General features: G+C 38.4%; 1 protein-coding gene across 3 annotated transcripts; it reads left to right on the forward strand.

Moving 5' to 3' along the window:
• Positions 1 to 7,658: 7,658 nt before the first annotated feature.
• LOC149224560 (choline-phosphate cytidylyltransferase 2-like) lies at positions 7,659 to 99,507 on the forward strand. 3 transcript variants are annotated; one of them, XM_089386156.1, is made up of 9 exons: positions 7,659 to 8,144; positions 8,248 to 8,361; positions 28,375 to 28,470; positions 75,361 to 75,403; positions 75,513 to 75,668; positions 77,145 to 77,225; positions 77,419 to 77,529; positions 98,818 to 98,909; positions 99,164 to 99,507. In XM_089386156.1, the coding sequence occupies exons 1-9, from the start codon at positions 7,834 to 7,836 to the stop codon at positions 99,186 to 99,188; spliced, it is 1,029 nt and encodes a 342-aa protein (XP_089242282.1). In that variant the 5' UTR covers positions 7,659 to 7,833; the 3' UTR covers positions 99,189 to 99,507. The 3 variants fall into 3 exon arrangements, with proteins under 3 accessions (XP_089242282.1, XP_089242284.1, XP_089242283.1); XM_089386158.1 differs by having other exon boundaries at positions 7,660 to 8,144; positions 98,818 to 98,918; XM_089386157.1 differs by having other exon boundaries at positions 7,662 to 8,144; positions 98,818 to 99,507.
• The last annotated feature ends 44,672 nt before the right edge of the window (positions 99,508 to 144,179 follow it).

Genomic DNA, 144,179 nt, shown 5'->3' on the forward strand with positions numbered 1-144,179 from the left:
ACAACAAATTTATGAATATTATTGAGATTTGTTTAAGGTTGGTATCTTAATCCCAACATATGCCAAGAAGGGTCAATAGGATGGACATGACCATTAAAGGCAATCAACGTTAGTGGTAGAGTCCCTAAATGTTAGAGAGTCGGATTGGAATTTAGATTCTACAAAAATACCACATGCATGCTTAACGAACTGTTAACTTGTAGATCTAGCTGATTTAAAATACCAATGGTAATTCAAAATTTATAAGCTAAGCTTGATCGAAGATCTGAAAAAACAAGGATAACATTCAACTTAATTCTTTAAACCAATAATGATAGATTCTGCAAAAATACCATGTGTGTGCTTAGTGAACTCTTAACTTGTAGATCTAGATATAAAATACCAATGGTAATCCAAAAAGTTTTATGCTAAGCTTGATCAAAGATTTGAACAAACAAGGATAGCATTTGACTTACTTATTAAGCCAATAATGATAACTTTCATGGATGTTTGTCTTTATCCAGGCTTGCAAATCAAGGAAGTTCATTCCATATGCCCATGTACATTGCTCTAGATCAAAATTCATTGATATAAGGGGATGAGAGAAATTTAGCTAAGTTGCTTATACAATATAATTAAGCCATTTAGTCATTATAAGTCATAAATTTAAAATGCAGACTTGAACTTGAAAATATAAATGAACAAACTGGAATGCAATATAATCTATGACACATAATCACAAGTTATGAACATTTACTTTCTAGGGAGTATCTACTAACTGATTGTGAAAAAGGGACACTCCACCCAACCATAGGCTCCTTGCTGCACCAACTCTCATTGTAACAGAGGTTGACCCTTGAGCTAAAACTATGAATCCATAAAGGTGATTTACCTATGGTTGACTTAAACTCTCTTCATATAGTCCAATTCCTCTATTCACAATCAATTTTCCACCTACAACAACCCCAATCCATAACACTCTTCCCCATCTACTTGTAATCCAAGGAATGGGATCGGTTTCACCCATCAACAATACATTGGGCTAATGCACTTTCCTTCAGGGCTCTAACATATAATGACCAACAATTTTCACTTTTGGAATTCCAATTTTTTTGACTTGTAGATAACTTTCACAATGATAACAATTATCATTACAGATAATATTCTTTACATTCATAAATATTGCACTACAACTCAACATAATCTCTACATCAATTCTATGGTTGGTTATATAGTCAGTTTTTGTGTCCTAAAGTGGATATACTCTATATACTATCTATATTGACCTTAGGCTATAAAAACCAATTTCTTTATCCAAACAATTCTCCAAACCTAAAATTTCTTTTCAAATAAAATAATTCATATTTATAATTTAAATATTCAATTAAATGGCATAACATATACTCTTTCCTATGACGTTTCCTTTGCAACATGTGGTGTAATTGCTAGTTATTTCATTTTGCAAAACAATACAATAAATTATAGAAAATCTAATATATTTTTAAAAATCTACTATAGTTATTGAAAATATTCATGGAAATAGATTTGTATACTTGATGCTATGTGAGGGACTAATAAGACATTATTATTGTCATTGGGTAGGACTGGATTCTCCATGGCTACAATGCATTATTACAAATAAAAAATACCTCAATTTACCAATCAGTGAAATCTAAATTGACCAAATTATAAACCTTAACAACTTGAATTCAATGTTTTTACTTTAATTTAGCTATATTTAAACTAAGTGGCAGGGGCTAACTACCATGCAACACTTGTTTAATTTTTATAATATTTTAAAATTTAAATATTAATATAACATATTCATATTTATAATTCTATAATAATTTTGATTTTAAATATTGAAATAATATATTTTGATTTTAAATTTAGTTCAAATAAATAAAACAAAATCAATTCCATATTTTGGGTTGTAGAACCATATCCATATTTGACTTAGATATTATGTTTGATGGGCCCTTCATATGTGATTAGTTAGATAATCATGGGTCCTTCATAAAAATCATATATATTATATTAGATAGGTATTTTCCACAATGTGATTGTTATTTATTTCATATTTATAATAAATGTTTATAGGTTTTAAATTCGAATTGATATTTTTTTTTTAAGAAACAGATAGCTTGTATTGATCAATTTGGTAAACGAGTCAATACCCTTACATACATGGACTGTTCATCATCTATTATATTCTAAAATTGTTCAAAAAGGATTTTAATGCTACCTTGCCTATGTCCAAATACACCCCTAACATGATTTATCTTATAAATTCTCCAAAATATGGAACTATATATTGTTGATTTACATAACATTTAAACAAATTATAGTGATTGTATAGAAAACTACATTCATAGAGTTCCCCTGGCTACCTGTGCATTCCTGTTATCCTGCAACGTCTGCATTGGGATTTCTGGATTCATCTGCTCCTCATGCTCGTCTGGAAGATCTGCACTAGGAGAGGGAGGATCATGTAGTCCAAAGACCTCCTTAAGGACACTTACAATCGTTGATTCAACGATCACCTCTATGCCATCCACCTTCATATTGAGATTGTCAACTTTGGAGGCCAAATTTTCCACTATTAACCGAAGTCGCTCCACATCATCCCGCAGTGCCTCTAGCTACCTCATTGTCAATGAGAAATGTGATCGTGCTTCCAACACTATTTTCTCCCCGACTGAACCATCATAGTATTTTCACTACCTTCAGCATTTGGGGAAGCCATGCTTTCAGACGGGCAAAATTTCATTGTAATTTTAAGCAACTCCATCCTATCGCTTGCAATTTATAGTTGGGAATGTTTCCAATTCCTTTTCCCACTACCATCATATCATATTAAATGCCTCTGAGCCACATTTTCCTTCTGATTTCACCTAAGTCCTACAACAAATCCTTCACCCAACACTCAAGCTCTCCACATTTACTTTGTAGAGAAGGGAAAGAGGTATTGGGCTAGGAGACTTTATGTCCCAAGGTGTATTCACATGCTGGATGACAACATCTGTCTTAGGAGATGATGAGTGCCTTCTCCGTAAACCACTTGGGAGGGTACTCTATCCAAACTGTTGATACTAAGGGTTGCCGCTCCAAGAGAACCATTGATGACTTGGTTATATTATTAATTAAGGTCATGCCAGGCCTTGGGTCCCGTTTGTTACCATTTCACTTAAAGATAAATTTATCCCCTTCCTTCATTATATTATACCATCCAAGAATCATGGAATGAAATGGAATGCTAGATCATCTCGATCTAGGAGAAGAACACCTTATTCAAGACGTGCTCCTTTATTGGTCCATTCGTTTTCAATTTGATTATTCTCTCTTTTAATGTGGAAGAAGGATATAATGTCAAATTTTTGGATTTATCTCCTTATCCAAGTATCCAAGGGAAACAATTCTTCCTCATTGTAGTCTTTATCTCTGTGAGGATTTTGAATCATTAACATTGAATCCCCCATTCCTACTATTTGGTGAATGCCTCTTTCTAATGCTAACTTCACGCCTTGCCAAAGAGATAATGCTTCTGCATGGTTATTGGAGGATTTCCCCAACCCCCATGCAAATTTCATCTCTATTTTTTCATTGGGGCAATAAATTACCCCTCCCACTCCCGCCTCGCCTAATTCAAATTGCTATAAATAATAATTGATTAAAATAAAACTAGAATTTTAATTTTTTTTTCTCTGTAAAGACTAATTCTATTAAAAGGGAAGAAAAATATAATTACAATGAGGCAAAAGCCTCAGTCGAGAGCATCTGAGTGCCGTCAGGTCATCAAAATTGTCCCATAATTGGGAAAACTAGTTACAGTTTGCAAAAAACCATGCATAAGAGCGGGAATACAACGACAAAACCAAAATGAGGACTTGAGATAACCCCCTTTGAAGCAGTTGAGACAGACACCAAAAGACAGAATTGTTGTACATGTCAGCAATAGAACCACAGACTACCGAGACACAGAAACATAAACAGAACCATAAAACCGTAAACAGCCGAACTTAACCAATTAGCAATAAAACTCTGAGAGGACACGAGGGAGTCCAAGTGGCGTCACATGGGGACGTCCTGGTCCGGTGACTCCTCAACAACGGGGCAAGCATTGCCATACCAAATTTCGCCATCCTTCGCCACGTCACCAGCCGCGCTGCCACCTGGAGGATCCAACGCTTGACGGGTGCCGCTTGAGCTGCCAGCAATAGCCATTGAAACTGTGGCTCCAAGAGAGCTGCCACCTGGTTGCCGAGTGTCGCCTGGAGTATCACCATCCTCATGCTGTCCGCCATGCCTTGCAGCCTTGCCTTCTTTTGCCGGGTTCTGCTCAGAGCCATGACTGCCAGCAATTCTGTGAATGTCCTGCGAATGCTTTGCCGAGGTACGTGCTGGAGCATGAGGCTGAGCTTCTTCTTCAGAGAAGATGATGGTGATATTAGCCGTGATAATGGGCTTGTTCAGGCTGCTCTGAAATTTGAAATGAGTCGACTGGAAGGCGTTGTGCGGAAAGGGTCTGCGGGAGGGGGCGAATTAGCTTGAGATTAAGGCGGAGAGGCAGGGGGCGGTGGTTGATCAACTGACTGAGCGGCCTGAGAGCACTCGCGACCACCACGGCTACCTCATTGGCGCTTCTCATGTGGTGACGGACCATGGTTAAACGACGAAGGGGAAGCTCAGAAGAATTGGGCTCTTGGATGGGAAGCAGAGAATGCATAGTGAGATCCTGAGCAGGGTTCAAAGAGCAGAGTTGGGAATGAGAGAAATGAAACCCATTTCCAAAATCAAGACAACCAAGGAGCCAACAACGATTGCTTGTAACAGTTCTGCTGCAGGGGTTTCCTGCTTGGAGCGGGCAGAAGCTTAAGGAAGGGGGGCAAACAATGGGGTTGAAGACCGAATGCGCCATGTTTAAACTATCAGCTGCCTTGTCTCGGCCGGAGCGAGCAATTAAGATGTCCTACAGGCAGACCTGCTCTCACCTTAGGTGAACCTTCATGTGCCAAGTCTGGGCATGGATAATAGCGCTGGCCAGCAGCTGGCAGGGCCGAGCGCCATCAATCCTATTAAACGCCATTAATGAGCTCGAAATTCACCCGCATCCGGGTGCTCTTCTCCTCCCTGTTTCATTTCATTCTTCACCATATTTTGGTATTCCATAAATTGGATTTCAGAGGCCAATCTGGAAATTGAGCCTGTATGAAGATCCAATCCGCTTTCCACTCCAAGATTAGCCAGTAAGTCAGCTACTTTATTTCCTTCCTGGCGTATGTGCTTGAAAGTGATCGCTCTGTGAGAAGAGAGCCAGTTTTCAATGAGTTCAAGCCGCTTCACCATTCTCCAACTGTTGCTCACTTTGCTTGAAGGTGTGCCTTGCATAATTTTGTTGACCATATTTATGAGGATCTGAGAGTCGCCTTCTATAATAAGCGGAAAGTATCCCTTATTTTGAGCTATAATAAGACCCTGCCATAGTCCTTCCAGTTCGGCCGAGTTGTTGGTGTCCCATCCTTTTGAACCTAAAAAAGTTAGAAGAGGAGCACCCTTATAGTCTCTGAATATCCCTCCAAAGCCTGCATTACCTGGGTTTCCTTTCGAGGCACCATTGAAGTTTAACTGGAACATGTGCTTGGGAGGAGGGAGCCACTTTTCAGGTGTACTGCCCTTTGAAAGAATTTTAATTATTTTTAAAAGCATGAGAATCTAGTAATTGTAGGCTTCCTTTTGATTAATATTAGAGGGGAAATACTTTTGTTATTTAATTTCCATGTTAGTTTTTGGTTGATTAATACTCTTTCATTTGAAGTTGTAGAATAAGAATCTTCATTAAGACTAATAACCATGTTTCTTATTATAGAGGGGATTCATGATTGTGGCATTTTAGGTAGATAATTATGTTCATTTTCATAGAACTTAGAAGTCACAAATAACAAGGAGAATCTATTGCACGAATATACTCATACAATCTCAAAAATTTGTGAATCTATTGAAGATCCATATTATACATTGATTTTAGAGTCGAGACAAAGTGGGTTAGAGCTAAATTAGGTTATGCTAAACAACACTATCACTACCACATAAGGACTACAATCAAACAAACAATATAACCAATGAACTATCTTGTAATATCCTTTTGTGGCTTAGTATGTAATTATTAGCAAATGCAATCCCCATTAAAACTAGTGAAACATATCTCATGTATTGAAATCTACAAGACAATTTTTGAGCACTGAAGTAGCCCAAATGAGTGCCCCAAAGTGAAAGGGATTTCAAGCGGCACTACATAAAACCTAGAGTTCAACAAGACTTTTCAAAAGCTAGCCTCTAGAAGTAAACAATAAAGAAACACCTATTGGGAATTATCCTTTGTAAGAATTAAAATAAGGAAATCTACCGATTAAGTTTCCAAAAGACGATTTAAGAAAATAGAGAAACTCTTCCATGTTTATTTCTAAAATGCCTACATATGCTTGAGTTATCATTGCAAGATCTATTTATAAGTTGTAGCATAAATCCACCTTTCACACAAAAGGCCATGCTAAAGGATTCAATAGATAAGGGAGGAATGAATTCCCACATTTGAAGGAGGTGGGAAAATGTCTTTTTAGGTCTTCGTCTTAGACTTGAAAACTGATATGAAGGGAGATGACACAAAGGTTACTAAATGAGAATGACATGTGACTTGGTAGTTGATCAAGGGAGAATGTGTTGAATAAGGTCCCCATTTTTTTAAATAATTCACTAGCTAAGGGTTGTGGCTTCATTAGCTAACATGTTTGCTTGTGAATTGGGCTCTCTCAAAACATGGAAAAAAGAGACCTTATTCAGATTAAGCACTGCCTCATTGATTCATGTGATGATCAAGGCTAGCTTGTTGTCCATGGAGGTTGATTCCAAGATCATCACGTTTATAATAATATTAAAATCTCAATGAAAATCAAAGATCAGGGGATGATCAAGGCTAGCTTGTCTGTTAGGGTTGATTTCAAGACCATCATGTTTATAATAATATTTAATCTCGATGGCAATCAAAATATGGATATCAAATTCCTTTGTTATAAGAAGACCTTAATGTATAACATAAGCCTCCACTTAATTATTATAGCTACTCGTAAACCCTAGTTAGATGTTGCTTCTATTTTTATTTAAAATATATAAAAATAGATTTTGATACACTTACATATGAATAAATCACAAAACCATTTAATAAAATCTCTTTGCATACATTTACACATTCTACCGCTCTTTCAAAGTGTACTTGTAATTCAAACACAAACATGAAAATAAAATAAAATAAAATCTTACCTAAACATGGTAAAAAATTCCCAATTTTTTACAATTAAATCCAACCCATTTCAACCTTAATAGTTACTAATTTTTAATACCTAACTTTTTTCATACGCATTTAAAAAAACCATTCCAACCCATCATACATAATTTAAACACTTTTATTATCTTACCATTAAGTCTCTTTACTATATAATTAAATGGACCCGCGTTACTTTTTTCATGAAACCACGAAGCAACTACCATGTCCACAAAAAAATGCCATTTATTATAAACATAATAATTCTTGAAAATATCTCCAACTTGTATTCTCTAAGATTGCGAATACACAGGCTCATTTACACGTGCATGACAATACAAAAGGAAAAATAACCCTTTCTGGACACCGGTCAGCATGTATGGATCTTCATCGCATCTCATATATGTATGTAGGCGCAGCTGATTTAAATAAATAGAAACACAAGTCAAAATATCATTCCATTCATTGCGAGCTGTGAGAATACCGGTGCTCAAGCCCGCGTAAATGGTTGTATCCCTGTCTAGCTTTTAGCCGAAGCTATGACGATTCCTGCATCCCGCAAGAGGCTTGCAAGTCACATGGACGAATCCCTTTCCCACCACGAATCTGAAACAGATTCAGAGGAAGAAGCAGAAGTATTTATTGAATCACTTGATCAGAACGAATCAGAAGAAGAGGAGGAAGAAGAAGTATTCGATTGCGATGAATGGGCACCTCCCGCTCGCGTGTTCGATCCCCACCCCTGCCCAGATCCGTCAGATACTGAGAAGCCCGTTCGCGTTTACGCAGACGGAATATACGATCTCTTCCACTTCGGCCACGCCCGATCTCTGGAACAGGCCAAGAAATCGTATGATCTGAATTCCTCTCTTCATTATTTGCTAATTTTTCGTCAATTGCCGTTTTCTTTTCGGACGAAAAATGAGGGAAATGGGTGTTGGGGTTTGTAACAGGTTCCCGAATGTGTATTTGCTGGTGGGATGCTGTAGCGATGCGGTCACACACAGGTACAAGGGCAAGACGGTGATGACTGAAGCCGAACGCTATGAATCCCTTCGTCATTGCAGGTATGTTATGGATGTGGGGGTAATCTTTGCAATTCTAGGGAATTTATTTTATTTTATTTTCAACTGCATAGATCGCCAAGATTGACGGGTATATATACGGTCAAAGTCACCGTGACTTGCACATAGCCTTGAAGTACAACACTTTGATAAACTACCTAAGCTTAGTTAACGGCGAGATATGTCAGAATATCCAATAATTAGGCATAGTAACGTGGTAGCATGTTTTCAGTGCTGTTGCACCTAGGCTTCTGTGAAGAAAACCCACTTGATTTACCCGCGTGACAGAGTAAATCTATACCAGGAGAAGTAAGCTTGAGCGAACCATATACCGAAAACTGATCAGGTGTTTTGGTTAATGTTGGGTTTCTACTTATTTAATTCGGGCTTTGAGATTAAGTGTGAAGTTTAGTGACAACAGGACCTGGATGAATATATAAATTTGCTGACGAATTCGTCTTTTACTCAGAGAACCTGGATTTGTTTAAAGATGTCCCCTAGGCACAGTTATTTTTTGGTTAAAAAAGGGGATGCAAATATATGAACAGAATATGGTTAACAGTTACAATTGCCCAGCTCTATCTTGGAGCCCTGGGGCAAAGGCTGAAGGAAAATCCGCCAATTCCCTTGATAGAATTTTGCTCTTGGGCAAAGGCTGAAGGAAAATTCGCCAATTCCCTTGATAGAATTTTGCTCTTGGGCAAAGGCTGAAGGAAAATCTGCCAATTCCCTTGTTAGAATTTTGCTCTTTGTCTTCTAATTGGCTTGGTTTTGGCTCATTGCTGCTCTCTTGCTGTCATTTTTTTTGGAAAAAAATGGATAATGGTAAAATACATGGGCAGATCAGTTCTGTAATTTTTCACGGGTGGGAGTGACACCAGCACGATAGAGAGAATATGATAGAATATAATTTTGTTAAATATCCACGAGTTCAAGCATCTATGGAATGGAGGAGTTGCAAGTTCAGGTGGCTAGCTATTCTGAATATATAACAAACAACTATGATTAACGCAATTGCTAGTTCAAAAGGTAAATGATAATACAAAAGAGAATACTCCAATAGGAGCTCTTTCAGCTGCTGCAAAACTGGGGTTTGTTCAGAATGCGGCTGTCTTTGTATCACCCATCAGTACATATATATAATGCATGCTCATTATAAAATTGGAAATTGAAAGTAAATATAGATCTTTGGTTTATTATAATTATAAAACTATTGTAGGATAGACTGATTGAGAGAAATTAACTTTCCTCACATACGGATTCTAAAAGAAGCTGATCTCTACAATATATTACAATGATTAATGCAATAAATAGACCAAACCCTTATGACACATCGCGGGGCTGATTTTGACGGGTATGAACTTTTAAGTGATTTTGTTCATAGATTTATTCAATATGGTTCATTGCCCATTTTGTCATAAATGGATATTGGAGGATGGACAACATACTCTGGTAGAACGTTTGAAATTTATGGTGCTGCATTGACAAAAATGCTACGATAGTATTGCATAAAAAATAGACAATGGCCAAAACTTGCCAAAGTTATAAGAGAAAAGAACGATGGGAAATTGTCATAAAATTCCTAAAATTGCACACTTATTTGATTCAACATTCCTTTGTATTTAGAATTTACCAATGTTGCAAATATTCTTTCGAGGAATACATTGCCGAGGTTCTCGAAATAAACTTATTAGAAATACTGTGGAAAATGTCTGCAAGCATAAATTTGGATCTGAAAAACCAATAATATTGGAAACAATGACAACATCAAAAGCAAAGAAAATATCGGAAATATAAGAAGAAACTGGAGATATTTGCAAGACTGGTATTTACCATCGACACCATGGTCAGTGCTGCATTTAGAAGTGGTCTCTTTTTTGTTAGAGAATTTTAAATGCCCTTTTGTTATGGCTGCTTGACACAGGTGTGTTTTTTATTCTTAGGAGTAGCATAAAAGTAGATGCTCTTTTTGGAAGTATATCTTATTAAAAATGTTATAGGCAAGTAGTTTATAATTGACAATTATGTTCGGTAATTTTTTTTTTCTTTCAAAGTTGAGTTATTTTTAATGCAAAAATAGATAAATTTAGGCAGAGGTCTTTTCTAATGGACTGAGTTATACTGCTTTAGACAGTTATAGTAGCAAGTAAAAGCATTTAATGAAGTGATTCGCGGAATAACCTTGTTAAATGTTTGCGCAACTTTATCTTTTATGATTTTGTTTTGTTTTTCCTTGCATTAAGTTGTATTAAACTTGTATTAAACTCCAGAGTGAGATGCGCATTTTGAAGAGCTATCATTATAGATTTGTCTTTAGGCAGGTATAATATATTTAAATTGTTTTTCAAGTAATTAGTTGGTAATCAACAACCATGTTTAGTATTTTTTTTAGTTGATCCCATGTTATGGATAAATAGATTAAAAACAAAGCAGAGGTTTCTTTTAACGGGCTAAATTATACTAGTTCAGTCTGATAGAGTTATAAGTGAAAGCATTTAGTAAATTGATTTTTGCAAGAACATTGTTGTTTGAGCAACTTTATCTCAATTATCATGAGTGTTGTATTTTGATTGAAGTGCTCAGTGTTATGTTAGCGTTTATGTTTTTCTTGTTTTTCCTTGCATTAATTTGTATTGGACTCGAGAGCATATTTTATCTTTATTACTGAAACTTCTATTGCAATATTTAGTGAAACAACGGTTGCTGTAGAAATGTCTTACTTAGCTGATAGCAGAGAGCCCAAACATAAAATCCAAACAACTTGGATGTTGATTAATGATGATTGTGCCTGGGGCCAAGGTCCAAATGTAGTCACCCTAGATATTGACTATTGACCTTATGAGGATGGACCTTGAGATGTGCATTCAACAATTTGAACTATGTAGCTGCTTGGCCATGCGCTTGTGTCCAGATTAATGATTATGCATAAGTCATGATGATTCAAATTAGGTGTATGATAGCTGTATTGTAGTTGTTACCATTCATAATATATCTGTATCTCCATTTTAGACATATTCAATCCTTTATGGCTATCTGTCCTATAATTTGATGACCTGCTGGCATCATGCCTTGTAAACAAACCATGGTAGCTTCAAGGATTCACACTAGTACTAGAAGATTCAATGATCACTGCACGCTTCCACCAATTCTTGTTGTTGTCTCATGATTGTTATTCATCCTTGCTTTCATCATACTTGCATTTTTCTTGTTCTTGCATTTGTTTGTTCTCTTAAATTCTTTCCCATTTTATTCTGCTTTCAGTTTCTAACCACCATTGTCCAGTGTTGTTCTCCACACCATCCAATGAATGTTATGCTCATAACTAGTTAATTATCGATAGTTATAGGTGGAATATGATGTAATAAATTTGTAACTGAAGTAGTTGGAAAGCTCAAGTTACTCCTCACATTCTTTCCAAGTGATCAAGAAATATATTCAAATCAAATGAAAACACCTATATGTGCTCAAATATTTTAAAATCTAAATACATGAATTTGTAGATATTTTAAAACCTAATATATGAATTTGTAAATGAGATCAAAATATTTGAGAACCAAGAAAAACAACAACAAAATATTTCTGGAGAGTCCTTAAAACATAACCTTTTAGTATTAGAAAAGCATTTTAGACAATACATAGGATGAAGATACATTTTCTGATAAGGTGGACACTGGCCCAGGTCTAGGAGAGTCCATGGCAGTATTGATGCTGCACTTGATTGGGGATTTAGTTCCTATAGACTACTTGCAAGTTTCAACAAAACATTTCAAATCACATTCATTGAAGCAGTAAGCGTAGACACATTTTTTGTTTTCCTCCAGCAGAAAATTTTCAGATAAAGAGGCATTTTCCTTTATTCTTCTAAAGTTGGAAAAGACTACAAACACCTTGGGAAAAATTTTAATGGACAGAATATTCACTCTTTGAAGATTAAATTGTAGTTGCATAGAGTGCATTTACCTGTATGGAGTATTGTCGGTGGAGTAGAAAACAGGCCTTCACAACAAGATAAGCTGATTTAATGAACTTGTATTCATTGGGTTAGCAACTATTCGTCAGGAAAGGGCATAGGAGTTGGGATGCCTAGTTTTATTGATGGATAGTCGAGGTGAATCCAATTGTATCCTACCTTCAACCTAAGGATGCGTGAGGTTATCTAGGGTGGGTTTGGTGGAAATATGTCGTGAAAATGGGGCTTGTGATAATCTCAGAGCACTAATAAGGAGACCTACATCTAGAGATGAAGAGAAGTTGAGGACATGACATAAAGCTAAGTTACCATCCTTGAAAACTATTGAGCATTGCCACTAGTTTCCCAGGTGTTTGGTGGATGGTGGTAGACCCATATGTCAGATTCATCTCTTCCTTGCAAAAATGTTTGAGCTTTTGTATTAACATGAGAATCAAGATAGATGGTTGTAAAATATTATTCCATATTAATGGGTTGTTGATGTTTAAACACTCCATCTAGATTTGTAGATGAAGAGAAGTTGAAGGCCCAACATATATCTAGGTTGCTATCCTAGAGAACTATTGAGCATTGCATTTAGTTACCCATGTACCTTAGTGGATAGTGGTAGACCCATACATAGTCTTCAAAATGGGTAGTCATCCTTTAGTTTGCAAATCTCTTCCCCATAAAAAGTTGGTGTTTTAACATAATAATAATATCAGGAGTCAGGTTCATATTTAATAAAGGGTAATTAAAGTAAAGTATTACGTAGTTATGAGAGTAGTGGATCCAACTACTGAATGTTTGAACTTCGAAGGAGGTTATATCTACCTAATTGTACCATTAGCTCTATTTTTGTTTCTCTTGTGTCCTTTTTATGTTTATACAAAGCTCTATTTTCTCTTTTTTTTCCTCATCTTTGTTATAGGCGATAAATCAATTTTTTCTATTAAAATTGTCAAGTTCTTTTACTACAAGGTTGTTCTACAACCATTTATTCCTCTTGAGCCTTATTCTCTAACTCCATGATATTCTTTGTTTTGGCATTTCATCATAGTTGGAAATAATAACATAGTCTTTAGACATCATGAATGTACCCCCTCTTTGACTTGCCCCTAGAGTAATTGGAGTTTTTGATGTTGAACTATTTTTGTTTCATGAAGCATATTCCAAGGGAAAATCCTTCTCTTGGGTGGCTGAAATGTGTATTGGATTCATAGTCTTCATCATCTAGAGATTTCAAGGTATTCAAACCATAGTTGCATTGAGACATGTCCCTTGGGGTAGAGAACATGTCTCTCTGTTCCTTGATGTATAAGGTATGGGAAATGCCTTAATAGGTGCAAATGAAGTCTCTTGATGTCTCTTGTGTGGAACTCGAGTCTCCTTGAAATTTGCATTAAAAAAAGTTAAAAGAACAATTAAAACACTATAAAACCCGTTTCATTAACCATAGGCATACCACTAAACATATCCATGTATGTCCAACATTCAAGTAAAAGAATAGAAACCATTGTCCATGAGGAGAATATTTGTCATCCATGAGAAGAAGTCGTCATTCATCTAATTGGTAGTGTGCCATTGTCCATGATAAGATAAGATAAGATAAGATATATTTATGAATGTTCAACTATTCAGCACAAATAGGTCAAAGGGATTGATAAGTACAACATTGATGGATACAAAGTGGGAGTTGGAAGGTTGCTCATATAGAATAATATAAAAACATGGTAAAAGCAGATCTAAAATATGCTTATGCTGGATAAGGTCTTTAGTCTAAGACCATGAAACATAAAGAGAGTGATCATGTAGGAATGCAAGTATGTTGATAACCCTAAAACAAAATCTTTTGTAAGGGGGTGATGCTGTCTTGTTTTAGGGGTGTTGATCAACAACCCTTGATTTTCTCATCTAACATCTGATGTTGAATAGAAGAAGCTAATGATAGAAGACTTATTGGAGGATCTAGAAGAGTTGGGAGATTTGGTTTAATACGTGTCTCACCTTTCGAAAGAGGTATCCCTTTACTGAGACTTGGAGGAAGTCTGTTGTTTGTTGGTGCCATGTGAATTGTTCCAGGATCTAAGACGACACATTTGTAAAGGCCTTGTTGGTTAAGGTTGGGTGGTCTTTTGAGGTTTGTCGGATCTAGCAATTGATAAGTTCTATTATTTGCCTGTCTCTTAATGCCTTTGTTTGATGGAAACATTAGAAAGAAAGAAGTAATCAACCCAGAGATGTTTAATTTGGGTGGGGATGGTTGAAGTGAGTGAGATCTAAAGCTAAGGGCCTCCCTCATGCAAAAAGCTAGGGATATTTGGTCTAAGAATTGAAAGAAGGGGGAGAGAGACTTTTGAAATCCACTAAAAGGACAATGAAATCGACCTCTAATCTTGTAATATATGGTATACATGAAGATGAAGAGCTTCTTTGTTTTGGTTTCATGAAGTTGACAACACTAGCAGATTCTATAGGTCCATGTGATGTGATGATCAATGTTGCCTAGATGCTAATGAGACACCACTTGAAATTGCTTGAGAGGAATCTTAAGAGCGTTCATCCAATGCCAAAACATGCAAGGGATTGAACAATAAGGTTGCCCCTTAGATCCATGAAGTGTTCTACATAAAAGGTCATATTTTGGTTTAACCACTTGGGTGGGTTGACTTGTGTAACTTGAATCTATTGTTTGAAGATGTGCTCTTTGAATATATTGACTACTACATGGTTGGAAATAGTTGGTTGGGGCATTAAGAAAATATCTAAAGGGATGGAGGTAGTGCATTGAGATACAAATTGACTGAAGTAGATAGGTGACCTCCTCAAACCAACCACTAGTGTTTGAAGTGGTTATGGCCTTTGAAGAGTGGTAAGTGGGGTAAGGGTTGTGATCTCTGTTGGTTGATGAGTCAACATATTGTTGAACCCAGTGAAGAAGGGAGACAAGACCAAAGATGGTTTTAAATGGCTATGATTTTTTCTTGAATAATGGCCTTGGGAACTTACCTTTGGCATCTGATGATGCAAAGAGCACGAGGAAGGACATTAACTCTCTCTATTATGTCTTAGTTCGACTCAAGTAGACTTGGCCCCCAAACCTTTGAATTATAGAGAAATGTGGGTTTGATAATGTTGTCTATTAGTCACATCTTGGACAAAATGTCTTGAAACTTAGAAAGTGATTTAAAAATCTTTTATGCTAGAGGAGAGCAAGGGAGCCATAGTTTTGCTTGCTTTGAGGCTAGATGGCTTTCCTACATGGGCTTGGAGAACTAATTTCCTAAGTATGCATAGGTGTATGTAATCTTGATCTCCACCCCCTAGAGGTAAAAGTGATATTCGCGAGAGGACGTTCTTCATCCCATCAAATAAATGCATTGCTGCATAAATATGAATAGAAAACTAATATATAAGATGTCTTAAACAATGAATAACACATCAATAGTAAATCATGTCATGAATTCTGAGTCCCGACTTTGCCTCAAAATATCAACAAAAGACAATAAATGTATCTCATCATCAAGAGTCATATATAATGAAATTAGATACGTAAACTACTAACTAATGATTTCCTTTGCCCCTTTATAGGAAAAAGTAATGGCTTTTCCTCTACAGGAAGAAGGCCCTGGGGCTGGAATTGGACTATGATGTCCCTCTAGAAAAAGTAGGAGGTGATAGACTATGTACATTACTGGTGACCATCCTACATGTTGTTTCTTCCTCCTCTTGTTGCTCCTCCTTCACCTCGTCGTCCTCTACCTCTCTCTCTGCCTTGCAGTTGCTACCTCCAACACCTCCTCTTCTAACAAATGAGGGGATGGTTCCATGAAGCAGTGGTGTCTATCCCATCCAATGAGATGACCTCTATGTCAGGTGTTTTTTGAAGTTTCCTCACCTATAATTGGAGATTGTAATAGATGTAGACCATGTCGATAAGATGTTAGGACTCCAACTTGTATGAGGGTCATAAATTATAAAACTAATAAATTATAATTTATAATGAACTTAGACATTTAATTTGAATTTTTTTAACCTGTTGCACTTCTTGGTGTGTATTTTTTCAAATACACTCCAATGGCGCTCACATTTGGAGGAGCTACATGTTTGGTTAAGCACTCAAATGGCAAACTTTTGGAGATTGGGTACCCTGCCACCATAGCTTGAGAACCACACATCCACAACAAATAAGAGAAACATAAGAAAAATATTGAAATTTGAAAGTTGAGGCAAAGTATGAGGAAACAATGAATTTGAAACAAACTAAAGCTTAATTGGCATTTTGGTCTTTCTATTGTGGATAGTTGTGTCAAAGCTAAATATGGCACCTACCGTCTTGTATGTTGCCATTTCTTTAGAAATTTCTTCATGTTCTTTCGAAGATGGCACCATCTTATGGGCACAACCTTTGTCACAGGGTTCATCGAATTTGAACCTTCAGGTTTGAAATTCGGCGAATCCAAAAAAAAATTCAAATTCGTTTAGGTTCGGTGAACCTGATACTTGAACCTCAAATTTGAACCTGAAGGTGAACCTAAAGACGAACCTAAAGCCCAATTTTATAATTAAAAAAAAAAGAATTGGGGTTCGAGGTTAGGTTTCGGGCTGTTTTTGTCAGTTGTTTTAAGGTTTATGAGAAAAACCATGGGCAACACATGGTTTTCTCTTGTTCCGCTTCCCACCAATTAGTTTCTCATGGTGGATACTAGTTTGGATTTATTTACCATGGTTGTCGATAGATTTTCACAAGCCAATTTCAATTTGAGTGTACTTGCTTTATTGTGCTTGGTGCTGCCGTTGCATGTTGTATTCTCTGCAATTTCCTAAATTCAATTTCTAGACGTTGCTTGTCCTCGCCGCCCAGAGTGTGAAGTTAATAGTGGTCGTGATTTGTGGCTCGTGGGTACTCATTGCGAATCATATAGTTTTATTGATTGATTTTGATTTTTTATTATTTTGTCATATATATATATATATTCGAACTTAATGCCAAACCTCATACGAACCTCATCGGAAATTTCGAATTCGATTCAAACTTAATTGTTTCTAAACTTGAATTTGAACCTTAACCATGTGACATAGGGCACAACTAAAGAACCCATCCATCACTTCAACATCAAATATGAAACTAGAGGATTAAGAAAATGCAGGGTTGATGTAGATCCTTGTAGCATGAACGGGATGATGGAGTGTGTTATTCCATCGCTCATCAATCACTCCCCATATCATATGTTGTTTCTCAAACCCCTCATCCCCCTTATCCGCATAATAGCTATGAATGGCTTCCATGGCCCTATCCATGGTCTCACACAAGTAGCCCATAGTGGGCTTGTATCCATCAACCAATCAAAGAACCTTTACCAAAGGTTTAGTAACAACACACACCTCCTCCACTCATGCCCAAAAAGCTCTCTTGATACGAAACTAGCTTGCATTTGGCCTCTCCTCTGAAAGAAACACTTTCTTCACATCCCACATAGATTTCAAGAGAGATTAAAGAGATATGAAGCTATTGACAAATTTTGTAATGGTAGGATGCACCAACTCCTTGTTATTGGTGAATCTTGTCATTAAATTAAGCATATATTCATGATTACATATAAATTTTGTTATTCTTTTGGATGATTCAATAATATCCCATAAGGAATTTCCCTTATATCCTTTGACATGAAATCAATATTGTGTGTAACACAAGGTGTCCAAAACAAATTAAGATACCTCTCCATAAGCAACCTGTTGGCAACAACATAATTTGCAATGTTGTTTGTGATGACTTGGACAACATTTTGTGGACCCACCTCCCAAATGAACATGTCCAACAAATCACATAATAACTGTGCATCTTTGATATGTGCAGATGAATCAACAGATTTCATAAACATTGTAACTTTGAGATAATTAACCACGAAGTTAATAAGGGTTCTACACTTTTTATTAGGCCAAATATCTGATATCACATTTCATCCAGTGTGTTCCCATGATGCCCTATATTCCTTCAGTCTAGCAATGCAATGAGCCTTTTCATTTTGAAGAATAGGCCCTCTCAAGTCATCATAGGAAGGGGCTTTGTACCCTTGGCCAAAAATAACAATAACATCAAACATAGCGTGGTAAAGTGAATTGTTCTTGGCAGTGCTGAAAGGAATGTCATTGCATAGAAAGCACCTACCCACTAGCTTGTTGGCTTCTTTCCTTCTCTTTTCTTTTAAGTGTTTGGCTTGATAGAAGGTTGTGCACTAGGAACAAAAAATGATGAGATATGGGGCTAGCCTTTGTGGAAGGTGATGTTGAACCAATGTTGTGAAAATCGTTATTGGGATTAAATCAGCGAGGGGAAAAATCAGAAAAAATTGTAAAAATCGGGAAAAACGGTAAAAATCGGGAAAAAATCGTAAAATACAAAAATATCATTTATTTTTTATTTTTTATTTTTTTTTAATATCTAAAGCATCTACAACATAAAATAAATACATTGACACATAAATATGATAAAAGAACTAATATATAAGATGTGTAATATCATTTTTAGTGCTACATTACACATAGCAGTGAATCATGTCTTAAATAGTAAGACTTTACTCCGAGTCCCAACTCAGCCTCAAAGTATCAACAAAAATTATAATAATGTATCTCATATCATGAGTCATAATGTCATATACAATGAAATGAACCAAATAACTAATACTATTGGTTTCCTCTGCCCCTCTTGCGAGAAAATGCAATAGCTTTCCCTTTCGCTCTAGATGTAGATGCCGATGGAGTTGGTAGTGGACTCTGCTGTGCTCTAGAAGCTGAAGAACTAGGAGCTAGAGGAGGTAGACCACGTCCTCTATTGGTGGCAAGGATAGCCTGGGTAGGTGGTGTCACCTCCTCCTTCAGTTGCTCCTCCCCCTGTTGCTCTTCCTCCTCTTGCTCCTCCCCTTCTACGCCTTCCACTACCTCTTGCTCTAACCAATCATCGACAGACTCCATGAGAGGCCTCTCGGCCTCAACGCTCCATGCAACAGTGGTGTCAATCCCATCCAATGAGATGTCCTCCATATCAGGTATCCTCTCAAGTTGCCTCACCCACAATCAAAGATTGTAGTAGACGTAGACCATGTCATTAAGTTGCTAGGACTCCAACTTGTACAAAGATCATAAAATAACAATTATAAAAAAATATTATTTAATGAATTCAAAAAATTAATTGGAAATTTGGAATATTTTAAGTTTTAAGTTTAACCTGTTGCGTTTCTTGTTGTGTATATTTTCAAATACACTCCAGTTGTGCTCGCATCTTGAGGAGCTACATGTTTGGTTGAGGACTCAAATTGCAAGCTTTTTGCAGATGGGGTACTCTGGCACTATAGCGAGTCCACCATGCATCTACAACAAAATTACAAATAAGATAAACATAAGAAAAAAATGAAATTTGAAAGTTGAAGCAAAGTATGAAGTTATGAATTTGAAGAGACAATGAAATTTGAAACAAACTAAAAAATACCTGGCATTTGAGTCTTCCTATCAACCACAACCATCTCAAAGCCAAATGTGCCACCTGCCATCCTGTATATCTCCATTTCTTTGGAGATTTCTGCACGTTCTGCTGGAGATCGCACCATCCTCTGAACACAAGTTAAGAATCCATCCATGATCTCAGCATCAAATAAGAACCCACATGGGTAAGAAAATGCAGGGTTTAGGTAGATCCCTGCAGCATGAATGGGACGATGGAATGTGTTGTTCCATCGTTCATCAATTACTTCCCATAGGAGGGGTTGTTTATGAAACCCCTCATCTTCCTTATCATCATAGTAGGCCCGAATGGAGTTTTTGGCTTTGTCCATGGCCTCATACAAATAGCCCATTGCGGGATTCTCACCATCAACTAATCGAAGAACCTTTACCAAAGGTTCAGTAACGGTGCACACTCTCGCACTCCCGCCCCAAATTTTTCCTGGTATGAAACTAATTTGCATATGGCCTTTCCCTCTGGTTTGCGGCTAATTGTCAAAGCACACCACTCCTTTGAAAGAAACATTCTCTTCACATCCCACATAGAATTCAAGAGGGATTGAAGAGATATGAAACTGGTGGCAAATTGTGTAATGGCGGGGCTTGCCAACTCCTTGTTGTTAGTGAATTCTCTCATCAAGCTAAGCACAAATGCATGATTATATATAAATTTTGTAATGCTTTTTGATGAGTCAACAATATCTTTGACAAAGGAAATTTTTCCTATATCCTCCAACATCAAATCAATACAATGTGCAGCATAAGGTGTCCAAAATAAAGTAGGATGCCTCTCCATAAGCATCTTGCCAGTAGCAACATAATTGCAGCATTGCCCATTATGACCTGGACAACATGTTTTGCACCCACTTCCAAAATAAACACATCCAACAAATCACATAATAATTTTGCATCTTTGATATGTGAAGATTCGCCAACAGATTTCATAAACATTGTCCCCTTGGGACAACTAACCAAGAAATTTATAAGGGTTCTTCCCTTTTGGTCGGTCCAAACATCTTACATCATAGTGCATCTTGTTCATGTCCATGATGCTCTAACCTCCTCCAATCTGTTTGTGCAGTCAACCTTTTCATCTTGAAGAATGTGGCCTCTAAAGTCATCATAAGAGGGGATTTTGTACCCTGGGCCAACAATTGCAATAACATCAACAATAGGCTGGAAAAATAGATTATTCCTTGCAACGCTGAAAGGAATATCACTCCAAATGAGAAATTTGCCCAACAACTTGTCAACTTGTTTTTTCTCAATTTTTTAAGCATTGAAGTCATAGATGGTTGTGAACTAGGCGTGGTTCTAGGAACAAAAAATGATGAGGTAACTACAGGGTTGGTTGTAGACATTGATGCTGAAGTAGAACCAATGCCACTTGCATATTCACCTCCTAACACTTTCCTTGCTAGTTGCTTCTTCAGATCTGCTTTGGTCACTTTGTCTTGCTCTAATTCTTCCAATGATCTCATGGCTCTTCGGATGATTTTCGCATTTGTATTGGTGCAAGGCCCTACATCACGTCCAGGGATTTGTGCAAGGTGATATTTCAATCTATAACCCCCCTTGACATATGCTGCCCACGCAACTTGCAAGACAAGTTCATTCTATCAAACCCTCCATCAGGTTTGCCAAATTCCCACAGAGGGTCTAATTTCCTTTGCGTGTTTGTAACTTGGTTGAACTCTTGAGTTTTAATGTAAGATGAAGTTTGAAGTTGAATCTATGGCACAATAAGAATTGCAAGTTAAAAAAAATTACATACATGACACAACACATTGAATTTTTGACAAACAAAAAAGAAAACCTCAACTCAATCCAACAATAATAGAAAAAATGCACATTCAAACCCAATAAAAAATGATGCAAAAAAATAGAGCACAAGAAAAAATTAAACTAATAAATCTAACAATCAAGTTTTTGCATTTTTGACCAAAATGAACCCTCTCCACTCTATGCAACAAAAATGAAAAAAAACACCATCAAATCCACTCAAAAATCATTGATAATCAATGGGTTATAGAAACCCAAGCAAAAACAAGAAAAAAACCAAAACAAAATGGCCAAATTTGGTGCCCATACCTGGAAACCACGATTTGTCGAAGAAATTTGGTCCAAACACGAAGTTCTCTTGCTTGGGATGCTAAAATCTCCCGTTTTTCTCCTCCCCTACCTTAGTAGATGCCTTCCTCTCTTCCTCAGCTCTCAAACGAGTTCGCTGTCTGCTAAAAATAAGAAATAAAACTCATAAATTTGCTTATAGAATGCGCTCTCCCGGTGCCTCGTGATTTTTCCGGTTTTCCAAAAAATCGAAAATTTTTCAGCGTTTTTTTGGGAAAAAATCTTTATAAAAATCGCACGATAATATTGTCTCCAAAAAATCGCGATTTTTTCAGCGATTTTTTGGAAAAAAAAACTTTGTAAAAATCGCACGATAATATCGCCTGAGCCAAAAAACCGCAATTAAAAAAAAAAATCGCGATAATATCGCGATTTTCGCAACACTGTGTTGAACAACCACTCTCACTTGCCCCCATTCTTCCCTTTGCAATGTAATGTGTCAAAATGGCCTTGTTACTTTTGGCAAAATCTTTATCTTATAGTGATTTGATGGCAATACAAATGATTTTTGGAGATGCGTCAGCAAAGTTCTATGTCATGTCTTGAATTTGTGCAAGGTGGTATTTCAATCGAGATATTCCCCTTGTCATATGCTTCCCACACAACTTGCAACTCAAAATTTGTTTATTGCACCCCCCCAGATTCATCATATTCCCAAATATGTCCAAAATTCTTAGCATTTTGATTTTATTCTTCAATGTAAGCTTGGATCTAGTGCACAATAAAAATCAACATCTTTACAAACAAGAAACCTTCTCCACTCAATGAAACAATAATGGCAAAAACATACACTCCCTCCCCCTAGCAAAATCATGGAAAATAAATGGGTGATTGAAAATCTAAGGAAAAACTAAGAAAAAACAAAAAAACAGGGCCAAATATGATGCCCATACTTGCAAGTGCGAGGTTTGTTGAGCAAACTCGACCCATAGTGCAATTTTCTTCAGGATTGGCTCCTAAAAATTGCTATTATTCTCCTCCTTCACACTAGGAAATTAATTCTTATGCTTCTTTGCTCTCTAATCCCTAGCCTCTATTTGCAAAATAAGACAAAAAAAACCAAAATTGATTTTATAAGTCCAATTTGGGTGCAACTCTGCGATTTTTTTTTGTTGACTCATGATTTTTTTGGTTATTTTTGCTATATTATCATGATTATAATGGCGCGGAAATAATAGCCCATATTATTGGCCAATATTATTGCTGCCTTCGAAAAATCGCAATACGATGGTTTTTTTCACGATAATATTGCGTTGTTGGCAACACTTATTTATATCATCCTATAGTATATGCCATGGGGTTACCTTCTTGAAGTTTCTTGCATGTGAGTGATACTTGAAGCATCTGTATTATCTACGTTGAGCAATTGTTAAATATTCATTGAGTTGATAATTTATTTTTCACCTAAATGTTTTGTAGTGGTTTTGTTGAAGGAGCAATTTGATGTTTGGGCACTTGCTAAAGTAGTTGGTGTGATAATGAGTAATGAAAATACATCCTTTATTGTTGGGCAGAAATTTTTGTTGCTTAATTGCTATAAAGTACAATTTTATTCCATTAGGACACATGATTACTTGTGTTTTCCTTTTGTATTGGATGTTCCCTTAAAGGTTTTATAGGGGCCTTGATCTTTGCACAAGCTTGAAAACAAGGTTCAGAGATGCCTTTCTAAACATATTTTGTTAATAGATAGAAACAAAAGAAGACAAAGTTGCAAAGATATTGCCTAAATCTGATTTGGATGAGTAGGATCATCAACTTTCTTACCTTTTTCTCGAGGTATGCAAATCTTTCATTGGAAAGGTCATTGAGGTTGAAAAGTAGATGATGATTGACCATGCACTGTTCATAAATTTGTTTCTCAATGTTTGAAGCCTCCCAAATTGCTCAAACAATTTAACTATTTTGTCAATATTTAGAGTTCATTTTTCAACATCAATCGAAGGTTAAACCTCCTTCTTATAGTTCTTTCTTTGAAGATTCAAGATTTTACATATTGCCTACAATTATCATGTTCACAAGGTTGATAGCTATGGTGCAAGCTGTTTTATAGTATGTTGACTGTCACTTAACCTTCAATAAGAAGTTAAAGTTTCCTTCAAAAGAATCTATGACATCAAGCCTAACATTAATGACACCTTCATAAAGGTCTTCAAAAGCTTGACGGTTGAAATTTTTCACCATCTTGTTTTCCTTATTGATTTTGGTAAGTCAAGTCGGAGGAAATGAGCAAATTTCCCTTCACCCATTCTTCTTGAAATGATTGATCAAAATCTACTCAAGTTGTAATACTACTAGTGTGGAGGCTCTTGTACCACTTGCAAGCATGTTCTTGCAAGGCTTCTATTAATAACTTTATCATGGCATCTTTGAGTGCAACCAATGAGTTGTTGATCAATTTGTGTTAAGCTTCCAAAATGGTCTTTTAACTGATATTGTATTCTTGCAATTGCAACACAATTCAAGGGCGCATTTTTATTGATTGCATATGATGCCATTGTTGAGAAAGTACTTGAAGTTGTAGAAACTGAAGAGTACTTGCCACTATCTTACTAAGAAAACTCTTACTAGACATCCAAGGAGAACTTTTGATTTTTGATTGTTAGAAGAGCTTCTCTTGATTATTCAAGATTAGGTATAATTATTTATCTAGATAGAATCTTGAAGGCTTGCTAGGCACATCTAGATTGAACTATCCTCAAAAAATGGAGTTGGAGGAGGGAATATATCATCTACAAACTATGCTCACCAACATGTGTAATTGTACTATTGAAGTCCATAGTGGCTTCGAGAAGATTTAATATCTATATGCATAACTCTATCATGACATCCTTGTGTACGATCAATTAATCATTGATGAATTCATATTAAGCTTCCAACTGGTCTTTGTGATATTGTGTTGTTTACTTGAAACAGATGAAGAAACTTTCTATATTTATCTGTACTGTTATGAGGTTGTCCTACAATAGCATTGCAATTCAGGAATGCATATCTAGTAATTGTCTGCCATGTCATAGTTGAGAAAGAGGTTGAGAAAGGTTCTTGAAATTGTATAACTTGAAGGAGAACTTACCACAACTGTGTAGATCCATTTTTTTTATTCTTGATTGTTGGAAAATCTCCTTTGGATTTTATTCGAAATCATGTATAATTCTTTATTTGGATTGAATCTTCAAGTCACCCTAGGCAGGCCTGTCCAGATTGTACTATCCTCACAAAATTGGAGTTGTCTGATGAGGTATTTGATCTTCAACAAACTCGTGTGTAGTTGTACTATTGGATCATGAGGAATTGGACGTCATCCCCACCATTGGCGCAATTTTTTTTTTATCACCTTAGAATGTGCCCTCGAGATTTAAATCCCTAAGGGGTTTGAGAACATTTAAGGTCACATGATTTTGTCACCAAAGAATGATAAGTTTTACCCATGCTGTGCTCTTAGATATGAGAGAGGAAAGAGGAAACCATAGAAAGTTACCTTACTAAGGCACATAAATGTTAAGTCTTGTTGACAAGTAAGCCTAATGGCTAATTATACTAGCACATGATTCTGTGAGTGTTCTTGGCTGCAATTTTGATGTTTTTTTTCTTCAGTAGAGTTGTTTTTTAATTGAAAAGTGGGTGTATCTTGCCCATAAAAGTAGTTCTTTTCCTTGCATCATAGAAGGTCCCCTAATTGGTCTCAAACTATGTTGCATGAAATGTCCAGGAACCCAGCGTTTCGGGCTGTACGGTACCCAAAATGCCAAAACACAGCTGAAACATTGAGTGCCGTATTGTACAGTGTTCTATGATTTGGGGACATTGTATGGTACGATACCCGATGTTTCAGCTATGATTTGGCCCTTTTCTGCTGCATTTTGGCCTTTTTAGGCATTTCTTGGGCCCCACATGTGGCCAGCCTGTTTGTGGGGCCTGATTTCCAGCTAAATTTGACTCTAAATCAATTAGTTGCTGGAGGTTTTTTCTAGAAGAATTTTACTATTAAAATAATAAAAAAAGAATTTTCAGAATAAAAATAAGAAACATCTAGATACCCAACAGCGATTTCCTATCGATAAAAAACTGCTTGCTTCACTCATTTCTCACGCACTCTACAGCTACAGGAACTTCCTACAGTGGCAGCAACTGTTTATGGATTTTGCGTCATGTAATCATCTATAAGAATTAATAAAGACTTGGTTTTCCTTCTAAATTCTCATCTATGGGTATTTTCTGGCAAGATAATGTGTTATTCACTTTATATATATATTTATAAGCACTTTATAATGTGTTATTCAATTTTTATATATATAATGTTTCGGCAGGCGTTTCCATTTTTGGGAGTTGATGTTTCTAAACGTACCTGTTTTGGAAACTCTGAAACATTTTGGTTTAAAACGTTTCGGCCGACATTTCCATTTTTGGGAGGTTGATGTTTCTGAATGTACCTGTTTCGGAAACTCTGAAACATTTTGGTGTTTTGTGCAACATAGGTCTCAGATAAACTCATAAATCAATCCTACAGGGCACAGTGAACTAGGGCAAGAACACATTCTTTAGGCAAAGCCTAAAAAAGTGTGGTAGATATAATTATGGTAAGGCTGAAATGGATGCATGCCAAGACTAGCACTTGAGTATGCTTGGAATAATCCACAATAGTAACCTAAAACTGGTCCAGAAGTGGACTGATAAAAAATTTCATAAACTTGGATCTGAAAAACTCTGAAAATATCCAAAACATTGGCAACCTGAAAAGCTAAAAAAATGGAAATATTTGATCTTTGCAACACTTATTTCAATTTCCCTAACAGGCATGCACAGATTGAGAGTCTAGCAAGCCTTAAGGAGCTTGTGGGGCTTGGGTGCAAAGGTTCAGGTTTGGCTGTAAAGGGCAATCTCAAATCTTATAATAAGAGACCTAACACGGCAACGCATAATTCAAGTGTTAGCAGGTTAATATATTTCACAGGTTTGCTAAACATATCTTTTCCAACCCTAGTTAGAGGATAATCATTAAGGTATTTGGACAAGTTGACCCTCAAGCAAACTCTTTTTTTTGGGACAATGTAAACAAATCCTTATGGTTGTGATAGATAACTCCGCCAAGAGGCATATAAATCTATTTGAAGAAAGGCCAATATTACAAGGTAGGCCAAGAAACTGGACTCACATAGGGCAACACAATTCAGCACTTTGCTTGAAAATGAAATTATGATATGATTGCAAGAAGATGAGGTTTTGCTTCTACAATCCCAAGGACTGGGGTTAAAGATTTCATACCAGGAAGAATTGTTCAGAAAGTAAAGGTTTTTTTGTTTTTTGTTTATTCGGTTAGGCTGCAACTGGTCTTACAAAGCCAACCATGAGACTCCTGCACCTCCATCTACGCCTTGACCACGGCCTTCAGAGTAACGTGGCAGACGAAATAGCCAAGAAATATCTGCTGCAAATATTGACCACAAACAAAATCATATTTAGAAACAGAGATATCTAGCAGTGTTTTATCAAGATTAGGCCCATTAGCTTGTGGATGATTTTCAGGGTAAACTTTTGTGGCCTTTTCAGTGGCACTCTCTTGATATATTTATCTAGACTCGATTGTGATGACAACAGGATGAACTATTGCACATGGAATTGTCAATAGAAATATTGGATTTGTCTTTGATTGAGCCATTATCAGCTCACAAATTCCATTGTGGGAAGCTAGGCCAATTGAGGTTGCCCCAGGCCAGGCAGGCAACAGGACTGCAACTAAAAGCCAGGGAAGGACATAATTAACAGGCAGATGCATGCAGCCACAAACCCACAAGATCTGTTAACACCTAATGATCTTATAATGGTAACTAAAAACGTTAACAATTTTCAAATGAGCTGACCACTAATTTTCTGTTTCCTTTGCCTTGTAACAACCTCTCTATGGTATTCATTGTAAGGGGGGAGTCCTTAAAGGAACAATGATAGAAGGAGAAGCCTTTCTTGTTGCCACCGGCCTTGAGCATGGTGCCTATCCAAAAGGCAGTCCCCTCCAGCTTCAAACCTAATTTTCCCTCTCTTGAGATGAAAATGTCCAAGGATTCTCTAGACCGTTGAAATATATCTGGTTGCTAGTTTATTTAATATTATTGCTGGCTACGATTTTTGCTACAATAGAGTTTGTAACATTGACATATGTTATTTGCTTACTAGATTTTCATTGTAGTGGTTTGAATATTCATTATAAATATAAAATAAGTGTAACACTTTTTAAGTAATGGTGTCCCATGGTTTGTGCTTGTGAAACTTGTATTATGTGCTTTGTGGATGATAGAGACAGACACTGATTTCATGTTTAAATAAGTAATGAAGTTGTTATGTTAGTTTATTTTAATTGATTACATAGAGGTGATGGATTGGTGAGGTTGTTGTGCTACATCCTTGCTGGGTGATTAACTAAAGTTTTTTTGCTCTAATATTTGTAGATGGGTGGACGAGGTTGTGCCAGATGCTCCTTGGGTGATCACAAAAGAGTTTTTAGACAAGCACCAAATCGACTTTGTTGCTCATGACGCCCTTCCGTATGACATTCAACCCTTGGAACTAAACAACTTTGCTTTATTTTAAAAATATTGTTACTTGTTAGTGGAATCATGAAATGGAGACCAATGTAGACATGTTTTGGTTGGTTTTAGCTTTTTATCTTTTAATATTCTTAGCCTTTGGAGACATCTTAAATATTCCAATATGGTTATTCAACTTCCTGATTGCAGAATATTGCATCACTAGGATGTGTAATGATAACCCATTTTTCATGTGTAAAGATGTCAAAACTTGATCTGGTTGTGAAAAAAATATGATTTGATTAAAATTTTGCAGGGAATGTTACCATACCATGCCCAAAGATTGTACTGACCTTTCAATTGTGTCTTTCTCAACTTACATGGATCAGGAATCTTATATGCATTTCTATACATAGTTGTGTCAAATGCTCACTTTGAACAAGTGGGATTTTAGACCACTTGTCAAATTATCACTTCGCTACAGGCTTGTAAGTACATTGTACTGGGGGCTTTCCTCTTATTTCATCAGCTTCAGCTCCACCTTTTCCATTCACAAACACCCGTAAAATCCCCCACTCAACTTGTTTGAGTGGTATTCATTTCCTTCACAAATATTTGTCCTATCTGTAGATGAAGTCCTCCCTTATTTATTTTTGTTTCCAGTGGGTATCTTAAGCTCTTCTAGGTATTTTTAATCTATCTTGGTGTAATTGATCAAGTTGTTGGAGCCATATTACACTAGAGAACATCTGATATAGCTGGCTTGTTAAGTTTAGGATAACAATGGTATGTTCTATGCTTAGAGCAATTTTACTTCTATTTCTTTATTAGCCCAATATCAATATCCAGATTAGCAATCACATCAACATGATAGTAAAATGCAGATAAAACATAAACAATAACAATAGAAGACTAGTCAAGACACGAGGACACAAGATATGGCACTAGCCAGGGACAAACTCCAATGTGGGAAAACCTTTGATCAATTCTTCTTATAATTCTTCAAAAGTTCAGTAGAGAGAGAGTACAATGTATAATATTTACTTGTCTAATTACAGTGAAAATTTGATCAGTCAAACAATAGAAACAAAAAGCCCTAACCATAAAGTCAACATCCTAGCATAGGGAGTACTGGTGGTACACGATGCGTCCATCGGTAGTACTATGGTTCCTATCCTCATTTCCCTACTCATTGGCTAGATGAGAGTTACTTCCCATGAGTCCCGGATTGCATGGGTAGGATGTGCCGGCAGGAGAAGGTGAACCACTCAACCTATGCATATGTCACCATGGGATATCACAGGGGAATGTGAACCACTCACCCTGTACATCGCGCACCATTATGGGAAGGTGAACCACTCACCCTATGGTCGCTTATCGCTCCAAGAAGTACCCCAAGCCCCCCAGAGCTCCCAAAGCTCAACATCCATCTCATATAGGACCCTCTTTAAGAGGGTCTCTCCACGACTCCAAGTTGTTCATGGAAGGTTAATAATTTGACCTGCCCTAGGGGCATCGTAAGAATATCGGTGACCTGATCATCAGTGCCAATGTGTTGGAGCCTTATTTCTCCCTGTTGTACCATATCGTGGATAAAGTGGTAGCTGATATCAATATGCTTGGACCGGTCATGAAACACAGGATTCTCCAAAAGACGAATCCCACTTTGGTTGTCACAGAAGATCACGGTGGTATCAAACACATGTCCAAACAGATCACTAAAAAGCTTCCTCAACCAAACTGCTTCACAGGAGGCCAAACTAGCAGCCTTGTATTCTGCCTCAGCGGTGCTCAAGGCAACCAACTTTTGCTTCCTGCTCATCCATGATATCGGAGTAGAACCTAAAGAGAAGCAACATCTATATGTGCTTTTACGATCCACCACATTGCAAGCCCAATTTGCATCAGAGTAACCATGGAGCCTTACATTCCCGACAGTGTATCTCAGTCCATAAGTGATTGTGCCGCGAAGACATCTCAAGAGATTCTTGGCAGTAATCCAATGTATGTGATGAGGCTCGACCATAAATTGGCTCAATTTATTCACTGCAAAACATATGTCCAGACGGGAGTTCACCAAGAACATTAGGCCCCCCAAGAGTTGCGATACATAGAAGGATTTCCCAAATCGGGCCCAACAACACTGTCACATAACTTCTTGAAGTTAAGTTCCATCGGAGTAGTCACAGACTTGCAGTCCACCATCCCAAATCTTTCAAGTATCTTCACAATAATTTCTCCTTGAGAAAATAAAATCTCACTTGGCCTTTGCCAGACCTCCAACCCTAGGAAGTGATGCATCAATCCTAGGTCCTTCATCTCGAACTCAAAATCCAACTCCCTCTTACATTGATGAATAAGAGAGTATGCACTTGTCAGAAGGAGATCGTCTACATAGAGTACTAAGATGAGAGATCTATCATTCTCAACCGTAAAGTAAAGCTTTGGATCAACTTCACTTCTCATAAATCTCTACTTCATTAGATAGTTATCGATCCTCTCATACCAAGCTCGGGGTGCTTGCTTCAATCCATAGAGGGCTTTCTTCAACTTGCATACGTGTGTTTGATGATCTTGAACTTCGAGCCCCTCAGGTTGTTCTACATAGACTTCCTTCTTAAGTGAACCATGCAGGAAGGCATTCTTGACATCCATCTGGTGTAGATTCCATCCTTGCGAGGCAACAAGGACAATGATTGAATGGATGGTGGTGTAGCGGGCAATCGGTGTAGATATCTCATCATAATCTACACCTTCCTTTTGAGAAAAGCCGCGAGCAATGAATCTGGCCTTGAACTTTTCAGCACTTCCATCAACTCCATGCTTGATCTTGTAGAGCCATTTCGAGGTGACAACGGATTTGTCCTTAGGTTTAGGGACCACATCTCAGACACTATTCTTCATAATCGACTCATACTCTTCGTTCATTGCATCTTTCCAAACTTGGTGCTTTGCATCTTCTTCAAATGTGCAAGGCTCAGATTGAACAATGGTGCTCACAACAGTTAAGTACCCTTGCTACCTATTCAACTTTTTGCTTTCACGAAATGTCCCCCTAGGTGCAACATGTCTCTCGGCATCTTCGAGAGTCTCCCTAAGCCAAGATCGTCTCCTTTTCGAGGAGGAGGGCTCATGAGGGGGTGGATCAGTGGGATCCATTGGTCCTTCAACATCGAGCATCTGCTCATCCTGCGGTTCTCACTGCTTTTCGGAATTTGCTTTTTTGTCCTTCTTTGATGAGGGCATCTATTTTGAACATACATGGCGGTGTTTGTAGCTTCGACCCATAAGAAATTCAGAAGGCTTTGATCATGAAGCATGGCACGAATGGCTTCTACGATAAAACAATTCTTCCTTTCAGCAACACCATTTTGTTCAGGAGTATATGCGGTAGTAGTCTCTCTCTTAATGCCAACTTCTCTACAATAAATTTTGAACTCATTTGATTCATATTTGGTTCCATTATTAGTCCTCAATATTTTGATCTTCTTCCTGGTTTGATTTTCGACCAAAGCTTTGAAAGAACGAAACCATGAGAATACTTCTTCCTTTTTCTTCAAGAAATATTCCAAGTCTTGCGAGAGAAATCATCCATAAAGATAACATAATATAAATATCCTCCTAATGAGTTCACGAGCATTGCACGAGATAGATTAGAATGAACCAATTGCAATATGTCAATAGTCTTGCTATCAGTTGAGGGGAATGGTCCCCGTGTATGCTTTTTTTCGGCACACCCCTAACAAACACCTTCATGTTCTACTTTAAATTCGGCCATACCTATCACCATCTTCCTTGAATCGAGTAGAGCCTTATAATGTAGATGAGCAAACCTCCAGTGCCATAATTCAGATTGAAGTGATGTGTCGCAAGACATAGCTCCCAATGGGCTTCCTCCAACTTGATATAGGCTATCAATCTTGAAGCCAAGAGTAAATGCATTTTTGAAATTTTTATTCCACACACGTACCTTTCCATCGATGAATACCACCTTGAATCCTTTGCCCTCCATTGCTGAGATAGATACCAGGTTCTTCTTTAGATTGCGTACACATAGTACTTCTTGTACGTGAATGGTGTTACTCTGATTCAATTGAAGAGTAACATTCCCAACTCCTTTCACAGGATAGGTGGCATTGTCTCCAAGGATAATTTCTAAATTTGTATCCCTTTCAATCAGATTTGAAAGAGCTTCCTTATACCCAATGAAGTGCCTTGAGGCACCACAATCAGTGAACCAATTTCCCAGTGTCCGGAGGAGATGCAATAGAAAGGGCAGATATAAGATAGAATTCTTTTTGCTTGTTATCAACAACATTAGATTCATCATACCTGGTGTTTCTTTATCTCTTGGAAGGGTGACCATTTCCTTGATGAGAAGCGAGCACATTCTTTTTTCCTTGGTTGTTGAATCTGCCATTTCTTTGATTGTTGTTGCCCCTGAAATTGTTGTTGTTGTGGTTGTCATCATCATGAGGTGTATCCCTTCTATTAGGACACTCCCTAGCAGAGTGACCAAACTTGTTGCAAATGAAGCATATTCCCTTCCTTCCATTTTTGAAACTTGGCCTTCCTTGACATTGCTTCTTTGAACTTGCATTGTTCTTCTTTTTAGCATGAGCGGAGAATGCAGTAGGATCATTCCTATTTGAAGGCATATCTAGTTCCATCATCCTTGTTTCTTCTTGAGAGCATTGAGTTAGTGATTCTTCAAAACCTGGAATCTTGTCGTTATTAAGAATAGTAATGTTGAACACGTGCCATTCACAAGGGAGTCCTCCAAGGGCATTGCTAGATTTGAACATGCCAACCAACCTGTCATATATCTCCTTTGAAGTGTTCAAATCGGAAATGTAAGCAACTAAGTGCTTATGAATAGAATCCCTGATGATCTTCTTGGCTTTGACTTCACCCTTCTTGTATTTGGTCTTAGCAAAAGCCGATGCATTATAAGGAGGTTCTGAAATCTTTCCCTGCATATAATCCATCACATCTTGCTCTTCTAATGTCAAATCAAGACACATCTTCCATGCGTGATAATCAGACTTATCATGAAGCTTATCATCAGAGATGAAGTAGGATGTGGAGGCCATTGAATCTTGTCCTTGATCTTTGATTGCTCCTCTTAGCGATTGCTCTTCTCACTCTTGCTTGGGCTTTGTCTTCACCTCAGCGTTGATACCATGTTAAGTTTAGGATAACAATGGTATGTTCTATGCTTAGAGCAATTTTACTTAAATTTCTTTATCAGCCGAATATCACTATCCAGACTAGCAATCACATCAACATGATAGTAAAATGCAGAGATAACATAAACAATAACAATAGAAGACTAGCCAAGACAAGAGGACACAAGATAGGACACCAACCAGGGACAAATCACAATGTGGGGAAACCCTTGATCAATTCTTCTTATAATTCTTCAAAAGTTCAACAGAGAGAGAGAGTACAATGTATAATATTCACTTGTCCAATTACAGTGAAAATCTGATCAGTCAAACAACAGAAATAGAAAGCCCTAACCAAAAAGTCAACGCTGGTCAACAGGGCAGATTTCTTCCTCAATTCAGCTCGGTCAAACCCAGTCAACTTCGGCCTCCAACAGCAAGTCTAATCAGCCCAAAACAGTCTGAAAAAGTCTAGTCAAAATTGGTCAACAAAAGTCAACCCTGCAGCCAGCCCTAGTACAGTCAATGCTGGTCAAACATGAGGTCAGATTGCCTTGGTTCTTGTGCCCAAAACTGTGGCCTGCTAGAACATAAATTCTTCACCCAAAATCGTACCTAAAACAGGTCAACACTTGGTCAACACAGTCAAAATAGCCTCTGAAATTTTTGGTCAAATGTGGTCGACGCTTGGAACAGAAAATCCTTTCTTCCCTTCGAACGTGTGGAGAGCGGCTTCATTTTTTCGTACCCAATCAATGAAGGAGAGAGAAGATGAGCGAGTGAAGTGTGTCCAAATGAGGAGGCAGCATCATGTAGTTATAGGCAAATGTTGGGGATGAATAGACGTGACTATTGGGCTTCTGAGCCTACATGAGTTTGCTGGCCGACCTTGACAATTTGTCCATAATCAAAATAAATTCATAATTTCATTTGTACATGTGAGAATGGGATGGTCTTTAGATCAATCCTACACCTCTCGGAGAGAGGAATCCAATAAAATTATCAACTGCCTCATATGAGCTGTCTAAGGTGAAGTTTGGCCCTAGTTGCGAAAATTAACATGGCTGTACAATGACTGGCATTTTATATATGTGATGTCTTAATTTTGGTTGATAAATGCTCTTGTTTTTGGTATATAGATCATCAATTTGTGTAGTAGATTTGATAATTGCATTGAAAATTCATCTCACATTGGTTGGTTAGTTGCTAATTTGTTTTCCTACAATGTTCTTTTTTTAGGAGTGGACTGAAACTTACCGTTTTTTAACATATACTGACGTAGATCATCAGTTTGAGTAGTATATTTTATAGTTGCATTGCAAATGGTTGTTTTTCTCATTGGTTGGTTTGTAACAAGTATGTTTTCTTACAAAGTACAATTGTTCCACTTTGGAATCTAAATTGAGTCTCATGTATCAAAGAATTTCATATTTCTGTACAGGCAATCGTATAGTCTAACATGGCATAGTTCTTCTATAACCAAAAATTGATAAAGAGCTGCAAATGTGAAGTGGTCGAGTAATTCGTAATCAATGAATGAATTGAATTGATTTATAATGAGCAATGAAGCTCAAATAAATAATACAAATGTATTTACAGAATCAACGAGTTTCGACTAAGAAATAGAAACAACAAGTTTCTAATAAGAAACTGCTAATAAGATCACAGACGATCTTATCCGAATAAAATATATAAATGAGCATTAAACATTAAAATAGCATTATTCTAATACCCTCCCTTAATGCTCAATCTATTTACAACACCTATAGACCCCCTGAATTTTACAAACTTATCAGGACCAAGGGGCTTGGTGAAGATGTCTGCTGGCTGCTCCGTTGTGGGAACATACAACAACTAAATGGATCCGTCTTCAACAAGTTGTCGAATGTAGTGACAATGGGTTTCCACATGCTTTGTTTGTTCATGGAAGACTGGATTCTTGGCGAGTTTGAGCACTCCCTGATTATCATAGAACAAGGGAGTAGGACCTGTATGGGAAACATGCATATCCGCAAGCATATGTCGAAGCCAAACTGCCTCACAAGATGCCTTAATTGCTCCCCCATACTCTGCTTCTGTCGAGGAGAGAGCCATTGCCTGCTGCTTCTTACTAGTCCATGTGATAGTACCGGATCCCAGACTAAACACATACCCTGCTGTAGATTTACGGTCATCAATCGAACCTGCCCAGTTGGAATCTGTGTAACCACTGAGTGTAGGATCTGAACTCCGAGTGTACAAAAGTCCATAATTAGGAGTGCCACTCACATAACGCAGCGCATGCTTTGCTGCTATCCAATGATCAGCCTTAGGAGCTGTCATGAAGCGTGAAATGTAGCTCACTGCAAAATTGATATAAGGTCTAGTTGCAGTAAGGTAGATGAGGCTGCCCACTAATTGTCTGAATAAAGATTCATCCACAAGTGGTGAGGATCATTGAGCTGAAAGTTTGAGCCCTTTTTCCATAGGAGTCATGGCAGGTTTGCAATCCTGCATTCTAAACTTGTCCACAAGACTTCTGGCATACTTGCATTGAGAGAGAAAGATGTTGTTCTCAGTCTGGCAGACTTCAACCCCCAAACAGTAATGAAGAAGTGCCAAAACTGTCATATCAAAAGTGCTGCACAAATCCTGTTTGATCCCATGGATCAAATGTGCTGAACTGCCAGTAATGATAAGGTCATCCACATAGACAACCACAAACAGAATATCATCACCAGTATGCTTGATATACAGGTTTGCATCAGATGGACTCCGCTGAAAGCCATGATCTGTTAGGTACTTATCAATTTTCATGTACCAAGCCCGAGGGGCTTGTTTCAGATCATAAAGTGCTTTGACTAATCTATAGACTTTATGTTCTTGACCGGCAACCTTGAATCCTAGAGGCTGTGTCATGTAGACTTCTCCCTGTCACCATTCAGAAAAGCACTCTTTACATCCTGATCCATCTGATGGACTTTCCAACTGAACTGAGCTGCTAAGGCAAGGACGAGCTGTATGGTACTCATCTTGGCTATAGGAGCAAAGGTCTCCTCATAGTCTATGCCTTCCTTCTGTGAGAACCCTCGAGCAACAAGGCGAGCCTTATACTTGTCTAGGGTTTCGTTAGCTTTGTATTTCACTTTATACACCCATTTGCAGCTAATAGGCTTCTTCCCTGCAGGAAGATCAGAAAGGGTCCAAGTGTGATTCTTCTGAAGACTCTGGAATTCGACTTCCATAGCCTGTTCCCACTCAGGTATACCCTTAGCCTCTGAATAGGTTTGAGGTTCAGAAACACTGTGTAGGTTAGCCGTAAGAGAAAAATTTATTGTAGGCTGCTGTTTGCTCTTATTTCTGGAAGTTCTACCTTCAAGGAGCTCATTATCCCAGAGATCACCAATAGTTTTAGCCCACCATTTAGGCCGGAGAGTAGAAGAACCAATATCTGGAGTAGGTGGAGGAGGCTCAGGAACAACAAGAGCAGTGAGAGGAGGATTATTTTCCGGAGGGAACTCAGATAGTGCATCATCAAATACTGATGCTGCATTATCCCTCCCATCAGGTGGACCTAACGAAAGAGGAACACTGTGAGGCTGATCCTTAGAACACTGCTCAGAAGGAGGGGATTGAAAGAACCCTTTGTCTTCATCAAATACTATGTCCTCACTGAAGATAAGACGATTAGTGTCTATATCTATCAGCGTATAGGCCTTGTGGTGATCATTGTACCCTGTCATCATGAGTTTCTGGCTTTTGGAATCCAACTTAGAGTGCTTAGCAGCTGGAATCCAAACATATGCAATCGAGCCAAACACTTTGAGGTGACTGATCTTAGGCCCACGGCCAGACCAAACCTCTTCTGGAGTCTTCCCCTTAACAGCCTGAGTAGGTGATCGGTTAAGAAGATAGACAGTAGTAAACATTGTTTCAGCCCAAAATTTGTTCAGGACACTCTTGTGTTGTAACATGGAACGAGCCATTTCAACAACCGTACGGTTGTGACATTCGACAACACTGTTCTGCTGAGGAGTGTAGGGTGTAGTTAATTGGCGTTTGATGCCATGGGTATCACAGAAGTTGGAGAAAGCAGAAGAACAAAATCCCCCCCCGTTATCTGTCCTAAGAGTTATGATATTACAGCCAGACTCTTTTTTCAACTAAGGACTTAAGCTTTTGAAAGATACTAAATACATTAGATTTATGTTTTAGAAAGTACACCCACATCTTTCTACTGAAATCATCTACAATAAGCAAAAAATATTTGCAACCAGTAACTGAAGATGTATTCATAGGACCATAAATATCAGCATGAATTAACTGGAGTACCTTAGATGCGCTCTAAGATTCTCCATCCTTGAATGAAGATCGATGTTGCTTGCCAACTTGACAGGCGCCGCACATTCCCGAATGCTGAGTCTGAATATTAGATAACCCTGACACAAGTCCCTTCCGAGATAGCTGAGAGAGATACTGAATGTTAAGATGCCCATATCTCTGATGCCACAGAGTGCTGATGGGAGAAACATGAGCTATTAGAGCCACTTCTGGAGAATCACCAGTGTCAAGAAGCCTGTATAGGCCATGATCCTCTAGCCCAACAACAACTGTAAGACAAGTTTCCCTGTCAATAATGGAGAACTTGTGTGCAGTGAACACCACATTGAGCTGAGGAGAGTTCCTCATAATCTCGCTGACAGGCAGCAGATTAATTTCCATACCAGGAACATAGTACACATTCAGGAAGATGAGTGTGCGCCCATCAGACTGGATCTGAACTGTACCTTTGCCAACCACTGTGTACTCCTCACCTCTGCCAAATACCACAGAATCACTGAAAGATGAGAAGTCAGTAAACCAGTCACGCCTGTGAGAGATATGACGTGATGCACCAGAGTCAATGTACCAGGGAGAAGACGGGTCATGATCTGAGGACCTCTTAGCCATAAAGGTGTAAAAGGAAGATTCCTTTTGCTCGGAATGTTCTCCAACATTCACTTTTTGATGAGACCCTCCCTGCTTCTTATGTTCAGAAGCAATCTTTTGTCGGCAATCTTTATTCATGTGGCCGAAATTGTGACAGTAATTACACTGCACATTTTTCTTCTTAGCAGGATCAGAAGGCTGAGAAGAACCTTTCTGCTGAAAGGACTGAGAGGACTGATATTTGGCAGCAAAAGCATTTTCTGAGGAGGCTGATGAAGCACCACTACCAAACTGCTGTTTCCAACGATCCTGCTGCAGGAGTTTGGTGCATAACTCCGGAAACTTCAAATCAACATTAGTGGAGGTAAGGTTTAGTGTTTCTATGAAGTGCTCATAAGGTTTTGGTAGACTTTTTAGAGTGATGACTACCATATCTTCTTCCTCCATGGTCCGACCAATGGCTTCGAGTTGATCTCGAATGTCTTTAATCTTGTTAAGATGTTCTTGTAAAGACATACGTTCGTCCATCATGATGGAGAACAATTGATTCTTTAGAAAGAAAGCTCTGCTCTTGTCGGATGTCTCGTGCAATTCCTTCAAATGTTGCCAGATTTCGGCAGCTGTCTTGCCGGAAGGAATCTGTGGTAACTGATCATCAGTCACAGAGAGTTTGAGAAGCATAAAAACCTCTCGATTTCGGTCATCAAACTTATCTTGATCTGCACCAGGTGTACTAGGACTAAGCTCTTTGCCCAAAACGAGCTGGTCAAGACACCTATATTAAAAAATGGTCAACATTCTCTATTTCCAGATGTTATACTTGGTGCTATTAAAGCGTTGACTGCCTTCCAACATCAAGTTGGTTAGCGAGGCCATTTGCACGTTTCCCAAGACACAAAAAATAACAAAGGAGTGACACGGATTTCAATGCAGATGCCCTCTAATCCAGACAAAATCTGACAAGTGCTGGTGCAATATGAAATAGAACCAGAAATCGTTCTGAGAAGCTTAGGCAGGGAGAAACTTGGAGGATAATTGTATGCCCAGAAACTAACGTGTATGCAAAAATATCTATGTTTTCTAAAGAACCAAAACATATACTGAGAGAGATTGATACGGGCAGGTGTGGGCAAAAATTTGGGCAAGAGACAAGCTCCCATCACATATAACATACCAAAAATTCCCCATGCTCAATAATTATGCCTGCATAAACATGCATTTGCATGCACTGAAAATACACGTCCAATTGGCGACTTCTGAAAAGGCTGAAACGAAAATGCCCTCGGTCCCCATCGATTATGCAATATGGAGAATTTACGTTGACTTAATTTGCCCCTTTTTTTTGCAGCCAACAATTAATTCGAGAAATGATGTTCTAAATAGGGGCCCCAATGTGCTGCTGAGCTCTGCGTTCCTATGGACACCCTTGCGGACTTGGAATGGCTCTTGACCTTCGTGGAGAATTCTTTTATGTCGGAATTGCCTTCCACCTGCGGGCCTATGAGCGAGCAGGTTTCGTCAACAGACGGAAACAAGGCAGCCTTTGACGATAATGATGAACCGAAGCCATGGAGCTGCCAAGCAAGCTTTCTTCCAGCATGCAAGAAATGGATTCTGGTGAAGGCACGGAGTAAGAGGTCCCGCACCGGTGGCCGCGTTTGGTCTTTCAACAACCCGCTTCTTCCCCCAAATCCTAGTTTCGAATCCGACGACGTGGTTTTCACACAGTCTTCAGACTCTTCTTGCTCGGAGTCTTCCCAACCCTGGTCGACAAAGAAATGTCTGTCCCCCAAAAATACTGTTGCTGTTGTCGGGATTGATTTCAAGTCGGCCTCAACAAATTCGATCTTGGAAATTTTGGGCGGCTGCTTACAAAAAATTCACAATAAAACAACCACATGAATCCAGCAGTCTCTGATTAAGCGATAAGTGGTCTCGGCTTCCCAAATTGAATCACGCATCCGACACACCTTTCGCTGCCACTGAAACTAGTCGGATAGTGGAAGATTCAATGCATGCGTCGACTGTGAAGTATAAATGACAACTTCAAATTCGACCAAGCACCCTTGTGGCTTCTCAGGGCGAGATTGTGCTATTGCGGCTCAGAAATTGTGACGCCCAGTAAATTTATTTATTTTTTCTTCTTCTTTCAGACTCCTAGAGAGCAATTTCGAAATGAAGCATGAAATTTTTCAAACAATGAAAAATTATTTTGAAAAAATACCCGAGCTCTGATACCATAATCAATGAATGAATTGAATTGATTTACAATGAGCAATGAAGTTCAAATAAATAATACAAATGTATTTACAGAATCAGCAAGTTTCTACTAAGAAATAGAAACAACAAGTTTCTAATAAGAAACTACTAATAAATCACAGACGATCTTATCTGAATAAAATACATAAATGAGCATTAAACATTAAAATAGCATTATTCTAATAATTCTTGTGAAGTGGTTGTTGGAATCATGATATATTTTTTTACAAGAAAAACCTCATGGGGAGTCCCAAGAGTTGCTTCCACATATTTGTGGATGACATCCCTAGTGAACTCGTCGATGTAGACTAGTGCTCCTCACCCAAAGGGATTCAAGTTGGGCCATTGCTGTCGCAGAACTAGCCAAATTTCCAACACCATTGGCAACTACTAATTGATCCCTTAAGGTGCTTAATATGTTTGGGTTAAGATGGATAACTGTTAATTGTTAACATTGCTAGTTTTTGTTGATGAAGTAGCATCACTGGAGTAGGAATCCTCTCTACTAAGAAATCAAAATTTTTGCAAAGTGGGAATTGCTCACTTTGGATTACTTTGGAGGCTTGCCCAATATTAATAGATAGATCAACAAGCTTGTAATGACTGGCATTCCCATAGAGTTGATTAATAATGTTGTTGATATTGCTTGGCTTTCCCGTTGTAGTAACATCACTCAAATTGAGAATCCCCTATGTCAGGAGAATCAAGTTCTATTAACCAAGTTGTCTATTTTAAGATAACCTTGGAGGTTTGGATAATATTGATGGGCCAGGCTTACCAAAATTATCTTGACATTTGATGTCCCCTAGTAAAGCTCCTCTGTTCAATTTCTTTGCTAGCATGTCCCTAGGATGTGTTTTGGCCACTTGGTGTTGGCTAATAGTGCTGGTCCATACTCACTTGTGATTATGTTGAGTCTCTTCAAGTTTGAGTTGGTATGGTTAAGATGGTCTGTTGGTATGGTTAAGATGGTCTGTTATTTGCAACTTTTAGCTTATCGAGCAACTATTTAACCTATGTATGTTATATTTAAGCCCTTAAACTTGATGAAAAAACAATAATTTGTGCAAAGATGGGGAATGTGGTTTGGAAGTAAATTTAAGGGTTCTCGGGGAATTTGTAAAAGATTGAACATGTTATAATAATGCTTTGGGCCAAAATATGGCATGTTTGAGCTCATCGATCAAAAGGATCATCGCTATATCGAGTAAGGGTTTGGGTGAGAAGGTGAGAGAATGTTTTTTCCCTTCTAATATAGATTATCATGCAAAGGACTAGTGATTGATTGTCTTTTCACAAATGGAGTAAATGACCCAATCACCAAGCAAGGGACTCATTAATCGAGCAAAAGACTAGGGCCCAACAAGCTATTGTGGACAATAGGGAAAAGTGTTGTGCTTGATGAAGTTACTAGTGGGTAACATGCAAACATTGAGCAAAGAAAGGGTGCTTGTCTAACTTACTAACCAAAGCGGTAAGATGACAATCAAGCAAAAGGTTAAAGATTAAAAGGGGGTGAATTTTATGTAGGTTTGGGGTTATCAAGCAAAGTGTAGAAAGATGAAATACTTGGTGGTCTATGGTTAGCAAAAGAAGATTGAGCTAGCGCTTGACAATGTTGAAACAATGCAACCCTTTAAATATTGAGGAAAATCTAGATTCAAATTAGTCGTGAAAGGCTTGGTTCATTTATAGTGAAAAATACAATTTCAAATTATTGAGCAAAGAGTTGTTGGCTAGTTTTTTAAAGACCAAAGTTTTGCTATCGAGGTTTTCCATATAGAAGGAATGACTTGTGAAAAATGAGAGAGAAACTCCATTAGGTTGAAATCATAGTAGAAGAAAAGTCGATCTAGTTTTTGAGGTTTGAGTTCATACTTTTAATTTGGAAGGTAAGCCCTTGAAATTTGGCATGGAACCTATTAAGTAGGAGAAATTCCAGTGAGTAGTGGTGGAAAAGAAGTCAACTAGGAGAAAAACTATTGTTGGAGAAACCATAATATTGAGGAAAACATCGATTAAATGAAACGAGGAAAGTCAACTAGACTTTTTGAGTTGGATGTTTCATCTTCATGGAAGAACCTAGAAAGCGTATTGGGAAAATATTGGGTAGAAAAAAATCTCGAGTAGATTATTTGCTAGTTACGAAAGCCACAAAACATGCTAGTTAGTATGCACTTGTAGAACACATGAGCCATGAGCCATGTTATTAACATACATGTGTGTAGAAGTTTCTCCAAGAATCCAAAAGGATTTTCTAAGGTCCAAGATTGACTTGCAACCCATTGAGGATGTTGAATCAATGCTAAGTTGACTTGTACTTGAATATAAAGGACAATGCTCAAAAGGGTATTAGAAGAAGCATTGAGGGTTTTTGGCAAGGGAATTCTCCCATAAACTCATGTGTGGGAGTGGAGAACAATTAGAGGAGTTAAAGCAAAACATGACAAATCTAAGTGTGAAGAGCTAAGAGCTTAGAGCTAGAAGCTAAGAGCTAAGCCAAGTTTAGCCATAAAATGATCTAGCAGAGAGAGTCTAGTCATGGAAGATTCGTGAAATATCCAAGGCCAATAGATAGAAGTGCAGTGGCTATGTGAGCTACCTTTGTAAACATGTCTTGTTTAATATCATTTTGGAGTTTCTTCCTCGTGAGGGTTCTCTAGTTCAAAATGCTTGGTGGTGTATTTGTGTGTATGATGGTTGTTGTTAGTATTTCCCTTGTTGCTAGTATTAGAGAGTATACAAATAAAACATGCACAAATGAAACATAGACACTTAATGGTGAAATTTTAAACACATTTTTTTGAGTTTAATTTGTTTCAAGTTTGACTAGGTGAGTTTGACTCGACCATTTGTATGGGTGAAGAATAAAGAAAGTGGTTGATGATAGAGATTGGGACATCTCTTTGTGAACAAATCACTTTAGATTTATGTTGGAAAGGGAAGGTGCAACATGAGGCAGGGAGTAGGTAGAAGGTAGCATTTTTCTTTTTTTGACCTTTGATATTTCCATGGGAAACACATTTTGATCAAATTATGTTTGATGAAGTTATCATTTGTGGACTAGTCTAAAACGCTTAGGTATGGGAAGCTTAAGTCTAGAGGACCCCTTTTATAAGATGAAAAGCTTAATATAATGGAGAGGTTGATAGCGTTCAAGGAATCTTGATCAAATACAAGGCACTTTGTTACATTATATAGTTAGACAAATGGAATGATAGGATCATACAAAAAACTCTAGTTTTACATTGTAGGTGTATGATGCCACAGCGACATGGACATCTTATGTAGGTAAGATCTAAATTCCACGATATGTATATTGACCTTCATTTTGTTGCAAACTATCTTGGAGAAAAATGCATCATGAGGTTCTTACATGAAGCTATAGTCTTGGCAAAGGATAGAGAGAAAATGCCTCTAGTGGCAAGATAAAGTAAGGTAAGATAAGTTTATTCAAGTCCAAATAAATGACCCAAAGTAGGTCAACATGATTGCACAATACAAAAGTCACAATACAAAGTGGGAGTGTGAAGATTGCTCTTATAAAAGCAAGAAAACAAATTGATAATTGTGATCTAAGATGGGTTACCATAATCTCAAAAGGAAATACAATGGTTTGGAGTCAAGCACATGGGAAAGGGCCTATTGATGGGCCAAGGAGAGAGAGGGTTGACCTCTAATGTCAAGTGTGAATATCTCCCCCGATATGAGGTTAAAGGATATAAATTTGTATAGAAATCTTGTTAGAGGCTTGAGATATGGTACAAAGAGTGTCTCTTTGTTTAGAAGAGGTCAATTGCTCTTAGGATCTAGTGTAAGGAAGTTTCCTGTTAGTCATGTGTAAGTTGTCGAGAACCCTTGAATGACAACCCTTCATAACCTTGTTGTTGAGGGATTGTACAACTTGCTATTGATGGTGCTGGATACCAGCAACACACAAGGGTTCTCCCTGATATGAGGTCCCAATTAGACCTCATAACGTTTTGTGTAGGAGTCCCATCCAAAAATACAGCTCGACTACCCTTGACTTAAAGAGTTGCCTTGGCTTAAGCAATTAACATGAGAGATTACACATGTGCTTTTGAATGAGCAAGAGAGTGTGCCTTGGGAATATTCAGTGGTAAATGTATCAAGGTTCTTTCATTGTAGGGGAGAGAAAGTGAGCCTCTAAAAGAGAAGTAATAGTACCAATCTAGTGGAGACACACACACATAAACAAGAAAGAACATTAGATATCAAGCAAAATAGTTCATGTAGATGCTATGATTGTTAAATCATCACAATACATTTCCAACAAGTTTAGCACCAAAGTCATCAAAATAGTTCAATTACTTATATACATGTGAAAGCCAACATAGCAAACATTAGAAGAATAGTCTTAAAACATCCACGATCTATGCATGAAATTGTGCTGTCCAAATGGTTTCAAGTATTAAGCAAAAGTTCCAAGATACGTGAGTACAATGAACATCACTAGCTCCAATAATGGAGCATTAGAGCCACCCATTGCTCCTCAAAAGTACTATCTCTATCTCTCTAATGCTTGTGGGAGAAGTCGAGGTTAAAAGTCCCTTTCTTGAGAAATCAGGATCCTTTTATAACTTGAGCACGACTTTTCATATCCTCATGACTCTTGACTTTCCAACTTCTTATGACCTTTGGACTTCTATAAGTCTTGAACTTCTAAATGGCTTTTGGAATTACATATGACTCTTGGAATTACATGTCTTTTGGACTTCTATACATCGCTGTTTTGTCCATACATGACTCTTGGACTTCTACATCTTTGTATTTACAATAATTACATCATTACATTATGATTTCCACATCATCGACTGATGAGAACATGACAAGTCACTGTCATTGATGACTAGGACTCATAGTGACTAATGACATGGACTTTATTCGATAGGTGACAAGGTTGCCACTTGTGTGTTCGATCTCACATGTAGCTCCAATGTTGTTGATGTCTTCACCCTCCAAAGGGTCTTTGATTTCATGGAGTCTTTTGGGTTGCTTTGATCATCAAGATTTCAATGTGTTCTTCGTTCTTGAATGCTTCCTTTGACTGCCCTCTTTGCTCGATCTTCTTCATGCATCCTTTTCATGCTGTTTTGGAATACTTGCAATTGAAATCACTCATAGCAAACAAACATCATCTTGAAAATCTCATATCCTAACATGTCTCATGCATTGTTTCTGGTTATGACTTACTAGTGCGCTCAGGAAAAGCAAGGAAACTTCTGAGCTCAAGGGTGCACTTCAAAAGGTTGAAGAGACGAAGCTTCAAGGCTTCGAGATGTGCTCATGTGCTCAACAAGAGAGAGAACTCAAAGGGAGAGCGCAGGTTCGAAGGATGAAGGAAGAGCTTTTAACCTTCCCAAGTGCGTTGTGCGCTCAAGGGACATAAGGAGAGTGCAGGGCGCACTGTCGAAGGGTGAAGGGTTAGGCTTGAGGGCTTTGAGGTGCGTTCAAGCGCTCAGGAAAGCGAAAAAAGGTGCAGGGCTGAAGGCTGAAGGGTTAGGCTTCAGGGCTTCGGGGTGCACTCATGAGGGTCAAGGAGGGCGCAGGGCGCATTGCTGAAGGCTGAAGGGTTAGGCTTCAGGGCTTCGGGGTGCACTCATGAGGGTCAAGGAGGGCGCAGGGCGCATTGCTGAAGGCTGAAGGAGTCATGATGATGCTTTGATGATGCACCATGCACTCAACAAGGAGGAAGGCATTCTTTGAGGGCACAAGGCGCACTTCTAAACAACGAGGGATTCTTGATCAAGGCTTAAGAGTGTGCTTTTGAGCTCTTAGCCTTAATGGGTTCACTTGTCCAACCGAAATCTGTCTAAGTATGGAAGATAGGACAAGGGGTGAACACATTGAGTTTAGACATAAAATCAAGTGCGACTCATACCAACTTATTAATGGGACTTAGGCAGGCTTGAACAATGAAAAATACACATCAAAATGCCAATTTACAAACACTCCCCAAGTATAATGACCAAAGTGTGTGATCTCTAGAGTAGTGTCAACTAAGTTAGGGATGAAGAAGGTGAGCTTTGAGCCCGATGATGTCTCTCAAGTATAATGTTACGCACTAATAGTTTGGATATCAAACAAAGGTAGACGGGGAGTTATGAGACTCTTTAAGTACACAATTGAACCAACTGAATGTCTTGTAGTAATTTGGACATTTATATACAAAGTGCTATATCTTTGCCTCGTGTCTATGGGAAATTTTGCATAATCTCTCCTCTTGTGGTACTCAGGGTTCGACCTCCACTTGAATTTGATGTGAGGCCCCCTTTGATCAAACGTAGGGGTTGTTTAGTCGATGCATCCAATGTCAAATTGTGTAAGGGGGCTGTGCTATGAGGTTGTCTCTAATCTTCAGGAAATGTTATGCATGAAAGGCCATCTTGGGTCTCAAATTCCCTAAGTGACCTGGATATATTTTCAATAATTATCTTCTTTGATAATCCCATTCATATCTTGCTTATTAAGCAAGAGATGACGTGGAGTATCCAAAGAATACCTAAACAAGGGATGGTAGTCCATCAATATACTAGTTGATTGAAGGAAGAGTGAAAACTTTGAATACCAATATTGTGCTCTCCTAGTGGGAAGGGACAATTGGGTGATGTCCTTAGAAGATGAATAAGCTTGGCGAGGAGACTGGCCCGTGCTTGGCACACAGTGGATAAATCTCTTTGGGGATGCAACAACTCAACCAATTTGAAGATAGTCTCGAACCATAAGTGTGTGCCACAACCTTTGCTTGGATGATGGGTTGGTGGACTATACTCTTGCATCTGATGATTAGTGACACAAGAGGGTTTGACTATTTCGTGTAGATGCTATTTATTATTGTATAGTTGAAAAAATTGTCAAGTCTTTTGAGTACTTTGGAGTTAAACTCTAATTAAACTTCTTGTAATGGCTTTGTGAAGATTTTATTGGTCTTTTGTAACCTTGGTCTCATGAACTCATTCACAACGATGAGTTTTTCTGTTTCAACTTTGAACGTCAATCAATTTGTGTTGTTGGGACTTTCCTAAACTCAAATGTCATTTATAGTAGGCAATGAAACATGTTCACATGTTGGTATTAGATGATTCTTCCCATTATGAAAGAGCAAAATTTGATATAGAACTAGCTTAAATTTCACTAGTAAGAATATTTTGACGTTCATAAGAACCTTTTCGTGTTATTAGAATCCCCAATCTATTTTAGTCTTGTCTTGATAAATTTATAGATTACATTTATAATTCTATCGTGGGAGAACCATGGTGTGCAAGCACGAGAGCTATAAAGATATCCTAAGTAGTTCTTGAGCCAACTTTGTAGTGGTTCTAGTTTTGAATGCCACTAGAGTATGTTGATCATATACACTACATAAAGCTCAAGAAGTTAGACAATGAAAGTTTATCAACTTATGAGCTAGACAATTGAAGAACAAATTAGATGCAGATCTTATCTTATTGGTGATATGGTTCCATTATCAAAGTTGGTTTAAGCATGGATTTAGGGTTGGGAGCATGCTTTTCTTAGGTGAGATCAAGTTGGACAAATGAGTGAGAGTCAATAGATCATCAAAGGTTAGAGATCACTTGTTGGCATTGAACCACCAAGGACACAATGGAGGGTTTTGAGCATAAGGGTTCTTGTTGGGTCCAATTTAGTAGCTATATATGAGCGCCCCATTGAGTATGAGATACATTCGAAGGAGGTATTTGTAGACTATAGTTTATAGTTTTGAATTTAATTTGTTTTGTTTTGTTTTGTTTTTTGTTTTTGTTTTTTGGGGTCTTAAACAATCATGATTTCAGTAATTTATATCATGTGTTATGTCCTTATGGGTCTTGTGGGTTATGAACTTATAAGAAATAAATATTCATGTTTAACATATGATATTTATGATATGGACATGTTAAAATGTGTTTTAATGTAACATTAAAATTTAATGCCTATTGTGTTTTTAGCAATTTTTGGTATGGGTTATTAGAAGCATGGAATGTATGCTTTTTTATGTCGAGTCATCGGCTTTGGTGAGGACAAGTACACTAACTTTGATTACGTGTAAGCTAGGTTTTACCATTTGAGTTTGAGAGGGTGATATCATAATAATAATAATCTTAAACCCTTTATTATCATTTTAATATGCCAAAAGAAAGGAATTTTTTCCCATATTGAGGATTTTCAAACAAAGCACATTAATATCCAATTTCATCTAAAAAAATTCCTGGACAATGCAATTCTCAAGGTTCCACACCTAGCAACAAGGGAATGTCCCATAACCAAAGGAATTTGTAATAGAGCCTTATTTGAGATGTGGAATGAGGGTAGAGGATTTTTCCTTGTTGCTAGAAGTTGTTGAAATGAATAGGGGCACAATTATAGGAATAAATGCCATAGAGAAATAACTCACAAAAGTCAAATACTAAGATACCAATATTTATGTGGTAAAACTCTCAGAGGGGGAGGCATCCATATGGTTATAGAAAAGCCATATTATTGCTCAAGAAAGAAAGGTTGCATCTAGTACAATACTCAACTCTCCATCAAGCAGTGTGACAATAACTTCATTGGAAAATGACCCCTCATGATCTTTAAATAAAGATCATGGACAAATAAGGTGAAATAACACATAAAGTGTCAAGACAATCAAGAATAAGAGGGTCGTCATATCAGCTATACACAAGATAAAATGGTGACTAAGCAAGAAGCGCATTAGAAGTACACATGACGAGTACATTAGACCAAGTTGGTCTTAAGCAAGCTTCTAATGTCTAATATCTTAATGACCCCATCCCATGAAAAAAATTAAGAGAAGAACAACTTAGCATAAGGAGGAACATTTATGAATCAACATAAGGAGAAGGAAAAAGGCATTGTGCCTATCCATCCCTTAATAAGTTCTTTCTTTAGGCCTGACATAGATTGAAGATATAGAGGCGTGTTGTCTCAAGTGCTTAGTGTGTAGTGCATTGATGTCGTATTGGATGTTGAGCAAACTAGGGTAGAACAACTAGAGAAGAATAATGCCCAAAAGATGGAAATGTTGATGCTGCAAATGATATGACAAAGTAGTCATATCTTAAGATTTACATGCTTGGAGGAGGCAGAAGAGGTTGCCATCGTATTTGAAAATGTTGAAGCTAAAAAGATTAAGATAGAGGCAATGAAAGACAAATTTGTGATGGTCAACCATTAAATTTTCCTTAACCCCAACAACTTGGCCCATTACTACCTAACAGATTCCTTGCAGTAATATTTAATTATAATGCAGATCTACTGAATAAAAGACACCACTGGGATTTTAACATAAACAACAGAAGCAAATTAATCATACCAATCTTAATCACATGTACACCAAGATTTTTGCTCTTCAAATAGGTTCATTCAAATAACTAGAGAACTTACAAGTGCTCCCTTGTTGGGTTAGTAAGGAAAATACAAATATAAGAATAAAACTAGAGAAGTTGATCTAAATCCTATATAGATCCGTCCTTCGATCTTTCTGGCTGATCTGGATATGTCTCCCTTGTTGCTTCTACTCTTCCTTGAATCTTGCATACTTGAATGGAAGTCCTATTCCACCCAATCATTGAGATCTCACTCTCACTATGTCTTGTGCTCAAGCTATGTCTTCTTCCTTAGCCTAGCCTACCTTTTATAAGTTTAAGTGCTTAACCAAACCAAAACCCTAATATTCAAAGTGAATGGTGGTTGAGCCAGAACAACATCACTTGAGATCAACAATTGAGACTCATATAATACACTAATGCAAATAGCGTTTTCATTTTGTTAGATTAACTCGCTTTATCTTATAAAGTCAATTACTTCAATTAATAAAGTAATTGCTAATGTTAAGGGTCAATTAGGTAGCTTCCCCTTATCTAAACACTTAGACCTACATAGAAGTACCTGCCCAAGCTACAAACATCAAGATCAACAAGAATGCTTCAAGCAACAGAAAGTCCTACATAAGGGAAGGTGATTTAATAACAATGTGACACAAAAGATTAGCCAAAGTGCTTCAAGGAAACCCACAAAGTTGACCTGCCTCTTATCAATTAAAAGAAACTTATCAAGTTCTCCAAATACATGAGCCAAAGTGCATGTGTCTAAGGAAGTAAGGAAAATGAGCCAAAGTGCTTTGGAGTTGAAATGCTAAAGAGGATTCGTCATAGAGGGGCACAAAAAGGCAAAATTCTAACATTAATCAACATAATTGCTCCAAAAAGTGAGTGATGTTAGCATTACAAAGTTGGATAAAACACCATGACAGCCAACATGGTTGATGTTTTGATGTTGAAGATCGTATGGCACATAATGGAAAAAATTCATCAACAATTAACACTAGTTCTTAGAGTAGGAAAGGGTGCTAGTGAAAAAAGGGTTAGACAAGGTGCTTGATGAAAAAAAGCAAACATTGAAGTTATCAAGAGGGGTGAGTGCGTTGAAGGTGAAGAAGATGATGTAGATGCATGGAATGTTAAACTTTTGTCAACAATCAACAAATGTTTTCCAAGAAGGGAGTGGTGGTAGTACATGAAGTTGGAAGAAAATGCCATACTTGAAGATAGATGATGTGTTTAATCTAAAGAAGATTAGATGCAGATGCATGGAACACAAGAATTTGTCACTGATTAGCTTGGGAGCTTCAAGTAGAAGAGGTTCCAATGTAAAAGGAATAGATAATGTGCTTATTAAAAAATAAAAGCAAACACCAAAACAATGGCATCAAGAAGTGCTATCAACAAGAGACAAACATTTCATTATTGGTCTTGTCAAAATCAATTAGGTACCCATTTGCAATCCAAGAAAACATTCCTCAATACCCCCTACAACGTTGGATTGGGGTGTAAACAAAATGATGATCAAACTCGACAACCTCAACTTGACCACAACAAGGGGCAAAACGATTCTTGAAGTTGATCTCATAAATCATAGGTTACGAGAAACCAAAATACGCTTCTTACAAATTAGCGAAACTAGTAAGGGTTTCCATTAGTGCGCATAGAGACAATCGATTGAGAATGGTAGTGAAAACCCATAACTTAGTTGTAAAGAACATTCTTGAAAATTCGCTAGATGATGATAGAGAGCATGTTGTAGTGATTTCCAATTTGTTGTGATGGAAAATCTGTTAAAACTCAACATAAGTTCTCTAATCATTCAAACCAAAGAATCCTTGTAAAGCTGAAAGTGGCATGTGTTGAAATTTGTTGACAAAAAAAGTTTCCAACAATCCCAACACGATTTTAATTTCACTTTATCACTCCCATTCAGTTAAATGCCTTTTCCCATAAACATACATTCAACATATAGAATTCTGGAAATGAAATTTTCAGATTAAAACACATGGGACTGTTAACACATACTGAAAATAAATATGGACATAACCAGACCAGCAACATACATAAAAATACACAAATTTTTTGTCAACTTAGACCCAAGAAAACCCCTTCAATCTTCTCCGGGGAAAACCTGTTAGAGAGCTCTTCAAATTATTTATCTTTCAAGTTCAGGAAAAATACATTCGCAGACAAAACAAAACAACAAAATACAACTTATCTTTTCAACGCAAAACTCCTTGAAAATCGTCCCCACTTTGCCTCTATTTTCGTGCCCACTTGAAGCTGAAAAATGTAATGTACAGATACGATTGTACTGTACGGACTGTACGATTTTTTTTCAGAAACTTCTCTCGAACAGTGTGCAGCTCACAACTTTCAATGTTGTTCGTATTGTACCTTTTGCTGTCTTCTAAATCTTGATTTCCATGCCCAACTTTGCCCAAAAATCACTCCTTAAGCATGCTGCAACAAATTTCTCCTTCAATGCTTTTGTCCAGCTCTCAGCCTCCTTTCTCCAATCTGCTCATGAAGAATGAATGCAGTCTCTCCTTTTTTGCCCCTTTTGTTTCCCTAAATGACTTTTGGGCAACCCTAAGATATAATGGCTCAGATTCATTTAGATCAAGGGATGAGAATAAATGTGCATTTAATTCTCACTTTCTATTTTTTAACTCACCCATTAAATAAAGTACCCACATTGTACTTTATGTCTAAAGTCACTTTTCACTTTATAATTTAACATTGACTTTACCACTTATAAAGTCACTTTCACTTTATAAAGTCACACTTAGGAAAATAATTATTTTGGACACTTTTCCCTAGGTAGAGACTAACCCATGGGAAACCACTTGTCCAAGGTACATTAAAAATCAACACTCCCTCTTACCGAGGAAAGTGTTTCTCACCACACCCATTTTGTCCCTGAAATGGACATGCTTGCCTCTTGGCAAGGACTTCGTGAGAACATCGACCACTTGCTCATTTGTTGATATATACTCCAGCTTCACTGCCCCCTTCTGAACATAGTCCTTGATGAAATGATATCTGATGTCAATGTGTTTTGACCTGTCATGAAACATTGGATTCTCCGTGAGTTTAATGCAACTTTGATTATCACAGTGAATAACTGTCGGTCTCAACTCCTGATCAAATAGGCCATACAACAACTTGCGAAGCCAAATGGCCTCACAACTAGCCTGGCTAGCAGCCATATACTCAGCCTCAGAAGAGCTCAAAGCAACTGAATTTTGCTTTCGACTGAACCATGACACAACTGTCGAAGACAATCCGAAGCAACACCCTGAAGAACTTTTCCTATCAGAAGCACACCTTGCCCAATCTGAATCTGTGTAACTTGCCAACCTCACTCCATCTCCCCGCCTATAGTCCAGACCATAATCAACAGTCCCTTGCATGCAACGAAGAATGTGCTTTGCAGCTACCTAGTGCACCTTCCTGGGCTCAGCCATGAACTGGCTAAGTGTGTTCACTGCAAAGCATATATCTGGCCTAGTGTTGACGAGATACATCAAGGATCCAATAAGTGCCTATACAATGTGGGATCCACCAAACTAGAATCTGAAGCATGAAGCTTCTTCCAGTTGGTGATCATAGGTGTAGACATGGGTCTACAATCAGCCATGTGAAATCTGCTCAACACATCCACAACATATTGCCCATGCCCCAGAAAGATATGCCCCTCCCCCTGCCACACCTCAAGCCCCAAAAAGTAATGCATCAACCCAATGTCCTTCATCTCGAACTCCATAGCAAGATCTTGCTTGCAACCACTAATCAATCTCTCTGCCCTAGTAATGAACAAGTCATCAACATACAACACAAGAATGAGCTGATCATCCCCTACAACAATGTAATATAGATTCAGATCTGCATCACTCTTTGTGAAACCCTGCTGCAAGTAAGTATCAATCCTCGAATATCAAGCTCTCGGAGTTTGCTTAAGTCCGTAGAGTGCTCGCCTCAATCGACATGCATGGGTCTCTCGCCCAAGTACCTCAAAGCCCTGTGGCTGCTCAACATACACCTCCTCCTCTATAACTCCGTTCAGAAATGCGGTCTTCACATCCATCTGATGAATCTGCCAACCCATTTCTGTAGCAATAGAAATAAGGGATTGGATAGAAGTGTACAGAGCTACGGGAGCAAAGGTCTCATCATAGTCAACTCCCTCTATCTGTGAGAACCCTTTAGCCACAAACCTTGCCTTGAACTTTTCAATGCTGCCATCCGCAACATGCTTGATCTTGTAGAGCCACATGGAAGTCACAATTGACTTGCCCTCAGGCCTAGGGACCACTTTCCAGACATTGTTCTTAATGATAGAGGCATACTCCTCCACCATAGCCTCTCTCCATACCTCCTGGCTGGCAGCCTCCTCGTCATAGTCAACAAAGCTGGTAGCCTTTGCTACATAACTGCAAAACCGCTCAGGTGGCACACTCTCCCTGTTCACCCTCTTCGGAGGACCAACAGACTCCGCTTCCTTCAAGGTGTCTTGAAGCCACTTAGGCCTCCTCTTCCCTGAAGAATATTCCCCATAGGGAACCTCATCCTTTGCCCCCAGTTTGGTGAACTTGAAGGTCTGCCAATTGACCTTGGTGTGCCTGTACTAGCACCTGTCCTCGAAGAACTTGTACTGGCACCTGTGCATGTGTCAGCTGAAGTGCCATGTGAACTCTGTACTAGTGGACTCCCTAAAGAAGTGCTCGATGAACTCGCCACTGGTGCCCCAGATGTCACTGACATTGAAGTACCTCCTGTACTAGTCGATCCAAACCCCTAAGATTCTGTTCCATGTACTTAACCTCCCTGCTTAGGAGAAGTCTGTGACTCTCTCTCATCATACTCGCGTGATCTCCGATAGGCCCTCTCCTCCTCGAATTTCACATCCCTCCTAATCACCACTCTCCGTTTAGAAGGAATGAAGATTCAATAGGCCTTCGAAGTCTCACTGTAATCGATAAAGATACCTTTCTCTGCCATGGGTTCCAGCTTTGTCCTCTTCTCCTTGGGGATATAAGAATATGTGAGACATCCAAAGATACAAAGATGTCCCACATGAGGCTTCTCTCCAGTGAAAGCCTCCCCTGAAGTCATATTCCCCAATACTCTGTGAGGACTCTTGTTTTGAAGATAAACAACAATATTGTAGGCCTCAGCCCACAAAAACAAAGGCAACCCTTGATCATGAATCATAGCTCTAGCAGCCCCAACAATAGCTCTGTTCTTCGTTTTAGACACCCCATTCTGTTGGGGGTTGTAAGGAATTGTGAACTCTCTCCTAATGCCCTCCTGTGCACAGAAGTCAGAAAACCCACCATCGGTGTACTCACCATCATTGTCTGATCTCAAGACTCGAATCTTCCTACCTGTCTGCTCTTCCACAAGAGCTTTGAACTCTTTAAAGCCACTGAAGACCTCACCCTTGGCCTTCAAGAAATATATCCAAGTCCTTCTAGAGTAGTCATCAATGAATATAACATAATACTCATAACCACCCAAAGACACGTGAGACATACGACCACTAACATCAGTATGAATCAATTCTAGTATACTCGTAGATCTACTGGTGCTCGCTGGGAATGGTAACTTGGTGTACTTGTCCAAAGCACACCCTCTGTAGACCTCATAATGCTCGACATTGAAATCAGGAACTCTAGTAGCGATCTCCCTCAGTACTCTCAAAGCTCCATGATGCATATGCAACATCCTCCGGTCCCATAACTCGCACAAGTCTCTACTGCTAGTAGTACTAGTGTGAGTGCTACCAGATGTGCTACTCACCAATGCCCTTGTCGACTGAAAATTGAACCTGTATAGTTTCCTAGAGCAAACTCCAATAACTTTGGCCGAAGTGATGGAAGCTCCCTTGGGATGCATTAATACCTGCCCTCTTGAGAAAGTGAGGTCAAATCCCTTCTCCTCCATAGCAGACACTGAAATCAAGTTCTTCATCCCCGGAACATACAAAACATCCATGACCTTCAAAAGAGGCAAAGACTTCCTCTCAAAGGTCACAATCCCCATACCAACAACTCTCACAGTGCGCTCATCTCGTAGTACAACCTCAATATCAAGTGCCCTCTTTGCAAGCTTTGAAAAGAACTCCCGTGCATCTGCCATATGGCGTGAAGCCCTGCTGTTTATGTACCACACTGTCATGTCCCTTCTCAAACACATTAGTAACAGGGTGCTGCTACACAATTTTGCAATTTTTTGACTAAGGAAGAGGCCCCCTCCACACTTTCAACTTAGGGACTTAGGGGCCAAATCGACTTTATTTTGCTGCTAGTGGAATGCGGGGCTACCACATAGGAGTTCAAATTAACCATTCAATATGCTTGGAGGAAAATCGAATGGGTGGATGGAGGGGCCCACATGAGGCTAAGGGGGCCCAAGGAGTTATAAAGAGAGATCAGTGCTCATTTGGTTTTGATTTTGAATATTTGACAAACAAACTCACTCTTATATGCTTTGCTGCTTAGTGAGTCTACCGATTGTTTGGCCACGAGTCTTCCACAGGGAAGATTCAACTTCCACTTCGGGGGACCATCCGTGCCCGCCCTAGGGAGGCCGTTTCACAGAGATTGCAGGAGTTGCCAGCGACGATTCACAGCTTAGCCAGCCACGCAGAGGAAGGGATTGCGTGTTTTTTGGGCATCGAAAAATACACGGAGGTTGATTTAGCCACCCAAGAAGCCGACAATCCAAAGTCAAAATCAGAGAAATTCCCTTCTGGGTTTTTCTAGGTTTTGTCCAAGGAGTCTAAAGCTAAAAGGGCAGAATTTTCTGGGCAGTTTTTGGGCACTTTCCAAGAGGCCGAAAGTTAGCAGATGTAGCCAAAGAGCAGCGCCCAAGAGGCCGAAAATCCCAAGTCAGAATCAGAGAAATTCCTTTCTGGGTTTTGTATAAGGAGTCTAAGGCTAAAAGGGAGGAATTTTTTGGGCAGTTTCCAATAGGCTGAAAGTCAGCAGATGTAGCCAGAGAGGCAGCTCCCAAGAGGTCGAAAATCCAAAGTCAAAATCAGAGAAATTCCCTTTTGGGTTTTGTCCAAGGAGTCCAAAATGACATAATTTTCTGGGCAATTTTTGGGCACTTTCTAGCAAGCTGAAGTCAGTAGATCAGCAATTTACCGGGACAACGCAAAGCATAGTAGAGCAGCAGCTGAACATCCATCTTTCCAACTATTCTACCAGTTGGGTTTGGTCCAGTATTATAGTGTTTCAATTCCAGTATTATAGTGTTTCATGGGTGTTTGCTAAATGTTTTTTAATTTTGCACTGTTGCACTGTTTGTTTAATTGGTATATCACTTAAACTGTTGTTTAGGAACATTACAATGGTATCAGAGCCATAATCTTGGCTCAGCGTGTGGGAAAGATTAGAATCAAACAACATGGCGGTCACCTGGAATGAGGTGGTGAGGGTACAACAAATGATGATTGATGTGGGGAAGAAATTGATTCATTCCTTAGTTGGGAATTTGACATGATTGCAACTGATGTGGAGTTATTGGGGGTTAACTGGAGGGCATACCAATCATTGGGTCATGGCATTCAGGCATCCCTCTCCTTTTCAGAATTCTGTGAACTAAGAGGTATGCACAAACCAATGGAGATCTAGTGGGATTTTGTAGGGATGATGAGAAGTATTAAGAAAAAAGATGAAAGAGTAGTTGAAGGGGCCATGGTTGGCAAAGAGATAGTTGAGCATACACCCATTGATGAGGCGTCATCCATTGATGAGGTATTCGGGGTTGTGATTGATTTCTCAGGTGATAACAATGCACCACAGGTTGGTGAGGTGCCGGAAGACAGCTCCACTGTTGTTGAGGAGCCGATAGGTACAGAGGCCTCCAGATCTATGATGGAGTTGCCAGACGACAGTCGCCTACAACTGATTGGTGAGCATATCATGCATATTGGGTTGTCTATGGAGGAGCAGTTGAAGGCTCATGTCGAGCCCATGATGGAGGAGGATGTGCAGCGATCCCTTGGGCTAGCCATTGGTGAGGGGCAACATAGAGGTCATGCATTGGGTTTTTAGCACAGTCCACTTCAAAGGCCCACTGGTGGGGTCTATAGCGTTATCAACCCACCCTTATGCATTGGATTGAGGGAGGCCGAGTTGTCTAGACATACCCGAGGGGGTGGACAGGTTAGTAGGATTGAGCTGAGCATGATACCACATCAGCTTGGAGGGCTTGTTCCTTCCATAGAGGATTACACATTCAATCTCTCCTTTGGGATTGGATGGTGAGAGGTACTGAGTTGGTACTCGATGGAGCAGGTTAGGTGGTTGGATACATCCATGGCCACATGTCAGCAGAGGCCATGGATTACCAGAGGGACTTGAGGGTAGGACTATTTTTGGGATCCAGGTGGGATTTTCCATCACATCATAGAGCTGGTAGGTGATGGTAGTAGCTACGGGATGGGTTTGATGCTTGAGCGCACCCACATTTTCAGATCTCCATCAGAGCCCTAGTCAGCACTAGTGACAAGATGGTTTGACAGGCGAGCAGACAGATTTCATGAGTTGTCTTGGCATATTGACGGTGCATGGAGTCACAGGGTGACTAGCTTACTCTGGCAAGAGTTGGTAGGAGGAGATGGCATTGACAAACTATCAGACAGGGCACTGTATGGAGAGAGTGCTCTCTTACTAGCATATGGGATGCAGGGACTATTGAGGATAGGCGCAATAGCGTCATTTCTGTTAGCATGTGGGGAGTCGGGCCACTCAGGTCTTTCAGAGCAGATGGGGGGATTTAGCCACATCATGGAGGGTATACTAGCAGAGAGGCTGATATTTTGGCCCATCCAGGATACTGTATGTTACAGGGTTGGTATGATAGTAGGAGTGGTACACAAGACTACACAGAGTCAGGTCGTAGCGTTCAGTGTTATATAGAGGGATGTGGCCTAATGCATACAGACCCAATTCTAGGCCATAGCACCCAGTGGTGTGCAGGGCTATGCAGCGAGGAGCATGGAGATACATGGTGGTATACCATAGCATGCCGGTTTACACTGTGGGGTAGGAGGAGTGACTCGCATTGCATTGAGGACGTGCGGGGAGTGACAGGTGCAGTGACACAGGGAAGACACAAGAGGGTACATGATGGTATAGCCGTAGTCGAGGGTATCCAGGGGTGTACAATGATAGGTTGCGGCATACAGTGGCATTTCATGGAGTGGGGTGGTATGCATTGACATATGATGCGGTGCAACGAGCTCTTGGAGCTTTGCCTCCAAGGAGACTTATGGACAGGGATAGTAGGTGTACCATTGGATGCAACTCAGCTAGGATCGATGAGGACATTGTCGAGCATTTGCGGACACCATGTTTTGTGGAGGCAAGGCCTTGGGGGAGTTATCAACAGATCCGAGGCGGAGAGAGGGTTGTCCGTAGGATTACTCTTGAGCATTCCGGTAGACTCTTGATCATACTCTTTGGGACATACCCACCCATCATCCTCCAGTGTTGCTTACAATCGCAGAGAATTTGGTTGTTTCACTTGGGCACTCTCCATTCAAGGAGCAGGGCATGGGTGACTCACCTTAGGCACTTGGATGAGACACCACGTGTCATGGGCCGAGAGGAGACTCTCCAGTTGAGACACTTGGTAGGTGCACGAGTTGATGGTTACAAACTTAGGGATGGCATGGTTGATTGTCGAGGTAGCATATGTTCCACCCCTAGGTTCACACTTGGGGAGGTGACTGAGAGGGAGTTACATGGTGCTTTTTTAGTTGGACAACTTGGGGCGTTAGGGGAGCATGAGGTGCGGAGGACGATAGTCCTTGTTGGCAGGATGATGCCTAGGCTTCTGGCAGTACCCGAGCACATCATCAGGAGTTGGGATAGCAAATCTCATTGTGTGATTTGGCAGGCACAAAACAATTGGATATTTGCGGCACGAGTTCTTGATGCTCAGTGCCTACCTATTGGATACCTACAGGAGGCAGAGACGGGGCACAAAGGGGTCCCAACAACTAGTAGCATATCACAGCGACATACAGAGAGGATTGGGGTTTGTGGGTCTCCGGTATGGTTATGGGATCCATGGATCCAATTGATTGGTGGGATACTCCATCCCTCAGTGAGCATGGTCGGGATAACAAGCAGACTGATTCGTTCACAGGCGGACACATGGGCGATCATCGAAGTCCTCACTATAGGACAAGGCAGATTGTTGCTCAGGATTTGGGTTAGCCATGGAGTGATAGGTGCTGGCACTGTTGAGTCACTTTGGCAAGATTGGCCTAGCCTCGATCATCACATAGATTATGGCCGAGAGTTATGGGAGAGAAGGTTTTGGTACGAGCATGCTAGGTAGTCATTCATGACCAAGGTGTCACGATGTCAGCAGGATATGTTCCTTCTGCGATGGGCAGGGGATTCCGACATAACATGGCTGAGCAGTTCAACTACTCGTAGAGGTGAGTTGGTTTCAACGGGGGAGGGTCTTGTAGATCTTCCATTTGGTTTTCGTGATTCATTGATGGTGTGGGGAACCTCACTGGTGTGGCAGGGTGATCGATAGGAGGAGATCACGAGAGGTCTGGGTAGACGAGGGTTCAATTTCACCAGGATTGGATTGCATCTTCAAGAGTTTACTTTTGTAGTGCACAAGATGGACTATTCGGTTGAGCGACTTCATGAGGATTTGGGCAAAGTTTTACATCGTCAAGATGCTCTACTTATTGGTGATAGACTCAGGGGTTGTAATGCCCATATCTGGCAGGATAGTGAGTGGAGCAAGGGGGGCTTCATGTTGATCAGGTTGGCTTGGGATCCTGGTATCGAGGGACTCCTTCACTATAGGATAGTACAACGATCAGGGACAATCCAATGGCACATTTGGGACCTTGGTGAAGTTTGCAGTGATAGTGGGGGTCCAAAGTCAAAGAGGGTGTTTGTTCAGGCATTGCTTGAGGACAAGCGATGCTTGGTGCATTGGAAGAACTTTCCAGATGAGGATGCCACATGGGAGGGTGAATATATTTGGAGCACCCAAATTTGAGGTTGCTTGAGGGCAAGCAACATTTGGGAGGGGAGGACTGTCATGTCCCTTCTCAAACACATTAGTAACAGGGTGCTGCTACACAATTTTGCAAATTTATGACTAAGGAAGAGGGCCCCACACTTTCAAATTAGGGACTTAGGGGCGAAATCGACTTTATTTAGCTGCTAGTGGAATGCGGGGGTCACCCACATAGGAGTTCGAATTAACCATTCGATATGCTTGGAGGGAAAATCGAATGGGTGGATGGAGGGGCCCACATGAGGCTAAGGGGGCCCAAGGAGTTATAAAGAGAGATCAACTCTCATTTTGTTTTGATTCTGAATATTTGACAAACAAACTCACTCTTGTACGCTCTGCTACTTAGCGAGTCTACCGGCTGTTTAGCCATGAGTCTTCCGCAGGGAAGATTCAACCTCTACTTTGGGGGACCATCTGTGCCCGCCCTAGGGAGGCTGTTCCACAGAGATTGTAGGAGTTTCCAGCAACGATTCATAGCTCAACCAACCATGCAGAGGAAGGGACTGCGTGTTTTCTGGGTAGGCAGAAATTCGCAGAGGTTGATTTAGCCACCCAAGAAGCTGAAAATCCAAAATCAAAATCAGAGAAATTCCCTTCTGGGTTTGTGTGGGTTTTGTCTAAGGAATCTAAGGCTAAAAGGGTAGAATTTTTGGGCAGTTTTTGGTTCCTTTCCAGCGGGTTGAAAGTCAACAGATGTAGTCGGAGAGCAGCTCCCAAGAGGCCGAAAATCCAAAGTCAAAATCAGAGAAATTCCCTTTTGGTTTTTTCTCGGTTTTGTCCAAGTAGTCTAAAGCTAAAAGGGCGGAATTTTCTGGGTAGTTTTTGGGCACTTTCCAGCAGGCCGAAAGTCAACAGATATAGTCGGAGAGCAGCTCCCAAGAGGTCGAAAATCCAAAGTCAAAATCAGAGAAATTCCCTTATGGGTTTTTTTGAGTTTTGTCCAAGGAGTGTAAGGTTAAAACGACAAAATTTTCTGGGCAGTTTTTGGGCACTTTCCAGCAAACTGAAGTCAGCAAATCAACAGTTTACTGGGACAGTGCAAAGCATAGTAGAGCAACAGCTGAACATCCATCTTTCCAGCTATTCTAACACCTGGGTTTGGTCTAGCTTGTCCTTGAGACAAGCCCGGGTGCACTACTTTATTTATATGTTGTACTTATGCTCTCACATTTCATAATATATGGCTCAACAATTCCAGTATTACAGTGTTTCATGGGTGTTTGCTAAATGTTTTTTAATTTTCCACTGTTGCTCTGTTTGTTTAATTGGTTTATCACTTAAACTCCTGTTTAGGAACATTACACACACATCGGATGATGTACTCCTACTAGATGTAGAAGTAATAAATGCAAGTCCTGGTCAAACTGTGAAACAAACTGCTCCACCTCTGCTGAAGCTACAATACCCTTCTTCCCCTTGTTTTTCCTCTTAGGACACATAGCAACATAGTGTCCCATCTTCTGACATGCCCAACATTTGGCTTTGGACATATCCTTATCTTTCTTCTTCTCCTTCCCTTAGCCCCATCTGATGAGGCCCCTTTCTTGGCCTTCCCTTTGTTCTTCCCCCTGGCTATCAAGGCCACATCCTCCTCATCTGCTATCTTCACCCCACCACTGCCAGTCTTCCATATCTTATGCTGCACACAATCATCCCAGAATCTGTCCCAATTGGGAAGATTGTCCCTAGAGATAACATCATCTCCAAAGACCTCCCAAGACTTAGGAAGTCCCGCTACAGCTATCCCGACTAACTTTATGGGTGCAACTGCCTCACCAATAGTAGTCAAATCATCACGTCCCTGTTTGACCCTGCCAAGATAATGAACTACACTTTCAGCCTTTGTCATATTGATGTTCTTCAATTGTTCTTTGAGTACCATCTTCTTGCTCTCATTGGTACTATGATAGAAAGTGGTTAGAGCTGTCCACATCTAATATGCATATGTGTTTCTTCTCACCTGAGGAACCACATGATTCTTCAGACTGTCCATCAAAATCCTTTTTGCCTTTGCATTATTTTTGTGAATTCAACAAGTTCATCTGTAGCAGTAGGAGGTACAACCACTTGCCGCGCTATGTCCCAAACTGCTGCCTCCTCAAATACTGTTTGAATTCTGTCCTTCCAAACGACATAGTTGGATATCCCATCCAGTCTGTCCTCTATCTTTAAGAACATAGCCATGACTGTTGTCCAAAATCTACAAAACCAAGAAAATGGAGAAATGAACTTTCCAGCACACTTTGCTGTCCCAAAAGTTCAGTCTGTGTGAAATTTCACGTTGCTGTCTCAAAATATCAGTTTGCTGCCCAAAAATTCAATGTGTTGTCCAAACCACTATTTGCTGTTCCAAACTATTGTCTGCTGTTCAAACTGCAATTTTCAGCCTGTAGCTCTGATACCATGTTGAAATTTGATGTCAAAAAAAAGTTTCCAACAATCCCAACCCGGTTTTAATTTCAGCTTATCACTCCCATTCAGTTAAATGCCCTTTTCCATAAGCATGCATTCAACATATAGAATTCTGGAAATGAAATTTTCAGATTAAAACACATAGGACTGTCAACACATGCTGAAAATAAATATGGATATAACCAGACCAACCACACACATAAAAATACACAGATTTTTGGTCAACTTAGACCCAGGAAAACCCCTTCAATCTCCTCCGGGGAAAACCTGTTAGAGAGCTCTTCAAATTTATTTATCTTTCAAGTTCAGGAAAATTACATTTGCAGACAAAAGAAAACAACAAAATACAACTTATCTCTTCAGCCCAAGACTCCTTGAAAACCGTGCCCACTTTGCCACGATTTCTTTGCCCACTTGAAGTTGAAAATATGTGCTGTATGGATACGACTGTACAGATTGTACTGTACAAAATGTACAGATTGTACGGATTTCCATATTGCTGTACAGACTGTATGTTTTTTTTTCAAAAACTTATCTCGAACGATGTGCAACTCACAATATTCAATGCTGTTCATACTCTACCTTCTGTTGTCTTCTAAACCTTGATTTCCATGCCCAACTTTGACCAGAAATCATTTCTTCAGCGTGCAACAAATTTCTCCTTCAGAACTTTTCTCCAGCTCTCAGCTTCCTTTCTCCAATCTGCTCATGAAGAATGAATGCAATCTCTCTTTTCTTTTTCCCTTTTGTTTCCCTAAATGACTTTTGGGCAACCCTAAGATCTTATGACTCAGATTCATTTACATCAAGGGATGAGAATAAATGTGCATTTAATTCTCACTTTCTATTTTTTAATTCACCCATTAAATAAAGTACCCACATTGTACTTTATGTCTAAAGTCACTTTTCACTTTATAATTTAACATTGACTTTACCACTTATAAAGACACTTTCACTTTATAAAGTCACACTCAGGAAAATAATGATTTTGGACACTTTTCCCTATGTAGAGCTAGCCCATGGGAAATCACTTGTCCAAGATACATTAAAAATCAACAGCATGAGTCAGCTCAACTGTGAGAGATCCACGAGAATGATTTAAACAAGGAATCATTGCCATCAAAAGTCATCATGTTAAGAGAATGCATAACTATCAATCATCAAGGACAAGTGGTGACAAAATCCATGGTGTTAAAGGGAGTATCAATGTTTCAAAGAGGAAACAACTCTTCACAAAGAGACATGCCAGAGTCCAAGACTAAGTTACCGGAAACGGCTGCCTGAACACAGGAAACACCGTTTTACGTTTCTGATACGTATGCAGTACGAAAACGGCAAAAAAAACGGCTTAAAAACGTTTTGGGTGCCGTTTTATGATTTGGAAACGGGCCGTTTTTTCCCTAGCCGTTTTCCAGGCGTTTTGCGGAAAAAAACCTCCCGTTTTAAAAAAAAATACGTTTCAGGGAAATCATGATATGTTTTGTAAAAATTTCAAAACGTTTTGTTAGCTGATCCGTTGCCTGCCGGGAACAGATTTTAAGAATTTAGGTTTTTAAATTTTCGGTTTTAACTTTTAGTTTTAAGTTTTTAACGGGTTTCAACTTTCAACTTTCACTTTCATTGTACCCTAAACGACAACTTTGATGAGTGCTGAGAAACGAGTTGCTGAGTTGCTGCCGCCGTGAGTTTGCTGAGGTTCACTGCCGCCGCTGGGTTGAGGTTCACTGCTGCCACTGAGCCTGTTTTGAGTCTTGACTCTTGACTGTATGTAACCTTTAAAACTTAACGCCCAATGCACGTTTGTCATTTGCTGATTGATGTAAACTTGGGTTCATAAAGTCATTGGTTTGTTAACTTTGTTATTGCCATGCTTTAAGAGAGGTATATAATATATATCGATCATATGTGCTAAGTGCTTATTACAGCGCTGTATATGCTGAATGCTCCAGTCATTGTAGACTTACACTCTGTTTTAAAAAACGGCCGTTTCGATACCGAAACGGCCGAGTTGATCCGAGCCGATACCCTCAGCCATGACTTGGCCTTTGAAACGGTACGTTTGGCCGAGTCAGCCAGACTCGGCCGAGTCATGGCTGACTCGGCCAACTCGGCCGTTTCTGTTATGACTCAGCCGAGTCACAAAAAGCCGGCCCAGAACACGTTAAACAACAATTTAATATTTTTTAATGGATTTTTAAGGTGATTTCTGATTGGTTTGGACTCCAAGGTGTTATATGAATTTTCTAAATGTCATTTGGGGTCCATTCCCCCTCCCAAACCCTATTTAACACACTCAAATGCTCTCTACTATTGATATGCTATTCAAATTTCATGGTAATGTTAAATTCTTAAAGTAAAAGTGACATTCTCCTTAATCTTCATTTTCATCCTTTTGCTTAAATTTTTAACATTACCATGAAATGACTCAGGATGTTTGAGAGTGGTTTCGGCCTCATTGGATTTCATATGGAGAAAGTAGAATTTTAGATTTCATTCAAAATCTAGCAGACTTATCAGTTTTTCAAGATTTCAGGATTGGAGGATTGCAATTTTTCCATTGAATTTTGTCATGTATTAGGGTATGGAACTCTTATTTAATCAAGAGCACCAATCCCTCTATGTACCTTGATGTTAGTGACATTGGTTGTCGAACTCCTCTGGGATTCGCTCCCAAACCAGGAGCTTCTGAAAATGTCACTCCCGCTCCCATTTTCGCTCCTGCTCCCAAGTAACACAAAGAAGAGAAACCGTTTGGATAAAAAACGGTTAAATGATCTAGTTTATGTCCAATACAACCTCCGGATCAGACGAAACCATTTGCTGAACAAAAGACCTGATTCATATCCCATTGTGTTGGAAGACATTGATCCAACATGAGATTGGGTAGTGGAGAGTCGTCCAGCAGAGTTTGATATTGATGAGGATCTTGATTTAGATTTAGATATCGAGACATCAATTGAACTTGAACATGCTGTTCAGTTGAATGCAGATCCCAATCCACCATCCTCAGTCTCACAGCCAGCAAGGACTCCAGTTGTAGCTGTGTTTGGAAACATGAATGAAAATCTCTAAAATTATGTTTAAAATCTTTAAAATTATGTTTTTTTATAAAATAAATAAATATTAATGTATTTTTTACAACGACCGAGTCACTGAAATCGAGCCGGCCGAGTCATTACCGTTTCGGAGTCGGAGTCGGAGTCGATCCTCGGCCGAGTCGGAGTCGGAGACGGAGTCTTAAAACATTGGACTTACACTGTACAGGCAGCCCTCGAATGTTAACTTTTAAGTTGTTGCCAATTTCTGTTTCTGTACAAGCGTATTTATTCATATGACATAGCATTTCAAAGGAATGTTTAAACTTTAAGTCTTAAGATCCATAGCTCCTAATCAAAGCAGGTCCTAAATTTTAAAGCGACATTCCCTTTGACTGCCATTTCTTTGTTGCACAATTCAGCCCAAGGTCTTTTCTGGAGTCCAGAGTCAAAAGGGATGCTATTAATGAGTTCTGAGGTACTTTTGGTCAAAGCAAGGAAAGCCAGCTCTCTTGAATCTTGAATTCTGATGTCATATGTTGTAAAAAAGAAGAAAATTGAGGTAGGGCCTTGCTATAGTGAAGAATGACTAGATTGGATGCAAAATCCAACCTCCATACGGATATCTAACCTCTGTCCAAAGTGTGAGGCCTGCACACTGTTCATATTTCAGAATTTGTAGAAGGGGCAAATTCAAACCCTTTGATGGTATTTTTTTTGAATGGGCTATTTTATTTGGAGGAATTTATATACTGCGACAGTGATTTTTTTTAAGGGTTAAATGAGCTGTCCTAAAGGCTAAAACATACTTAGGTGACCTAACGTTAGGTTTTGAAAACTTGGATTGATTATATTCAGAACTGCGAGGCCAACCTGTGCATATATACTTAGAGCTGACCCGTTTTTTGAGCTGAGTTTAGTTCATGTGTTTTGTGTGTACTTTGAAAGGAAAGAGATGCTGAGGTATCTTGTTTTGTTGGGGGTTGGTGTGTCCACTTTGTTGGGACAATCTTTAGACTCCAGACTCTATGCCAAATTCATATTGTACAGCAGTTCCCCAAATTTTTTGTCACAAGATAATAGCCATTGAATGTTTCAACTTTCATAATGTACATTCACATTGCCATTAATTGGCATTTCCATGGTAACCTTGCACAGAGAAATTTACACTGTACAGACTTCAAACTTCAAAGTTCAGTCTTCAATCTTGAATCGACAAAGTGGAACTGTGGAACACATACATCTAAAAGTACAGTCAACATCTTGATATTCAAAAAAGATTATTAAACTTTAAAAGAGAGTTGTGAAACTATTTGCAGCTAAGTAAGATCTTAAATTTATCTAAAATGATGGTAATATATGTGGTGGGAAAGTGTTTGCTCATGCTCAGTGCTGAGGTAGCTTTTTCTTTATTGCTGGTGTTTCTGTTAAACACACATGGAAAACATAGAATAGGAAAGATAAATCAGTGAGTACATTTTTTTATTAACATCAGATATACATTTATAGTACAACATATGACTCTTGGGTTTCAGATCCCAAGGTCTCTTGGACTGCTTTGGTCTATTTGGCTTCCACACTAACCCACTTAGGATTAGGTGTCCAACATTCCCCCCCTTAATCCGAAGGGTTATGTATGAGTCCAAGAAGAGAACTGTAATACAAAATGTGCAAAAAATGCATGGCAGCACTAGGCTGAATGTGCTCTATGAAATGTTGGTAAAAAGGGCAGTGGTTTAAGGATGACCACCAACACTGGAACGCTTAGTGCAGTTCCCGGAACTCTTCCAAAACTGGCAAGAAACTGAAGTTTTCTGCTAGAGGAAGTGATCCTATTGTTTTAAAGAGGGAAACCTTCAACCATAAAAGGGAGGTCTCACCTGTGATGGTTTAAGGATGACCAACAACTCTGGAATGCTTAATGCAATTCCTGGAACTCTTCCAAAACTGGCAAGAAGCTGGAGTCTTCTGCTAGAGGAAGTGTTCTCAATTGTGTTCCTGGAATTCTTCCAAAACTGGCAAGAAGCTGAAGTATTCTGCTAGAGGAAGTGTCCCAGATTGCCAACTGAAGGCATGTTCACAGGCATCTTTGTCTCTGGCTACAACTCTGAAACTGGTGTGGCAGGTTATGGCTCAGGCTCGCTTGATGTGGCTTTGAAGCTTGTAGATGACCATCATTTCCCCCCCTGTCAGATACAAGGTGAGATGATGGAGAAAACTCAACTGCAAGACTGTTCAATATTCTGGAACAAGTTCTGACATGTGTTTGGAATATCTTCTTGGTTGTTGATGCCCATTGCCAAGAAGCGATCCATCCAAGATGAATCTTTGTTCTTGCAGGACGTTTGTTTCTGAAGCATCTGTGTGAAGAGTGGCTGGTTTTATGACAATGCTTACATGGATGAAGATCAAAACAGTGATCTTTCAAATGGCCAACTCGGTCACAGTGTTGGCATTTTACGATTTGTTGTTGTTGTTGTTGTTGCTGTGGAAGAGGGGCAGAATCTGGAACAGCTGAAGCTGAACTGTCATCAGTAGCAGCTGAACTGTCATAAATGAATCCAGCACTCTGAAACTGAATGGGCTTGGCATAGTCTGGAATATGAAAGGACAAGTCCTTGTCATATCCAAGACCAGTTCTGTGCTTGTTGTGGACAAGCTGTTCCCAAGGTCTGATGATGGGCTTGGGAAGTGCAGACTGAGTTTCTGCATCTGCATATACAACTGCTGCTTTATTTGAATGAACAGTAACATTATTGACTTGCTGCTGATGGGTGGTTGTCTCAATGTTCTGAACAAAAACAGGTTCAGAATGGTGTCTATTTTGATGTAGCTCTTCTTGCTGTAGCTGTGATTCAAGCTGCAAAAAATCGATCTTTTCCTGTGCATTTTGTAGACATGTCTGAATTTCTGAGAGAGATCCTTTGCTGATTTGTAATGTGTCATCAACAGTAGATAATATCAAAGTTTTAAGGAACTGTAATACATCACTGGTTCTGGCCATTTTTCTTCAATGTCTGATTTACACCTTAAAAACTGATCACAACTACTACTCAATGCAGAAAGGTAATATCTACTCACAGTACACAGCAATATCCTTTATAAATGTCAGCAAATGATCAGTGTGCAACAATCAGCTCACCAAAATCTTTATGCAGCAGTCGAAATGCACTATAATGGGTTTTAATACCATAACTGGGGCAACAACAACTGCAAACTTGCTTGGAACTTGGATTGAATATGGTGTGAACACAACAGTTGGAACTCTTGACGCACAACAAGGGTGATTCGTACAACAAAGAGATTAAAGGGAATTAGCCCCTTTCTGCACTATCGATTAGACTCAACTAGAAAGATTCTCAACCAGCAATTTACACAGGTGGAAACACGTCCTCTTTCAACTGGAACCTTTCCCAAACAACCACAGAAAATACCTTATACAAATTAATCTCAATGTCATCTCTCAAGTATAAAAGTCTGGACACTATTTCAATGAGAGAATTCACATTTGAATTTTACACCAGCACCTTGCAGCAAATAAAGATTTGAACCCCTGACTCTATTGAACTGAAAATATCCTTCAAATTCAATTTTCAAATACACAATAATAGAAGCTTTGAAGAAGGCCGAGCAAGCAAAAAACACGAACCCAAACCTTACTGCATTTTTATTCTGGTTTGCACGATACGACAGAAAGTATATTCAATTTCTGAGGCAGGCATTCACAAATCTTCACCTCAGTTATGTTATAGATATGCACATGGAAAACACAGCTCAAATTGTTTCATGGTTCAACGAAGCTCCTGCTGACCTTCAAACGGAGATATTTGCCCGACTGCCTGTGGAGTTTGTGTATAGGTATCGCCTGGTTTGCCAGCAATGGAACGACTTGCTTTCCTCGAATGATTTCCTATCAAAGTGGGCCGAGGTATCTCTCAGCCGGAAGCAGCCACGGCTGGTATTTTGCTCTAATATTCCTGAAATACCATGGACGCCATTCGTTTCATCAGCTATCGACTTACAGTGAATGTAGAATGATCCGTCGCAAGAAACAGGTTTATCACGCAAGGGGACCAGCTTCCAGTTTCACGTGATGTACATTGAACCAAAGTTATCGGTGATTGATGGCAAGAATGACTTTCTAGCACATTTCCACTGTTTGTATCAAAGATCTTCAATTCTCCCGCATGACTTCCAGTAGCAATACGTGTATAAATGTGGATGCAACAAAGATAATGGAGGAAGAGTGGTAATAGGAGCAGGGCATTGTCGATGCTGATGCTTCAAATATTGCACAACCAATGAGTCCAGAGTGGCACGCTCATTATTTCCAAGGGGCGTTTCTGAGCTTTGATGTGATTCAGGTCAAGTTTCGATGCATAAACAACACTCCAGTGCACAGAACATGATTTAAATAACGAATAGCATATAGAGCGGAGCACAGTCCAAGCAGACATCGCAATGGAACAACCATTTCCATTCCACCATTAAACACCGCATATACAGTTCAAATGCACAGTTTAAATGTAAGAATCATGTGGCACAATTTTAAACATACTAGTCAACAAAGATAGCCACTACCTTCCATGGCAGTCAAGCCAAAAAATACAACGAACAATTATCGCTAGACTGGTATTCTAGCTCACACTACCACAACGACACTGTTGAGCAGTTTACCAGTTAGATGTAGACCTCCGAGCACACGGTCTCACAGTCATTACAATGCAGCCAACACAATTATTTCAACGCAGCTAACATTCCAAATTCTAGCAGAGGGACAAACCTTCACAGTGTTCAATACATTAAATGCTCGACCAATACAATGCAGTCAACTTGTAAATAACTTACTGCTTCAACACATTTCTCAACATTCCTCCTCAAATTTCATGCATTTCACAATAATCTTGAATTCCAAACTTCAAAGGCTCGAACAATGTTTGCAGACTTGATGTATTTTTACAAAGGAAACGAATAGATTCTAGGGACATAGAGAACGTTCAAATTCCAGGATAACGTTTAGAAACTCGATGTTGACGCCGTGGTCCTCAAAAGCATTGATGATTTCTTCCAATGCTGCAAGTTCCAAAGTAGCACTGCACATGCTCAACTATTTAATTCCTTACAACAGATTCCCAAATCCATGAATTGATAGTCACACAACCTTAGAGTGTGAAAGTCATTCCCAAATGCCGATATAAAGTTAACCAACACCCATTCACTTGCCTTTAGAAGCTCGAACCTTGAATTTGAGTTTTACCACTTGAGAATTTCAACCAACACAATATTCAGTAGGGACCCGGAGACGACGGTAGGAAAACCGAAGCGCGGTGATTCAAACCTGTGACGTCGACGGGGAGGTGTTGGAGCCTCAAGATTAGTTACAACGCGTAGGGAAAAAACTGAAGCATTGAGGCAATGCAAGAAACATTATGCTAGCGGTTGTAGACCAAAGCTTCAAGATGAGGAAGAGAGCCCAGGGCTGTGGAGCGCTCAGTATTATAATGCCTAAAGAATATAAAAAAACCTCTGCCAAAATAATCAAGTACCCAAAAATCACATCTGACAGACAAAGGGGCGTTTATGAGTGGAGACAGAGAGGAGTAACCACGATGAATATTAGGTAGCCATTGAGGCATAGTTGCGCTTTTGCAATGGTAGTGACCACTTATTTGACCTGTAAACCTTCACAAAAATAGGCTACAACTCCTGGAAGAGAGAATTTTCTAACTGCTGCCAATAAATAGTGATGGCAGAGAATGTTTCATGCAACAAAAGAAAGGCAGAGAATGCTAGTGTAACGCTTGGCAAAGATTTGACAGTCTGAGGACAGAACATTGATGCAGAGAATTCTCATAGAAAATAACGTATATCATCATCGCTGGTAAATGATATGAGCCGTTTCCAAATTTATTTTAAGAATTATATGTATCAGCAGCATAAAAATCGGTAAAGAATCACATGCATCGTTAATAGGGATGTCAGATAATAGGTGGCACTACAGGTTGAAGCGATAGATTTGCTATGCGCAAGGAGGTCTGAGACGCTGACAAGCCAGAACGGTTGAAAGATAGAGAATGAGGGCATAACTTGCCATAAATTTAGTGGACAGGAAAATGTCTGCAGTTCTGACATGCAAAGAGAGGCCACAAAACAAGTGGCTCAAATATGAGCAGGGCAGGAGATCGCCCGCTCCGATACCATGTTAAACACACATGGAAAACATAGAATAGGAAAGATAAATCAGTGAGTACATTTTTTTATTAACATCAGATATACATTTATAGTACAACATATGACTCTTGGGTTTCAGATCCCAAGGTCTCTTGGACTGCTTTGGTCTATTCGGCTTCCACACTAACCCACTTAGGATTAGGTGTCCAACAGTTTCTGCTACATGCATTCACGTCATGTAATCCTCTAGGCAAACCAGTAAATGAATTTCCTTGATATTAGATAACTTGATGTTTGAAATTTGAAACAAAAACTTGATGATATGTTGAAACTTGAAACTTGAATCATGAATGTTATAATAATCGTTAATGATGATGGCAATGTTGAATGTTTATGCCATATGGCATACGTTGAAAGTTGAAACTTGAATTGATGATGATGAATCATGAATCATGATAGATCATAGATGATCATTTAGATTCTGAAAATTATACGGGTGCGGTTTCCTGCCGTATCGTATCATGATACGGGTGCGGTTTCCTGCCGTATCGTATCCAGATTTTTTGAAAATTTGCCGTATCCGTTTCAAACCCCGTACCCGTTTCCGTTTTCTGGTAACTTAGGTCCAAGAGCTTCATTGCTCTCTTATCTCACTTGGCTTTCTTTGAGGCATCCAAAGGTGCAATTTCTGTACCCAAAGTGATCCTAAACATTCCCAAACTTCTAAATAGATATTTGACAAGTAATAATCAACACTGATTAGGTGAGCTACATTCATATTATCCATCACGAAGAAAAGAAATCAAATTGCTATAAATACAAAACCTGATTGCACCAATGTAAAGTGCATGAAAAATATGCACTTTCAATAAATGATACTACAAAAAGTGCTTGTATGGCTAAAGACTTGCATTTCAAAAGGTCCAGAAATGAGGATTAGAAGGGGTTTCCTTAGAAAACTGAGTAGTAGCAAGCACCACACAATGAAATTTCCAGAAACTAACTGCACCACTGCATAGAGAATGAAAAAACACTCTCTGCAAAAAATTGCACTTGAAGTGGACTTTGCATGTTTGAAATCACCGTCAAAAATTGAAAGTTCAATGAAAGGGGTTCTTCAAAATGTTGATGTGGTAGATCATAGATGACATAGTAGCACATGGCAACGACTCATAGCAGAGTGATGTGTCTTTGTCAAATCACATGCTTGCAAAAGTGGCACTGCTCTGGTGATGGCATGTGGTAGGTGACATGGCAGTTGTCTTGTAATTGTTGCCATAGAAGGCAATGTTTGTACCATGTGGCAGGTAATGCTATTAGGATGTTGATGTGTTACTTTGCATGGTAGTCAACATGCCCTTGTCGTCTTCTAGTTGTTTGCAGGGCAGAGTTTAGCTGGTCCCACTTTGCAAGGTGTTTGACATGCCTATTAGCTTGGCAATACAGTGTTTCCACTTGGCAAGGTGCTAGATGTGCCTGTTAGCTTTAGCCATAGGTTGTCTCCATGTGGTAGGGGTGTATGGTCAAAGTGTTTGGTTTGGAAAACAAGCAGTGATCTTTAGTTTGTAGGTAAGATTAATGCTTGAAGGGGTGTGATCTCTAAGAATTACCAACTATGGGCAGTGTGATTGAAGTAACGGTTGACAGAACCACTTGAAATGGGGGGTGATTACTAAGGAAATTGTTGTCTACAGGGAGGGCATTGGTACCAAGGAGGATGCTTCCATTGGCATGGATGGCTGAAAAGGAGGTTGGGGGTGGGCAGGTGGTGGGGTGGGGTATTTTGGTAGAAAACAATACCCACAAGGAGAAATGTTGCATGACTACTACAAAGAGAACCATGTTGTGGGAGGAGCCTGGAACCAAGAAAAAAAGATTGCTATAAAAAGGTGAGGAAATAAAGTCAAGGACTGTCAGGAAGCTAGTGAGGACCTTGGGGCTTGTAAACAGCAGAGGTCCGAGAGACCCAAAACAACAGTGCATTGCTAAACAATATTAGGGAACACGAAAACAAGGCATTGAGAAAACCAAAATAACTATGCATTTACAAGAATAATACCAAGAAACTAGCACCAAAATAACAATGCAATCACAGGAACTAGCGCCACAAAGAAATAGGTCTTTGGTCATCACAGGAAGTTTTACATGGTATAACCCTCTGAGAGGGAAATATCCACAAAGCAATTAAGCCATTCATATATAAATCTATAAATCTATAAGCCATTCTTAACCTATAATTCTGGTTTTTCATCTATAAATCAACAAGCTTCTGTATTAATTAGGTACCTGGTTTGGTTTACCTGAAGAATGCCTGGTGTTAATTAGCCACAAGGGTTTTTGTAATTTCCATGTTCATGTAAAAATTGATTTTTTTTTAATATTTTTGCATGATAACTTGGTTTGATATGCAAGTAAAATTTATTTCAAGTGTCACCAGGAATGATCATAACCTGCAGAATCAACTCTTAACTTCTTGTACCTTTGGATAACAGGTCATGTTTTTGATCTGAATGTTCTTATGCTATTTTTCTGCAGATATGCTGATGCAAGTGGAGCAGGCAATGATGTGTATGAATATGTAAGTAATAGTTGCAATTTCTGAGGTAACTCATATTATACTTTTCTGAATTGGTGATTTCATCAATCATTATTGACCTAAAAGAATTTTCAAAACATATGTTCTTCAGATCAAATCAATTGGCAAATTTAAGGAAACAAAACGTACTGAGGGTATCTCAACATCAGATATCATAATGCGCATGCTGAAAGACTACAATGAATATGTAATGCGCAACTTGGCTCGAGGTTACACAAGGAAGGACCTTGGAGTCAGCTATGTGAAGGTCAGTTTACTCCTGCAACTTAAAATTAGTTGGATTTTATAAGGTCTCAGAACTTCACAGATAATATTTCTGATCAGTTGTTCATTGGTAAATTTTATAGCTTCACAACCTCAGTACTAAGTAGGTACTTAAATCTTTACATCTATCACAATTCGTCTGTGTTTTGCAACTTTGAACTTTTCAGATTATCTATCTCAATTTCTGTGTTTTGCAACTTTGAACTTTTCAAATTCAAAAAGTTCAAAGTTAAAAAACACAGAGAAATTGAGATAGATGTAAAGATTTAATTACCTACTTAGTACTGAGGTTGTGAAGTTATAAAATTTACCAATTAACAACTGATCAGAAATATCATCTGTGAAGTTCGGAGACCTTATAAAGTGCTCTGAACTTTTGAAATTCAAATTAGCCAAAGACTTCTTGATGAGGTTAATATTATCAATCTTTGCTCAACATGCTAAAGCGTATCTCTTAGGTATCATTGATCATGATTATCCAATAGAAAGAGGTCTAATATGCACTGCTTAATGGGAAAGACAATTAAGAATGCAAGCTAAATTTCCTTTCTGCACCACATTTCAAGTTGCTCTTCAACTTTCTTCATTTATGTCCCACATTGATATGTGCTGTAGTTTTTTGATGCTTGATAGTGTTATACTATAATATATTACCATGCCCTCCTCTTCATTTTTGTTCTTCCTCAAGTTATTTTCATTATCTCTGTTTGTGGCTAGAGTAATCCATTGTTGTGAACATCTCGATAACATCCCAATTTTATCTCGAAATCACGATTTTTTGGCCTAGCCGATGTTTGCCGATTTTTAGCAATATTTTGATGGTATCTTGATTTTGTTGAAGTTTGTCGTTTTTTACCGATATTTTGATGGTATCTTGATTTTGTCGATGTTTGTTGTTTTTTAACTGTTTTTTCCCTGATTTTTACGATTTTTTGGTTATCTGGACCATTGCTGATTTTATCCCTATGCCGATGTTCGCAACATTGCAGTCAACTATTTATTTGTTCAGTTTTTGTATGCTTTGTAACAAGGACATCTGTGTTCTGGGCTTCCAATCATTAGCTTTATCATGAATCTCCAAATAATTCCACAACACTTCTTCTGTAGCTGTTTTCCTAAATACAAATGGCGCCTTCTGTTACTTATAAATGATTTCTGCGGTGTTTATGGCAACATGGCATGGTTTTTGCAGATTATGAGAGATTGCATAATGGGTGATTTTTCTATATGAGTAACAATTAATTGGTCTCTAAAGGCATTTTCCAAGAAATGCAGACTGAACTGTTTCTAATGTTGAGCATGTGCGACATTTTGTGCTTAAAAGTACTTGTGCCTTTGGGAAAGAAAGTATGGGTTTATGTTTGCCATCCTATAGGATGGCATGTGTTTCCTTACAATGGCCATATAAGCTTTATAGTTATGATAATGTTGTAATCGATATTGTTGTGTTTTTTTACAGGAAAAGCAATTGAGGGTCAACATGAGCATAACTAAATTGCGTCAGAAGGTGAAGGAGCAACAAGAGCGTGTAGGGAAAAAGGTATGTTGTTTGATTGGTACTTTTTCACTTGAAGTCTTTCTTTGAGTTGATGCAAATTAAGTCAATTCATTTACATGGTTATTTGATTGGATTCCTTATTTTAGCAGGCAGACCACTGTCAGAATCATTCTCTACTTTTGTTGGATTTTTGAAAGTTTTCAGTCTTATTAATGAAAAATATGTACATTTGCAGTTACATATCGTTGCCACAAGAGCTGGAATACATCACAGTGAGTGGGTTGAAAATGCAGATAGATGGGTGGCTGGTTTTCTAGAGAAGTTTGAGGAGGGGTGTTATTTAATGGTGAGCATTGTTGTTCTGATTCTAGAATCTAAAAGTCTGCTTGGGTGTTGAGGTCAATTTTTTTAGTAGTTCAAGTGTTTATTTAGATGTGGTATTTATCATGTCTTACTTGCATGAACATGCAAATTTCTTTAGTTCATCTGTTGTCGGTCTAGAAGTTAGTGTATCAAAGAACTTGTAAGCCTGTGACCATGTTTCTGGGACACAGGGACACAGGATGGGTAAATGCATCCCAGGGACATGTGGAGAAATCCCCCAAATTTTAGGAAATGTCGTGGGAAAAGTCAGTGTTCTCAGCAAAGGGGATACTGTTCATAATAAATATTGACATTTGCATGTAAGTTGTAACAATCACACTATTTTGTGTCCTTTTACCTCAAACAAAGGCCATTGGGAAAAACTAATAGGGGGGAGGCACCCCCACTTTTTTGGGGAAGTGCACATGTGTCACCACAAAATGGAAATTATCCCCATTTCTTGGGAAACATCCCATCTCATGTCTCTCTGAGTTATCAGAACCAGACCAGAACTGGTTGGTCTCACTGGTGGCACAAAATCGGAAAACGCTGGTTCAGTACTGGATCAGCCTTTTTTCACTGAATCGGCAGGTTTTGTATGTAACAGGCTGACTCTGTACAATGCAACCAAGGACCCTCTGAATGCAATTTTTTGTTATTTTTTTAAAACAATAATTTATGAACGGGGCAGCCTAATTCAACTGTAGGGTGTATGAAACCTGCTGGTTCTGTACCAAACTGGTCTTTTTTCACCAAAAGGGCTTGTTCTGTACAAGGCTGGCCAGTTCTGTACATTGCAACCAAGGACCCTCAGAACACAATTTAAAAAAAGCAATAATTTATGAACAGGGCAGCCTAATATTCAACCCTAAGGCCCTAATAATGCTATGTGATTAATGGTAATGTTAAATGCTTAAATTTTCATCTTTTTATTTAAATTTTTAACATTACCATTAATTGTTTCAGGATGTTTGATAGTGGTTCCAACTTCATTGGATTTCATATGGAGAAAGTAGAATTTTAGATCCTTCTCAAAATCAGCAGTTTTAACAGCTTTTAGGATTTTAGGATTGGGGGGATTGCAACATTTCCATCAGATTTTGTCGTGTATATGGATTTTTTTTGTTATATCTTTATTTATAGTTTTCTTATTTTTTTTTTTTAATATTCTGTTATTCTTCAGTTCCAGACTGGTTCCTGGTTTAGGGGGTTCACCGTTTTGGTCCTGATAAAATAGGCCTATCTACGTTTCCTTCAAGTCAATAAATTACTGTTGCACCTCAAGTTTTATTTGTCTGCTGTTTTTGAGGTTTCTGATGAGGTGACAATGGTAAATTGAATTTTAAGCAAAGGTTCCTGGTATAACCAGGTTCAATTATTTAGTCTTTGTTGGGAAAATACAGTGTTGCGGGGGAGCGTCCCCCCTCGATCTCGCTCCCAATCTGCACTCCAGGCGGGAGCGCGCTCCCTAACCAAAGTTTTCGCTCCTTTTTTTTTCAAGTTGATTTAGGGAGCGTTGCTTCGGGAGTGATTTTTCCAACCCGGGAGCGGTCGGGGAGCGATCGCTCCTGATCGCTCCCGAGTTGGAAAAATCGCTCTCAGCCGGCGGTGAGCGACGCCTGTGCAGAAAAAAAGCCGACGATGTGGAAAAAAAGGCGACGACGTGGAAAAAAAGGGAGGGAGGGAGGGAGGGGAGGGGAGTAATATAAGTAAACCCTCTCCTTCATTATTCATTTCATTTGACATTTCTAAGAGTGAGAGAGTGAGAGAGAGCAAGGAGCAAGGACATCCAAGGGGAGATTGAAGAGCTTGCAAGAGGAGATTGGAGGCCGAAAAGGTAGGATCTACACTCTATTCTAGCATTTTTTTTTTGTTCCTTAATTTCTTTTAATGTTCGTTCCTAAATAGATAAATAATTTGTTTTTTTCTCTATTTCCCATTCCCATTCCCATTCCATTTTTTTGCAGATTCAAAACTTCCAATTTCAAACATCATGGTTATATTTCTTGGCATTTTCTTCTTCTTGGTTCCTTTTTTGGTTATTATGGTGTTGGAGAATAGAAAAAGAAGGGTTGAAAATGAAGAAGGGGATGAAGAAGTGGGTTATAGTGGATTTGATGAAAACCCCGGAGAGGAGTACCTTGGTGAGGAGGAGCTGGAGGAGAGTGAACATGAGTCAACTCTAAAAACTAAACAAGACCAAACCCCATTGTGGAAATATGTTAATAGGCCTGAAGCAGGGAAAGGGAGTGGAACCACTAAATTTCATTGTCACCATTGCAACAATAATTACACAGGTTCAAACACCCGTGCGGGAAAAGGCCATCAGATGGAGATAAACAAATAGGAATCAAAACTTGTACAGGTGCGTCCGTAGCAGATAGAGCCAAATACATAAGGGAAGAGGAGGAAGCCCAATAGAAATCTAAGAAATCAAAGGGTTTCTTTAAACCAAGTTCACAATCACATGCACAAAGAACTCCTTCAACATCCTCTCATGGCAGTGGATATGGAGGCATAGGGTCACCAAGTTTAAGGCATAGAACCTAAGTCACCTGACACGGGGATTCGGGACACGTAGGATTCGGGATTCGTGGTGTCGGATTCGGGACACGCTGACCCCCCGGAACAAGACACGTTAGGACACGTTATATATTATTTTATTAAAATATATATATATATATATATATATATATATATATATATATATATTTTTTAATATATATATATATATATCTTAAAAATTAGTTATTAGCATATTTCTTACACAAATTTTAATTAATGATACAAATTTATTGATTTCAAACGTAGATCTTCATCTATAGCTATTAGCATGCATAGTACATACAAAATTCAAATAAATGTCAGTGGTACTGGTCACATAAATGATAAATGATAAAATCATAAATCTATTAAAAATTTAAATCATGATTCATAATTCATAACTGAAAGACAACTTACAACTACAAGATAGTAAGATAAACACACTGACAACTGTAGTTTTCTCATTAAGTCATCAAATCAAAATCTGTTACATAGGCTCAGATTATATGGCGTTGCTCCATACGTTGTGGTGACTGGTTCTATATACCCAACATTACAGTGGTTCAAGGGTTTTGTGTCACGCAATTTATGCAAACTGATCACTGATAAGGCGTGATACATATTAAGTTTTAACAGCTCAGCAAACTAACCTTAAACCTGCAAATTGCAATGCGGTCCGCCGCTCCAAATCGCTCCAAATCGCTGTTACTCGCTCCAAATCGATGTTAAGGTTGCAAATGCGGTCAAATGGGAATGACAACAGCGAACTTAAACCTACCAGCAGCCCGAAAAACGAATCCGAAACCAGGATTCGATTCCAAAATCGTGACACGTTCTTCATTTTTTTGACACGCTCATGACACGACGTACCCGGATATGACACGACGAGTCATTGAAACATGACACGTGTCAGGACAGAATCGTGTCCGATTCGTCCGATTCGGGATTCGTCCAGGGGTTTGGACGAATCCGGTTTCATAGCATAGAACCATATCAGATTTCCTTGATGAAGGGTGTAGGAATGATGTGGATTCAAAAGTTTACATGTTTCTCTATGCATGTGGGATACCTTTCAATGTTCTTTGCTCACCTTATTGGCACGAAATGGTTTCTGCCATAAATGATGCCCCTAAAGGATACAAGAGCCTTCTTTGAGTAGAATGACAAGTTCTTGGACTGACCATGGGGTGCCCATTGTATCTGATGGATGGACACATGTAAAAGGCAAGCCATTGATAAGTGTTCTTGTGTGTTTGTTAGTGGTGCCATCTTTCTTTCAACATATGATTACTCAGGCAAGTTCAAGACCAGCATCAACATTGCAGAACCATTACTTGAAACAATTGACCGTATTGGGCCATACAATGTCATCCAAGTCATCAATGATAATGCTCCTAATTGTAAGGCAGCGGGAGCAATTATTGAGGATAAATACCCCAACATATTTTGGTCTGGGTGTTTGGTTCACACAATGAACCTTTTGATGCATGATATTATTAAGAACAAAAACCAACAATACAAATGGATTGGTGATTTGTACAAGAGAGGCAAAGAAATGATAAAATTTATTACAAATCATAGCAATACCCATGGCCTTTTTCACAATCACTCAAGATTGAAGATTGCGAAGACTAGATTTGGTAGCTTTTACCTCAACTTCAGGCGCCTTTTGAAGGTAAGAGAGTCATTGGCTAGCATGGTATCAAGTCCACACTGGCAGATATTAAAGGAAAGGGCTACAAATGCAGCTGACAGGCAAGGTTTTGAACAGGTGGAGGAGACCGCTCTTGATGGTATGTTTTGGGCATGTGTGAGGCAAGTATTGGAATTCACCAAGCCCATTTATCACATGATTCGGTTTGCAGATACAAATAAACCAGTGATTGGGGAGGTGTATGAGCAGATGGATACCATGTTGGGGCAAATAAAAGATATTGTTCAGAAAGATGATCCCAACTTGTATACACTGATTCACAATTGTGTGTGTACACGGTGGGATAAACTTAATGTTCCACTACATGCCTTGGCGTATATCCTTACGCCAAAATACTACTCTGCATCTTGGTTGGGCCAACCTGCACCAAGGGGTGGGGTTAGGGTCAAACCCCATATAGATGAAGAGGTCTCTATAGGATATTTTCAAGCATTAGACAAGTTGATACCTGACAGTGAGGAATGTGCTAGTTTGCGTCTTGAATTAGGCAGATACTTAAGTTGCACTGGTTTGTTTGGTTCCTTCCATGCAATGGAAGATAGAGACAAATATGGTGCTCTCACATGGTGGGAAGCATATGGCGGCTAGGGACTTTTACCAAAACTGGCAAAAAAAGTTCTCTCACAGGTTTTAAATACTTCTTCTGCAGAGAGGTGTTGGAGCACCTACAATTTTATACATAATGTGAGACGAAACAGACTGAATGAAAACCGGGCAGAAAGCTTGGTTTATGTGCTCTACAACTTGAGGTTGTTGAGTCATTACTGTGATCAGGCTTATGAGGATCCAACATATAAAATTTGGGACAACCACCCAGAGGATGATAATTTGGAGGATGGCACTATACATCTTGAAGAATTGGAAGCAGAACTTATGAGAGAGGAAGATGAAGCAACAACCATGCCACCTCCACCATCCAGTAGCAGTGCTCGAGTTCTGAGTCTTGTTCCTTTGCTGTCGCCACCTCCATGTACATCCTCACGTGGAGGGCATGTGCCTTCTGGTTCTAGTCGTGGGTCTGTGCGGGAGGAGACTCCTAGAAGACCACCACGACCTGCTCAGAAATTAGACATTATTCGTGGTGGCAAGACGAAGATGTAGATGATAGATTTACTTGTCTTTTCTAGTTTCTAGTAGTTTTTATAACTGTTGACTCTTTCATATTTATTATGATATTTTTGTAAACAATATATGACAATTTAAGTTTGAAGTTTGAAGTTTGAAGTTGGCAATTATAACTCATTGGTAATGAATTATGAATATGATGCTTCGTGAAAGTTGTTTCATTTCATTTCATTTTATAACATTTCATTTCATGTTAGATATTATTTGTTGTAATGGTTAAACTTAGCTTACAAGTACAACTTTGGTGATCAATGATGATAAATGTTATAAACTGAATTTTCAATTTTGAAAGCTTGAAGTTGAAACTTCAAGATTGATGAATCATGATTCATGAGACTCAATATGTTGTATGTTACTAACTTGTGGACGTGGTTGATGAGGATTATAACTTCTAGATGATTGTTGTTATATGGTTCAATGATCAATCTATGTTTGTTTGTTTTGTTTTTTTAATATTATGTTTTTTTTATATCTAATGCATCATTCAACATGTTTTTGTTGACATATATGTATCAATATATATATATATATATATATATATATATATATATATATATATATTAAAAAACGCTCTGGGATTCGCTCCCAAAACGGGAGCTTCTGAAAATGTCGCTCCCGCACTTGTTTTCGCTCCCGCTCCCTGCTTTCGCTTCCGCTCCCAAGTAACACTGGGAAAATCACTGCTTTGAAGTGCTTGCCGGCCTCATAGGTCAGCAATTTAGCTTTCTTTAGGCAAACCATTGGCTTGGAGTGACCTTGGTAATCCAAGGTCAGTGATTTAGCCTTGCATGCAAGAAACGTCGACAAAAACTCGTGCATTTCCAATCAAGATTTGAACACTCTTAAATTGACAAGCTAACTTCAGATTGAAGTTTTTTTGGGCATTGTTGAGCTTCGCTTGCTTACTTTGGATTGCTGGCTTCCAAATTGAGCAACCTGCTCTTCCACTTGGCCCTACAATTGTCCATTGCTAAGTCTAGTAAGGTGGTGAAATTATTACACTTAGCAAGAATCACATAGTCTTATGTACCATGTCAAAATATGAGGAAAGAGATCATTTGACGAAGTATCAAAACCAATTAAAAATAACACGTGAACCCCATTCGTTTTTCAGCTTTATAATTGTGTACTTCCTTCACCTGTTCTTGGAATGTTGAGTCATGAAAACTTAAAAGCCAAGCATAGTAGGCATAATAAGCTTTCCAATGATTGATCAGGACTGAGATGCCATATTCAACACTACGTGTGGTACCTTTCATAAAATGTGAGTCAAACTAGCTTGTTTGACTGGAAATGTCAGAAAATGCATTTTTTACTTTTTGGTCTTGAAATTGAATTCTGTTTGCCACATTGCGATCATTAATCCCCCCAAAATATATCAAGGAAAAACTACCCCTTCTGACGTTTTCCATATTCAATTTGGTCAAAACCACAAAAATATGCTCAAATAGGCCTCTAAGGCCAATGTCAAAACTTGTGAATTTAAGAATTTTGCATGTGATCATCATCAACAATATGTATTTTTCGATACATATTATTGATGCATTTCTATTTAATGCTTAATAATTCGTTACCCATCATGCCTTCAAAGATTGCCAAACAATCATAGTGATAACAACTGATACTAAGCATCACCAGCGAAGTTTGAGATGGTACCTCTGTGCTTATGATCAAGATATCTCTCACTTTGTCCTTTAATGTACCAGTCCATGCTTGAAACCAGACCTTTGGAGATAAAAGTTAATTTATATTTACAGACAAGATTACAATACTCCATTGCATGATCTCACCTTTGTTTTGTGTCTACAACATCATTGCAAAATCATTGGATGCATTACTTGTACTCACTTATCTTCTTTACTGGGTTACTTCACTTAGTTTGCGCTTTGAGAAATCCTGCGCTTTGTTTCTTATAATCATATTGAACAGAGGTTAGTTTCAACTTTCAAGGTGATAATCTCAATTGATATTATGGCATCAATACTTGGATATCTTGCACTGCATGACATTGAAACATATTAGCCCAATTTCAACTACAACCTGGGGTGAAATAAACATACAACAGAAGTAAGCTCAAAGATCATTAAATTGTCATTATGCAAGAAGTAAACAAGCTGGGATTAAAATAGGACAAAATCAAATCATGATTAAACTCAACACAAAGCATTAAATAACCTGCATCAAAGGATACAGAGAGTAAGCAACCCATCAGAACAAGCATTAAGCATTCAAGATTCTTTTACTCACAAACATAGTCTCAAATTCATAATTGTCTGGAAACATCATTGTTATTAAAAAAATGTCATGAAAGAAGCGCAGCTGAATTGACGAGTCTTAAATAAAAATTCCACTACCCCAAGTCCTAAAATTCAGTGTTGGTTGAGGGCCTTATTTTCCAGCCATATATAACAATGGATCTTGCAGAATTTTTGGAGTATGTGGGACAGATTTTGGGAATTTTTATTTTTATTTTTTGTAAATTAAAGAAACTCAAGGTTAAGGAGTATTGTTTCCTTTATTTTGCCTAAGTAATAGAGTGATGTTCAGTTAATTTCTTATATGCGTCTTTTAGTTCTATGAGCTACAATTGGGATTTTTTTTGTAGTGTATAAATGACAAAGGAAATTTAAGGGCCATAGAAAAGCATATGTGCTACAATGGAAAGGGCTAGGGTAATAGTTTCTTCCCTCTTATGTCCCTTTCGTATCCTTTACCTTCAAGATAAGAACATGACACATTCAATATTACTAGATTAGGTCTGTTTGTAGATAGTCTTTGATAGGGTCTTTTTTGCAATTTGCTTTGAGTAGCGGGTCTTTGATAAGATCCTCTCCACCGTCACACTTGTAGATTACACCCAAGTTAGATGCACAATTGTGCATATCATGTGGTTGCTTCACTACTCTCCCTTTTATTCATCACTCCCCAACTGTCTAAATCCATTTTTCCATTTTGTTTATTATGCGAACCTTTCTGATGCTCTCACTACATACTACATACACATTAATGTTAGTAACCCATAGGGAAACTCCCCTAGGTTAGGATTCCATTTAACCTATAGCCTAAAGTGGAGAGGAGTGTTGGTGAGGTCACAGTGGCCAACCTACTAGTACCCTATTTTTTTGACCTTGAGTTAAAGGCGCTAGTTGGTAACATTTTGGCACAATTATCGAGGGCAAATTCCAGTTCTTGAATCTTGTAGATTAGCTAAATATTAGTTTGTGTTGAAGATTTTGTTCATTTGGTGACCCAATGAAGAGAAGAAGCCCTTTCCCTTTGCAGGTTTCTGGAGACTTTTGCTTGTAGGGTGAAACAAGCACTTTGTGAAAAGCATATATATTCAGATCTTTGGATTTGAGGTATGAATCATGATCAATGTTATAAGAATTGGATTGGGGTGTATTGAATCAGCTAGCCTGAATGTTTTCCAGAGAAAATTGGTTCGGTACAAACCAACCTTTTTTAAACTGAACCATCCGATTTTGTATCATGTCATAGAACATGACTCGGGGCCCAATTTTTTTTTTTAAACATTAATATTGGTTGTGGATTGGCCCACCTCCAAAAACAATTCTAGCTCCCCCTTAAACCTATTTAAAGGCACTCCCCCCCTCCATTTCACTCACACTATTCTTTTGAGATTCTTGAAATCCTTGAGTTGAGCTTTCTGAGTGGGTTTGGAGATATATTTGCAGGGCTGTTTTGAGGAGGTTCTTGGGCAGGTTTGGAGAATTGGTTGAAGGGTTGAGTTGGAGAGCTTTTGGGCTGTGTTTGTTAGGGAGATTTGGAGATACTTCAAGAGTTTTTCCCCCAAAAGATCTTGGGTTGTTTTTGAACTATTTTTAGAAGTGATTGTAAGTGGTCATTTTCAGATTCTTGAGGGTGTTGTTAGAGGGCTGTTTTCTCTGCTGTTTGGAGCTGCTCTTCTTGTCAACATTTGGAAAGATTTTCAAGTTATGTTAATGCGCTTAGTTTACTTGTATTTTTCTCTTAAAAATTGCTAGGGATTTGTATGCATATTTTTATTTGTTGCTATAAAAGTTTCCATGGCCCCTAAACACAAGAATGATTGCATATGGTTACATTGCTGTTTGGATGAAGTGGCTATAGAAATATGCAACTATAGTGGGAAGAAAGTTAAAGGTGGGGGGATCCATAGGATTAAAGAACACTTAACACATTAGTGAGGCCAAGTAGAACCTTGTAATATCTCTGATGACCTAAAGGCTAGGAAGTTATATTGGGTTTGATCGAAGTTGTCATAGTAGAAAGAAGCAAGAACAAGAAAGTTAAGAAAGACAAGCAAAAGTAAAATGGACGATGTTGATTTCTTGGACCTTGAACTTGAAGGGCATATCCCTAGTTTTGAAGTATCCTTTCGTTTCTCTCTTAGAATTAAGAGATGAAGATGTTTATGCCTTTGGCCTTAGTTAAACTAGTATGAAGAGGTCACTTAAAGGGATTGAATATTTCATTGTACCTCACACCACCCTTGGTGCTCAACCCACCATTAATGTTAATTGGAAGAAGGTAGAGGAAGTTGCTTTGGAATGTATTTCTATACGGTGGTATGATGCAAACATACCTTTTAATGCTGCTAATTCTTCACATTATCAACCTATGATTGATGTTATAGTTGCATGTGGTCTGGGCTTCAAAGGCCCTAGTTTTGACAATGTCAAGGGGCCACTTTTACAAAATCAGCTCCAAAGAATGAATGAGTACCTCATAAAGTTCAAACCAAAACAGGTTGCACAATTATTTTTGATGGATGGACTGATGGAAGATCTCGTGCCATTATAAATTTCTTAATTACTTGCTAAAAGGTACCTTGTTTCTCAAATTTGTGGATGCATCTAATCAGGTGAAAGATGCACAATTATTATTCCATCTTTTGGATGAAGTGGTTATGGAAGTACGGATAGAGAAATGTTGCACTGATGATCATAGACAATGCCTCCAATTATGTTGTAGTTGGATGACCATTGGAGGAAAAACACCCCCACCATTTGGTCGACTCCATGTGCAACCCATTGGTTGGATCTCATGCTTGAGGATATTGGCAAAATTGAATGGGCGAAGTGTGTGGAATAAGCAAAATCTATCACTAGGTACATCTACAATTGCTCATGGATTTTGAACCTTATGAAGAAACACATCGAGGGCAGAGAACTTGTTTGGTTAACCATTACATGATTTGCAACAAACTTTCTTTCATTGCAATCCCTTATTCAACAAAAAACCAATTCCTGGAAGATGTTTCCTTATGATGAATGGAATGCATTTGAGTGGAGCAAAAAGGCTGAAGGGAAAGAGGTGGATGGAACAAACAACTCCATAGACCTTTACATGCATTTGGTTACTATTAAACCCAACATATATAATTTTAATTTTCAAAGCTTTTGAGTTGTATTATTCATTAGAAATGCTTTGCCAAACATGCAAAATCAATTGATGAATATTTTTTCTTTTGAACTTGGATGGTACTATTACAATAAAGATTTTGAAGCAAATGGAGAGGTAAAGGATTGTATAGATGCATTGAGTGCATGATCCTAGAACCCAAGATTCAAAACAGAGGATCCAACAAGTAAGAAATGTTGAAAATTTCAAATTATATTACTCATTGAAAGACTTGATTCTAAGTTTCAATGTCATTTGCTAATACTTATTTTTCTTTAATTCTTAGTTCAACCTCATGGTGGCAACAATTTGGTAGCCAATGCCTTGATTTACAAAGATTTGCAATTCAAATATTGAGCTAGACATGTAATGCTTTGTGGTGTGAACGAAATTGGAGTGTTTTTGAGCAGATACACACCAAGAAGAGATGTTTGGAGCAAAATGTTTGCATGACATGGTTCATATTTAGTACAACCTTAGGTCGAGGTGTAACCAATTGCTAAACTCGACCCTTGAATCAAGCATGATAGAAGAATACTCTTCCACCATGATATCTCGCCAAACCTGCTGAGAGGTTGCCTCATAGCAAGAAGGCTCTGAATCTAAGGACTCAGTCATCAATGCCATATAACATGTGTATCTCTGTGCTTGTTTTCTCTGCTTGAATGTAGAGCTAGGTGCCCCAACCCTATTTTGAGCCTTCTAAATCCACTGATCAACCCACCTCGACTTTCTTTTGCCTGTGCTAGGTGTTATTGCTAGAGTGGGCCTTGGTCGCTCCTCTCCCTCATATTCCTATGCTGCCTCCTCATTTGATTGCTATACAACCTTCCCAACAACTGGCTGTGATCTGGTTTGAGGAGCTAACTGAGCCTCCTACTTAGGAGCTTGCAACTCCTCATGTGCTGTAGCTTGCTCACGCTCTAAGGACTTTTAGAGAGCCCTTTCCTCAAACTTGAATAACACCCAATAATTGTCTTCTTCAGTGTTGGTACATACACCTTGTATGCTTTGGACGTCTAACTGTAGCCCATGAAAATGCCCTTTTTGTTGTAGGCCCTAGCTTCCTCCGACCCTTTGAAGGCACATCGCAGTAAACCAAACTGCCAAGAATCTGAAAGTGAGAAACATTCGACTTGTTGGTGAATGCCTCCTCTAGTGTAACTCGTCCAAGCACCTTATGTGGGCTCCTGTTCTGCAGAAAGACTATAGTGTTGCATGCCTTTGCCCAAAGAAATAATGGTAGTTCTTGGTCATGCAACATGGCCTTGGCCGCTCCAACAATACTTCGGTTCTTGTGCTCTACCACCTTGTTTTGTTGAGGGTTATAGGGTGTGGTGATCTCCCTACTGATACCCTCCTTGGCACACAAATCCATGAAGGCATTGGAGATATACTCCCCACCATTATATGATCTCAGTGCTTTGCCCTTCTTTCTTGTTTGGTTCTCCACTAAGGCTTTTAACTCTAGGAATTTCGAGAATAATTTGTCCTTTTTCTTCATGAAGAAGATACACGTCTTCCTCAAGTGGTCATTAATGAAGGCGACATAATACTTGTATGCCATGAGGGATGGAGAAGAGAATGAACCACTAACATCTGAATGAACCAAGTCCAAGATGCCCTTGGCTCAGTTGTCACTGCTGGGAAAGGATGTCTTGGCATACTTGCCAAGTGTGCAACCCTTGCACATGTCATGAAGGTCTGTGTTTCACCTTGGAAACCTTGTGGCTATGTCCCTGAGGATTTTCAGTGCTCCATGGTGTAAATGGCCCATACATCTGTGCCATAGCTCCCCAAGGTCTCTGCCCAACTCATTGTCCCCTTTGCTACTCAAGGCCGCGACTGTCTCAAACTGTAGCTTGTAGAGGTTTCTTCATGTTGGAAATACTGGGGGGGGGTGTGAATCAATATGTCATCAATTCCAACAATTTAAGTACCAAAACAATTAACCAATAACATCACTTCAAGGGAACACAAGATATATATGAACAATATATTTATATTACAAGGGAAGTACGACTTTTGGATTTACTAGCTACAACTGGAGGGGCTACAACCACAAGATTTACCAGCTCCCATTAGAAGGAGGCGACAACCTCGAAGGAAGCTAGAACTTCCTTGCCTAGCACCACCTTGCCACCTTATAAAAGATAAAAGAAAATCTTTTTGGGCTCCCGTACCAGGCACAATGACCCAATTACAACAATATTTAAACTCTAGTACTGCTCCGTTGCAATGTTCAATATGAAATCAATAAAGTTCATGCCTTAGATGATCAATACAAGTACTCTTACTTTGTCTTTGATTTGCTTTACAAGTTCTTCAATCGTATGCTAAAAATATTGCTCCCCAACTTCACTAGGGTTTTGCTTTGAGAATTATCAAGACATCCATCAATTTTTGCTTCAATAATGGTTCCTTAGAACTTTAAGGACTGCTCCAAGGATCTGCTTCAAAACGAGTTTCAAAGCTTGCTCCAAAAGAGGGCTGCCACAAACATCAGGGTCTGCTACAAATTCAAGATGTGCTTCAAAAGGTCTGCTACGAATTTGCTCCAAGGTCTGTTTTCAAAACAAGTCCTAAGGTTTGTTCCATAATTGGTTTGCTACAAACCAAGATCAAAGTTTGCTTCACAACTTCTGCTCTAAGATTGCTTTCAACCTTCTTAAGAAGAATTTTGTCACAAAACAGACTTGCTATCTACCTCATAAATTCTGATTTGTCACCTTCTTCCTCAAACTTGAGTAAGGGCCACAAACAACAAAATTAGACCTTAGGAACATGCCCTAAATAGGGCTGAAATGCGGGTTTGTTGAGTGCCTCAGACCAACCAAGCTAGTCAGAAATACAGTCTTCGTCAAGCCTGCAACAGGGTTGTCACAGTGGCCTCTTGGTGCAAAAATTCAAATTAGACTGACCTCTATCCTGCGGCTTACATAAAGCTCAGTTTGGGCATAAACTCGACCTAAATTGCTTAAAACGTGCCCTTAAAAACAACTCGGAACTTGGTCACCTCAATGCTCCAGAGCTTGGTTGGTCCATAAAGGTGCTTCACGTATTTGCTTTAGAAATTATTCTTACTCATGACCTTCTTTAGATATTCAATGGAGCTATAGACTTCGCACTATTTTACCTCAGATAATTTGAATTGTTACCTCCATTTGTCCACAACTAGGGTAATATATAGTGGCGGAACAAGCCTATAATGGGGCCGACTTGACCTTTTGAGAGGACATGACTATAGCAGAGCCTACCCAAAATAATAATAAAGATTTGTTTGAAGAGCCATGTTTAAATAGAAGCCTACTTGAGGGAGATGAACAAACCTGTTTAGAGGAGGATTTAGGACACTTAAAATCAATTTTTGACTTTTATGTAATCTTAATTCAAAGTTGGTTAGAACACATGAATTTAGGTCATATTGATTTTTAATTTTGGCCTTCCTTTTAGGGCAACAATGAATATTAAGGCCATAACCCTTTGGGGCAAATGTGTTGGCGCTAAACCCATTTTTGGGGCATCAGTCTTCAAAAATTAGTATCTCTCAAACCAGGAGGACCCACAAAATGTGCCACCTATCAAATGAAATGGTGAGACAAGGGCTACCTAACTAGGAGGTCCTTGCAATCAAATTCAATTGATTTGTGCACGCAAAATATTAAAGGAACGTTGGCCCAATCACCCATGGACATCAATGACAAATTTTCCAACACTTCACTCACACCAATTTGCTTTGCTACTCTGGAATTGAAAGGCTTGATGAAGGCCTTTCCTTTGTTGAAGGTAACCTCATAACCTTGTCCTCTAGGCCTTAAACCGAAACAAGGTTCTTCTTCAGACCTGGAACGCAGAGGACATCCTTGAGATGAAGAGGGTTACTGGACTCCCTCTCAAACCTGATAGTAGCCACGCCCATGGACAAGTACTTGCCATCATCTCCTAGCTCAATGTGAAACTACATGTCCTTCTCCATCAATGGACTGAAATATTCCTTTTTCTTAGTCATATGGCGGGATGCTACACTATCAATGTACCATATGTAGTTGGCTACTGAGGTTGCCATGCAAGCTATGAGCGAGAATCCTCAAATTTGGAACTGTACTTGTCCACCTCTGCCAAAGTTGCCACCTAGTCCTTCTTAGATCCTTTCTTCCTCTGAGGACACTTGGTGGCATAGTCTTCGAACTGATGGCACTGGAAGCATTTTATCTTTTAGAGATCCTTCTTTTCTTTCTTGCCTTTGGAGTTGGACTCGACCCCTCTTGCACTCTTCTTTCTCTTGGCCTTGCCCCCTTTGCCAGCGAGGGAAAAGTTCTCCTCGTCCTCATGCTTAACATGAGCTCCAAATCTAGCCTGCCTCTGAATCTCCGCCTGGACATAATCGCTCCACAATTTCTCCCAGTCTGGAAGCTTTTCTTTGCCACTCACTATGTCCTGGAAGTTATCCCATGATTTGTGAAGCCCTAATAGTGCAAGACTCACCATGTCTGCTTCAGGTATTGTCTCCCCCACACTGACCAACTCATCCTTCACTTGAGTGAACCTGGTGAGATAAGAGATTATGGGCTTAGACTTGCCCATCCCTATATTTTTGAGTTTGTCCTTGAGCATGAGTTTTCTAGCCTCACTTGAGCTCTAGTATAAGCCCAAAATTGTTGTCAATATTTCTTTGGCAGTTCTTACCAGAAAGATGTGGTGTAATGTGATCTTTGACTCGTTCAAGAATAATCCTCTTTGCTCTGGCATCATTCTTGTTATGTTGAGCCAAATGCTAAGGGTCAGTTGGTGTGGCTGGTGGGTTCTTCACAAACTCCTTCATACCTTGCTCCTCTAGCACCACAATAATCCTCTCCCATGAGCAGAAATTTGCTGCTCCCTCCAAATTGTGCTCTGGTCTCAAACCCTGGTAAGACTTTTTGCTGGTCAAACTCTTTAGAAATCCTAGTGCGTTGATCTAACTAGAAAATTTGTGCTCTGTGGGTCAAAACCCTAGGTCGCACTGCTAGAAACCCAAACGTAACCTTCAACTGTATTGTGCCTCTCCTCTGTGCCTTGAACTTGCTTTTGGGTTCAAAGAAAGGGTGCTAGTCTTCAGTTAGAGACTTAGCTCTGATACCATGTTAGATTTCCTTTAAAACTCAACAATCTAATCTGTGAATTATGCTAAGTAAAGAACTGAAAAACTGAACTCAACTTCAATCCACAAATACTGACTTTTCTAACTAGCATGCAACGGAAAATAAGGAACAAATGAAGACAAACACACCATAAAACTGTACACAACAAGTATTACCCAGGAAATCCCTAATCAGGGAAAACCTGCAAACTTGGTGGATTTTATTAGGCTACTTCAACAAAAGTATTGTTTAGAAGATATTACAAAGGAAAACTTCCATTTTGCTCTACAAATTCCTCAACACGCCTAGGCACCCTCGCTCTGCGTCACGACACCTGTGGCCCTGTTCACTGTACAAATCTCTACAACTCAATATGGCCCGAGTATGGTCCCTTTTACGCCATGAACATGGCTTGGCTATAGTTTAATGGATGTTGGATAAGATCTAAGGATTGCGTGCCTCTCCTCCCTTAAGCTGTGTTGATTTGAAGCCCTAGTTCGTTGAAACCCTAGTCGAAGTGTTCTCTTCTTGCTGCCTTTAGCCACCAAGTCTCTAGTGCGTGAATGAACCAAGTTTATTCCTTCTTAGAAATCAGCCTTTGGCCCACCATTGCCATGAAGGGCTGAGATTAGATCTCTTTGATGGTTGAGATCATTTCACTTTTTGACTATATGAGATTAAATTTCTCCCAAGTCAAATGATAAGATAAAGTATAATTGCTCCTTATGTGGGTCCCTCAACCAAACTTAGCATACTTCTAACTTTGGCTGAACCCTTCCTCCGCTAATTCCATTTAACAATCTACTCATTTTGAGGCTGATGATTATGATGCTAGCCATTAGTACTGTTGGTATTGTAGTTTAGTACTATGCTTATTTTTGGACCCTAGAGGCCATTTAGAGCTAGTTTCTTGATTTATTTTGGTTTAGAGATGTATTGCACCAAGTGCTATTTTGGTTATAAACTTATATGCACTCTTGCTATATAAATGAGAATGTTTTCATATTTGTGTGTAAGTGATTTGAAATCACATGGATGCACATAGATATATATGTTTTTTATTATTATAGATTTTATATCTATATCTATATATATATATATATATAATTTGAATATTTATGTATATTTTGGTCCAGAGGTGTTTTGGTCCTTTTTCTTTGGTTTTGGTTTGATTCACATTTTTGGGCTCTATTGGTTCAATGAACATTCTAGGTCTTATAATAGTGGGCATGGCTCCATCTTGTAAAGAGTTGGATGTGAATTTGTTTGCCCTGTCAAATTTATCACGCATCCATGGATACCCACATGGTCTCAATTATAAGCAATGAAAAAAGCATACCCCAAATTCTATGGGAACAAGGAGGATGCTTTAGATTTTGCCATGTATTTCATTATTTTCATTGCAAAATCTAATATTATTCATGAAGATGTGACGCTAAATATGTTTTCCCTATCTATGAAAGAGAACACGAGAGAATGATTTTGTAGTCTTAACCCCGAGAAATATCTTCATCTTCATATTTCATCATTGTCTTTCAAGAAGTTTGGATGGTTGATGAAAATAAAATTGAAGGCTTAGATGATGATATGTTTGGGCTATTCTTTGTAACAAAATAAGAAGGAAACTTGGTATTATGAAGGCTAAAACATGATAAAGATCCTTCAAGCATTCTCTTGGATGAAATAAAATAAAAAGTGAGGCATTGATTTTCTTCCTTGAGTATATTAGTGAAAGATATGGAGTAAGAAGTCCCAAAGAATTTGTTTCAGATTCATATGAAGAAGAAATCACTCAAGAAAGTGGTGTAAACAATGTAGATTTTGATCTTCATGGGCAATCTCATAGGTTGGAATCTTGTGTAGAAAGTTTGAGTGGTATTTTCCAACCTTATATAGCAATTGATCTTGGAGAATTTTTGGAGTGCGTTGGATGAATGAAAGTCAGTGCTCCCTTTGTGTTTTGTGGCATGTGCCTAATAGCCTCTCGAGGATAATGGCAATGGCAATGGCAATTGTGATTCCAACAAGTGGTATCTCAGCCAAAGGTGTCGAGTTTGAAACACACCTAGGTCACGCTAGGGGGAGATTGTTGGAGGAATGAAAGCCAACGCTCCACGTGTTTCGTGCCATGTGCCTAACAACCTCTCGAGGATCCGTTAACTCTGGCGTTGTGTTCGTTTACTAACACCTACGGGTTTTGGTGTAACAACAATTGTGATTCCAACAGTATGTGGGATAGATATTGAGAATTTTTGGTGTAAATAAAAGAAGCTCAAGGCTATTGGAGTAATTTGCATTTATTTTGCGTAAGTAATAGAGTGATGTATAGTTAATTCTTATGTGTGGATTTAGTTCTATATGCTACAATTGGGAATTTGTTTGTGGGTGTATGGATGACAAAGGAAAATCAAGGGCCATAAAGAAGCACACATGCTACAATGGAAAGGGCTAGGGTAATTGTTTCCTCCCTCTAATATCCCTTTTGTATCCTTTACATTCAAGATGAAAACAGTACATATTCTATATCACTAGATTAGGTGTGTTAGTAGGATAATATTTGGTAGGGGTCACATTTACAATTTGTGGAGTAGTGGATCTTTTATAGGACCCTCTTCACCATGACACTTGTAAACAACCAAGTTAGGTGTGTAGTTGTCAATATCAAGCAATTGCTTGCTACCTCTTGATATTCCTTTAGAACTGTTCTCTAAGATTATTCCCATGACTCCTTTGTCCAAGCAAGTGAAGGCACTAGTAACCCTTTCATCCACCACTCCCCAATCCTATACATACTACATACACATCAAGCTTAGTAACCCATAGGGAAACCCCCATTGGTTAGGATTCCATTTACCATTGCCTTAAGTGCAGAAGAGAGTTTGTGAGGTGACATTGGCCAACTTCCTAATTTTAAAAGGCTAGTAGCTTGTCTTTGGAAAGTTAATGGTGCTAGTTTGTGTGGTAACAGGCCTCAACAGAAACTAATTCCAATCGATGATTTGTGCCCATACCTATAATTATTACAGCTTACAAGCTACTAAAGTTGTTGCCATAGCTTGAATGTATGGCTGGAAGAAACTTCTGTACAAGCGTGAAGAATGTATGGTCCCAGTTGCATCTTAGGAATATTTTTGAATTCCTTACAGAAGTTCGTGATTTACTTTGTTACGACCATTCCTTTATATGTTGGCATTGATGTTCCTTCAACTTTTCCGTCTGCCATGCTTGATATTGTTTTGGATTTATTTTTCTGTATTGATAATTTTTTGTACATTGTTTTACAACATGCCTGTTCGCTAAAATTAAGTGTGTATGAATCGTGACCGTTTCTTTATAAAATATTTTGAATTGTCACTGTCATGGATTTGACAATGAACACATTAGTTTTGTTTGACAATCACATGCTCAACTTTGAACAATTTAGAAAATTGTTAATGTTTGATGTTTTTTATTTTGTGTCTATCTAAAGCAATTAATTAAAGCATATGCACATTTAAAAGTTTTATAATAATCACTGGATTGTAATCATGGTAATCATTCGATTGTAATCATGGCTAGGATAAGCTGTGTTGAATTACAATGTTTTTGTTTTTCTAAATTGCAATGTGGTCATGGATTACAAACAGATGTCGATTACTGGGAATCACTGTCAAAAATATCATCTATGAAACCGGATTCGTCCAAACCCCTGGACGAATCCCGAATCGGATGAATCGGACACGATTCTGTCCTGACACGTGTCATGTTTCAATGACTCGTCGTGTCATATCCGGGTACGTCGTGTCATGAGCGTGTCAAAAAAATGAAGAACGTGTCACGATTTTGGAATCGAATCCTGGTTTCGGATTCGTTTTTCGGGCTGCTGGTAGGTTTAAGTTCGCTGTTGTCATTCCCATTTGACCGCATTTGCAACCTTAACATCGATTTGGAGCGAGTAACAGCGATTTGGAGCGATTTGGAGCGGCGGACCGCATTGCAATTTGCAGGTTTAAGGTTAGTTTGCTGAGCTGTTAAAACTTAGTATGTATCACGCCTTATCAGTGATCAGTTTGCATAAATTGCGTGACACAAAACCCTTGAACCACTGTAATGTTGGGTATATAGAACCAGTCACCACAACGTATGGAGCAACGCCATATAATCTGAGCCTATGTAACAGATTTTGATTTGATGACTTAATGAGAAAACTACAGTTGTCAGTTTGTTTATCTTACTATCTTGTAGTTGTAAGTTGTCTTTCAGTTATGAATTATGAATCATGATTTAAATTTTTAATAGATTTATGATTTTATCATTTATCATTTATGTGACCAGTACCACTGACATTTATTTGAATTTTGTATGTACTATGCATGCTAATAGCTATAGATGAAGATCTACGTTTGAAATCAATAAATTTGTATCATTAATTAAAATTTGTGTAAGAAATATGCTAATAACTAATTTTTAAGATATATATATATATATATATATATATATATATATATATATATATATATATATATATATATAATAATAATATATAACGTGTCCTAACGTGTCTTGTTCCGGGGGTCAGCGTGTCCCGAATCCGACACCACGAATCCCGAATCCTACGTGTCCCGAATCCCCGTGTCAGGTGACTTAGAATATCATTAAAAGTCACCATCCTAGCAAACAAACCATTGTTCTATATGACGATTCTTATTATCTGTCCTGCAGCAGCACATTTAGAAAAAGGCAAGAGGGGTAATTTCGAAAAAGCTCTTAATAAAAATTGCGTGTGAATTTTTAGTCATAACTCAAGTACAATGCTGTGGTGGAAACACTGAAAACGACCTTAGAAGAAAATTTTAAACCCTCGTGAGTAGCTTCTTTTAAATTTTGATAGCTTGCAATATTCAGGCAAATGTTGCAGTTCACAGGGAAATCAATAAATATTCAACTAAGTTCTGAGTTTTCTTATTTCCAACTGTTTTGTTAATATTATCTAAATTGGGTGTTAGCTAGAAGCTCCAAAAAACTTTTGTGTTGGAAACAAAGTTTAAACCCTCTTGCGTGTAGTTTTCTTTAAATTTTGATAGCTTGCAATATTCAGGCAAGTATTGCTGTTTCTATGGGAAATCAATAAATATTTCAACTAAGGTTTGGGTTTTCTTATTTCTAGCTGTTTTGTTAATATCATTCAAATTGGAAAACTCTTGGTGAATTACATGAAGCATATTATCCTCTTGAAGTAAGTAGTTGTAGGCCCCTTCCTGCATGAGAAAGTTTGATGAATCGAAAGGGCATATGTATTGCCACTTAAATGTGGTTTTAAACCTGCTACTTCACAATTACCTATTGCTTAAATCGGTAATGTTTATTTGGTCTGCTAAATTTTCAGGAAACGGCTATCAAGACTCGGATTCAGAAGGGTTTGATGAAGGAGCAAGTGAAAAAACGATCAGCTTCAAAAATGCTGGCAGGCTCCTTGCAGTAATGCCTGTAATTTAGTAGAGTATATCAGTGTGGTCACAAACAATTTATCTAGGCTTGAAAGTTGTTTATATATGTGTGGGATTCATGAAATTTGACTGAGTAGAAGTATAAGAGTTTTTATATCCTGGCCTGCTGATGACATCCCTTTTTACTGTATTTGTTTGTTCCTATGCTTTTGCATGGTGTTTGACCTGATTAGTTTTATGGCTATTTTTTGTTTAACAAACATTATATTTGCATTTAATGTACAGTGGTAGTGGACAGGCCGAAGCCTGAACATTATTTTGGAACAGAACTTCAACTTCAAGGAGGACCATTTACAATGTCATTTATTTACATGCAAGGACATTTGGTCAGTTTCTTCAGAAAGGAAATTTGGGCAGAAACAATTTCCTATCTTAGAACCAGCGGAGTTTAACAGGCTAGAATTGCCAGAAGCCTTGTGTAGCCAACCACGTTGTGGAATGAATTCTTGAAAGAACATAGTTGGAGATGTTTTAGTCAGCTGTTGTACATTGTAGATGGATGGATTTTCAATCATTGCAGTGTGCACATTATTAATGGTATTTATATGAGGCATCTTATCTTGATTTCACACACCTTTTGTTGGATTTTGAGAGCCTGATAACATTACTTTTTAGCGTATTTCAAAGGAAAAGCTTGAACTCGTTCCTTACTGTGTAGCAAAGATCTAATTTGATTGTAGGCGCATATAAAATATGACTGTCTGAGTGTAATGGTTGAATAGAAAGTGCATAACATTCAATGACCATAACTAGAGATTGATGCGTCTACCTTTGCTATGTGGTGTAAAGCACATTCATTAGACATGATAACATAAAGGAACTCATTATGTTCATAGTAAAAATTCATAATGCACAACGGTAAAAAATAGATATGGATGGAAAAAGCTGTCCATACAGATTTAGGTTTCGAAACCAGACACTATATGTAAGGGCTCCAGAATCAGACACGAGTCATCTAACTTGTAAAAATTCTTAGATTAATCTTTATTAGCGATTCGTTTATTGTCAGTTCTCACCTTTAACCAAGTTAGATGGAAAGGTTAGGCTGTCTATTTTCCATTCTGAAGTGCAAGAACACGAGACATCTGATAGTAAAAACTGAGATACCTTTCCGCATGAGCAGTCTTAGCTGACTTTGCAAAGCCATACAAGCACGAAGACATTATAGGGTAGTCAGAATCCGACAACAACATACAGTTTGATAGTTGACTCTCTATTGCATTGATTTTGAAATCTTATGAATGGTTGAAGAGTCACATCAATATGTTGTATTTTTTAACAATCTTGCCCTTATTTGAGAGCGTTGAAAGGTTGAACCGACATTAAAATTGGCAGTCGATGAATGTGAAATATGCTTTCACCAGCATTGGAATTCATTCAAATTGTGATTGGCTTGTATTGTTTCAAGGAAAGTTATTAAAAAGTGGGGGATGTGTATATTTTAAGACTAAGTGAATGCTTGATCAAGTATTTATATTTTAGTAACCTGGACTTCTCGCTATTCCTATTCGGTAGTGTGGTATGTCGTTTTTGCATTTTTTTCTTTTGATAAAATGCTTGCAGAATATTTTTGGCAAAGCTGCCATGCAATGTGGGGAGGGGTGTATTGTAGCTGTCAATGACACCCATGACTTGCACTTGTCCCCCTCAGCTCGCGGTTGGGGTGTTTACTCAAGTCTGCACGTTAATACAAGTCTGATAACTCAGCTACTTGTTGCTAGACCAAATTACTGTTGGCTTTGTGGTAATTCTTTATACAACAAGCTGTGGATTATGCCAAAAATGAATGAAAAATTAAATTATTCAGAAAAATTGGTCATTTTTGGGATTGTGAAGCGTAAGACTCAAATTTGTCTATTTTCACCATGGCTTGGGAGATATGAACTTATGACTTAAGATGTTTCAAATATTATAATAACAACGACGTAAGGGGCTTTTCGAATCATCCTCACCTATAAATCTATTCCTTAGTGCCTGAAAGAGAGAGGGTTTCTATTAAGTATTAAATTATTTTGTCACAAAATAAAATACTATATTATTGTAGGTTTTAACCTTGTATAATTAATCGTTGGACACTGATTTTTAGTGAAATAGAAAAGATGCAATAACAAATACACATTAACTTTGAGATTTTACTTTGCAAACCCAAACAAAAAAAATGAATTAGATTTCTCTGTTTACAATATTACAATACAATATGTATATAGTGTGGCATCTATATAACACCAATCTATTTACTTCAATCTATTTACTTCAGATTATAATACAATTGTAGTTTCTTAATTGAAACTACAAAATTATAGGCCAAACCAACATGCACCATAAAAATTTTGGAAGTGAAAATTGTGTCGAAAACCCCTAGAAATGGACACAAAAAATGACATTTTTTTATTTGTTTTGAGGGTGCTGCCCCCAAGCGCTTGCATAGGAGGGACTTTGTCCCCCACTTTACAAACCCCTAAAACAGAGGGGCCCTTGGCCCCCTTGTGATATGCGAGCTTGTGATCTCCCTCGCACTGCACCTCACGCAATGTGTAGTGCTGTGCCTAGTTGTGCAAAGAATGATGATGAGGATGATAAAGATTAACATCCCACTAAAACCAATATGATCTATCAAACCTTAAGAAAGTAAGAAATTAATTGAAACTCTTTAAAATTTTATTTTTATGATAAAAAAGAAGGGAGAAAAGTGTTTCTAGATCACTATAGTTTTGCCGACTTAACAAGTCAAGAAGGTTGGTACTGTGGCAAATGTTTTGGAAATGAGAAAGTGTTTTTCATCTTCAACGCTCTTAGGATCGTAAATGTGACATACTCTTTTGTCCCAAGGTGTTTTGGGAATAGACCAACACCATTTTCACTTCGAAGCTTGTGAGAATTAGTTCTTGTCTTCACAATGTTCATTTTTTTCTTAGCGCTTGTCAAGACAAAAAGATAATTCTGGTTTAGCAAGAATGGTGTTGATCACCTCCTTACAATACTTTAGCTTCCTTTTTCCATCTAGCTCATCATTTTAGATCTTATCATTAATTTGGAAGTAATAGTAATTTTAATAATCCTTACTCTCCAAGATGATGTCCTCCTTTATCACCCAATGGTCAAGCCAAGACTAGGCATCTTTTTGCTAGTCTCACTTGAGCCGTGAGGTGGGGGTTTTGGCTAGAGTTAGAAACAACTTTGGGGAACCACCTCTTCTCTTCCATGTTGTAAAGCTGTCATGCTTTCAGTGGGGGAAAGATTAGCTTCAATCAAGAGGATAGAGTAGGGAGTATTTCTTTTAATCTTGAGGTTGTAGGCTATAAATTGCTTTTGAATTAGTTCGATCTTTCTCCATGATTCTTTTAGATATATTCAACCCCAAACCTCACATGCATATAAAATAATAGAGGTGACGAGAGTCTCAAAGAGGAATTTTATCATAAATTAAATTATCATGGTTGATCTTTTTGGATTTAATTATCATGACTTTTTTCATGACAATATAATAATACCCTCCCTTTAGCACAAAAGAATAATGATTGGAGTTTTGGACAACCATAGACTAGCAAAAGACATGGTTTTTTTGGGTCCTTGTGATCCTTATGAGATTATGAAAGAATTGTGTTGAGAAAAAAAGAATTATGTTGTCTAGTTAGATAGTAAAATAAGGGTGTTTTGTACCCATTACCAAGGTTCAAATCTCTCAAGAAGTGTTTAATAATTTAGCTCTTGGTGACTTGGTCAAATTGTGTTTGCCTTAAATTGTGAGGTACTAGCTAAGTGGTACATGATGACGAAGCACATGCTTAAGTCACTCACAAACTAAGGGTGTGATGTGTAAGCTAATGCATAATTTTAGCAGTTATAGTGGTGGTTGTCAGGCTCTAACTTAGCTCATGCTTGGGGACCTTTGTCTAGTTATTGATATGAATGGTCAAAAAAGTATTTGATATTTTTTTATGGATATGTGGATGAATCAACCCAAGATCAAGCCACTTCTAAATTAAGGGTGTGATTTGTATGCTGACACATCCTCTTAGTGGTTATAGTAGCAGTGGTCGAGCTTGACTCAACTTATGGATGGAGAACCCTTATCTCATGATGATTTTTTGTTGTTGTTGTAAGTTTGGTGGAATTGCATCCCTCACCGAGCAATCTTTGTTGAAGGGATCTTTTAGTGATGCTACTCAATTACATTACATTGGTTATTCATGAACTAGTGAAAGCATGTTTGTGTCACAATGATTATAGAAAGGCCTATGTCAATTTTTTTACTTTTCTTTTCTTGTGAAACTTAACCATTCCAACATTACATATACCATGAATATGTTTATAGCTTAAAGTCATTAATATAGTATTAAAATCAACAAAACAAAAAAGGTGCAATAGAAAAGATGTTCCTTCCATAATTGAAGGTTGAGAGCTACCTTAGGTATCTAAACTAATTCAGTTCCTACATTGTTTTTTGTTTTGTTTTATTTTCTATGTTCTCCTTTCAAATGGTGGATTGGGTGTGCGTTATTATGATTTGGAGTTTAGACATTTTTATGTCCATGAGTTAGGTTCCATGTTGAGGACCTCGAGTTATAATGGTTTTAGTTTTCCCTCTTATTGTAGTTTGTGTTCTAGTTTTTGCCTCATGATTGTTTTGATCAATTTGGTGACTTTGTTGTGGATGACCATAAGAAGTGTCCAGCAAATCAGAGTTAGTTGGATCATTATCACCAAAATTTGTTTCAATGCTTGGGTAGCATTCTTGGAGCATATAAGACCTAAAGGGCACAATGACATTTTTTATGATGTGAAAATGGAGAGTTGCTTGCTTGCTTAGAGAATAATTCACCTTTGATGAGGAGGGCATTTAGATCTAGATTGTATGTTTGCATGAAGGCCTATACTTAATTTCAGGATGCTTGGGCTAAGAGTGATATTGTAGGTGTGCTGAAAATGAGGCTACACATAGCGTAGGAGGCAACCTTGGAGCTTTAGATATATTTGGGGAACCATTGGACCCTTCTTGAGGAACGTTCAACCTTAGAGCCTTACTTGTTGGATGTGTGTACCTTGCAACTTAACATGTGTTACCTAGAGTTTAAGCTCTCCACATGTTGGCTTATTTCATTTTGAGTTAGGTTGCTTGTAGTGGACTAGATCCAATTTGTATTGTTGGCTTCTCTTATCTTTCATATAAACAAAGGACAAAATGATTCATTCTACCACTTGCACTTGTTCACTCAAGTAATCATATATCTTTATTAGAGAAGTGAGAGCTAGGGTGAACTCATCTTCTTGTACTCCTTTTCATGTGTATTTTCTCTCGTGGCCTTGAGCACTAGGTTTCTTAGAGGAATTTCAAGGGAAGCTTAGCATTTGGTATAAGCAATAGAGGAGCAAATGAAGTATTTAATCTTATAGTTCTCCTTCTATAAGACCTGAAGGGCATGATGACATTTTCCATGATGTGCAAATGGAGAGTTGCTTGCTTGCTTAGAGAATGATCCACGTTTGAGGAGGAGGGCAGTAAGATCTAGATTGCATGTTTGCATGGAGGTTTGTACTTAATTTGAGGATGCTTGGATTCAAGAATGATAATGTAGGTGTGGTGGAAACAAAGTTACACATGGGTTAGGAGGCAACCTTGGAGCTTTAGAGGTATTTGGAGGACCATTAGACTCTTCTTGAGGAACGCTCAACCTTAAAGCCTTGTTGTATGTGCACACATTGGACCTTAACATGTGCAATCTAGAGTTTAAACTCTCCACATGTTGGCTTTTTTTGTTTCTGAGTTATGTTTTTTGTAGTGGATTAGATCCAATTTGTATTGTTGGCTTCTCTTATCTTTGATATAAACAAAGGATGAAATGATTCTTTCCACCACTTGCACTTGTTCACTCAAGTAATCATATATCTTTGGTAGAGAAGTGAGAGCAAGGGTGAACTCATTTTCTTGTACTCCCTTCCATGTGTACTTTCTCTCTGTCATGGGCACTAGGTTTCTTAGAGGAATTTCAAGGGAATAATAGAAGTTTGTATAAATAATAGAGGAGAAAATGAAGCAGTTAATCTTATAGTTCTTATAAGAGAAGAAAGTTAAGATTTTTTGGCTTTTGGAAACCCTAGTGCTACTTGATGTGCTTGTCGTGAAGATTCCAAGGACATGTACAATGTATGCTAGCTTATTGAAGATTGGTTAGGAGTGATTCTTACCTAGGAGTTGGTGGTAGGGGTTTCCTTTTGGTTTCTTTAGCTAGGGTTTGAAGAGTTTGACTTCTATGACCTTGTGATAAGTTGGTGGTGTGTGTATGTGTGTATGAAGTGTTTGAGCTATCCAAGTATTGTGTGTTGACATATTTGAATTTCAATTCATGTTATATTCTTGATTGCGTAGATTCTAGCACTCATTCATGATTATTTAACATAACATAGTGTTGAATCAGTGATGTGATTTAAAACATATCTCTAGAAGACAATAGGGTGGATTTATTGCTGTAATTTGTCACATTATGACATTTTAGATCTTTTAAATGCTTCGAAAGTGTGGCTCAAGTGTTGTATCTTTTCGGTATTGAAGTATAATTGAATGTTTTTTATGTTGCATTGTGAAATTGGGATAAAGAGAGAGATATTTTTTTCCAGGGGAAAAAAACGGTAACCTTTTATTTAAAAAATGAAAAGTTACACTAGCAGATGCATTGAAGCATTTCCATAAGCTGCCCATATGGCCTCGAGTGCATTCGCACCCCATGCAACGTTAGAAGACTAACGTGCATAAAGAAGTATAAGAATATAGAAGAGAGAAAAGAGAAGAAAGAGGCAAAAAAAACTGAATTTCGGCAGTGAGTAAAAACTCACACTTCAAGTTTTTCTCCCCTTTTTCTTTTCGACCTTGTACCACTCTCCTTGAGTGGGCTCGATCGAAGCTATGACTAACTGTGTTTCTGCTTTCTGTGGGGCTGTTTCCTTGTCTGAGTCTGAAGTATCTGAGTGGTGATGCCGTTTGATCCCTCCCATGCTTTGATCCTCGCTTGTCTTCTCTGCCTGATTTTGGTGGAGCTTTGTGATCTTGTTTTCTGATGTAGTTTCCTTCTGAGTCTCCATTTCTTGGGATACCTCTGCATTCTCTGCGGGGGTGTCATCCTCTTCTGCTTCTGATTCTTCATCATCTGAGTCAGGGGGGGGAAATTGCCATCCTTTCCTCTGCTTCCCTTTCTGCTTCTTTTCACTGTTTGCTTTTTTGGCTTCTGGGCATGTGCTTTGCAGGTGTCCTGTCTGCCTGCAGAGCCTGCATCTGAAAGCAGTATTTTCGTAGTCTAGTGCTTGCAGCCAGTTTTGTTGTTTGTAGATCAGCCTTATGTTATCTGGTAGCCCTTTGCTTAGATCTACTTCCACACAAATGCGTGCAAAAGTGTATACCCTATCATCAATCCTCTCCAGATATGTTTTAATATATTTCCCTATGCTGTTCCCAATTCCTTCCAAGACTCGTTCACTCCAAAAGTGAAGGGGAAGGTTGTATAGACGGACCCAAACCGGCACTTTGGATACAGTCATGTTGTTTGGATCGAAATCTGGGAACCATGGGGTCATGAACAGCCCCGATGTTCCCCAGAACCAAGGCCCATCTCTGATGATTGTTTCTCTGACTTCCGAGGATGCGAATCTAACTATAAAAAATCCCTTGGAGCATAAATGTATATCACATTCCATGGTCCAAGTGGTGAAAATCCAATGGAATAGATCCATTGGTTTTGGCCAGAAACTGTTAAAACGGCAGATTAGGGCTTGCGTTTCATAGGACTTAACGAAGACATCAAGCCCTGTAGAGTCAAAGTTTAGGGCTGGGGTTTGACCTAACTGATCTACTATGTATGGCCTAGGAGTATACCTGCCTTGATCTGGAGAGGACCCTGTATCTTTGTTACCCTGAAGAATGTTTTTGTAGGAGGAACCTCCTTTGGGTTGCTGTTGAGGTGCTGTCTTTTTCCCCTTGTCCCCTCATGAGGAGTTTTTGTCTCCCCCTGAGCCGCTTGTCTAACCCTGAGGAGGGGCTCCTCCTCTCAGTCTGAGGTTCAAAACAATGGTTTCTCCTGTGCTAATCCCATAGCTTCCCATGGTTCTGTTGTCTTGGAGAGACCATCTGCCATTGACTAAGTGTTGGATCTGGCTAGGGTATCCAGTAAATGTACAGATTTGCTGCTTCAGTTGCAGCACAGTACTTTCTGCATGTACCCATACTAAAAAAGATTGCGTCTCTGGGGTTTTAATGAAAATCTGGAAACGAGTTTTTGTTACTTGATGTCTGCAATTTTGCTGTGTTCCTGCTCTGCCTGAAACGGTGACGTTGCTGGTTGTCTTGTGATCTGGCTGTCGGCGGTCTTCCAGATCTGAGCTTCTATTGAGGCATTCTACCATTTGCCTGTCGCGCTCTGCAAAACCTCTGTTGGATCGATGCATATAACCACCGATCAGCTGCCTGAGCTCCTGGAGGTCTTGCATCTTGCTCATATTAGAGAGATCCGGCCTGGATCTACAGGTTTTGGGCCATGCAACTGTGTACATAGGCGGATCTGCCCCATGCAACCCTTCGTCTTTGCATGCATGAAGCGATTGTAGAGGGATGAGCCTGACTATCACTAGGCTGGCAGATCCTGTATATATCAGGCCGATTTTTGACAAATTTCCGCCCCCAAAATAAGTTCTGAGCCCAAAAGCGAAAAAAGTCTGCAGATCTCTGGTCTCGAACGGCTTTGCTGGCTTCTCCTTCAGATCGGCCCTAGTTGCATTTGGCCCATCATGCAATGGGTGATATGGACGAAGGATAAACGCTGTACCCACGGCATCCGGTAATTTCCAGGTATTGGGCCGTATGATCAAGGCCGCTTCAGGAACTTGAGAAGGGTCGAAACACTCCAGCGCCGCGATCTTACTGTCAATCCTGTGGGGAACCGTAACTGCGTCCTTCTCTTCCACGCCGCCTCCGATGATCGCCATGACGAGGGTTTCATTCCCTGCACAGACCGAGATCTCAGCGATGGCCATCTCTCTCGTCTGCGTTTGTATTAGATATATTGTATCCCCTTATATATAAAATATATAAAGAGAGTGAGATATTGTCATTATTAATTAATCTTTTTAGATTTAATGTATGATTGAAAATCTATGTTGTACGAAATGTTCCCACTGCACCTCCCCCCTAACCATATCAGTTGCATCTCTGTATTGAAAAGATGAAATGCAATTGAAACACATTTGAAACATGTTTCACTTGTGGTAAATGTGTTTCATACAAATTGAAAATTGTTTCAATGTTTGTACAATGTATTTCTGAAAAAAAATTGTTTGATGTTTTCTTAATTTGATTGTTGGAGCAATTTTGGTTTTGATGGCTAATTAAAGGTTAACTATGAATTAATGACATTTGTACAAGCTTCTAAGGCCATAATATTTTCTTTAAAAGAGGGTTTCACTATCAATTCGAACCAGAAATGCTAACAATTAATGTTTGACATTTCCTTTATCTTTCCTTTTCTTCCTTTTACTTAAATTTTTAACATTACCATTAATTGTTTGAATATGTTTGAGTGGTTCCAACATCGTCATATTTAATATGGAGAAAGTAGAGTTTCATATCCAATTTAAAATTCAACAGACTTAACAATTTTTAGGATTGGCAAGATTGGAAGGATTCCAACATTTTCATTAGATTCTACTGCATATGAGGGCATGGGATTGATATTTAATCAAGAACAATGAGCCATTTATGTACCTTGATATTGGTGATATCGATTGTTGGACTCCTCTGTTGAAGCCCTAGCAAAGTTGTACCCTTCACTCAAGCCAAAATCACTAATTATGTGTGTTCAATTTTTTATACCATAAAGCTTGGATTAGGTAGTTTTATTGAAATTGGTTGGTGTTGACTAATGTCTCTAGAGGATTGAGATAAAGGCAAATACGAATGATGAGGATCCTAATATAAGTGATGGTGAAAATTTGCTTAACATTTTTTATTGGCAATTAAATGTTCTTGCTCATTTATTTATACCATTTTCTTTCTAAGTTTCAATATAATGTGCTATTTTATAAAATACTATATATATATATATATATAGTTTCCCTATTTCCAAATTCTTGGGGGATCACATTTCTAGTGCGTTTTCATTTTAGAAACATGTACCCATTTCCTTGTATAATGCCAATTAGTTGAAAATTCACATGTAATAATTTCATATAACTTCAAGGTTTAGGTGAAATCTTTGAATTTGCAATAAACATCACTTTTTTTCACATGGAATTATATTTTTTAGAGATTTCTAAGTGCCATAAGAGATTATTTGATCAAGGCTGCGCTTTTGGAGAAGAGAGATAGAGATATTTCTATGGTTTTGTACTTGGGATAGGTATTTGATTTGGTACAAGTTGATTATGTGTGAAATCCTAAGGTGCTAGAAAGGAACACTTAAACCTTGAAAGGATTGTTTTGTTAAATTGTAGTAAGGAAAGGCTTTATTTGACTTCTGCCTTAGTCAAATGGAGAAATTCAAATTTCCACTTCAGTAGGATGACTTGAGTTGTAGTGAGCAGGAGTGACGTGGCCAAATCACTCAATTAAGTTAGTCAATTCGAGTTTGTGGGAAAGAAGTAGAGTTGTGCATGAGTTGATTGCTAAGATCTAGTTATTTAGTGGAGTTATATTTAGTGAGACTCAATTATTTGAGCTTTACTATAGAATAGAGTTAGTATGAGTTCAGTTGAGTAGTTGTAACTATTGTTAACTCACTGATCTCTCAATTAACTAGTCAATTTACTAAAACGAGCCCTAGTCATGCATGCAATTCGAATTGCGTAGTGGAGTGGAGTAAACATGCATAATTGTGATCATTAATGTATACTAGTGAGTGTACAAAGTTTGTGTAATGGAAGTGAGCTAATTTCCTCAGGAATTGTGCAAGGAAATGTGAGGAAGCAGGAGGCCTATTTTTCCTAAGTATTTGGCAGATCAAACTCGGGAGGAGGAGATCAATATTGTAGTGAAGATTGAGCTTCAAGGATTGAAGTTGTCATTATAATAGATCATTGTTCTCACCTAATTTAATAGAAATAGAGGAGGGTTTTTTCCTAGTTGGGTTCCCCAATAAAAACTGTGTTCACTGTGATTGAATGATTTCATGTGTTTTTATTGTATGTTTACCCTTCCATAGATTTAGTAGAAGAAATTTGTGTCTATCTATTTCAGTGTTATTTCATTAGCAACTACAAATATTGAGTTATTTCTACATGGTATCAGAGCTATTGAAAACTACATAGAAACTAGGTTCTTGTTGATCTCTCAAAGAAATTTCGAATAACAGATTTGTGGTGTGGATATTTCTTCAGTGCAAGAACAATGTCTTTCAATGGATTGAGGCTTGAGTATGCATTAGAGGGAACTTCAAATTTTTGTGCTTGGAAATACAAGATGGAAGTTGTGCTGGATGATAATGGAGTATTGGAGTACACACAAACTGATATTCCAAAACCAACAACATCAGATGCACAAAAAATGGCTTAGTGGAAGAAAGACACATCAAAATCAAGGAGGATTATCTTGGAGGGAGTCAAACATCATGTGGTTTCAAATTTGCATAGCAAGGAGACTACTTATGCAATGTGGAAAACCCTCACAAAACTATTCCAAAGCAACACTGATGCCAAGAAGCTGGGATTGAGAGATAAAAAATGAAATTGTTGTTCAATAGCTATCCAGATTCACTCAGGTGAGAGATGAACTTGGAGGAGTAGGAGATACTATGCCATCATCTGAACTTGTGAGCTTAAAATTCCTTGGTCTTCCAAAGTCTTCGCACAAGTATCATGATTTAGTTAATGGAATATACAAGCTCCTAGATTGGGAAACACTGTGGTCTAACTTGGTGCAGGAGGAGGTTAGAAGAAACACTAGAGATGGCGTCACATCCAAAACTGTGGAGGAAGAAATTTTTTCCTTAGCTAGCAAAGGAAATAAAGCCAAAGGCAAGAAGGCCCAAGGCAAGGCATAATCCAACTAGAACCATGGCAAGAAGAAAGACCTCAATAAAATTAAATGCTTTCATTTCCATGAGTATGGACACTATGCAACCGAGTTTCCACACAAGAAATCTTGTAAGAAGCCTGCAACAGGAGCAGGAGGAGATGCTCTCATATCACAATTCGAGTTGGATTTTACTCTCATTGCATGCATGGCAAGTACTGTACGAGGTCATGTATAGTACTTAGACTCTGGTGCTTCATTTCATATGCCAAGAAATAAGGAGTTCTTTAGCAACTTAGAAGAGGACCTACAATTACACATAGAGCTTGGAGATGATGGAAGGTATAGTACCAAAGGGATTGACACTGTCACCTTCAAGAGAGAGTTAGGCTCCCATCTTCACCTACAAAATGTAATGTATGTCCCTACCCTGAAGAAAAATATTGTTTCTGTACCTGTACTAGAAGACAAAGGATATGATGTGGGGTTCAGTAGAGGCAAGGCCCATCTAAAACATGTTGCTTTTGGAAAAGTTAAACAACTTGGTATTCAGGTTAAAAGTATCTACAAGCTAGAGGTGGATGCATGCACTACATTGAGTAGCGAGGATAAACATGTTTAGGGCCGAGATGTTGGAGAGCTCTAGCATAGGGCACGAGACACCTACACCATGGAGCTTTGAAAATATTGCAACATATCACCATTGGACTTCCAAAATGCACCCTTGATCAACATGATGTCTGCAAGGGATGCACTCTTGGAAAATATGTTAAATCCTCCTTCCAGGGTTGAGATGGCAGAGCTGAAGCCATCTTGGAGCGAGTTCATTCATATGTGTGTGGACCATTTTCCATAGTTTCAACTGCAAAGTACAAGTATTATGTGATCTTAATAGATGATTTTTCCGAAAATGTTGGATCTATTTCATGAAAAAGGAAGACATTTTTTATTCAAAGTTTGTTGAATTTAAAGCCTTAGTTGAAAATGAGATTGGAAAGAAAATTAAATCCCTGAGAAGTGATAATGGAGGAGAGTATGTGTCTAATGCCTTCAAAGAATTATGTTCCAAGGAGGGTATTAGAAGGGAGTTGATTACACCCCACAACCCACAACAAAATGGGGTTGCAGAGAGAAAAAATAGAAGTATTGTAGGAGTTGCCAGAGCAATGTTGCATGACCAAGCATTACCACCATCCCTGTGGGTAGAATTACAATACAATTGTTTACTTGCAGAACATGAACCCTCACAAAATTCTTGGGATGATTACACCTTAAGAGGCTTTCACGAGGAGGAAACCAAATGAATCCCACTTTCACATTTTTGCATCCATAATTTATTGTCATGTCTCCAAAGATAGCAGGAAAACGATGGAGCCCATTGTAGAGAGGGGGATCTTTGTAGGCTATATTGAGACACATCATATTACCGGGTGTAGATTCACTCACTCAGGATGACTATTATGTGGAGGGATGCGATATTTGATGAGGATAAAGCCGTGAGGAGTTCTCTAGAACGAGAGCTTTGCATACCATTAGAGGAGGAGCTTCTAGTTCCAAAGGAGGAGCCTCAATCAGGTCCACAAAGTCACATCTTGCTCAAGTGAAAGAGGAAATTCCAAGAGAATGATGTAAAGCAGCGACATGTGGAGGAGTAAAGAGTAGGCTGAGTGGAGACACCCACTCACACAGAGCCTTCTAGATAAGGGAGGAAGAGAACCAATTTGGTTGATAAATTGGTGCAGGAAGCTGAGGAGCAGGTTGGAGCTCCTAGTTTCTCAAGCAGACAGAGGAGATCACCAAACATATATGTTAGAGTCGGTTTGGTCATCCCTCCGTCAGAGATAATTTCTCTTATTGCATTTCATTTTTAGGTGTCTCGCTCAATTCACTAAGTTGCATTTCGCTAGGGGCATGCCATAATCTGATGGAAGGGTCTTGTCATTCATTACCCCTCATGCCTTATCCATTGCTGGCTCAGGTCTGTTCATCAAAATCAAGTTATAAAGTCACTTACAGTCTTGTTTCAGTTTCTAGATTAGCAAAGGTCATTTCAGTCATTAGGTCTAGGGTTAGTCAATTTGGTCTTCAACAATGTTTAACAATGCCAGCAGACCCATGAGGGAGGTCCTTATTAAATGTTCATTTTCAATATTTTCATCATCATATGCTCGACTATGACTTTTCTTCAAAACTCTGTTTTGAAGAAAATTCGTCATTTCGCTTTGTAATAAATTGTCATGTAATTTAAAAAAAAAAAATTTAGCTGTTGAATTCTCCAGGCGCAGCCCTCGTCTTCCTTTGTCAAGACATGCCACTATCCCTGCAAAAATTGGCAAAAGATTCATCACTCAAGCCAAAAAATCAAAAGGGAAACAAAAAGACAAAGTTTTATTAATTGTGGAAAAAGTGCTAAGTCAAAACATTACAAAGTGGGTTTCTGAGAAGCAAAAATCAAATCCATCACTATAAGATGTTTTCATGGTTTTAAAACATTCATTTGCATCTAAAAGGTCAAAGAGGGTTGAAGTCTAATGTTGAGAGGGCAAACTTGCAAAGTTTCGATCCAAAGCTGCGTTCAAAGCCGGCACGGCGCATAGAGCAGGTGGCACGGCGCACTGGGGAGGCGCGACACATTGGGCGTGATGATCCAGTGTATTTTTGAACGGGCGTGGCGCATTGGGACGGCGTGGCACGTTGGGCAAGCTGCGCGGCGCACTCAACTGTCTGGCCCAAAAAATTCCAGAACGACCTCCAAACGCCCAAAACGTGCAAATTTCTCTTGAATTCAAGTAGGTTGAGCTCCTCCTTCACTGTTCATCATCCAAGTTTATGGTGTATATTATGTTTGATGTGGTGAATGCTAAAACAAAAACTCAAACCCTACCATGTCAAAATCTTCACATGAAAATTGCTCTTTAGGGTTTAAAAAATTGTTTGCCACCAAGGTTACTCTTTTCCATCATTTTCCTTGACTCCATTTTTTCCTTTGTTTTCATTGTTCCCTATCCCCTAAAATTACTAAACCCCTATCCCAAAATTCCCTTTCCCAAGCTTTTAAATGTGAAACCCTAAAGCCTATTCCCACACATAAATCTCAAACCCTCTCCCATATTTCCCTAACAAATCTATCCCAATAGTTCCTAATCCCTTACTATTATTTCCCCTTCCTAACAGTCCCTGTTTCATTTGTTTTCCCCTTGGTGGCAGAATTTAGGCACATCACTAAAGAGCAGTTCAGCACAGTTTTCATACACCAACATCTATTTCTCCAAGGCAGTTTGAATAACAGCAGTCATGGCATCTGAGCATTCATTTGATTATGAAATGGAAACCCAAAGTGACTCACCCATGGAGGAACATGCACCCCGGAGGCCTCATAGAGGTGGCAGACATATCAGAGAAGAATCAATCACCCTCACTGAATTACAGGCCTGCCCTCTTGCCATGTTTTGTTTTCAACATCAGTCATGCTATGATTTTTGTGAAAAGGTGGCTAATGTTCAATTTCATCATGAGTTGGCTCGTCTATTTGTGCTGCATTTACATGGAGATCGGGCTACTTTAGCTGGTGTCACCTTCACACTTACACCAGAATATGTCTCACTAGCAACCGGCATACCAAACATTGGGGAAGCATGGACCAAGAGGAAGAAGATTGACCGGCAACATTATGAGCCATACATTAAAACCGGTTTCTTGAGGCAGCTCAAGAGAATGTTTCCATTCCGATATCTTAAATATGAATATGCTCCACTAATGAAATTGATCATGAAGTATTTCAGCTGTGAAGGACGATTCTCATGTTTGTATGCTTATCACATCAGGTTGCCCATGCATTTCACCAGGGTACGGATGATGAAAATTTCGTATTTCATTTGCCGGAACATAGAGAGGATGACCACCCTTGTGCAGCACAAAACCCCTCAGTAGCAACTTAACAGTGTTTATCAGTTTGCTCTCATCAAGATTTTGGTGGTTCATCAGCTTGGAGTACAGGGCATCTCTTGGGATGATTTCATCTCTCGTGACTTCTTCAGAGCTTCACAGGGATTATCAGAGGTTAAGCATGAGACAGGTGGACCTTCTCATCAGTATGAGCGCCATGAGACCGCTAGTGTGCCGGTATTCATCACATATCAGAGGGGCACTAGACATTTGTTTGCAGCAACGAAGCGAGTGTTATCTCCACCTGGTGTGGAAGGGGCCTTGCTTCCGACATCAGCACCACAGGTATAGGACAAAGGCAAGAGGCCAATGCAGGATGAGGGGCCTTCAGGTGAATAAGAGACCGACTTCATTCTCATTCATGATGATGATACAGATACGGGCCCACAAAGTGTACATCTTAGACAGATCATTCAGGAGCAGAAAACATAGATCAAAGCTTTATCCCTTGACTTAGAGAGGGCTAAGTGGACTATGAAATACTTGGAGCAGAGGAACAAACAGCTTGAAGATCAGCAAGCAATCATGGAGTTACAAAACATCCGCGAGAATCGCCAAGCTGCACAAAGGAGAAGAATTGAGCTCACTTCATTGGAGCAAGAGATTAATGATGATCGGGAGTCTAATCTCGAGAGAGTTAACATCCACTTAGAGAGACTGTTGGACAAGGCCGATAAGGACCATGCATTGCTGAGACACATGGCTTTCCACTACATGGCACAGAACAAGGTTTGCAAGGCACGAATCAGGAATTTAAAGGCAAAATTAAAGAAGGCAATAAGGAAGCAAAAGAGGCAAAGGGAGCTTGATCGTCTTCAGATATTGGCTGAAGCATCTTTAGCCCAACATGACATCTAATGAAGAAGCTCCAACCCAAATTTCAAGAAATTTGGGGCATTTTTGGCATTTTGACAAATTTTGGCACTAAAAAACAGGGTTTTTCTCCCTATGCGCCGCGCCACGTGGCGCGCGCTTTTGCTATGGAGCTCCAAACTGAAAAAAGTTTACATTTCTAGATTTTTCATGAAAAATCATGGCTGCTAGTGCATGGCCAAGAAATTTGGGCAAGTTTTGAGTCCTCAGGGGGTCAAAAACACTCAAAAAATGACCTCACTCCCCTATTTTGACACACAGGAAGTAGTCTTGGGAGATTGAAGTTTTGGAGGGGCAAATGACATCCAAATTAAGAAATTCCACTTGGGTTGGAAAGTAGACATGCAGGGTTTTCCAACAAGCACACTTGGTCTCAATTTGGACTTCAGGAAGTGGCACAAAATCAGCTCCAAAGTGGCGCGACGCATAGAGGATTTTTGCCCATTTTTCACTATTCAGCTCAGAAATTCGCCCAGTTTTGCTTCTTGAAGTTACTCTTGACCTTTCATGATGTAATTTGATAACCATGATGCAATATTGGCACATTTTACTTGTTCTAGAGGATTCATTCACTAAAAGGTGAAAATTGAATGAATGAATCAGTTTCCTAGCATATAGGGGTAAGTTGTTTGACTACCTAGATTTCAGTTCCTTGTTTAGAATTAGTTCAAACAACTCCTAGAATGATGAGCTCGACCCCTAGAGGCAAGGGAATAGGTTTGGCTTGTCTATATTATGTAATTTCTAAGTCATTTTCAGGGTTGGACACTTGGGATTTCTGGGCACTCTATTGTACATTTCATTTATGCAATTTTGGCAAAGGAAAGACCAGGGTTTTGTAGCACTTGTTTGGATCCATGTGGCTCTATGTTTTGATGGTGTGTTTCTCTATGTATTTGTAAGTTCATTTATTTTTATGTGTATCATTTTCCCTTCTCTTGTCTTTTGCAATTAAACAAAAGAGTGATTAAGGTAGAATTCATGGACTGCTATGCTCTGCTTGGATATTTTGTTTAATTCTTCATGTTTTCATCTGTTTGAGGAGGAATCTTGAGACCTTCTTGCCCTCCTTGGCTCCTCACCGGTCTGATACACCCATTCATTCAAATCCAAAACGTCAAAACTACTGCCTACCTTGCCCCTACGTGACCTCTGCAAAAATCTGGCCTCATCCCCGGACCCAAAATTTGCTTGTCCCTTTTTTCCAACAAAACCCCCAAAAAACTCAAATCATAACTTTGCACTTCATATCTAGCCTAAGATCAGTTTCTAAATTAGTCATCTCAAGCCCCATTGATTATCTTTTGCTGAGATTGACCCGGAGAGAGCCCTCTCCTGTCCTCGTAAGGCTAGCTACGAGGTTGAGTGTGGTTTTGATGTGGACCTAGAACCTTGTCGTCTCAGCCTAAGGCAAATCTAGGCTCTAACATAGTGGCGACCATACTGGGGAAGAAAAATGGTTTTCTTGTTGATGTCATTCGCTTTATAAGCTACAGATGGAGCTTGAAGTTATGCCAGGTAGGATTCGAAATGATTTTGCTTTGCATTAGTGCAAGTAGATAAATGCTGCTTCAGTCAATCTCCGGTCTAGCTTGTAAACATGACATCTAACTTGTTAATTGCCCCAGTACATGTATCAAGTTTAGATCTGATCGTTGATGGTTGACAACGATCAAACATAAGAAGGCTGAAATCATTCACCTGGCGACTCCATGCACTGAAAAATCCAGAGATCAATGCTTCATGGTGACTCCACTGCAGGAAGATCAGTAGCTTTAAGATTTTCAAGATGGAACGGGTTGCAAGAAGATATGCTCCCATGAGCCGAGATCACATTCCAGGTTTTCCAAATAAAATTCCAAAGGTAAATTGGCAAAGGAATTTTCCTATGTTTAAAGATGATGATAGGAAGGATGCTGCCTTACATCTGGTTAGATTTCACATACATATTCGCAAGTTGAAGGTTGATTTTCCTGAAGATTGCTTGATGAAAATATTCATGGCCACTATGGAAGGTGAAGCTCGATCTTGGTATGAAAGTTTGCCGCCTGCTTGTATTTACTGTTTGAAGGAAATTCATGCCATGTTCTTTGAAAGGTATAAATAATATTATCCATCATTAAATTTAGTTCAGAACTGTTGCAAACATGCTTATAGTTTTATTGAAAGCCTTGAGAAATATTATGAAGATGATGACTTCATGGATGATAAGATCATGGAAGCCTTGTACGAGAATCCATTTCAGCAACATGAAGAGAACCTAGAGGATTCCCATCAAGATGCTCAGGAAGCTTTGCAGCAGGATCAAGATCTTAGCACAATGGGAACTGATGAAAGAGAGGGTTCTATTTCAGATCTGTCCTTAGAAGAAGACAACATGCGGGGAGGCCAAGTGTCAAATTCAGAATGTGATAATGTTAAGTCACCCATTTCAGATCTAGATTCAGATTGTGATGACCAAGAAAACCTTGTACTGAATCCCATGAAAGAGAACTCTGCTGAAATTATCTGGAATGAAGAAAACAGAGTTATGGATCCAAATGTTCTCATGTCATCAGAACAAAGCCTTCATGAAGAAGTAATCCAATCAGTCCATGAACAACAAGATGAGATCTTTGTTCAAGTAAGTGAAAAAGTTCCTCTGGATGAATTTATGGTAGATGATAGATATCATAGTGTTGGGTTTTAAGAAACATCCGAAGTCTCCTTTCTCTTGATTGATGAATGTAATGAGGAACATGACAATCTGGCTGTTATATCATATGAAGATGCTCAAAATAATATTCAGATTACAGAAGATCAGCACATTCAGGACTGTCTTTCAGATTCTTCTTCATATGCCTCATGTTTTGAAATGTTTTTCCAAGAGGAGATCTGCTCATCTACTTGTTCAGAATTTTTTGAGAAATAGGAACATACTTTTACTGAAGTACATTATGAAGGAAGATTAGAATCAAAAGAAAAAGACACTTTGTTTCTTCAGTAGGAGGTAAATCTTCATGTTTTTCAGGATCCAATGGCAACTCTGTTGCAGTTAGCAGTGAAGGTGATTATTGCAGTATTTAGTGATGAAGGAGATCATGGTCAACTATGTTTTTGGATGCCGAGTTACAAGTATCTACTGTTGACCAGGAGATCTGATAAGGAGAATCAATCAAGAAGACATCTGCATGATTGGTTACATTGGCATTTTGATATAGTTTGATCGTATATTGCCTTGTAAGAAACACAGGTGGTCATGTACTACCACCAAGCTTTAAGTTTTACGTTCAGGTCTTAGTCATTGTGAGTTAGTTTGTCAAGTCAGTTTTTCAGTCATTTCAGTTTCACAATTGAGTCGGTTTGAGTCAAGTTTCAGTTGAATAAATTGAGTCAAAGGTCTTGTGTGGATTTCTTGAAATTACGGACTCCATAGCCCAATGGACGAAGGCACTGTCTAGCTCTCCCAGAGATCTACCGTTCTTGGCACCTCCTTGGAGCTACCATCCCCATTGGAGCCAATGTTAGAGTCGGTCTGGTCATCCCTCCGTCAAAGATCATTTCTCTTATTGCATTTCATTTTTATGTGTCTCGCTCAATTCACTCAGTTGCATTTTGCTAGGGGCATGCCATAATCTGACGGAAGGGTCTTGTCATTCATTACCCCTCATGCCTTATCCATTGCTGGCTCAGGTCTGTTCAACAAAATCAAGTTATAAAGTCACTTACAGTCCTGTTTCAGTTTCTAGATCAGCAAAGGTCATTTCAGTCATTAGGTCTAGGGTTAGTCAATTTGGTCTTCAACAATGTCTAACAATGCCAACAAACCCATGAGGCTGGTCCTTATTAAATGTTCATTTTCAATATTTTCATCATCATATGCTCGACTATGAATTTTCTTCAAAACTCTGTTTTGAAGAAAATTCGTCATTTCGCTTTGTAATAAATTGTCATGTAATTAAAAAAAAACAATTTTCAGCTGTTGAATTCTCCAGCCGCAGCCCTGGTCTTCCCTTGTCAAGACATGCCACTATCCCTGCAAAAATTGACAGAAGATTCATCACTCAAGCCAAAAAATCAAAAGGGAAACAAAAAGACAGAGTTTTATTAATTGTGGAAAAAGTGCCAAGTCAAAACATTACAAAGTGGGTTTCTGAGAAGCAAAAATCAAATCCATCACTATAAGATGTTTTCATGGTTTTAAAACATTCATTTGCATCTAAAAGGTCAAAGAGGGTTGAAGTCTAGTGTTGAGAGGGAAAACTTGCAAAGTTTCGAGCCAAATCTGTGTTCAAAGCCGGCGCGACGCATAGAGCAGATGGCGCAATGCACTGGGGAGGCGCGGCGCATTGGGCGCGATCATCCAGTGTATTTTTGAACATGCGCGGCACACTGGGACGACGCGGCGCGTTGGGCAAGCTGCGCAGCGCACTCAGCTGTTTGGCCCAAAAAATTCCAGAACGGCTTCCAAACACCCAAAACGTGCAAATTTCTCTTGAATTCAAGTAGGTTGAGCTCCTCCTTCGCTGTTCATCATCCAAGTTTATGGTGTATATTATGTTTGATGTGGTGAATGCTAAAACAAAAACTCAAACCCTACCATGTCAAAATATTCACATGACAATTGCTCTTTAGGGTTTAAAAAAATGTTTACCACCAAGGTTACTCTTTTCCATCATTTTCCTTGACTCTCACACATAAATCTCAAACCCTCTCCCATATTTCTTTAACAAATCTATCCCAATAGTTCCTAATCCCTTACTATTATTTCCCCTTCCTAACAGTACCTGTTTCATTTGTTTTCCCCTTGGTGGCAAAATTTAGGCACATCACTAAAAGAGCAGTTCAACATAGTTTTCATACACCAACATCTATTTCTCCAAGGCAGTTTGAATAACAACAGTCATGGCTTCTGAGCATTCATCTGATTATGAAATGGAAACCCAAAGTGACTCACCCATGGAGGAACATGCACCTCGGAGGCCTCATAGAGGTGGCAGACACATCAGAGAAGAACCAATCACCCTCACTGAATTACAGGCCTGCCCTCTTGCCATGTTTTGTTTTTAGCATCAGTCATGCTATGAGTTTTGTGAAAAGGTGGCTAATGTTCAATTTCATCATGAGTTGGCTCGTCTATTTGTGCTGCATTTACATGGAGATCAGGCTACCTTAGCTGGTGTCACCTTCACACTTACACCAAAATCTGTCTCACTAGCAACCGACATACCAAACATTGGGGAACCATGGACCAAGAGGAAGAAGATTGACCGGCAACATTATGAGCCATACATTAAAACCGGTTTCTTGAGGCAGCTCAAGAGAGTGTTTCCATTCCGATATCTTAAAGATGAATATGCTCCACTAATGAAATTGATCATGAAGTATTTCAATTGTGAAGGACGGTTCTCACGTTTGTATGCTTATCACATCAGGTTGCCCATGCATTTCACCAGGGTACGGATGATGAAAATTTCGTATTTCATTTGCCGGAACATAGAGAGGATGACCACCCTTGTGCAACACAAAACCCCTCAGCAACAACTTAACAGTGTTTATCATTTTGCTCTCATCAAGATTTTGGTGGTTCATCAGCTTGGATTACAGGGCATCACTTGGGATGATTTCATCTCTCGTGACTTCTTCAGAGCTTCACAGGGATTATCAGAGGTTAAGCATGAGACAGGTGGACCTTCTCATCAGTATGAGCGCCATGAGACCGCTAGTGTGCCGGTATTCATCACATATCAGAGGGGCACTAGACATTTGTTTGCAGCAGCGAAGCGAGTGTTATCTCCACCCGGTGTGGAAGGGGCCTCGCTTCCGACATCAACACCACAGGTACAGGACAAAGGCAAGAGGCCAATGCAGGATGAGGGGCCTTGAGGTGAACAAGATACCGACTTCATTCTCATTCATGATGATGATACAGATATGGGCCCACAAAGTGTACATCTTAGAGAGATCATTCAGGAGCAACAAACAGAGATCAAAGCTTTATCCCTTGACTTAGAGAGGGCTAAGTGGACTATGAAATACTTGGAGCAGAGGAACAAACAGCTTGAAGATCAGCAAGCAATCATGGAATTACAAAACATCCGCGAGAATCGCCAAGCTGCACAAAGGAGAAGAATTGAGCTCACTTCATTGGAGTAAGAGATTGATGATGATCGGGAGTCTAATCTTGAGAGAGTTAACATCCACTTAGAGAGACTGTTGGACAAGGCTGATAAGGACCATGCATTGTTGAGACACATGGATTTCCACTACATGGCACGGAACGAGGTCTGCAAGGCATGAATAAGGAATTTAAAGGCAAAATTAAAGAAGGCAATAAGGAAGCAAAAGAGGAAAAGGGAGCTTGATCGTCTTCAGATATTGGCCGAAGCCTCTTTAGCCTAGCATGAAACTTAATGAAGAAGCTCCAGCCCAAATTTCAATAAATTTGGGGCATTTTTGGCATTTTGAAAAATTTTGGCACTAAAAAACAGGGTTTTTCTCCCTATGCGTCGCGCCACGTGGCGTGCGCTTTTGCCAGGGAGCTTAAGATTGCAAAAAGTTTACATTTCCGGATTTTTCATGAAAAATCATGGTTGTTTGTGCATGGCCAAGAAATTTGGGCAAGTTTTGAGTCCTCAAGAGGTCAAAAACACTCAAATAATGACCTCACTGCCCCTATTTTGACACACAGAAAGCAGTCTTGGGAGATTGAAGTTTTGGAGGGGCAAATGACATCCAAATTCAGAAATTCCACTTGGGTTGAAAAGTAGATAGGCAGGGTTTTCCAACAAGCACACTTGGGATCAATTTGGACTTCAGTAAGTGCCTCAAAATCAGCTCCAAAGTGGCGCGACACATAGAGAATCATGTGCAACACATAGAGGATTTTTGCCCATTTTTCATTGTTCAGCTCATAAATTCGCCCAGTTTTGACCAGTTTTTCTTCTTGAAGTTACTATTGACCTTTCATGATGTAATTTGATAACCATGATGTAATATTGGCACATTTTTACTTGTTCTAGAGGATTCATTCACTAAAAGGTGAAAATTGAATGAATGAATAAGTTTCCTAGCATATAGGGGTAAGTTGTTTGACTACCTAGATTACAGTTCCTTGTTTAGAATTAGTTCAAATAGCTCCTAGAATAATGAGCTCGATCCCTAGAGGCAAGGGAATAGGTTTGTCTTGTCTATATTATGTAATTTCTATGTCATTTTCAGGGTTGGACACTTGGGATTGCTGGGCACTCTATTGTACATTTCGTTTCTGCATTTTGGAAAAGGAAAGACTAGGGTTTTGCAACACTTGTTGGGATCCATGTGGCTCTATGCTTTGATGGTGTGTTTATCTATGTATTTGTAAGTTCATTGATATTTATGTGTATCATTTTCCCTTCTCTTGTCTTCTGCAATTAAACAAAAGAGTGATTAAGGTAGAATTCATGGACTGCTATGCTCTGCCTGGATATTTTGTTTAATTCTTCATGTTTTCATCTGTTTGAGGAGGACTATTGAGACCTTCTTTCCCTCCTTGGCTCCTCACCGGTCTGATCCACCCATTCATTCAAATCCAAAGCATCAAAACTACTTCCTACCTTGCCCCTACTTGACCTCTGCAAAAATCTGGCCTCATCCTCGGACCCAAAATTTGCCTGTCCCTTTTTTCCAACAAAACCCCCAAAAAACTCAAATCATAACTTTGCACTTCATACCTAGCCTAAGATCAGTTGCAATCAGTCATCGAAAGCCCCATTGATTATCTTTTGCTGAGATTGACCCGGAGAGAGCCCTCTCCTGTCCTTGTAGGGCTAGCTACGAGGCTGAGCGTGGTTTGATGTGGACCTAGAACCTTGTCTTTTCAGCCTGAGGCAAATCTAGGCTCTAACAATATATACAAGATATATGGCACTCATGACATAATTGATAGATTATGATCCATATTCTTTTGCAGAGGTAGTTTCCCAGCAAGTGTGGGTAGATTCCATAGTGGAGTATGACTCCATCACGAAGAATGATGCTTGGGAGGTTGTGCCTAGACCTGAGGGAAAATTTATTATTCGCTCTAGTTGGGTGTATAAAGTGAAACATGCAGCTGATGGTAGTATTGAGAAGTACAAGGCCAAATTTGTGGCCAAAGGATTCTCGTAGGTGGAGCAGATTGATTATGAGGATACATTTTCCCCTGTGGCAAGATACTCATCTATTCAGACCATACTTGCATTGTCAACACAATTTGGTTGGAGGATCCAATGAATGGATGTTAACATTGCCTTCCTCAATGGAGTGGTTGAGGAAGAGATCTACATTGAGCAGCCTAAGGGGTTCAAGACCTTTAGCAGGGAGACACATGTTTGTAGGCTTAAGAGAGCTCTCTATGGTCTTAAGTAGACACCTCGCGCTTGGTACACTCACATAGATTCTTATCTCATTGGATTGGGCTTAACTAATAGTAAAGCAGATTCCAACCTCTACTACATTATGGTAGATGGTAGTCTGCTCATCTTAGTTATCTATGTGGATGATTTGATATTGACTGGAGATGATAGTTTGATCCAGTCTTGCAGGGACCTTGCAAGTGAGTTCGAGATGAAGGATATGGGTTTGATGCACTACTTTCTTGGCTTGGATGTGTGGCAGTGTATAAATTCCTTGTAGATTCAAACTGCATATTGTAATATGCTAAAACAATTGACTTATCTACTCTACTCATCAGCGGAAACAATAATTGATCGATGAAATCATGAAGCATAAAAGTGAAAGAATTAAATCACACATAAAACAATATTTTCCTAGGGAAATCCACAACTAAAAATCCCTACTATATGTATATTGCATTAATCAGAAAATATGAGAAGATTATAATGCTTTACTCAAGCCCGAGCAACCTCTACACTATTTCAATCTATTTCACGACTTCACCCACCAACTCAAGCCAATACTTAGCAAAATTTGTTGCCTTTCAAGCTCCTATTTCCTTGTTCAGTTTCCTAGGGAATTAGCCCATATTTAATTGGGAAATTCCTCATCCATAACTGCAAAATCCATCAATAGGCCTTCCTCTGATTGCATGCACCATCGATTTGATTTAGATGATTTTAAAACTGATAGTAGACTGTCCCTGAACTCTAATCTCAACTGGGTCTTTCTTTGATATGACATGCATGAGTTAATTATGAGTGAATCTTTAGTTTACTTGTTGAGCAGTGCTGGTTACACCCCACTACTGCAGGTTACACCCCACTACTGGATCTCCCACTAATTCCTCCATCAGTTGGAACTAGTTTAACTGAATTAAACTCTGTTAAACTAAATTAAATAATTTCAACTCAAAATAAAATCAACCTAGGCTCCTAAAATTTAGCAACCACTCTACATGACTCTAGATAGACTCTCAAATTGAATTAACTGAGTCAACTAAGTCAAATTAACTTAGTTAACTATTACAAGTTGTTATGAGAATTAGAATTAGAATTTAATTCCTAATTGAATTCAAGAACAAAATTAAATTAGGATTTTCTTGTTGCATTTTCAACAAGTAGGGAGATGGAGAGATATTTGTTGGAAAGGGGAAGTACACCTATGAAAACCTTCAAAGGTTCCATATGTAGGATTGCAAACCCATGTATACTACTCTAGGTACTAACTGGAGGAAAGAGGATGATTCTATAGGGGAGATAGTAAATGGCACTATCTATAGACATTTGGTGGGGTCCTTGATGTACTTGGTGAACATAAGGACTGATATTTGTTTTGCAGTTAATCAACTTAGTGAGTTTATGGTGGAGCCTTCCAAGCTTCACTATAAAGTAGCAAAACATGTTCTTAGATACCTTGGAGGCACAACATATTTTGGTTTATGGTACATGCAGACTGATGGAATGAAGCTCCAAGGATTCACATATGCAAATTAGGCAGGGAGTCCCTCAGATAGGAAGAGCACATCGGGAGAAATCTTCAGTGTTGGATCAATGACAATTTCTTGGTACAATATGAAACAAATATTTGTAGCACTCAACTCAACAGATGCCAAGTATATCGCTGCTAGTCAAGCAACATGCAAGGCTATTTTGGATGAGGAAGGTATCAGTTGGTCTCTTTAATCAGGGGATGGAACCTACATTGATCCATTGTGACAATGAGATTTGTATAAAACTCTCTAAAAATACAGTGTTTCAGGATAGGTCCAAGCATATAGACCCCAGGTTACATCACCTGAAATATTGTGTGCAAAGGAGGATTGTTATGTTACACTACATTCCTACAGAGGAGCAAGATGCACACATCCTGACAAAGGCTTTGTTAAGAGGCAAGTTCGAATTCCACAGGAGTAGGATTAGGGTTGTTCAGAACCCTTTTCTTGCTAAGAGGGAGTGTTAAATTGTAGCAAGAAAAGGCTTCATTTGACTTGTGCCTTAGTCAAATGGAGAAATTTGAATTTCCACTTTAGTAGGATGATTTGAGTTGTAGTTAGCAGGAGTGACATGGCCAAATCACTCAGTTAAGTCAGTCAATTTGAGTTTGTGGGAAAGAAGTAGAGTTGTGCATGAGTTGATTGCTAAGATCTAGCTATCTAGTGGAGTTATATTTAGTGAAACTTAGTTATCTAAGCTCTAGTCTATAATAGAGTCAGTATGAGTTCAATTGAGTAGTTGTAACTGTTGTTAACTCATTGATCTCTCAGTTAACTAGTCAATTTACTAAAAATATCCCTAGTCATGCATGCAGTTCAAATTGCCTAATGGAGTGGAGGAAAAATGCATAATTGTAATCATTATTGTATATTAGTGAGTGTACAAAGTTTGTGTAATGCAGGTGAACTAATTTCCTCAGGAATTGCACAAGGAAATATGAGCTTCCTATTTTTTAGGAGCATGAATCGCGTAAGGAAATAGGAGGAAGTAGGGGGCCTATTTTTCCTAAGTATTGGGTAGAGCAGACTCAGGAGGAGGAGATAAATTATGTGGCAAAGGTCAAGCAAAATGATTTTTATTCCTTTAAGTAATTGGTGTTTAAGCAAGATGAATAAGGTTGTCTTGGTTATATGTCAAAACCCTTGGTGAGAAAGGACACCACCAAGAGACACTATATGTAAGGATGGAAACCAATCCAAGGATATCTTCTCAAAGAAAAAGTGAAAATAACCTAAAGGAGCCGTAAGACTTAAGAGGACGAAGATAGGATCATGTGGAGGTCTTCCATAAGTATGTTGTTGAGGTCGTGTTTTCTCAGGCTAGAGGAGAAGCATATTTATGATCTTCGACCCTCAAGTAAGTTTGATTTTACGCTAGTTTGGAGGAATATTCCTGTATTGTTTCCTGCCCTAGTTAGGGATGTTACTATGCATACATAACCATGTTGAATTTTGCTAAGGAAGTCTGGTTAATCCACTCTGTTCTGTGCATGGAGGATGTTGAAAAGTGTGACTAGGTTTGGTCATCATAATGACATGTGTAATTGTGATTTTATGTAATTGATGAAAAGAAGAAAAATAAAATTATTATTGTAATGCTTGTCTCATGGGTTTCATGAGCAAGGAATTTTATTTGTGATGGCTCTCATTGTGAGCTTTAGGATTAAGTCATATAGTCATAAAAGTCAAATTGAGTCTATGTCATGTAAGAAGGACCCTTCTTGGGCATGTTACATTTTATATGAGTCATTTAATAGGTATGAAAATCCCTCCAAGACAAGCACAAGACCTCTCCTTGATGTCGGCTACAAGATAGAATTAATTATCTCCTCCAACGGACATGTCGGTTAATTTGAGGGGGAAACCACTATATATAGGCAACTCGGCCTTAGTTCAAATCACCGAAAATTTCAGAGAAGTACAAGTCTGCAGTTTGAAGTGTGAAAGGGTAAAAAGAAGAGCCTCCCAACCAGTGAAGTAACAAAAGAGAAGAGTGAAGTTCTTAAGGGTGTTTTTGGGATTGTTTTAAGGACAAAAAATTCTATACGTGAAGTCTGTTGCAGCAATGAAGGAGAATTTTGTTGCAACAGTGAAGGAGACGTCTATTGCAACAGTGAAGGCTGAAGGTGAGTCTGTTGCAGTAATAAAAGCCGAGGAGTAGTATTCTATAACAATGGAAGACGAGGAGAAGTGCAATCCTCCTAAGAAGCCAAAGTGGAAGAAGGGCTAGTCAAGAAGGCTGAAGGTCTAAAGCAGAAGGAAGCCAAGGTTGAAGAAGAAGCCAAGAAGGAAGGAGCTGAAGGTTGACTATAATTGAGTAAGGATCTTGTGTCTTGGTATTGGGGTGGAAAATAGGTCAAGGGTCTTAGTCTTGGTATTTGTCAATTGGAATCTCTATAAGAAGAAGAACTTGTTCGAGTTTTCCTCTCAAGTAGGAGAGGTTTTGGCCCTGGCTGATATCCTATATTTTGTGTCTCTTGTCTCTTTATGGTTTATGCATTTGTAACTGGTTGATGAATAAGAACACTAATAACCTAAGTAAAAGAAGATCCTAATCTAAAGATGTAAAAAGCATTCACAAGCAGTTACTAATAAAAGATAAATCACTGAATTGCTATGCACTAGATTTCTTAACATGGTATCTAAGCTAAGGTGACTAAGTCAAGGAAGGGCGTCCTATGAAGGGACACTCAAGCATCAAATCTCAAGGAAGGCATCAAAGTGAAGATCATCTTGAAGTCAAAAGAAGCATAATAACCCTAGATCAAAGAAGTCTACAAAGAAGTATTGGGATCATCATCAAGAGGGAGAAGGAAAAAACCCTACATCTACTCAAGTCAACGTGTTTTGAAGATTGTTCATTCAAAGGAAGCTTGATCAAAAGACAGTGTCATCTCACTCTCTCTGGGATCAAGGATCATTATTGAAGAAAACTACCTTCATCAAGAAGAAGTTCTCCATCCTCTATATCATCATCAACCTCAAGGAAACAACAAGAAGGAACATTGTATCAAGTAAGTATATTTATGTCCACATCTGAATAAGTCAAAATGTCTTTTTTCAAGAACAACAACAAATTGGTTGGGGCTTCAAACTATCTTGCATGGAAGAAAATGACATATCCGAATCTCATTGAAAATGAGGTTATGGAACATGTCAAAGGTTATATCACTAAACCAAGAAAAGAATATTCTCAAGCTTTTTCCAAGTATATGGAAGGGGAAGTTAGGGCTCAAAGGATTCTCATAGAATCCATCAAGGATCCCCTCATCCCATATGTATCTAAACTCGAAAATTCAAAATAAATCTATGACAAACTGGTAGAGTTGTATTACATAGGCACTACTGGAGATGTCATCTCATTAAATAAAGAAATCTACAAGCTGAAGATGTCAAGGGAAGATGGAATAACCTCATACATTATGAGGATATCTGAGATCTGGGATCAACTACAAGATCTGAGAGAAGTCATGTCTGATAGGGAAATGACTACAGTTGTATTAAATGCACTACCATAGGAGTGGGGTAACTTTACTTCAAGTATTTATAGTAAAAAAGAAGCTACTCCATTCTAGGATCTATGGTCACTGTGAAATATTGAAGAATCTAGACTAAAGGCTAGATCGGATGTAGGAGCAGGTGAGAAAAATCAAACTTATGCTGCAATGACAAAAAGAAAGGGACATTTTGGAAAGTTTTGTCCTCAGAAAAATATTAAGAACATGGCTAAAATAAAATACTATGGGTGTCACGAATATGGGAACTATAGGAGAGATTGTACTAAGCTCAAGAAGGACAATAACTAAAGAGGAAGAGAAGCCCACATCACCAAGGAAGTAGAGGAAGCTTAAAAGAAGAAATCCAAAAAGGAGGAAGTAATAGATATCCACTATTGAGATAGTCTTCCTCACATAAGTTATTTTCAAGTTCCTAAGTCTTCTAAGATATGGCTATCATGATTCAATAAGTAAAATAATGGAATGCATCAAGGCATCATAAAATCATTGCAAGCAAGAGCTTGGGACATCATCATAGAGAAGCATGAAAGACAGTTAGAATCTATGGAACTCAGGTATATAGATCTTGGGAATATCATTGAAAACACAAGTGCCAAGGTCATCTAGTAGAAGGTTCATCGTACATCTATCAAATGGAAACATCTGCTGATGGGGATACTTTAGATCCTCAAGATTCTCAGATGGAATATTCATTGAAAGGTTCATCAATCATGAGGGGAAGCAAGTGTTTCATCAAGAATCTAAAACTTGTGGAATTCACGGGATGATGGTATGATGTCATAAAAGTGAAGAAGATCAAAGGATTAAATCTCTTTCAATCAAGGAAGCTGCTGCAGGAAGTTTGGATGACCCAAAGGAAAATGAGGTATGTATTCTTATAGTCTATATTGAAGAGTCATGTCATATGATTGCAGGTAACATGGATGAATGCTCTATCTTAAGAGAATGATCAAAAGAAAGGATCTCCTCCCTCAAAAGAATGCAAGAATGCATGGGTCACAATTGAGGAACTATGATTAGAAGCGCCTGAGAATGAAATGTGTGAAGAAAGGAATGAACAGATCATGGAACATGCGATCATGGTAAAGGAAATCAACATCCGAAAGACCAAGAATATTTGACTAGGACATCTCCATGGAAGATATGAAGACTTTGATGAAGTTTGAAAAATAAAGAGACCCTTGACAATATATATATATCTTTGGGAGATGTGTCGATATGTATGCAGGAGGCTGATGGAAGCTAGAAGATGTCATGATGAAAGACCATCACAATGGTAATGTTGATTTTAATGTTCATGAAGAAAGCATCATGGCTTGAAGGAAGTCCATATATGGACTCATGGATCACTTTCCGATGATGGCATGGTTGACTCATGGATGAAAGTGATGGATGGTCGGGGCACTATGTAGAAGTCCCAAACATGAAGACTCTTAGATAATGAAAAGAAATTCATGACATCGTGAAGAGGAGTTCTTAAAGCAGTTGGTTGTCCCTTCATCTCCACCTGAGGAGCTATTGTAGGTCCCTAATTAAGAGGGAGCCTGGAAACAAGTTTCTTTCTTGGAAGAAACATGGAAATTCCTAAGCCAAGTGAGAGATTAGGTACATTCTTTTATTAGAATAGATATGTCCTTCTTAATTAAGAGGGAGAGATAGGCACATCATTCTATGGATGTATTCCATCACCAATGCACATGTAGTAGGATGAAAGATCTTTAAGTAAACATGGCATGAAGAAAGCATCATGGAATGAAGGAAGGCAAGATATGGACTGATGGATCACTTTTCGATGATGACATGGCTGACTCATTGATGAAAGTGATGGATGGCTGGTTCCCTAATGGTAGAAGTCCCAAACACGAAGACTCCTAGATAACGAAAAGAAATTCATGACATCGTGAAGAGGAGTTCTTCAAGCAGTTGGTTGTCCCATCATCTCCACTTGAGGAGTTGCTGTAGGTCCCTAATTAAGAGGGAGCATGAAAACAAGTTTCTTACTTGGAAGAAACATGGAAATTACTAAGCCAAGAGGGAGCTTAGGTACATTCCTTTTGTAGGAATGAGTACATTCCTTTATTGGAATAGATATGTCCTCCGTAATTAAGAGGGAGAGATAGACACATCGTTCTTGTTTTCACTTGGGAAGACAGAATGGAGGACTGGGTAAACATATGGAATCCAATGCTCTTTGAGGATGTATTAGGGCATCCAAGCTAAGAGTAGTCGTTGATGACCGATATTATTTGAGGAATGGGAAAACAAGATAAGAATAGTCCTGGTGGAACACACCCTGAGAACTTGGGTGGGGTATTTTCGAAGAGAGACAATGATGAAGGTGTCTATACATCATTGGTCTCGCAAACATTCAACTTAGATCTCGTGGAGAGATAGAGTTGTTAGTCAAGGCCTTGGTATGTGACCATGCTGGTTGATATGATGCTAAACAGATGGGTTAACCGACCGACTCTTCTAATGAGAAATTCTTCTGATTGAGAATGACCAAGTACCATTATGAATACCTCCTTAGTTAAGAGGGAGTGTTAAAAGCGTAACTAGGTTTGGTCTTCATAATGACATGTGTAATTGTGATTTTATGTAATTGATGAAAAGAAGAAAAATAAAATTATTATTTCAATGCTTGTCTAATGGTTTTCATGAGCAAGGAATTTTATTTTAGCGATGGCTCCCATTGCAAGCCTTTAGGATTAAGTCATCTAGTCATAAAAGTCAAATTGAGTCTATGTCATGTAAGAAGGACCTTTCTTGGGCATGTTACATTTTATATGAGTCATTTAATAGGTATGGAAGTCCCTAAGAGTAGGCATCTTGGTGGAGCAATAAGGTTGCTAGAGGGAAAATTTGTGAGCATAAGATCAATCACTCTTGGAGCAGCAGGAGGATTGATATAGGTAGATTGGATGACTGACGATGCAAGCATTCTGAAGTTGTAGAAGTACTCGTGAGTAGAAAAAGAGGCGGTAAAGGACTTGTGAGAAGTGTTCAAGGTATGTGGAATGAAAGCGTTGGTGTGAACGTTCCTTCAGCAAGTAGGTTTAGTGTACCTTGATCAATGGTGGTTTGATAGTCATAAGTCATTGAATTTAAGCTCTAGTTGTTCTTGTATCAAGGCTAATTGTAAGGGCCATGATCCCTATGTTTGTTATATTAAAGTTTGTAATATAACAAGATTTGGGTTGAAAATTTCTTGTGCACTAGAATGATTCACTATTGTACATTTCCCACTATGAAAATTTCTTGTGTTGTGGCATTCTAGTGTGTTTCTGATCATGTTCTTAGACATAAAACTAATTATGAAGTTTTGAATAAAAATTAACATTTTTTCCAAGGTGTTTATGCTCTTGAGAATTGCCCAAAATTTGCAAAGATTTTGGATAACCTTGTGCATGAAGTGATCAATTTGGGGTTCTATTCAGAACAAGAAAAGGAAGGAAAATGCCTAGCTCTCATTTGGAGGATAAAGAAGGGAAGAAAGAAATGATGCAATAAGGATAAGAAGAACTATGCAAGTCCAAGAAAAAAATAAATAAGGTGAAAAGTTTTAGGGGAAGGAAAAATATGTTGTAGCCAATACTTTGGTAGGAGTTGATGAGGGATCGTCCAATTCGAAATTATCTTCTCCATGGCTGCTTGTTTATCATATATAATTGTGCCAAGTGTTGGATGCTATGTGGATAGTTGGGTATCGAGACATATGATTAATGCTAGGGAATTATTTACCAGGTTTTTATAGCAAAGGGAGGTATGGGAGTGGAGTTGGGTGATGATGTTACCTATGCCATGAAAGGACTGGGTTTCATTCTATTCTAGATGCCATTAGGTGATGTATTTGTATGGAATTCTGTTTTGTTCATTTCTAGTTTAAAGAAAATACTTATTTTAGTTTCTTGTATGACAAAGCCTTAGTGTAGAGTTGTGTTTGAATGACAATGTTGCAGTATTAATGAGTATAGTCTAGAACTCTAAATTGATATCAACAATGTTTACACATATTAAGAGCTACAAAACCTTTACTTGAGGTGTGTGATATGGTGGCCTTTGCAAGTTTCTCATTGATCTTATAACACCTATACATACTAGTGAGACATTGTGTGAGCATTCTAGTATTGAGGAGGCATATGTAGAGCATGTGTGAAGAAATGTCATGGAGATAGTATCAATGGTCCAATGCAACAAAACATTGCATGGTGAGTTGAGATTTAAGTTTGATGAGGATGTGTTGTACTCTAATTCTCCTTCATGGATTAAAAGAAGGAAGTTATTGTTTTAGAGTTTAATTTATAAGATAATGAAGACTTGGATATAGGTGTGGATAAGGTGAGATTGGGGATGGATATGCCCTTACCTTCTAGTCTAGTGTGTAGGAGCATAGATGACTCACTCAAAGATTGCAAGATGAAAGTGAGCATTTACAAGCACCATTAATGTATTCCTCTTAGAAGATATGTTGACCATATTACATTGGTCCCTCCCATTAGGGAGCTTTCTAGTTTGAAGGGGTGACTTTGGTTTGAGAAGATCTCTCAAAATTGAGTTTGATTTGCAATCATAACTTAGATGTCATCAAGAATATCATATAATCCATGTTCATCGTCTTCTTCAGCTTCATTATTTTCTTCTTCCACAATATTTCCTGCTTGATTTTCCTCATTTTCCTCTTCTAATGGATCTTTCATGTCTGAAAATCTCCCAAAGTGTCATTTTACAATCATTCCATATAATGGTGGTTGAGGTTTCTTTGCCTTCTTTTTTTGCACGTGATTCATTAAAATCTCCTTTCCTCAAACCAACTTCTTGCATTGCATCTGAAGAAATTGAAGAGCATTAATTCTTTGTTGAATAAAATTGCATTGTAGTGGGTATCTTTCAATCACAATGCAATTTATTCCTCTTTGTAGGAAACATGCTAGTGTTGTACCTAATAATGAAGCACAAAAACAACAATTAAATTAGTATAAACACATAAAAACAAAAAAAAATGTTAAAATTCAATTTTATATAATAAAACTTACCTGAACTTGAAAATAAATCTAAAACCCAATCTCCATTTGAACATAAATCTATAAAATAGTTAATCAATGTTTGTGGTTTTTGATAAATGTTAACTATCTCTCCTTTTTCATCTTTATCCTCATATGCTAACTTTTTTATGACAACATCATGGACTAGTACTTGGCTATGGCTCTTTCCATCTACTTGGTTTAGAAGAATGGAATTATAGCTATCATCTTTTGCCCAACATTCAACATGGATGAAATCACAATCACTTGTAATTGGATGATCTCTGGAAAAAATAAGATTTGACTTTTTCCTGTGACATGGCATAGTAAAAGTTCAATCCACTTGTACATAATTTTTTTTACATTAATCAAACATACAATTTCAATGTCTTACCATATAAGTTGCATCCTTGAGTTTGATTTTCCCTTGAAGCTTGTTAATAACATTGCAAATTGTGTGTCTGAATGAAAAGTCACAAATCTCCAAAGTGGTGATGTTGTGACTTTTTGAAAGCCCGTAACCACTTTATCAAAAGCTTGATAAGTGTAAGGCTCACTATCATATCCAATGTATGGAAAATTGAAACCATGATGAATGTCTGCAATAACCCAGGCATATTCCCTTTTAGGTATGAGTTTTGCAATGTCTTCACAGTCACCTTGTATTATTTGATATCCAAATGAAATAAGTAAGAGAGAGTAGGATCAAGTTCAACATTCCTAAGACACTACTTTCTCAGCCTTTCCAACTTATTTTTTTCAATGAAACTTTTGAAAGTATTTGGTACTTCATTCGCATCCTTCTTCGACATATTTAATGAAATAAATAAATATACGTATAAGTAATATAATAAAATAAAAAATTATATGAATAAAATGAATGTAAAAGTCAACATACCTTTTTGAATGCAAGATAAAAATCTTAAAGTGTCAATGTAGAACTTGATTCTGGATAGTTGAGTACAACATCATTCCAGCTCTCTTCATTCAACATTTTGACCAAATGTTCTTATATTTTCATATAAATCTTATCATTGAATAATTAAAGTAAAAATTGTTAATATACTGATATGTATAAAAAATAATACCAACAACAATATGTTATATTTAAAATAAAATTATAATCCAAGAAAAATTAAAAGTAATTCAACAAACTTACTTTTGAAATTCCGAGCACATTTCCTCCAATGACAATTCACCTGACTTCACATGACATAATATTGATTTTACTAGTTTGTCATCTTTCACTCCTTGCAATGTTCTCCAAGGTGTGATAGTTATATAATCTAGAAGTTTCTTCATTTCAGGGCCTGTCTTACTGTTGGTACATATTGTGGGTTTAGACCTTTTAACCTTCTGACTTTTTATGGCAATATTCTCCCACATTTCGAAAATGTCATCAATCAATTCCCATATCTCCCCTGTTCTAAATGCCAACTGTAAAATGTTATCTATGCCACCTTTTGATTTGATTCTATCCTCAATTTGATAACCTGTTTGCATACAACATTCCTTCCGAAAGCTTAAACTGAACTTTGTCTTATCCCCACCAAATTTTTCTAAAAATTCATTATGAATAAATCCAACCCTTTGGATGAAAGTCATAGACATTCTATACTCATTATCTCCATTATGATCCATGCCAATAACTTTGCCTCTGTTTCTATTAAACCAGCATAAATGATGCATTTCATTGTTTCAAAAATATAATTTCCAGGATATTCCTCGATCAATTGTCTTTTGGCCTTTGCTGAATGGTTCCCTCCAATTACATAATATATGTAGTCAAAACATTGTATCCTATTAAATGCCTCCTTATTGGGAACTTGATTTGGATCAACAAGAACCACATAATCCACTACATGTGCATATGGATTGTACCTGGACAATGTTTTCAAATTATGGACATATAGGTGATGTGCCTTTCTAATTTGATATTGATATTGTCCTTCATCTGACCTATAGAACTGGGTGACATTAAGCTCAAACGTTTTGCCACCATTAATTAATTTATTCTTCCTCAAGTGATTCTGAATGGCATTTTGTTTTGTTTTCATAATGTCATCCTTTAAATCAACACCTGGTGTTATGATTTCTTTATTGCCTTTAGAACTTTCACTTTGTTCTTCGCTGTTGCTTATGACTTTAACAGATTCACCAATTTTTGATTTCTTCTTCTTCCTAGTTAACATATCTTCTTCTACAGAAATAATCTCCTCCTCATCAAGTGGAAGAGCGACTGTCAGGCCAGGAGGTAACTCCTCAAAAATGAGATTGTGTTATTCATTTACACTGTTCATTATTATATAAAATAGGGAGTAACTGTTGAGTTTCATCTCCCGATGACTCTCCATTTTCTCTATTATTTATTTACACTATTTACAGTTGTTCACCCAATCCCTATGATTAGGTTTCAACATTCCCCCCCTTAATCTGAAGGGATGTTGGTGAGTCCAAGCATCGTTCTGAATCTTTCAAGATTTTCTCTTCCAAGCGCTTTGGTGAAGATGTCTGAAATCTGCTCATTAGTGGAACAATGACGAAGATGGATTGTTTTGGCCTCAACATGATGTTGAATCAGATGATATTTTGTATTGATGTGCTTCGTTCCATGGAACTTTGGGTTCTTGGCCAACTTTATTGCCGAGGTATTTTCAATCATGAGTGGAGTCGAATGTACTTGTTTTACCTACAAATCTTCCAGAATTTTCCTCAGCCACAAAATTTATTTTGTTGCCTCAGCTGCTGCCACATATTCTGCCTCTTTTGTGGAATCTACTGGAACTGATTATTTGCATGATCTCCAAGAGACAACTCCTGATCCAAGACTCATAGCATAACCTAAAGTAGATACCCCAATTTCTTTGTCTCCACCAAAGTCTGAATCAGAGTATCCAATCAAGCCAAAGTCGCCCACCTGTGTATACTTAAGTTCAAAGTCTTGAGTTCCCTTAAAGTACTTTAGAACTCTTTTTGCAGCAGACCAATGTCCCTCACAAGGCTTTGCATAAACCTGGAGAGGATTCCAACAACGAAATGTCTGGTCTGGTAGTAGTCAGGTAGTTGAGAATTCCTACAAGTTGTCTATACTTTGTTGCATCCTCAAATTATTTTCCTTCAATGGATGTGAGCTTTAAGTTTTGTTCCATTGGAGTAGTCAGAGGATTGCATTCAACCATGCCAAACCTGTTCAACAGATCTCCAATGTACTTCTTTTGAGAAAGGAATATGGAATTCGGATGTTGAGTTACTTCAATACCAAGATAGTAATGAACCTAGCTGAAATCAGTCATTTCAAAGCCTTTCCTCAATTCCTTCTTTATGGATGCAATGTAGCTCTCATTGTTCCCTGTCATCAAAAGGTCATCCTACATATACCACAGGATATACAACTGTTTTGCCAGCTTTCTTGACAAACAAAGTTGCATCATCAAGATCATAATGTTTGAAATTGAGTTTCAAAAGATGCTCAGTTAGTTTTTCATACCAGTCTCGCGATGCTTGTTTGAGGCCATACAAGGATTTCACAAGTTTTCATACTTTATGTTCATGTCCTTTCACAACAAATCATTCAGGTCGGGACATAAAAAAATTCTCTTTTAGATCTCCATTCAAGAAAGCAATTTTTATATCCATTTGATGGACTTTCCAACCGTTCTGAGCTGCTAGGGCAAAGAGTGTCCGGATGGTAGCCCATTTTGTTGTGGAGGAAAAATTATCCTCATAGTTGACCCCTTCCTTCTTTGCAAAACCTTTTTCCACAAGCCTGGCTTTGTGCTTGCCAAGTGAGCCATCAACTTTATACTTGTTCTTGTAGACCCACTTGCAGCCAATTGGTTTGGTTCCCAATGGAGGATCAACCACCTTCCAAGTACCATTCTTTATCAAGGCATCATACTCCTTTTGCATCGCTTCTTTCCATTCATCATGAGAATCAGCTTCTTTGAAGGAGGTTGGTTCAAAATCTGTAGACAAATTCAATTCATAATCATAAGAAACATCCATATCAACAGGTGAATCAAAGTCATCTACATCACCTCCATTTTGTCGGGTTGAATTTCTAGTTCCTGTCTTTCCAACCTCACCAGGATGAACACTTTCAAGTATCTTTGTCAGCCACTTTTGGGGACCTTTCTGAGATGGTCCAGGCTTCTCCATTGATTGAGTTGCGACTGAATCAAGATTGAGTCTCCCAATTCTGTCAATCACATCACTCAAATTATCATCCGTTGTTGGAGTTTCATGCGGGGGAGAGAGTGCTTCAAAAGAAGATTTCACAGGTTGATCTAGTTTAGGAATCCCCCCTTCAAGATGTGGAATCTGATTATAAAATTCTTGAAATGATTTTGCATTTGCGAATCTATCCAAGCGATTAAGTTGCCGCTCAACAACATTGTTAGTTTTAGATGATTCAAGAAAGATTACATCTCTAGATACAACACACTTTTTATTGACTTCATCATAAAGACGGTATAGTTTGGAGATGTTTGAATACCCCAGAAAGATACACTTATGAATCCTTGCACCATGTTTGTTTCTATGTACCTTTGGTATCAAGGCATAACATGAGGAACCAAAGTCCCTGAGATGCTTTATCGAAGGAATGTGCCCATACCACATTTCATAAGGAGTCTTGTTTCTAATAGCATTAGATGGACATCTATTCTTTACATATACAACACATAGAACTACATCATCCCAAAACATCAATTTTACATTCTTGAAAAACATCATGGAGCGCACGATATTTAAGATTGTCCTATTCATTCTTTCAGCTACTTCGTTCTGTTGGGGATTATAAGGCACAATTGTTTGATGTTTGATCCCATGTTGGCGAAGATAGTTTTCAAATTTATTTGAAGTGTATTTTTTTCCATTATCAATGCAAATAGAGCCAATATGAGATTGTGCATCATTTTCAATCCATGTATGAAAGTTCTTGAATGTTTGAAAAGCATCAGATTTGTTCTTCAATAAATAAACCCAACAAATTCTGGTGTAGTTATCAATAAATGTCATCATATATTTATTTCCATTTGCAGAAGGAACAGTCATTGGACCACATAAATATGAATGAATGAGTTAAAGTTTTCTATGTGCTCTGGAATGTGAATCATGAAAACACTGTTTGCTATGCTTTCCTAGAATGCAAGCATCACATTGCTTAAGTTTCCTAGGAATTGTAGGCAAACCAGTAACACCATTTTTTTTCAACAAGCGGAGGCTGTCATAGTTCAAGTGTCCAAATCTAGCATGCCATAATAAACTTGATGTAAATGTACCTTCATCATAATGAGAATCGTATGAGAAATTTTGTGCATGAGCAGAGGTACCCTGCAGCTTGAGAAGCCTTTCTTCTTCTATTCCTGTCATGACAAGTGAGTGGTCTAATGCTTTTCTCACCTCAACCTTGTCATCAAACATGTGGATGGAGTGTCCTTGCTAGCGGATGTGGACCAAGGACAACAAGTTTCTCCTCAGCTGTGGGAGATATAAAACATGATGCAGAAGAAATTCTGGAAGACTAGGCAATTTAAGCTTGATTGTGCCAAGCCCTGATGGCTTGAGTTTTGATTTGTCTGCAAAGTATACTGCTCCATCAACATTGTCAGTGAATTCTTCAAAGAAATCTCTCTTGAAAGTCATGTGGCAAGTTGCTCCTAAATCAAGCAACCAATCATCTTTCCATGAAGCAAGTGAAGCATTGAATAGGTCTTCAGTTACTCCAATGTTGCAATGTGCCACAACATAGTGAGCAGACTCAGGTGAATGCATCATAAAAACTGGTTTGGCCCAAAATAATTACAATGGCTACAACAAAATGATGTATTTGTAAAGTTGACTGACTATGTCTTCAAAAAAACATCAATTAAATATGTAGACTCTCAAATATACCTCTATAATGCTCACATACCATACTATATACCACTTAGGGTCTTTATAAAGTAAAAGAGCACATATATACCATAGTCTTCATTAAAGCACCAAACTTTAAAAACCTTACAATGTCACTTTATACCATCATATGCCATAACATAACACTTCATATGCTTTTATATACCACTCACTTCACCTTTATACCATATCATGTCACCTTTTAATATATTAATGTTCCATTACTTTAAAAACTTTCCATATATATGTGCCCATCACACATTATATACCATGAACTCAACGCACTTCTTAATAAATCATATGTACCATATATAAATGACCACACTAGGAGATATTTTCAGGCAGAAAGTCAGCAATGCAAGGGAAGTTACATACCCAACACCGTTGCATGAGCAGGAGGTAATTATTAGTGTTCAATAAAAATTTCAACGCACAAGATACCCTTGCCTCATATATCATTCAACGACAACGAAACCAGAGTCTAACACACTCTCCAACATATAACCAGTCAAGAATTTCATGGTGTCTCGGCGACGGAACCAGAGTTTAATGCACCATTAAATGCAACAACGACTTCAATAGCTGAACTGACCCATTTAATTGTTTAAATTTCATAGAGGTACACACCATTGAAAGTAATAGTCATGGCCCTTTCAATGCAACAACAAACTAGTTTGTAGGTAGAGATTCAATGCTTCAGGAATCGATGCAGAGGGACAAAGCCTTTTTTTTGCATACCAAACTCATGTTTACTGCCTTCAAAATTATTCAGCACAAGAAAAAAGTGTATGATAGAGACCAACACACACCACAACGTGCAGAGATAATTACAACATATTGATTCAACGCATCATGTGAACGACGGTTCAATGCACCACACACTCACCATTCAATAAATAAGCCACGACCTTCCATTGCGGTCTACCAACAATCATGTAGAACAATCATTGACACAGAGACAACGAATAGACTGGCATACCTCAAACTGATCTCCAATGCATATCAGGGGTTTAACGGACCAGTCTCCACACCGATTCTTCACCCGATTCAAACTTTTCAATGCACCAGGTTGCAAAGCAATGCCTCAATGCAACAATACGACCCCTTCAACAGTGCGATAGAATAGAACACGACATGCAATGTTTAACGCACTCAAGGCAGAGAGAGAGAGATTTCGACTAATGCATTCAACAATGCATGGGCTTTTGCAAGGATTTGACAAAGATGTTAGTTTGCAAAAGATGCAGAACAAAGAGGGAGTTACAAGAGTAGAAAGGAAGCCAAAAATGGGGTTGGCTATGATACCATGTCAGGCCAGGAGGTAACTCCTCAAAAATGAGATCGTACTATTCATTTAGGCTGTTCATTATTATATACAAGAGGGAGTGATTGTTGAGTTTCGTCTCCTGATGACTCTCCATTTTCTCTATTATTTATTTACATGAAATTAAAAAGAAAATAACACCCATTTTCCATTTCAAAAGCATAAAAATAAAAAAAAATTCTTAATTTTTCTCCTAAAAATCTTGCAAATTTGTGTTTTTTTTTTTTCTTTCCTTTTCGTCCCTATAAAAATATATGAAAAAGAGTTTTTTATGTGGTTTTTTTTGTAAAAACACAAAATTTCTCCAAATTCATCTGTAAATAGTCAAGATAGAAATAAAACTAACCTTTAAAATGCATAAAACTCCCGTTGAATGTGCTATCTATGACAATGCAGCTCCTCCGCAAAATTGCTCCAAACTTTTTAACAAGACCCAGAAGACTTGATGTGATGTGATGAATAGAAACGATAAATTTTATTTTATAGCGATGATTGTGGGATTGATTTATCGTTTCTTGAATGTGGGATTAAACTTAAAATTAAAAAATAATAATCTATAGTTAATTTTATAGCTTTAGGTTAGTTTTCATTCATTATGAGATAAAAAAATATTAATTAAAAAAAAAATTAGTTACATAGTCAATGTTAAATAATTTAAATAGAAAAATTATTTTGAGTTTCTATCAATATTTTGAATAGAAACTAGGGTGAAATTTTTCAAAACCAAAAGTTTAGTAATATGTTTTCAAGTAAATTATAGATAAAAATTTTGGAGGGAAATATTTAAAAACGAATAGGGGCAAACTTTGGAAGTAAAATTTTTGGCAAAATTTTTTTGGGGGGAAACTTTAGAGGGAAATTCTCAATCTCTAAGTTATATATTGTCATTGGGAGAGAGTGAATTTGTATCATTCGACATCTTCTGGTTGAAGGTCATGGATTCTTCTAATAGTGAAGTTTTTCTTTCTTTAGCATCAACATCTTCGTCATGCAACAACTCTCTTCATTTTGATGAATGTTATAGGAATTATTTCACTATGAATAGAGAAACAAATTTTCCACTTGGTCTTAATCCTAAGGATGATGAGAGCAACATTGATGAAGGGAAACAAAAATAATTTCTTATGAATAGAAAGTCAATTTTTCCACTTCCTCCTAATCCTAAGGATTATGAGATCACCACTGATGAATGGGGGGATGAAGAATTTCCAGAGTCAAAGTTTCCACATAGTCCTAATCCTAAAGATTATGAGAGCAACACTGATGAAGAGGGTGATGAAGAATTTCCTGAGTCAAAGTTTCCACTTCCTCCTAATCATAAGGATTATGAGAGCACCACTGATGAAGGGGGGGATGAATAATTTGCAAAGTCAAAGTTTCCACATAGTCCTAATCATAAGGATTATGAGAGCACCACTGATGAAGGGGGGGATAAAGAATTTGCAGAGTCAAAGTTTCCACTTCCTCCTAATCCTAAGGATTATGAGAGCACCATTGATGAAGGGGGGAATGAAGAATTTTCAAAGTCAAAGTTTCTACATTGTCCTAATCCTAAGTATTATGAGAGCAACACTGATGAAGGGGGGATGAAGAATTTGCAGAGTCAAATTTTCCACATAGTATTAATCCTAAGGATTATGAGAGCAACATCGACGAAGGGGGGATGAAGAATTTGCAGAGTCAAAGTTTCCACATATTCCTAATCTTAAGGATTATAAGAGCACCATTGATGAAGGGGGGATGAAAAATTTGCAAAGTCAAAGTTTCCACATATTCCTAATCCTCAGGATTATGAAAGCACCACTGATGAAGGGGAGGGTGAGGATGAACAATTTCCAATAAATAGAGATTCAAAGTTTCCACTTAGTCCTAATCCTAAGGATTATGAGAGCACCACTGACGCAGGGGAGGATGAAGAATTTCCATTAAATAGAAATTCAAAGTTTCCACTTGTTCCTAATCCCAAGGATTATGAAACCACCACTGATGAAGGGGAGGATGAAGAATTTCGTGCAAATGATAATTTGACTATGAATAAAGAGTCATATTTTCCACTTAGTCATAATCCTAAGGATTATGTGAGCACTAGTGATGAAGGGAAGGATGAAGAGTTTCTTGCAAATGATAATTTTAAAGGCACAAATGTCAATAATGCATTTTCTCTAAGTGAGTGTTTCAAAGGTAGTCATGGTGATGATGAATTGAGTTCTCCAAGGGATGTTTTCAAAAGCAAGGATGAAGATGGTGAAGAATTTCGTCTACGTCATGATTTCAAAAGCGCAGATGTTGGTAGTGAAGAATTTCCTTCATGTGAGGATGGTAATGAATATTTTCCAAGCAATGATGGCGATGAATTTTCTAACTATCTTCGTTAGTATAATATTCCTCCTACTGATGATGAAAATGCTTCTGCAGATAATAATGAAACGAGGGAGATGTTGCAAGAAAATATTGTATTTAGGAGTAGGAGTAGGCCTTTTCACATCAATCCAAAATATTCTAGTTATACAAGGGCTAGAACAAAATATCTCACAAGTAGAAGTTCCGTCGGTGATCTGATTTCAAGTGAATGTTGTCGAAAGGATTGCTTGAAACATATGGATTTCAAGTTTTCTTTGGAGCAAAGGAAGAAATATTTGTCAATGAATAAAAGCATGCAAAATTCATTTTTAGTGGGTTGCATGCAATCTACACTGGTAGGTTATGATTATCATATTGGGAATGTATTGATCCGTAGAAAGGATTTCAAAATGTTGCATTCAGTTGGTAATTTTCGTTTGTCAAGAA

Source organism: Pinus tabuliformis, chromosome Q (genome assembly GCF_031772625.1).
Source record: "Pinus tabuliformis cultivar Carrire ecotype Pingquan chromosome Q, CPIR1, whole genome shotgun sequence".
Lineage (NCBI taxonomy): Eukaryota > Viridiplantae > Streptophyta > Pinopsida > Pinales > Pinaceae > Pinus > Pinus tabuliformis.

What these genes read in the sequence shown, in the direction of transcription:
- LOC149224560 (XM_089386156.1), top strand. Translation starts at nt 7,834, where the DNA reads ATGACGATTCCTGCATCCCGCAAGAGGCTTGCAAGTCACATGGACGAA. An exon ending in AAGAGCGTGTAGGGAAAAAG is followed by an intron (nt 77,226 to 77,418) that starts GTATGTTGTTTG and finishes GTACATTTGCAG; the next exon opens with TTACATATCGTTGCCACAAG. An exon ending in ATGCTGGCAGGCTCCTTGCA is followed by an intron (nt 98,910 to 99,163) that starts GTAATGCCTGTA and finishes TTTAATGTACAG; the next exon opens with TGGTAGTGGACAGGCCGAAG.